The sequence below is a fragment of the Lepisosteus platostomus genome, chromosome 4, assembly GCF_059453375.1.
Source record: "Lepisosteus platostomus isolate fLepPlt1 chromosome 4, fLepPlt1.hap1, whole genome shotgun sequence".
In the NCBI taxonomy this organism is placed as follows: Eukaryota; Metazoa; Chordata; class Actinopteri; order Semionotiformes; family Lepisosteidae; genus Lepisosteus; species Lepisosteus platostomus.
In genome coordinates this window covers 5,613,806-5,717,777 of record NC_142614.1, presented here as the reverse complement: position 1 = coordinate 5,717,777, position 103,972 = coordinate 5,613,806, and the positions used below count along the sequence as shown (strand labels likewise).

Below are 103,972 nucleotides of genomic sequence, written 5' to 3'. Positions count from 1 at the left end.
CAAGTGGGAAGCTTTTCCCTATGTTTAAAAAACAAACAATAAAATCATACATAATCATGACAAAAACGGCACACCGTGTGCTCTTTAAAGCAAGGTTCCTTCCCTCACAATGTGGGACAAACGCGCCCGTACTGAGAAAATTGCTTGATGCTTATACAGTATCTAAATTAATGCAGGTGGGGAGCTGCGCCAGCCTGTGTGGGCTTCAAAGGAACAAGTCATAGGTTAATTCCAGGCTGAAAGGAGAAGAAAGGAAACACAACGTTTCGGCTGTGGAGCCTTCTTCAGGTGTGGAGAAGTCAGCCTGTGTCCACACCTGAAGAAGGCTCCACAGCTGAAATGTTGTGTTTTCTTTCTTCTCTGTTCAGCCTGGAATTAACCCATTACTTGCTCCAGTATATAAATGGCCTTGTTATATAAGTGAACGAATAGACCATGGTTAGAGATAGAAATAAAAATAATCCAGAACTTAGGGGAAAGAGAATTCTCCCATCTCTATTGATTGTAGAAAAAAAATCACCTGAAGCTTTTCCTGTCATAAGAAAATAAACACCGCCTATAAAAGAGTTTGGTGGCACAGGTTGCCTACAGCACATCCCTGCTCTGAGCAGAGAAATTCCCACATCAGCAATTAAATGACTAAACTGAGCAAATGACCAGAAAGCGAAGGTTTGGCAGTTTATCTGTGGAAGCTGGCATGGCCACAGGCACCGGCTTCAGAGATCAGGGGTTAGAAGCAGGTATTCTGCCATACCATGATGAAAAGACTGTGCAAGTGATCCTGACCATTCTTCCATCACCCATGTGTTTAAATATTGCAGTATGTAATTAAGCGTTAACATTTAAGCTTGTTGTAGGGTTAGACGGTGTGCGTGCAGTGGTCAGAGCAGGGCCCGAGGGGTGGTCTGGGTTCAGTGTTCCTCACCTCGCTGCGTCCCCCGGGAGCTGCACAGAGCAGAGGCCGCCTGGGCCGAGCCCCGTCCCTCCCGGGCTCCGCTGGGTCACCAGCACCTCTGGCCGGACAGGCTCGGTGAGCAGAGGAGGTGGGCGGGACAGAGAGGATCTGCTGGGAAACACGAGAACCGGAGACTCATCCGTCTCCAGCCCTCCCTTCATGGCACCTGAGGGCACACCAAACAGATGCGGAGGGGTGGGAACAACATTACTGTCACCTACCATATTAAAATGAGCACCCCTCCGGCCCTGGCCCGGTGGATTCATCCGCACTTACTTCCCCACATCACTACCGCATCTGCAGTTCGAACAGTCCGCTGCACAAGCACCCCTGTGGTCCCCGCCTGGCCCAGAAGGTCAAGGTACTGTAGGCCAGATACTGTATGGTTGCTTGTGCTTGCTCCATTCTGTGCTTGGCGTTGTGTCGCATCATCGCTATCTGCAGTGCCCCATTTAATACGAGAGGGCAATTCGGCTTTGCAACACGGTAGGCAGAGCATAAACTACAGTACCCAACATCTCTTTAAATATATTTTTATATACATACATTTGTACATGTTTATTGAATAAAAAAACAGGAGGTTAACGTACACATTTGACAGTGCTGTAGCGTAATAGTTAAGTCACTCATGTGCATTTTGTTATTATACAAGTAACAAAGAAATAATCGTAATTGTGAACATTGCAAGGTAAAGGATTTTCAAAACAAAAAAATACACAACAAAGGCGAAAACACACACACAGGGGACAGGAAATAAAGTGTGTTAGCCCTGTCTTGCATCGCCACATCATACAGGGCCGACGGAACGCTGCTGTTTGATCCGACAGAAGCAATACCGATTTTGCTGTTCAAAAGCCAATGTTAGAAAAAACACCTTTCCAGTGACCTGTATTTATGATGTGTTCAAAACTACTTTTTTAAATAATGCTTTGGTATTTTTCCATGTCTGGAGCGGCCAGCTGTGTCTTCAAGCCTCGGCTCTGACCCACAGGGGGACAGAGAGGAGGTGCGGACAAGCCTGTCCCGACCCACTTACCCATCGGCATCTCCTCCCGCTGGAGACGTGAGCTCCAGGGCCCTCCACTGGAGAGCCAGTGCTGACCGCAGCGGCGGCGCATCTGCTGCCCACTCCACTGCACGGCCGGTGGGCCGCAGTTTCTCTGAGAGCCGAGGCCCATGGGCTGGGGGCCCTGGGCGACCTGCTCCGGCCCTGCCCGTGGGCGGTGCCGAGCCAGTTGTGTGCCACCACCTGGAGATGCCCAGCAATCGCTGACTGATGACGCCCAACCGGTTTCAAAGATCCATTTTCAATCATTTTTGCATGAAAGGGTTTTTTCAAGGAAAAAACATTTGACACATCGACAATACACAAAATACAAGAATCCCGCACAATAATAGTACAGATAAAGAGGGCACCAGCCCTGGACAAGCTACAAGACAAGACAGGAAATCTTGAAAACGACCTCCTTGGAGCATAGATTTTACTCCGGGACTTGTTCTGTTGCTCCTGCTTGGGCTGATATATGTCATACACACCTTGGCAGCTGCTATACCAGGCAATGTGGTGTTTGGGACTCCTCCCGTTTGTGCTAGGTATTCTATTGTACACCTATTAAGGATTCCTCCTCCAAAACAAATCTAAGGCCTTCAGTGTGGCTCAGCCATTAAAAGGCGCTTGCTCAAGCCCAAAGTGAGCAATATCAGCCAGGTGCTGCAGGTTTGAGCTGTTGTCAGAATTCAGCAGCTGTGAAGTTGGATTGTTGACCCAGTAACAGGAAAGTGAGCTGGGTTTAGACGGGTTAGTTTTGGCCTGCAGGTGATGTGTTGCCACAGCAGGGATCCTGCTCAGTATGAGAAGCACTGCAGGTTCAGAGTTCAGACCCTGGGTGTCTGTGCTTGGCTGAGGAGCCCAGGGTGCAAAGCTGCAATCGGTGGGATTATCCCTGCATGCCTCTCAGGCAGAATCCCCTCTAAAAGGGGGGGTGGGAGGTGTGGCCTGACAGGTGGGGGAGAGTGCCGGAGAAGATTGTCCACTTGTCTGTCTCTGCAGGACGGGGCCGAGAGTCTTAATAAAAAAGACCATGACAGACATAACCCACTCCAAGGCCCTTTGTCTCTAGTGCCCATAGAGCCCAGGATAGCCCAGCCCAGGAGGAGGAGAGAAACAAAAAACGAAAGTCATGCCAAGGGAGAGACCATGAATACGCAACAGAGCCTCCTGGGAACAGGCCGTTCAACCCCTTGGCACTGCTTGAACAGGGAGAGATGCCAGCACAGTGCCAAGTCGACTTGGGAGCAATCCCCAGATCTGTGTAGGGAGGTCATCTCTCACGCAAGTTAATAAGCCTCTGACTAAAAAACTGCCTTTCGACACACCTTTCTGTTTTGCTCAAGTTAGAAGCCACAGCTGAACTCTATTTGAGCAAACGTCTGCGGTTCGCTCTATTTTATCCCCTTAAGAAATTTGAAAACCTCCACCCAATCTCTCAGACTCCCCTTAGATCACAAGAGGTGGCACCTGTACAAATCTGGTCAGACACCTTTGCTTTGTTAAACCCATGGCCAGCTATCCCAGTTTTCAAATTATTAACATGGGAGAGATCCCGGGATCTGGATTTGTTTCTGCATGTGGAAAAACATGGGAAAGACGGAGTGTTGTCCTCGCGAGTGGTGTGCTCAGCGCAGTGGATAGTCCTGGAAGGTGTTTAAAGAGACAGACAGGCAGCCTGCGTCATGAAGCGTGATCTGATCCGTAGGGCAGTGCGATCCGAAGGGAATCCTGTGTGGACCTGGTGAGCTGCAGAGTGCTGGGGCACAGTGATCCCGGGCTGAGCTGAGTGGCTCTGGAGGTAGCCTGCCACCCCTTTAATCTCCTTTTACCTCGGATTTGGTCGGCGTTCCCCTTGGATTCCCCCTTGCGCAGACACAGCTTGGGACACAGCAGGCAAGCGGGGTGGAGGCGGGAAGGGGGCAGGTCTTCATTGCTGTTTGGGGCTTCCTGAGACACAGAGGGACAACGCAGGTCAGTTCACATGGAGGCCAGGCTGGCTGTTACTGCTGAAGCGACTGGAGCCACTCAGCCTGCAGTCACACCCTGAGGGCAGGACTAGTACAACCAGCACAAGTATCATCAGCAGTACGTAACAGCAGCAGCAGCAGTAACAGCTGTAGGAGTAGCAGTAGCAGCTGTAGCAGTAAGAGCAGCAGGAGTAGCAGTAGGAGTAACAGGAGTAACAGGAGTAACAGCAGTAACAGCAGCAGTAGCAGTAAGAGCAGCGGGAGTAGCAGTAGGAGTAACAGGAGTAACAGCAGTAACAGCAGCAGTAGCAGTAAGAGCAGCAGGAGTAGCAGTAGGAGTAACAGGAGTAACAGCAGTAACAGCAGCAGTAGCAGTAAGAGCAGCAGGAGTAGCAGTAGGAGTAACAGGAGTAACAGCAGTAACAGCAGCAGTAGCAGTAAGAGCAGCAGGAGTAGCAGTAGGAGTAACAGGAGTAACAGCAGTAACAGCAGCAGTAGCAGTAAGAGCAGCAGGAGTAGCAGTAGGAGTAACAGGAGTAACAGCAGCAGTAGCAGTAAGAGCAGCAGGAGTAGCAGTAGGAGTAACAGGAGTAACAGCAGTAACAGCAGCAGTAGCAGTAAGAGCAGCAGGAGTAGTAGTAGGAGTAACAGGAGTAACAGCAGTAACAGCAGCAGTAGCAGTAAGAGCAGCAGGAGTAGCAGTAGGAGTAACAGGAGTAACAGCAGTAACAGCAGCAGTAGCAGTAAGAGCAGCGGGAGTAGCAGTAGGAGTAACAGGAGTAACAGCAGCAGTAGCAGTAAGAGCAGCAGGAGTAGCAGTAGGAGTAACAGGAGTAACAGCAGTAACAGCAGCAGTAGCAGTAAGAGCAGCGGGAGTAGCAGTAGGAGTAACAGGAGTAACAGCAGTAACAGCAGCGGGAGTAGCAGTAGGAGTAACAGGAGTAATAGCAGTAACAGCAGAGGGGGTAGCAGTAACAGCAGCAGTAGCAGTAAGAGCAGCAGTAACAGTAACAGGAATGGGGGTAGCAATAGCAGAAGCAGACATAACAGGAGTAACAGCAGCAGTAGCAGTCACTGTAACAGTCAGCAGTAGGGCATGCTCTGGTTCCCAGCGGGAGCAGAGAGATGGACACGTGTGAGTGCTCTGTGTAAACACAGGGACTGCGCGGAGCCTGAGGAGACACAGCTCGTCTGACTCCTCCAGCTCTCAGGCTAAGCTTTCTTCTCGTCCTGCCCCGAGACTCTGAAAGATCATTAAAAAAAGCCCGCAAAGAGGTGGCCAGTCGGGGTGGTTTATTTTGGGTTTTATTCTATATATACACAAGGCGCATATTTTTAATTTATCTGACAGGCAGCCAATGACAACAGTTCCCCCCAGACTCAGGCTTGCCAGGGAGGGCTGTGAAAATGAAAACAGGGCCCCTCTCTCTCTAAACACCCCCTCTCTTTCTGGCCGTCTCTTGGGAAAGAGTGAGGGAGAGAAGAAGTGACAGGGGAGAGAGAGTGCACACACGTCTCTGATTCATTACTGTGGCCTGCATGCAGCAGTCAGACAGGCAACAGCTGGCTCTAATGCTGCTGACTACAAAACAAACTCCAAACTGACTACAAAATGAAGTGGTTGCAAATGCCAAGTTCTGTTTCATTATTAGGATTTAAATCTGGAATTTTAATTTGCTGGGCATTTAGATTTTGTAAAATCACATAATCTGGAGCAAATAATTTTTAATCAAATGTCCACCTCTTCCACCAAAACAGTGAGCTCTACAGCTTGTACAGCACAGCACAGTGACTGAAGGAGTGATACATCTCTCACCGACAGCACTGGGGTGTGTGAGTTCTACAGCCTGTACAGCACAGCACAGTAACTGAAGAAGTGCTGTTTAGGAGAAGACATTCAGTCGTGCACCATCACCTGGGATAAACTAGTCACAACTGACAGGTGTTCAAACTGGTGATGTCTAGACAATAAGTGCTCCATCTGCACATTGGCTCAGCATCTTTTACCAGCTCTGTTACTCAATAATAATAATAACATCAATCATAATAATACATGTACAGTATATAGCGCTTTTCTCCACTCCACTCAAAGCACTTTACAGGTATTGGGGACTCCCCTCCAGCCCCACCTGGATGATGCGACGGCAGCTATAGTGAACCAGTACACTCACCACACATCAGCTCTCAGTGGGGAGGAGAACAGAGTGATGAAGCCAGTTCAGAGATGGGGATTATTAGGAGGCCGTGATTGGTAAAGGCCAATGGGAAATTTTTAACACCCCTACTCTTTTTGAGAAACTTCCTGGAATTTTTAATGACCACAGAGAGTCAAAACCTTGGTTTTACATCTCATACAAAGGACAGCACCTTTTTACAGTATAGTATCCCAGGACAGACCCAGACAGACCACAGGGTGAGCGCCCCCTGCTGGCCCCACTAACACCTCTTCTAGCAGCAGCCTCAGCTTTCACAGGAGTCTCCCATCCAGGTACTGGCCAGGTTCACACCTGCTGAGCTGCAGTGGGTTGTCAGTAGTGAGTTGTAGAGTGATATAGCTGCTGGCCATAGATCAATTAAGATCCCAATGTTGTGTTTCTTATGGCTGTATGTGTGCACATGGACACACAGACACAAAGACACGCACAGTCGAACACAGACACACAGATACACACACACAGACGCAGACACAGTTACACAGACACACACAGAGACAAAGAGACACACAGACACACAGGCGCACAGACACACAGATACAGATGCACAGACACGAGCAGACACACACAGACACACGACGAACAGAGGCACAGACGCACAGACACACAGACACACAAGACACACAAGACACACAGACACAGGCGCACAGGTGCACAGACACACAGATACAGACGCACAGACACGAGCAGACACACACAGACACACGACGAACAGAGTCAGAGACGCACAGACACACAGACACACAGACACTCACGGGCCAGGGCGAGGCAGGCCGTGAGCTCAGCCAGCGTCAGGGCGCGGTCGTCGTCGATGTCGCAGTACTGGGCGAGCTTCCTGCCGCAGCGGCGAGGGCGCACCTTCCTTCGCACGTACTGCTGCAGGGGGCGCGCCTCCCTCTCGCTCAGGGCGCCGCTGCCGTCCTCGTCCAGCTGGGCAAAGTACCGGCGCAGCGCCAGCTCCGCGTCGGACACCTCCAGAGCTCCCGGGGCCGGAGCCGGGGCGGCGGCGGGGGGAGAGGAGGGGGCTGGCGACACAGACACGGGGCTGTCCCACAAGCGCACAGAGAGAGGAGGAGCGGGAGGGGCAAAGAGGGACGAGACACGTGGTCACTGCACAATCCCCACACGATCCCACATGATCCCCACACAATCCCCACACGATCCCCACATGGTCAATCCCCACACGATCCCCACACGATCCCACATGGTCAATCCCCACACGATCCCACATGGTCAATCCCTACACGATCCCCACACGATCCCCACATGATCCCCACACAATCCCCACACGATCCCCACATGGTCAATCCCCACACGATCCCCACACGATCCCCACACGATCCCACATGGTCAATCCCCACACGATCCCCACACAATCCCCACACGGTCAATCCCCACACGATCCCCACATGATCCCCACACGATCCCCACACGATCCCCACACGATCCCCACACAATCCCCACACGATCCCCACATGGTCAATCCCCACACGATCCCCACACGATCCCCACACGATCCCACATGGTCAATCCCCACACGATCCCCACACAATCCCCACACGATCCCCACATGGTCAATCCCCACACGATCCCCACATGATCCCCACACGATCCCCACACGATCCCCACACGATCCCCACATGGTCAATCCCCACATGATCCCCACACGATCCCCACACGATCCCCACATGCACAATCCCCACACGATCCCCACACGATCCCCACATGGTCAATCCCCACATGATCCCCACATGGTCAATCCCCACACGATCCCCACACGATCCCCACATGTTCAATCCCCACACGATTCCCACACGATCCCCACACAACCCCCACACAATTCCCACACGAATCCCACATGCTCAATCCCCACACGAATCCCACACGAATCCCACATGCTCAATCCCCACACGAATCCCACACGAATCCCACATGCTCAATCCCCACACGAATCCCACATGCTCAATCCCCACACGAATCCCACATGCTCAATCCCCACAGAATCCCACATGGTCAAGCACATGAGTGCAACATGCTGTCCACAGATGAGCAGATGAAGAGCTAACCGGCCTAGCCTAGGGCAACTGAAACATGTCTCTTGAGACGTTACAAAAGTACAGAGCCCAGTCCCCACACAAACAAATGAGACAGAGGGAGACTAAATAATCTTGTCGCAGTACAATATTTTAGCGTTCAAGAGTAATGGCAGTATCATGTTATCTTCATAAATGTTTGTGAATGTTTACTTAAGTTGATTGCTTTGGCAGTGCTGTAATTTGTTGGTCAGTCCAATAAAGCTCTTGGAACTGGAAAATCGTGAGAGCTATTTTGCAGGAAGGGAGAGAAAGAGAGAGGCAGCGCAGGAGGGAGACGTGAGAGAAAGGGGGTGAGAGAGACAGGGAAAGAGATGAAGAAAGGAAAGGATCATCAATAAAGCTCGTTTGTGTGACTGTGTACCCACAGAGCCATCACAGAAGACCAAATGAAGGGACTGTGACAGGACAGCTACAGAAGGCACTTACTGTGAATCCTGACAGAACTATTTATACCCGAGTGCATTAACGAGGACTGTCTGGTGATTCAGCTCCTGAAGTCATGACAGAGCTCATCGTAATGCCTGACACTAATGAAGTAATCCTGGCTGCATTTCGTTAGGTAACTAGAAACAGTGACACTGAAAATCTTGTGAGTGCCATTCACCCATCCTGTCTTATTTGCACTTATTCTAATGCAAAACATTGAATGTACCTGGACAGTGATGCTTTAGGGTGATTATTTGAATATTCTAAACAAAGAGAGTGAGCGAGACAGAGGAGTCCAGGGTCTAACCTTGGAAGCAGCAGTGATCCACTGGTCTGTCTGGCCTCCTGCAGCAGAGCCTGGAGCAGCTGGTGGAGAAAGGCCCTCTTCTTGGGGCCAGGGCAGCCTGCAGAACAACAGTACTGGTCAGCTCAGGCCTCCAGCAGAGGCCCAAAGGACACGGAGCGCAGTACTGGTCAGCTCAGGGCACCAGCAGAGGCACAGAGGACACAGACTGCAGTACTGGTCAGCTCAGGGCACTAGCAGAGGCCCAGAGGACACAGACTGCAGTACTGGTCAGCTCAGGGCACCAGCAGAGGCACAGAGGACACAGACTGCAGTACTGGTCAGCTCAGGGCACCAGCAGAGGCACAGAGGACACAGACTGCAGTACTGGTCAGCTCAGGGCAACAGCAGAGGCACAGAGAACACGGACCGCGGTACAGGTCAGCCCAGGGCACCAGCAGAGGCACAGAGGACACAGACTGCAGTACTGGTCAGCTCAGGGCACCAGCAGAGGCACAGAGGACACAGACTGCAGTACCGGTCAGCTCAGGGCACCAGCAGAGGCCCAGAGGACACAGACTGCAGTACTGGTCAGCTCAGGGCAACAGCAGAGGCACAGAGAACACGGACCGCAGTACAGGTCAGCCCAGGGCACCAGCAGAGGCCCAGAGGACACAGACTGCAGTACTGGTCAGCTCAGGGCACCAGCAGAGGCACAGAGGACACGGACCGCAGTACAGGTCAGCTCAGGGCACCAGCAGAGGCCCAGAGGACACAGACTGCAGTACTGGTCAGCTCAGGGCACCAGCAGAGGCACAGAGGACACGGACCGCAGTACAGGTCAGCTCAGGGCACCAGCAGGGGCCCAAAGGACACAGACCGCAGTACTGGTCAGCTCAGGGCACCAGCAGAGGCCCAGAGGACACAGATCACAGTACTCGTCAGCTCAGGGCACCAGCAGAGGCCCAGAGGACACAGACCAAACTACTGGTAAGCTCAGGGTCCAGCAGAGACAGAGAGGACAGAGACCATAGTACTGGTCAGCTCAGGGCACCAGCAGAGGCACAGAGGACACAGACTGCAGTACTGGTCAGCTCAGGGCACCAGCAGAGGCACAGAGGACACAGACTGCAGTACTGGTCAGCTCAGGGCACCAGCAGAGGCCCAGAGGACACAGACTGCAGTACTGGTCAGCTCAGGGCAACAGCAGAGGCACAGAGAACACGGACCGCAGTACAGGTCAGCCCAGGGCACCAGCAGAGGCCCAGAGGACACAGACTGCAGTACTGGTCAGCTCAGGGCACCAGCAGAGGCACAGAGGACACGGACCGCAGTACAGGTCAGCTCAGGGCACCAGCAGAGGCCCAGAGGACACAGACTGCAGTACTGGTCAGCTCAGGGCACCAGCAGAGGCACAGAGGACACGGACCGCAGTACAGGTCAGCTCAGGGCACCAGCAGGGGCCCAAAGGACACAGACCGCAGTACTGGTCAGCTCAGGGCACCAGCAGAGGCCCAGAGGACACAGATCACAGTACTCGTCAGCTCAGGGCACCAGCAGAGGCCCAGAGGACACAGACCAAACTACTGGTAAGCTCAGGGTCCAGCAGAGACAGAGAGGACAGAGACCATAGTACTGGTCAGCTCAGGGCACCAGCAGAGATAAAAAAGACACAGACCACAGTACTGGTCAGCTCAGGGTCCAGCAGAGACAGAGAGGACACAGACCGCAGTACTGGTCAGCTCAGGGCTCCAGCAGAGACAGAGAGGACACAGACCGCAGTACTGGTCAGCTCAGGGCTCCAGCAGAGACAGAGAGGACACGGACCACACTACTGGTTGAGAAGCGCTGTGTGGGGTTGTATGTGTGCGAGTGTTGTACTCACCAGGCAGGGCCCTGTCTCTGTAGTCCCTGTCCGACAGTCCTGACCTCGCGGACTCTGCAGCACTGCAGTCTGGCAGCCGGTTTCTGTGGGCCACCAGAAACAGGAGAGTGAGGAACACATTCATTCTGATTGTCTCCTTTTCTCATTTTCAACATCTCTCTCACAATGTCTCACTCCCTTCACCCTCTCACTCTCCTGCCATCTCGCCCCTTCACAGACTCTCTCCTACTCTGTCTCACTGTTACCTATACTGTACATATTCAAAAAGTCTTTATTACAATTACAATTTATTACCAATGAACATTACTGCAAGAACTTTGAATGTCAAGACAAGCAAAGAGCACAAAAATAGGTCTAAGTCTCTGTCACTGCCTCATTCTTTAATGCTCTATCTCTCTCCTTGTCTCCTTTATTCTCTCTCACTTCACCCTTCGTCAGTTATTTAACTTTCACGGTTTCAAACTCAAAGAGCTGTATTAAGGTGACAAATGAATTAGTGTTGCCAAACTAATAACAATTAGCAGAGCATTTACAAATATTTCAAACTATAATGTCTTTTTTGAGAGGCTCACTGTCTCTATCTGTGACAGGAGACCACACACTGGGCTGCAGCTCTAGGATTGAAGCTGTTTTGATTCCGGCAGGTGTGTGAATTCTGGGATAAGAATTTTTATTTTAGAGGAGAATGTTTGTCTAATCCCAGAGTATTTCTACCAGTGCAGCAGAAAGTGCATCTTCTGTCTCTGCTTCTCCCTGCTGGCAGAGGGAGCACAGCCTGTCCTCCCTGGACAGTCAAGTCTGCCCATGTCCAGTTTCTATGGTCAGGCTTTGATCACTGAGCCTGTCCTCCCTGGACAGTCAGGTCTGTCTCTATCTTCACTCACCTTCTGTGGTCACTAAGCCTGTACTTCGTCAGAGTCTGTTTCTTCTTGCTGTCTCTCCCTCTGCTCAGATACTTATCCACTATGTATTGCGCTATAAGTCCGGTAGCCTTCCAGTTTGTGTTGCGTTTGTGTTCCACTGGGTGAGGCAGTGTTGTCTGTTTGTGCTGTAATTTGTGGGGCGGAGTGGGGGCTCTGTGGCTGAGGATCTGCGTCTGTGGCTGGAAGGTTGGCGGTCCAAATCCCGCGGCCGGCCAAGGAACCCACCTCTGTTGGGCCCCTGAGCGAGGCCCTTAACCCCAACTGCACCAGGGGCGCCGTATAAATAGCTGACCCTGCACTCTGACCCCCAGCTTCTCTCCCTGTCTGTGTGTCTCATGGAGAGCAAGCTGGGGTCTGCGAAAAGACATTTTCCTAGTGCAAGAAATTGTCTATGGCTAATTAAGTGATCCTATTAGCCATCTCCATCTCCAATACCATCTCTCGTGGTATCTCTCCCTCACAGACAACTTTACTCCAACTCACTGCTTCTCTCACACTTACCTTCTCAGTCTCTGGCTGCCTCTCCTAACCACTACTTTGCACCTTTGCCGTCTCTCTCCCCCTTCCTCACTCTTTCCCATCCTTGTACCGACCCGGTCAGGCTGAGCAGTATCAGCGTTACCTGGTGGAGGTACCGGGCAGGGGCCGCCCAGTCTCCGCTCGGACACACCAGCAGTACCCCGTGGCCCGGTGGCACTGGACTGGGCTGAACCGGCCGTCGGACCTGCACTCCGGCACAAACAAGTCATCCCTGCCCAGAACCCGGGCCTGGTCCAGGACCTGGATTCTCTCCCTCTCGCAGGACAGATGGGTGTCTGCAAACACACACGGATACGGACTTCATACATGGACACTGTCCTGTACACTGAACACAGGTGGAGCAGGGATGGCAGCCAAGCCCTTATCAGAGAGTTCATTTGATCCACTTAAATCGTCAGCCGCAAAAAAATATACCAGAGTAGCACGAACAGACACATTTCCAAGCACATATCCAACAATACGCTGTTCAAGGTGTTGAGCCCTTTGCGCTGGCTGACTGCCCGCGGGCGTGTGAAAACCTGACTCGGATCAAGCTGCTGTGCACTGGGAGTCTTGCTGCCAGCACGGAGCCCAGACTACCTGCAGGGCGCTTGGCCGAGCGGTTTCCTCTGGGGTCAGAGTTCAACAGGATGGTCACCCAGAAAGGTGGGGCTGTGATTTCTGTAAAAAAAAAAAAGGCATCAGAGACGATTTTTAAAAAAGTATGTGATAAGTAAAAAAAAGGTTCATCCTAAACGTGCACAGCAGGACTGAAATCACCTCTGAGAAAAGATTGAATGGTCACGTCACTCACCTTCGGCTGGGAGACTGGGGGCGCTGTTGGACTCGGGGGTAGGCCTCAGTCGGCTCCCCTCTTCTGAATTCAGAGACAAGAACAATTGGAGAGCCACTGTTACTGAGGTTAGCGCAATCTACTCCAGAAACACGTGACGCAGCTCACAAACAGCACACAGGCCACAGGGTAGTAGGATCAGTTCTGTAGTGCGTGCCCGTGTGCACTGGGATGCTTAGACTTTTACTTAGACTTTTGGTGTAAGGGCACAGCTTGTTAGAGCACAGGATGAGTTCTGTGGCTCAAATATCACTGGGTCAAGCCCAGCTCATGTCACGGGCGAACCTTGACTGGGATTCCCCAAGAATAAGCCAAGGTAGTGCACAATTCACAGCGCATTGCTGTGGAGATACGTGTGGGATTAGCCAGCTAGGACCCTCTCAGAGATTTTGTTAAACTTTCTTGTGCACAGCAATACCACACATTTCAAAATGGAGTAAGCCTTCACATAATTTATGGGACAGAATAAAATGGAAGAAAGCACAAAGCACAACAGGGAGTTGACACAAACACATCAGCATCCTGAATATCACCTCTGTTTCACATATAGAGCTTGTGATATGCAGCATATGTGTACACGTCAGAAAATAACAGCCATAAAGTCCATCTTATATGGTCAGTTTAGCAGTTAATATTGAATGTGCCCTGTCCAAGGAGGTCCCACTGGACTGACTCTTCCTTTCAGACACACAGCATGTGGTATGTGGTAAACCCAGACCTTTTCCTCACTGCGCTGCTCCATGGGGGAAAAGCTAACGTAAGTGACACTTGTTTAAGTAACGGCAGACCTGGCTAATGTGTCAGTTTCAGACAGGCTAATGGGTTTACAGACAGTGGTTGGCACAAAATAGCAAGAGGAAGACTCACTCCACATAAAGCTGCAGAGCTACCAGAGAGGCCTGTTAACAATTAGTTCTGGGGCCTTCAATCCTGCCCTGGAGGGCAGGCATGTCTGCAGGCTGTCTTTACTACGACACCAATGTACTCGTTATTGGTTTAATGGGCTCAGTTTAACAACTTTGCCATGAACTTCTCCTGCTGGTGCTTCTCGGATGCCTAGGAAACCCACAGACAGTATAGACGTCCAGGAACAGGTCTGGACGCCACATGTGGAAGGGAGGCAATGCTGTAACCTGCTCTAACTTAAACCTAGAATCGAAGGTGAAGTGTCCTGCTATCGGGGCCGTTCTCTATTCGTTTTGCAGGGCCGTACAGCTACCGCTCATTTGTCATTACAGCAGGCTAAAGGCTGCATTAGCTTTGCTATTGCACGTCTATAGCAGAGGTCCACTCATGGTTCTACCTGAGGGTCATGGTTAAACTGGGCTGAAACAGCCTTGGGGTACAGTACGCCCACCTGAAGCCCACCTATATACATAAAGCAAGATGTTAAAAGAAGAGTTACAGGTCGGCTATACCAGCTGAATAGATCTGTCCACGTGAACGGAAAAAATCTGTGTGTCTTTTCCTTGGGTGACGTTTCTCCAGGCTCTCCTGGGGGAGCCCTCCTGGCAGTCCCAAAGGACTGTGGTCACGGCACCTTGCTGTCTTCCTGCCTGGACAGACACCACCAATCTTACCTCTCTGAGCAGAGTCTCTCTCCGGACTGGATGGCCTTTCGGGGTATGAGCCTGCCGAGAGGAAGACACAGTCAGGCAGTCGGACACCGGCTTCTAATCAGAAGAAAGTAAGTCAGCGTGCTGCACTGTGACTGGAGGAGTGTAAATCCACTTGCTGAGCTCAGAGTAATGCAGGGGCAAGTACAGGGGGTAAAATCAGCACAGTCCGCAGCCCTGGTCAAGAACGTGAAGGTCAATGCTCGTGCTTCACAAACAGCACTACTGTGGCTTTTCCAAAGAGTGCTGGAGAGTCCCGAGCTTGTAAGGCAATAGTCAGGATAAAGCACTCGGAAGGGAAAAAAACAAAAGTGCAAGTCAAACAAAATATTCAGAGAGGGGAGATCAAACGCTAAGAGAAAGTCAACACCGAGACTCGCGGGGAAAGAACTTGATGACTGAGCACGCAACAGCCGGAGAAGAAGGATTAAACACCCGAGGGAATGAGGTATGTGTTGATCTAATCGGCAACAGGTTTAGACAGTCTGCCGCTCTTTGTGCGTACGGCTCCCATGGAGTTCAGACCATGCAGCGATGCGGTCAGTGGGTGTGGGAATGCGGGCTGAGGGGCCTGCATTTCCACGGGCACTACGCTCAGGGTTTGTCAATACCACCCATCTGTAGTTCTTCATCTGCATCAAGACACAACAAGCGGGAGTTCTCGAAGGCAGTGACGCCCCCAGATATAATTCCACCTTGCTAGCCCTGTTAAGCTCTGTCAGCAGGCAGGTATCGGAGCACAGCAGCCCGACTCGGCCATTTTGCTCTTTCAGAGTCGCAGTTGGCCTTGCAGTGACGTCCCTCGCCAGCTTCCCCCTCGCATGGCTGCTCAGTCTGGAGGGGCCGCCCGATCTAGGCAATGCCCGGGTAGTAATTAATGGTTGCTTTCCCCGTGCTCAGAGCGATACTCTTTTTATACTTTTTCTACTCTTGATCTTTGCCTTCTGTATGTTTGTAGAAAGCGCCTTGGTCTTCATGGTTGAATCTTTGCTTGAAGTGCACAACCTGACTGAGGCACCTAATAGACATTCAGTCTGTGTGTTTATTCTGAAATCGTGTGAAGCACTATGTCAGCACAAAGGGGTCCTTTAACTACTTGTGTGATTTTGTAATTCTGTGTACTTGAACGAACATAGGTGAATACTTCTACAATCAGCATATTTTAGTTATTGATTTTTCTTAGCAGTTTCTGCTGACATTTAATTTAATTTAATTTGTTCCAGCTTGAGCACTGAAGTTCTGCTTAAAAATATTCACTTAAACGATGTGCATACATCACTTGTAACTCAACAAATTGGCCAGTCGTTGGAAGAAGGAAAGTACTTCTACAAGGCACTGCAATGTGCCATATTAAGGTTTCAAAAAACTGCCAAGAGAAAATTACCAGGACACAGAAGCAAATTCACATTCTAGCTGGGAGACATAAACTTACCTACTGATTCACCCACAATTCTCCACGTTTGGAAAAAAAAGTCAGGAGATGAGGGTGGTACTGTACAAATTTGAGCTCTGGCTGCCAGTATTTTCCATGAACTAACTCTCAGTTTGAAAACAGTACTGAGCCATGGGCTGTGCTCAATTCACCCTTTCAGGCCAGGTTGCCATTTGTGCCTGAACCGTGCATCTGTCACTTTTCCACTGAAAAAATGCCATGGATTTAAAAAGAAAGGGTGTTTGGCAAGGTGAGTGTTATCACTATTGCTTTTGTTATGGATCCGGTGACGTGACAGAGGTGACGTGTGTCTGAACAGTCAGATGATATTCCCACACCAACATTACATCACCCATCACATGCAAAGGTACAGACCTGCCTCTGTTCTCCAAGCACAAGTGCATTTTGTTTCTACTCCCCAGCTTACCTGTGCAGTTGGGTCGCTGATGCAGGACTGAAGTGCCGCTCACTGGCTTGCCATCTGGGGTGGAGCACCAGCAGTACCCAGTCTGGCTGTGGCACTGAACCTGTGGGCACAACAACAACACACACACACACACACACACACACACACACACACACACACACACACACACACACACACACACACGGGAGCTCAGTCTGGGCATCAGGGCTTCTGCACATGACCTCCCTCTCCGCTCTTGTGACATGAGCTCCCCATCAGCCCTGCTGGCTTTGAAAGCGCTGGGGCACAAGGCGGAACTCCAGCCTCCCAGGAGGAGATCCAACTGTGCAACTGAGACGCTTTTGTGCACACAAGTCTGGCGCATCCATTGGTATTTTCTTGTTATTTCCAAAAAGTCAAGATAAAGAACCAGAACTAGCTGCATTTGTGATTTGTGTGATACAGCAACTACACAGTGTACATAGTGGTACAGCCCATTTTCTCAGGAATGTCCCTTGAGATGTGTGTGTCAGCTCATCCTAGGGAGGGAGCACTGCGCTTATGTATTTTGGGGTGTGTCTGCAAGACTGTTTAGAGAAAACGTTTCCTTTTCTGGGACGGTCCACCTAACGCCTGTCCTTTTCAACAACGAGGCCATCAACAAGAACCAGCGCGGGCGGTACCTGCAGGAAGGTTCCCTCCTCGGTGCATTCTGGGACAAACACACCGCCTGCATCACTGCGGCTGCTGGAGTCCAGGGCCTGGGCGCGTGCCTGCTGGCACTTCGACTGGGCAGGGTCTGCAGTAAACGATTGACAACTCGCGGTCAGTCTCGCATCTGTAGCATGGTGCACCCCTCTTTATCTCTCCCCTGTCTCTCCCTGCCTCCCCCTGGTCCAGCACACTGTGGCCTGGTAGAACGGGGCCTGTTCAGAGTGAGCAGCGACACAGCGACAGAGACTCCTGGGGCTCTGAAGGCACTGCAAACCCACCAGGTGATGCAATTGGTCTCATGACCAATTTGTTATTAATCAGTCTGTGGGCTTGCTGTGCAGCTTTGGGGAGGCAGGGAATCTTTAAACTGGGTATGAGTGTCTTGGGCAGGTTTTGCAGCAAACAGCCACAAGACTCTACGATGATCTTTACTCTGTCACCCCTCTCTCCCTCTGTCCAGCATACTCTGCTATGGACATAAATATCTCTTTTTCAGCGGTCTAACCCCCCCCCCCCAGCCACCCTCTCACCGGCGCAGTGCGCTCGGGGAGCGATCCTTAGCTCCGTGTTGATGCAGTGCGCCCTCTGGAAGGTGCAGAGGGATTTGTAGAGCCGACCATCGCTCCCACACACGGATCGGTGTCGCCCCTTGGTGCAGTCCAACACACAGCCACGTGGCCAGACGCTCTCCGAGATCAGGACCTGCCCCGGAGTGGAAGAGAAGAGAACGATGGGCAGAGAGAGGGGTAATGGGTAAGAGACAGTGATAAATAATAATAATAATTTCTTACATTGCTTATATAGCGCTTTTCTGAACACTCCACTCAAAGCACTTGACAGGTAATGGGGATCCCCTCCACCACCACCAGTGTGCAGAACCACCTGGGTGATGTGATGGCAGCTATAAGGCACCAGTACTCTCCCCACACACCAGCTCTCAGTGGGGAGGAGAGCAGAGTGATGAAGCCAGTTCAGAGAGGGGGATTATTAGGAGGCCATGATTGGTGAAGGCCAGGGGGAAATTTGGCCAGGACACCTCTACTCTTTTTGAGAAACGCCCTGGGATTTTTAATGACCAACAGAGAGTCAGGACCTCGGTTTACATCTCATTCGAAGGACGGCACCTTTTTACAGTATAGTGTCCCCGTCACTATACTGGGGCATTAGGACCCACACAGACCGCAGGGTGAGCGCCCCCTGCTGGCCCCACTAACACCTCTTCCAGCAGCAACCTCAGCTTTCCCAGGAGTCTCCCATCCAGGTACTCACCAGGCTCACACCTGCTTACACAGAGCTGAGGGAGAGAGGACTAATCGCAAATGCTGTTTCTTTTGAAGATTCCTGACATTTAAAATAATGAAATGGAGGGACTTGGGTAAAAAATGCATAGGAAAGCTTGGTTAGGAAAATATCAACGATATCATTTCATGTGTATTTTACACTGCCACAGTCTACACTTCTCCAGCACCCTAATGAATCAAAATGAGTAGCCCAGACACACAGGGAATGTGTCTGTGACACAACACCAAGCACAGACAAGAGGAGGCACAAGCCCAGCAGTGTCGGGGCAGACCTGGGATAGACGCATCACGCAGAGCCTGCAGCAGGAGCTTAAGCGCCAGAAAACTGGGGGGGAGGCAGATGTCTGGAGGCAACACTGGATATTTCCAGGCGTTCAGAGATACACATTTTAAAATGACAGGACTGTGCAAAGGCACAGCGATATATACAGTTTAGAAATATGTTTGTGCAAGTGCGTGAAGGCAGGTCTCTGGCAGAGGAACAGTGTGTTACTGTCGCAGGGGCAGAGAGGGGAGTGGGGACAGCAGGGGTCGACACGCCGCCAGGGTCTGGTGTGTCTGCAAGGACTGGGGCAACGAAGCGAGATTTGGGGGGGGGCTGGGAGGATCGGTGTGTGTATCTTGGCACCCTTCACCCCTGGAACTTGTAAGAGCTGGTTTTGTTAACTGCTCTACAAACAAACCGGCCTAATTGACGGGCCCATTACACACTCCTCAATCCCCAAGCACTCACTCACTTTCAATCAAGTTTTTTTTCGTGCGGTCGTCAGGGGCTCCGGAGCTGCACCCTGCTCGCCCCGCCGGGGCGCAGCCTGCTCCTCGGGAACGGGTCACACACACGCGGCTCGGTCCGGCCTGCCGCAGAACGTGCCCCCCACCCCCACCGCTCATTACAAACACAGCGCGAAAGGGTGCAGATCTGGGCACTGGTGACAACCCAGGAAAAAAGAACTGAACTCTATACTTTTGGCTGGAGGATGGGGGTGGGGTGGGGGAGAGGAATTGGTTGCAGCAAATTTGGGAGTCGGAGGAAGCAGAGCAGCTTTTGGCTTCGGATCCAGATTCACCCTAACGAGCCTCCCAAAAGAGCAGATGTACAGTTAGAGAGCGAGAAGGATTGGAGGGATGATGAGCAGAAAGATACATAAAGGGCCCATTGCCTCTGTGTTACTTACAACCATGCTCACCCTTACGAAAACAGCAGAGCCCTAATGAAGCACTTGGCAGCCCCTCTCAGACAGTCCGTGTGCGCCCCGTGCCCGCCAGCTGCAATTCCAGCTCGGGATGCCAGTTTCCTCGCTGCTGCCCACTGGAAACATGCCGGACTTGAAGCCACAAATGGCAAGCGCTGGGAATTTTGATTGAACCCAGACCCTGGTGCGGATTATTAAAATGCTGTCAGATGTGCGACTCAGTGTGCTTCAGCAAAAGAATGTGTGTTCACGAGCTCTGTTATTCTCCCGCACTCCTGCAGTCCTCAGGCCAGGTCATCTCGGCTGTGCTTCACCCATCCTGAAAGTGATCAATCCTCCACTCAAACTGTGGGCCCCTTCCCAACGTAAGCACGTGGACTTCATTCCTGAAGGGCCCCTCACGGCGCCTGTCCTGTTGGCCTCTGCACCTCTTGCCCTGCGGCGCTGGTTCTTCTGCTGGGGGCTGCAGCTCTCCCCTCACGCAGCACCGGGGTTCCTGGGCCTGCCACTCTTCGACTCTTTGTTTGTTTCCAGGGGGCGCCCCCTCAGTTAAGGGCACCCCACTTTCCGGGTACAATGCCGTGATAATTAGCGATGCAACCACTGCCGAGACGGGGAAAAGCGGGAAGGGACGCCCGGCGTCTGGTCCTGGCAGCTCCACCGTGAGACAGAGCCGATGTCACATAGAGCTGGGTTCGGGGGTGAAAATGTTTTTGCTTTAGTTTTCAGGATCCCCCCACCTGGAAAGGCTCTGATGACCCCCGGACCCCTGTTGTGAAAAGCGCTAGCTGCACAGACAGGCTACAGCACGCTTCTGTAACAGGAACCGCACTTCTGAATAACAACCAATACAGCCAGCAGGAAAGGAGAGTCCCAGACTTGTGGTAAATCGCTAGCAAATACCCCCCTCGGCTGCTGTGCAAAGCCAGACACACACACACACACACACACACACACACACACAGCGCTGGCGATGTGTTTCCCAAACCCACTGGACTTCACGGGTGTATTATCAATACCTCTTTGTCTCCACCTCTCTTTCTCCTGCCCAGCGCAGCCTGTCTGCGAGTCCAGCCGCAGTGTGTGTGTGTGAGAGTGAGTGTGTGTGTGTGAGTGCGTGTGTGACAGTGAGTGTGTGTGTGTGTGAGTGCGTGTGTGACAGTGAGTGTGTGTGTGTGTGTGTGACAGTGAGTGTGTGTGTGTGAGTGCGTGTGTGTGTGTGACAGTGACTGTGTGTGTGTTTGTGTGAGTGCGTGTGTGAGTGAGTGTGTGTGTGCGAGTGTGTGTGTGTGTGAGTGCGTGTGTGTGTGTGACAGTGAGTGTGTGTGTGTGAGTGTGTGTGTGACAGTGAGTGTGTCTGTGTGTGTGTGAGTGCGTGTGTGAGAGTGAGTGTGTGTGTGTGTGAGTGCGTGTGTGAGAGTGAGTGTGTGTGAGTGCGTGTGTGTGTGTGTGTGTGTGTGACAGTGAGTGTGTGTGTTTGTGTGAGTGCGTGTGTGAGTGTGTGTGTGACAGTGAGTGTGTGTGTGAGAGTGTGTCTGTGTGTGTGAGTGCGTGTGTGAGAGTGAGTGTGTGTGTGTGAGTGTGTGAGTGTCCCAGTCAGTGTTTATTCAAGCTACTATTTTTTTAATTGGGAGAAAAGCGCTGAAAGAACTCCCTGTGCCGGCAGAGGCTGCTAATTAATCAATCGGTAATTAAAAAATAAATAAAATCCCCCTCCCCCCCAGAAAAATAAATCCCAGAAATCTCTCTCTATATATAAAAACATGACCGGAGCATTACGAATATTTTCCGAAGAGCGCGGGGAGCATGGCGTGGAATGACATCATGGGCCTGAATGGGATGCAGGGGGAAAGAGGAGCCCGAGGAAAGACAGGAGGGCCGCCGTGGTGGGCCGGACGCCGCGCGGGGACGGCGCTCGTGCCGTGCAGGAGGAGCGGAGGAGAGGGAGGGAATGAGGCTCTGGACAAAGACTCATTAACGGCGCAGGGCTCGTGGGCCGGTCCTGGCCCTGCTCACGCCGGCCTCCCGAGGCTCAGGCACTGCAGAAGAAAACAGCTGTAAATTAAGAAAAGGGCTGCAGCTGCAGGTGATGAAATACGATGTTTTTGGAGACCGGCTGCGTGATGCTGCTGAAAGACCTGAGTTTGTCCAGGCTGTGGGGTTCTTTTTTTCCCCCCAGGTTTTCTATTAACACCTTTCAGTACAGTCCCCAGCCCTCCTCACCGAGAGAGAGAGATTTTCCTAGGGAGAGTGCTCAGCTGTTAATCCCCCCTGGTGCCTGGTCCCACACACCTGTCTGTGCCCCCTGGGGAACTCAGAACAGGGCTTTGATTTTGGCTTCCCAGTACCCCCCTGGAGTGGGAGAGCAGCCCGCCAGTCCCCGCCAGAGGGATGGCAGAACCCCCGTGCTCAGGGGGGCACGCGGCTGAAAGCCCGTCAGTGCAGAGGGCCCCCGAAAGATGGAGAAAGGAAGAGCAAAGAGGAGGAGGGGTGTCCAGAGCTCAGCCCCCTCGGGCACAGGGCCCACAGGCTCGCTTGGCAACCTCGCCCCCTCGCCCTGGCACTCCGCTGCACGTGCGAGGGCGGCGTCAGGGCGCTTGCACTCATGTGAGCGCGTGCTTGTGTACGGGTATATTTGTGTGAACGCAGTGTGTGTGAGTCTGTGTGTTTGTTTGTGTGTGCGTGTGAGGCTGTGTGGATGTGAGTGTGTGAGGCTGCGTGTTTGCTTGTGTGTATGAACATATACAGTAAGTGCAAGGCTGTGCATGTGTATGAGTGTGCAAGGCTGTGTGTGTGCAAGGCTGTGCGTGAATGTGTGAGATTGTGTGTATGTGTGTGTGAGGCTGCGTGTGAGTGTGCGAGGTTGTGCATATGTGAGGCTGTGTGTGTGCAGTGCTGTGTGTGCGAGGTCGTGTTTGTGTGTGAATATGTGTATGTGAATGTGCAAGGCAGTGTGTGAATATGTGAGATTGTGTGTGTGAGGCTATATACGTTAGTGTGCAAGGCTGTGTGTATATTTGAGATTGTGTGTATGTGTGTGTGAAGCTGTATGTATGTGAGTGTGTGAGGCTGTGTGTGAGTGTGCGAGGCTAGGTGTACGTGTGAGGCTGTGTGTGTATGTGAGTGCGCAAAGTTGTGTGTGTTTGCGAGTGTGCAAGGCCTTGTGTGTGGGGGGCTGTGTGAGTGTGCGAGGCTAGGTGTATGTGTGAGGCTTTGTGTGTATGTGAGTGCGCGAGGATGTGTGTGAGTGTGCAAGGCTGTGTGTGTATGTGAGTGTGTGAGTGTGCAAGGCTGTGTGTGTGCGTTGGCACCTCTGCTCCTGTGTCAGACTCAGCAGCGTGTTGTGCTGCTCAGCCGAGAGCTGCTCTGGCAGCTGCTGTCCCGGCCCTCCTGGTTCTAATTAAGGTGGGCCTGCTGTGAGGGCGCGACTCCCGACTCCAGTGCCAGAGCCCGCCGGGCCGCTCCGCACGGCAGCAGCAGAGAGAGACCGAGAGGGCCTTCCATGCTCCCGGCGCGGGCAGAACCCGTGCTCCCAGTCACCGCCAGTGGGGGGTGGGTACTGGTCAGGCAATGGCTCTCTCCAGCGCCCCAGAGACGCGCCAGGGAACCCGCAGGCTGGCGCCCACGTCAGCGAGAGACACGCCGCTCCTCCAGGCGGCGCTCACTCTCCGGGTGGCGCCGTGAAGCCCGCAGCGGGCGGAATGGCGAGCGGGTGGGTGTCACGGCCTCCACCAATCAGACGCCAACGCACATCCTAATTATCCAACCACGTCCCTTGTCCTGCACCACACCTTCCCACCACCCACTACTTAAGGGCTCCTCACCTGCACCTCCTCGCTCGGTATTGTAACGCTGACGGCCCACAGGCACTGTGTAAGAGCCGGCGTACCAGAGCAGGTGACGTCGCCGCCCTTCCCTGTGATAGCAGGACTACAGCTACTGGGCTGTAGGGAGATCTCTTTGGCTCACCGGGCTGGGTCCCTGCTGAGTGACACGGGAGTCCCGGGTTCGAGCCCCCGACGGTGGGGGGCCAACCTAATGCGGCAAGGGCGCCCGCCTGAACCCCCCGTTGCGTTACAGTATTAAGTTCTTTCTTATAGAGCTCCCCTTCATTTTATACCACTCGTCTGAGAAAACCTTCGTCTTGTGAAAACCCGGCTTCTTGACCTTCGCATCCTCCGGACCACGACCTTTGGCAATGCGACTCGGCTAAGTACACCCGGCATCCGCTCTCCAGATAATTCCATTAGCATCTTCAGCTCAGCACCGCACAGGGTCCAATCCCCTTACCGGACCTCCCGGCTCGTCACAGTGGGCCTGTGGGAGGAGCCTCTCCTTCTCTCGCCAAGCCCAGCCGGGGGTCGGGCCTCAGGCCCACTGGACAGAGAGTGACGGGCTCTCCGGGGAAAACATAACCACCGGCCAGAGAGAAAGATCCTTCAGGAGAGGAGGGCAGGAGAAAGAGAAAGACAGAGGCACTGAAAAGGTGGCCTGGAAACACATACTGGAGTTTGGGGCCCCGCTAAGTGGGGTTAACAGGACAAAACTTGCCTTTTTAGGCTGGCAAAATTTAAGGAGGCCACAACCTCCGTTACACACAACTCCCACATCCTCCTAGATCCACAACTCCAACATCCTCCTAGGTCCATAATTCCTACATCCCCCTAGGTCCACAGTTCCCACATCCATCCTAGATCCACAATTCCTACATCCTCCTAGATCCACAACTCATACATCCTTCTAGGTCCATAATTCCTACATCCTCCTAGATCCACAATTCCCACATCCTCCAAGGTCCATAATTCCCACATCCTCCTAGATCCACAGTTCCCACATCCATCCTAGATCCACAATTCCTACATCCTCCAAGGTTCACAACTCCCACATCCTCCTAGATCCACAATTCCCAAATCCTCCAAGGTTCACAACTCCCACATCCTCCTAGATCCACAATTCCCAAATCCTCCAAGGTTCACAACTCCCACATCCTCCTAGATCCACAACTCCCACATCCTCCTTCATCCACATTTCCCTACATCCTCATAGATCCACAATTCCAAAATCCTCCTAGATCCCCAATTCCCACATCCTCCTAGATCCTGCTGCCCTTTCTCAGGGAGTCCTGGAGGAAGGCTTTTCATGCCAGACCAACGCCTAGTGTCGCCTAGTGAGATAAAAACCTCCCTTTTGAGGAAGGACGTATAATTAAGTTAGCTGAGGACTCTGTCGTTGTCAGTCTCCTCCAAGACACACACCCTGATCGTGGGCCTGAGTGATTTTGCTGAATGGCGTTACAGCTCTTTTCTTCAAGTTTATGCCTCAGAAAACCAAGATATGATCATTGATCACAGAGAGCAACAACCAGCCGCAAAACCAGCAGTCACGGAGGAGAAAGAAATGGAAATAGTCAAAAGTTACAAATATCTCAGCACTACTGTTGATTACAAAGTAACCATTGAGGAAAACACAGATGCTGTGTAAGAGGAGGCAACAGCGATTGTTCTTCCTGAGAAAACTCCACTCTTTTAACGTGTGCACTATGGCGTTGACTCTATTCTCTAGAACTGTTATTGAATCCGTTCAGAGACTCCCCCTGGTAGCCTGGTTTGGGAACCTGCATAAAAAAAGGACTGACCAGGATTGCGAAGGCAGCCAGCAGGATTATTGGTGCACAACAGTTACTGTTTTCAGCCATCGACGTCAAGCAGTGCAGGAGGCCAGTGTGATCCCTGGCTGCCATGAGCACCCCTGGCACGGTGATCCCGAGCTCCTTCCACCTGGGCGGAGATTAAGACTGTCCAGATCCAAACGCAACCGAGTTATCTATTTCTCCCAGAGCCATTAACCTGCTTCATCTGCACAATTGTTTGTATATTTTACTTTATATATATATATTTCATTTATTTTGTATTGCGTTGCGTTTTTTACCTGCAAGCGAAGCAAAAATTCCCATCTGGGACAACAAAGGAAGTCAGAGACGGACTGAGCAGAGGTCTGTTTAAAGCATGCTGCCCACAGACACGAAACTAGGCGCCCCTGCCCTCCCACGTAAGCCCGTGTCCCTGAGCGAAGCCCCGTCACGACTAGAACCGCCGGCCGCCAAGAACAGTGGAAGACCGTCGGAAGCCGCCACGAGCAGGTGACCGTCGGTGACACCGGCGGAAAGACGGAGAAAGGGACAGCAGAGAGAGGGAGGGGGAGGGCAGGTGTGTCCGGCAGCTCTTACCGGCGACCTGTCCGCTGTCTGCGCCCACACGGCGGCCCGCGCGAGCAGCGCGAGCAGCGCCAGCCGGCAGCCGCAGGTGAGCGCCCGCATGCTGGCGGCCGGCCGGCACGCGGGCTGCACCGGCGCTCGAGACGGCCCCGCTCCCCCGCCGCGGGCACGGCCGGCGTCCGGGCGGGCAACCGCCTGCTCTGGTCAGCGGCTCCGCCCCGCGGGCTGACGGGCGTCTGGCGGGTACGGTCTCCCTCCCGGCCGCCGGTTTCTCTCCCCGAGCCTTGATCCCCGCTCGCCGTCCGCCGTCCCGCTGTCTCCGTCTCTCTCCGTCTCTCTCCTCGTCTCTCTCTTCGCCCGTTAGTCTTGCCCTCTCCCTCCACCCGCCCACTCCTCGCTTCGTGACAAACCTCCCCACTCTCCGAAAGTCAGAGCTACCATTCTCTGACGTTTCTTCTCCGCACTGACTTTACAGTTTGGAGTCCGGTGTACTCCCCCCCGCCGCCGCCTCCCTCCTTAAGAGCTGTTTCATTTCGTCTTTAGAAAGAGAGTGTAGTTCATTTCGAGTCCCCCCCCCCGAACCGTTCGATATTTAAGACGACATTTATCAGTGCAGCCCAAGATACAGAGGGGAGTCGTGAAAACGTACGAAGATAAAAAACCGCCTCTCACACGTACACGATCAGTCTTGTTCGCCGCCGCCGGTACGCGGGAGGTGCGCGAGCCCCCCCCCGCCACACTGCCAGCGCGAGCCGGCGCCCCTCTGCCTGTCCGTCCAGCAGAGAGATCATCGTAAACGATCAAGACCAAATCAGAACCAACTCCACCCTCAAGTCCATGTCAAAGTTTCCCGAATGTGAGGATAGCGCAATCAATAACATTGAGACGTAACGAGACGTTACTGTACAACATAAATACATCTCCGTATTTTATGATGAATGCCATTGCGTTTGCTGGTCAGGAGATACAGCACGAGAGCGGTGTGTCGTGGTGAGAGTCGCTGCCTCACAAGACCCCGGTTCCGGGTTCGAACCTGGCCCGCAGGGCGTTCTGTGAGGAGTTTGCATGTTCTTCCCGCGCTCGCGTGGCTTTCCTCTCGGGATTGCGCTTTCCTCCCTCATGCTAAAGACAGGGCTGTTCCTTAACTCTACACTTGTACGCCCTGCGGTGGACTGGCGCCCTGCCTTGAGCCTGACGCTCCAGCCCGTACGGTACGAGGGGGTTTTGACAGCGCAGGGAAGAGCAGCGGTCCCCGAGCCTGCGAGTCAACAAGCGACAAGACAGTTCACTCCCAAGGCTGTTACCTACCGGACGAACCGCCTAAGCAGGTTTTAAAAACCGGTGGGGAAAACGCTGTATTCACGGTTTCTAAAGCGTGGGCAACCATGCCTGCAACAGAGACAACCTTCCCTGTCCAGGCAGGGTGCCGGTTTACTGACGCTCGGCGCCACGGAGAGCAGAGAGCGAGCAGGGGACTCCAGCCGGAGAGTTTGTACAGCTGTACAGAGAGCAGGGCTTTTCCAGGGCTACTGGAGCACGCTGGCTGTGCACGACTGCCGTGTCTGTGGTCTCGTCCGTGATCTGTACTCTTTCTCTGCTGTGTCGCCTACTTGAACGAAACCCGTCTCCTAAGATCTGAGGGACCGAATGACTTTGAACCGCTGGAGATCCTGGCTTTTACGGCGTAATAAAATGGCGCCTTCTTTGCAAAACCCGCTTTCATAAAATGAGCATTATTAATCATACCCACATCTCGCTCTACACGTCCACAGTTATAATACGTGAAGCAACAATAATGCACTTTTCTCGTGGGTTTATTCTATTTTAAGAACTCACAGGAATTGCGTGTTTCTCATAAATTGAAAAAAAGTGCAAGGTCTTTCTGGTGGAGACCGCGCCTGCACACAGGAGCCCTCTGGTGGACGCACAAGCTCAGTCCCACCAGCTCGATTAACACTTAACCTGCGCCGTAGTTGTGTCAGGCATGGTAAAGCACGAATAATACGCATTTACCCGAACACAAAATGTCGGACTAACTTTGTGTGATAACTGTTGTATATAATTGAGTATCACGCTACATCGAGAGGGTGCGATTTAAACTCAATAAGACACTTAAAGCATTCGATTAAAAACAACAATTCAACAAAGCACTACAAACAGGTCTTAACAGGACACGAGTTGCATACCAACTCCATTCAGATATGTTTCAGATTTTTAGAAGTTCAACAATTGCGGTTAATTCCATGCTGAATGGAAAGAGACACAACGTTGTCAGATGTCAGATGTCAGATCACTTTATTGGCCATATACAATCTCTTGTATTGGGAATGTGTCTTTTCGCAGACCCCAGCTTGCTCTCCATGAGACACAGACAGGGAGAGAAGCTGGGGGTCAGAGCGCAGGGTCAGCCATTGCTCAGGGGCCCAACGGAGTAGGATTCCTCTGCCGGCCGCGGGATACGAACCAGCAAACCTTCCAGCCACAGAGCTACCGCACCGCCCCGGCACGTTTCGGCTTCTTCAGGTGTCAAGGGTTCAGGAGAAGGCTCCACAGCCGAAACGTTTCGTCTCTTTTCTTTTCAGCACGGAATAAACTTACCTGTTCCCTTGCAGCCTACGCACTCTGACACAGCTACCTGCTTGAACTTATTGAACAAATATTTTAACTTCTCGCATCGCTGTTTAAAATAAGCTTACGGGGCGCGGAAGACCCAGCCCCCAAGCTACTCGTCTACAAGAGCCTGCAACTGCTCGAGATTGTACCGGAACAGACCGCTCTACAAAAGGGAGTCTTTTTTCCAACAGGGCTTTGCTGGATGGGAGAGCCCACCCGAAGCTTGTTTACCTGTTGTCCTAACAGGCGCAACCTGAAATGAAGCGGTTGCTCCTGAATGACTCTGCGGCTCAGTGATCCCCCTGGCGGCCACACCCTGTCACTGCTCCACGGACCTGTCGTCACTGAAGCTCTTACCGAATCGGCGGTCTCACCGGGGCTGCCGTCCAAGCGTGACACAATACACAACCCCAGCCGGGCCCCGAGACTCCAGAAGAAGAAGGCACCTCTTTTCATAGGAGGGTGACCGGAGCAAGCTGCCCGGCCGCCCAGCAGTCGCAGACTCTCTGGGTTCCTTCAAGATGAGGGCTGGGCCACGATCCTCACGTGCGGGTGAGTGGTGGCACCTTCCTCGTGTCCTCAAGGTGCAGCAGGCACTGCACAGCCCATGCAGTAACTCATGCAGTATAATATTTGCTATAGAGCCCAGCCATGCTGAGTTCAACAGTAAATAAGCCATCGCCTGCAACATCGCCGTGGCCACAATGACCTGCAGCCAACACCTTTCCGTCTCTGTGAGCATCTGCTTCAGGCCCTACACGGAGTGTGCCAGGGCCCACATCAACTCTGCTGTGCTGCAGCCAGCTCCCCGGTGTGCCTGGCACTGTCACAGGTCCTGCACCCCCAGCTTTGAGCCCACAGTGAGCACTGTGGATGATGAAGAGATACCAGCCCCCAGCGCCCTATGCCCAGGCTGTGCACCAGGCTACGCTGCTGCTATAGAAACGCCAAGTCTCAGCAACAACTACAAGCTGGACTTTCCCAGCATTAAGGAAGCAGACTAAAGTGGACCAAGAACCCCCTACCTCGGGCAGCAGCAGCCTTTTTGCACTGAAGCAAAATGCTGGCAGGCCTCTTGGAAGGGGCTGCTAGTCTGAAGTCTTACTGCTGATCTCATCCATCCATCACAGAATGGCACTGGGTCTGGAGTTCACGAGTAACAAGTGAACTCCAGACCCAGTAACACGTCAGTAACACGTAACAAGTAACACGTCAGTAACCGGATGCAAACTGCTCTCATGTCCAACCACCAGGGTCAGGGGTACCAGGTGTAGCTCAGACAGAGCCCAGTAACAACACAGCAATGCTACCTTTGGGAATCCAGTGTATTTGTGGCAATCAACATGAGGACAGACTCCGAGACAATTTCTTCACAGACCCTGACAGTTGACATGGTCATATCCCTACAAGGCAAAAGCCTTTTTTAGAAGCCACATGGCCTGTTCTTTAAAATGTAGCAGTCTACAAAGTCCACTTCTGTGTGGAGGTCCACTGAGGGCTGTTTGAAATGTCAATAAAATGTCAATTTGAGTCCAGTGACAATTTTTCCACTAAGACAGCAACAGTCCAGGCATAAATCTGTATGTATGTATGCGTTTGTGTGTGTGTGTGTAAGTACGTGCCTGTATATATACACAACTACGCATTTGTGTGCATGCATGCAAATATTCACGCCCGAGTGTGCATGCAAGCCCGTGTGAGAGTGTTTGTCTGCATCATGCACTTCTTCAGGAACAGACCAGACAGCTGCTCAGGTGTTTGTAGTACAGCAGAAGCAGCTTTATAGTGAAGAGTACAGAACAGATCCAAGTTCCAGCTTCAACGTTTGCATGTTTGTATGGGGGCAAAAAACAGCAGAAAACAACAAAAAAATGTAAACGTTTGGTCCAAGTTTCTCCCTCCCCCCTACCCCCAAAGACATGGCAGGAATGAACATTTTGACTTTAATTTATTTTATTTAAACCTCGAGGATGAAAACTCCCCCCCACCCCCCTCCATAGTCCTTGTGTGCAGACCTCAGTGATAATAGAATATATATAGAATATAATGAACTGAAAATCATTTGCATAGATTAGAAACAGTAATTTCTTTCCTTATATTAAGACAATACGGAATGTTTCTTTTAATAAGAGTCTCCAGCTCCGCTCGCACTCCCAGTGCAGAGCGAGAGAGCGAGAGAGACAGAGAGAGAGAGAGGGGGAGGAGGGAGAGACAAGACTCTCCTGTCCTGGAAGAGCTGCAGAGGGGAGCCCGGCCACGCCTTCTCCCTTTGCCTGGGTCTGGCACAGCCCCGCCATTTCTTTTAACTCGTTTTGAGCAAAAGATGCTGTCAACTGGGGGGGGAAATAAAGCCCAGGAGCAGCCCGGCTACAGCCAGCGCACTGGTCGCCTGGGCGAGGACGCCAGCGCACTGGTCGCCTGGGCGAGGACGCCAGCGCACTGGTCGCCTGGGCGAGGACTCTGAGGTCACCTTGCAGCCAGTACCCTTTGCATCAGCGGTGGCCAGTCTAAAGGCCGATGTGTCCCCCCCTGCCAGTGTCCCGGGGCTGGAGTTAGCGAGGCACCGGCCTAGAGACTGAGCTCCCCCGGGGACTCGCAGGAGACGGGCAACAGTCAGGCAGAGGGGGACCCTGGCCAGAGCCTTCGAAAACCAGAGCGTTCTCGCCCCGATCGCGGGGCCTGCTCTTCTGTTTTCCCTCCCCCCCCGGGTCTCTCTCTCTTCCGTGCGCCTCCTCTCCGTCACCCTGCTGATAAAGGAGTCGGAACCACCCCAGGCAGAGAGCAATCTCTCTCTCCTACTCTCTCGTTGTACTGTGCTTTTCTCTAATAACCCCACCCGAAAACAACACCCCGTCCCTGCCCTGTCCCGACCTTTCAAAAATATAGCATCATGCTAGCTGGATAGTAAGAGACCCCCCCCAACCCCCCTCCCTCCCTCCCGCTCCCCCCATTCTTCTTCCCAAGCGACATAATCCTCTTCTCGCTCCTCCCCTCCCTGGAGGGGTCAGAAGTGAGGGTTCAGAGGTCACTCTCGCCGTACAAGGCAGTGGAGAAGGACATGTAGTCGAGGGCACCGGGGATGGCATTGGGGCCCATGTAGGGCGCCATGCGGGCGATGCAGTACTCCGCCTGGTCTGGGGGCAGCTCCCGGCGCAGCTCCTCTGCCGTGATGTAGTTCTGCGAGAGAGATGCAGATGGTTGCGTTAGCGTTATCAGTGAGTCCGTTTCAGCATATGAGCAAGTGATGAGTGAATCAATGTGTTGGCGCACAAGCGCTGGGCTCAGCACGCTCGTGAGTCAGTGAATCAGCAATAAGGACTCACGACGTCCGTGCCACCATTGCATCAGGACACCAGTATGTCCAATATTGCCTCAGCTTGTCAGTATGTTAATGCTTCAGTGTATCAGCAGATGAGTAGAGCATCAGGGCACTGGTGCGGCAGTGTGTGACTGTCAGTACAGTGTCACAGTGCTGGTGCAGCGGTAAGTGTCAGTACCCCAGGTCAGTAGAGTGTCAGAGCACTGGTGCAGCAGTGAGTGTCAGTACCCCAGGTCAGTAGAGTGTCAGAGCACTGGTGCAGCAGTGAGTGTCAGTACCCCAGGTCAGTAGAGTGTCAGAGCACTGGTGCAGCAGTGAGTGTTAGTACCACAGGTCAGTAGAGTGTCAGAGCACTGGTGCAGCAGTGTGCGACTGTCAGTATGGCAGGTCAGTAGAGTGTCAGAGCACTGGTGCAGCAGTGTGTGAGTGTTAGTACCACAGGTCAGTAGAGTGTCAGAGCACTGGTGCAGCAGTGTGTGACTGACAGTATGGCAGGTCAGTAGAGCATCAAAGCACTGGTGCAGCTGTGTGCGAGTGTCAGTACATCAGCGGACGTGTGCATCCAGGTACCAGCGTGACTCTCACCTTGTCCCCAGCCAGGATCTTGAAGGAAGCGATGACCTGGTCAGCTGTATCAGTGTCAGTTGTCTCTCGGGACATGAAGTCGATGAAGGCCTGGAAGGTCACCACCCCGCTGTTGTTGGGGTCCACGATGCCCATGATGCGTACAAACTCAGCGTCACCCTGGGACAGGAGTGTGGGGTTAGAAGTCGAGTTCAGAAACACGGTTTATCTGTTGTACTGACCCCTTGATCTCAGGGATGCCTCGTACATTTAAGAACTGTTGCTGCATTAGTTTAATTTAATGTTGCTGCATTAGATGCATGTTCAGGCACAGATCTCAGCTGATTAGTCAAACAGTATTCTTACTAGCACAACTGCTCATAATCACAGGGCGGGGAAAGCAGTCAAGAGACTCCAAGTGCGTGTCAGGTTAACCCGTTTTGGGTTTTACCCGATGCAAATGGCCTCTGTCTTTCTGTTTAGAAGACGACAAGAAAAGCCACTTGGATTTCACAGCAAGCTCAGCGAGGAAGGCAGGCATACCAGGCTGTATCCCGTGGAAATTAGGAGCGCGCGGAAATCATCTGAATCCATCATTCCTGTGCGCTTCTGTCCCAAAGAGAGAGGAGCAGCAGAGGACGACGAGGGGGCAGGAAGAGAGACTCCGGAAGGAGGGAGATGTCGAAGAATTGCAGGAGGAAAAGCAGAGAGGAGGAGGGCAGGGAGGCAGGAGGAGAGAGCAGTGAGGATGAAGAGAGAGGAGATCAATGGACAGGGAGGAGGAGAGAGGGGGCAGCAGGAAGGGAAGAGCAGCAGGTGGGTCACAACACAGGACAAAAAAAGAACAAGAAAAGCAGAGAGAAGTTAAAAGACGTAAAAAAAAAATGCAGCAGAGCTCAGGGGCAGCAGGGCCAGACCGAGGCAGCGCAGCAGAAGACAGGGAAGGGTATCCAGAGCCAGAACCCAGAGCAGGAGGGGGAGGCAGAGAGCGAGAGAGAGTCGGTGTGCCGTTTGTCACTGTACATGCCTTGGAGCTCCAGCCCCTGAGAGAACAAAAACACGCAGGGCCGAACTACGGTCTATGAGGTGTTTGTGCCTGCTCCGTTGTGTGCCTGGTGTATTCGCTATTTTGCCACGGGCACCTGGCAAAAGTACCCCCCCACTTCTCTCTCACTCCCATGCCCTCCCTCAGCAGCTCCGCTGCACCCTGTTGTACCTGTTTGTTGTTCTCCACGTCGTATCCCAGGCTGATGAGACAGGCCTTGAACTCCTCCGCCATCAACGCGCCACTGTGATCCTTGGGGGCAGGGAAGGCAGGCCAATCGCAGGGTGGGTGGAGGGTGGAGGGTGGAGGCGTGGGCGGATGGTCAGGTGATGAGCCCGATGAGAGGGGAGGGGTGACATGCGGACATGAGGGTGAGACACAAAACATGTCAGCTGTTCCTCCCCGACACACACACACCAGATTAAAATGAGCACAGATGAAGACAGAACCCCTGTGGCCTGTCAGGGGACAGACAGGATGTGTCTGCAGACTGTAGGATGGATGACAGAGGGGCGGGGGGGCGCAGGGGAAAGGAGGCCTCTCGTTCGGCTGATCCGCTGGATCTCATCCAGTTGCAGATAATAATCTGGCTCCATCCTTAACCTCCGAACTCTCCCCTTGGCTCCGGTCCTGCGCTCACTGTAACCAGGACTGAACCTCGGACTCCTGGTGACCGAGCCTTTCCTGTCGCTGCTCCAGTGTTTCGGAACGACCTTTTTCCAACTCTCCAAGAGAGAGATTCTCACCTTTTCACTAGGGCCTAGAGTCTGACTGCCCTACAGTTTACCCCATATGTTCTTCATCATCATCATCGTCATCATCAACAACAATAATGGAAACCTCTGAAGCGCTAAAGGGCACAGGAAGCCCCAGCCGCAGACCAGAAGAGACTCAGCTACACAACGGGCTGTTTAATCTCGATGCCAGCCAGGGCAGTGCCAGTGTCCAGCACCACACGAGTCAGGGCTGGAGAGCAGGACTCACAGGAACAGCTCTGCTCTTCATGAACACTGATACACTGATGAACAGATGCAGATCGTGTGAAAAGCCACAGCCGCTCGAGAGACATGCTGTAGCTGTCCTGTAAAAACACCTTGATTCAGCTGGCTCCCCCCACGCTAAAACCCCCTTTCCTCCAAACACGGGGGCGTTTCTCATGTTTCATCACAAGAAGGCCCGCGTGTGGCGGCCTTGCAATATACCCAAGACCGCCAACTCAAGGATCTGCACCAAGCTGTGCTGCAGGCCGAAGGTCAGGGTACTCCAGCTACGGCTGTGTTCGTGCCTGCTCCGGGTTGAGCCCGGCATTGTGTCGCCTCCGTGCCCGGGCCTGAACCCTCACCTTGTCGAAGTGGTTGAAAGAGGCCCGGTACTCGTGCAGCTGCTCCTGGCTGATGCCCTTGGCGTCGCGGGTCAGGATCTGGTTCTCGATCTCGTTGATGGTGCGGGCGATGGTGGTCAGCAGCTGCTCCCAGCCCACGCGCAGATGCTGCACAGACAGAGGGAGACGGTGAGGAGCCCTGCACCTGATGTGCAGGGACTGCAACAGCGCAGACAAGAGGTGGACAGAGAGAGAGCTGGGGGTACAGAGAGAGACTGGGGGTACAGCGTAAGAGCTGGGGGTACAGAGAGGGACACAGGGGTACAGTGAAAGAGCTGGGGGTACAGAGAAAGAGACTGAAAGGTACAGTGTAAGAGCTGGGGGTACAGAGAAAGAGACTGAAAGGTACAGTGTAAGATCTGGGGGTACAGAGAGGGACACAGGGGTACAGTGTAAGAGCTGGGGGTACAGAGAAAGAGACTGAAAGGTACAGTGAAAGAGCTGGGGGTACAGAGAAAGAGACTGAGAGGTACAGTGTAAGATCTGGGGGTACAGAGAGGGACACAGGGGTACAGTGTAAGAGCTGGGGGTACAGAGAAAGAGACTGAAAGGTACAGTGAAAGAGCTGGGGGTACAGAGAAAGAGACTGAGAGGTACAGTGTAAGAGCTGGGGGTTCAGATAGAGACACAGGGGTACAGTGAAAGAGCTGGGGGTACAGAGAGGGACAAAGAGGTACAGTGAAAGAGCTGGGGGTACAGAGAAAGAGACTGAGAGGTACAGTGTAAGAGCTGGGGGTACAGAGAGAGACACAGGGGTACAGTGAAAGAGCTGAGGGTACAGAGACAGCAGGGTACAGAGAAAGAGCTGGGGGTACAGTGAAAGAGCTGGGGGTACAGTGAAAGAGCTGGGGGTACAGAGACAGGCAGGACCCTACCTCCATGGTGTAGGTGGTGTACTTGTTGTCGAAGATGAGTGCCTCCTGGATCTGCTGGTGGTCGCCCTCCAGCTGGTCGATGTTGGGCTTGTAGTCGATGATGCTCTGCTCGTACTGGCGCAGGTGCGTCAGCTGGTCCTCCAGCGTGCCGTTCATCTCGATCGATATCCGCCCGATCTCCTGCGCAGCGGGGAGCCAGGGGCACGAGTCACACACGTGGCACGGGGGACAGGTCCCGACCTGCCCCCCCGGGAAGAGCAGGTGCACCACGCTGCCCGTGCGGAACGCCACAGGGACGCTCGAGGGAAGCCCAAGACCCCAACACACCCCCCCACCCCGTGAAGGCACAGGTCCAAGAGGAACAAACCCACTGTTGGACAGAACTGAGCCTCAACCCCTTACTATCCAGCACAACACCAGCAGAAGGGAAACCGATGACCCCCCTGGCGACCCCCCCCCCCCACCATATCCCACAATCACCCCAGCCTGCAAGGAGGAGAGCGAAGGGGGGAGGCCGACAGTCGGGGGCACGGCCGGGCTGGGGAGCAAACGGGCTCTCACCTCCATCTTCGTCTGGATCCAGGGTCCCACCATGTTGGCCTGGTTGGCGAACTGCCGGCGGAGGTGGTCGTTGGACTGTTGCCGTGACAACTCTTCCTGGAGCGCCTGGTCGCGCTGGGGCACCAGCTGCTGTACCTGCACCAGCCAGCGGGGGGGGGGGAGACAGCATCAGTACGTTTGCCCAGACAGAGACACAGACCAACACCCCGTGACTGACACTGCACCTCAAGGAAGAGGACAGGCGGACTCTACAGACAGGAGGACAGGCGGGCTCTACAGACAGGAGGACAGGCGGGCTCTACAGCCGGCCGACGGGCGGACAGGAGGACAGGCGGGCTCTACAGACAGGAGGACAGGCGGGCTCTACAGACAGGAGGACAGGCGGGCTCTACAGACAGGAGGACAGGCGGGCTCTACAGACAGGAGGACAGGCGGACTCTACAGACAGGAGGACAGGCGGGCTCTACAGACAGGAGGACAGGCGGGCTCTACAGACAGGAGGACAGGCGGGCTCTACAGACAGGAGGACAGGCGGACTCTACAGCCGTCCGGCTGACAGACAGGACAGGCGGACTCTACAGACAGGAGGACAGGCGGACTCTACAGACAGGAGGACAGGCGGACTCTACAGCCAGGAGGACAGGCGGACTCTACAGCCGTCCGGCTGACAGACAGGACAGGCGGACTCTACAGACAGGAGGACAGGCGGACTCTACAGACAGGAGGACAGGCGGACTCTACAGACAGGAGGACAGGCGGACTCTACAGCCGTCCGGCTGACAGACAGGAGGACAGGCGGACTCTACAGCCGTCCGGCTGACAGACAGGAGGACAGGCGGACTCTACAGACAGGAGGACAGGCGGACTCTACAGACAGGAGGACAGGCGGACTCTACAGCCAGCCGACAGGCGGTCCCCACCTTCTCCCACTGGCTGTTGATGGCCTGGGGGGTGATGGAGGTGTAGGGGTTGTTGCCGCTGAGCCGGATGTTGTTGTACTGGGCGATCTTCTGCACCTCGCTCTGGATGCCCTGGATGGACTCACGCTCCTTATTGGCCTCGGGCAGCGTGGCCTTGAACTGCTCGTGGGCCGAGATCAGGCCCTGGGGACAGGAGAGAGAACCGCAGAGTTCAGCGACGACGGCCAGGATGTACCTGCACAACCTCCTTCCTCGTGGAGTTTTCAGCTGGAAAACTGGAGCTGCTTTTCACCGGGAATTCTCTTTTTCAAGAAGCACCCCCAGACGCCCACAAACCCCTGCAACCTCCAACGCCCTGTTACCCCTCTCCAGACCCCTCTCCAGCCCTCGAACCCCCTCCCCACCTGGATCTCCTCGATGTTGTGGACGATGAACATGTCCTGCAGGTCCTCCATTGCCCCCTCCATCCAGTTGTTGAAGGGCGCCGCCCTCTTGGCGTACTCCAGGTACAGCTCGTCGATGGACTCCAGCTGCTTCTCCGTCCTCTGCCAGAGAGGAGGGAAAGGCTCCGTTAGCGACGCCCAGCGTTAGCCCCAGGGGCAACAGAGCGCAGGGATCCTGCAGGAGGCCTGGCCCTACCTCCAGAGACTCGCGGCGGCTCTGGGTGAGGGTGCCCAGCCGGTCCCACTGGTCGCAGATCTTCTGGCAGCGGGCGTTCACGCTGGGAGAGTCGTAGTAATCCAGCTCACTGAAGGAGGGGAGGGGCGCAGACGCACACCGGGAAGACGGAAGAAAAGAGGACTTGCTCAATTATACAAAAGACGTCAAAGTTAATCAAATGTGTGCCTACAACAGAACCCCAGACCCACTCTGACCAACGTGGCCCCCCGGATTTCTCGTGCCCCCCCCCCCCCACTCACTTGAGCTCCTGGGCGATGGCGGCGATCTGCTCCACTCTGTCCTGGTGGGCAGCCAGGTCGCTCTCGAAGGCCTCGTGCTTCTTCAGCAGGGCCTTCACCTCCGAGAGAGAGGCCGTCTCATAGTCCTTCTGAGTCAACATGGCCTCCTTCCCTGAGGGGCAGAGACAGGGGTCTGTCCACACGCTGACACTGCACTGAGCCGATATGTTGTATCATACTCTGACAACCATGTATAGAATGTATTTTTGCAGTACAGAACTACGGTTATTATGCATTATGGAGTATGTCAGTATTGGTGTTATCTCAGGTGGGTAGCTGCGTCAGCATGCGTAGGCTGCAAAGGAACAAGTAATAGGTTTATTCCATGCTGAAAAAAAGAAGAAAGAGCCCGTGGAGCTTTCTTCAGGTGTTATCTCGGTGTGTATTCCACGACTCTCTGGTTCGATCTGCACGGGATCTGTAATCCACACCAGGAGGAGAGCAGTGCAGGGGTGGCGGACGGGGTTCGAGAGCAGCGAGCGAGCGAGCCGTACCGTCAGTCCAGCCCTCGTGGATGGCGGCCTTCTGCCTGAACTTCTCGGCCAGGTGGTCCAGCCTCTCCAGCCGGCGGATCTCGTTCAGCAGCCACTCCTCGTAGCCCTTCTCGGCCTGCTCCAGGCTGTGCCAGGCGTTGTTGATGTCCTGGACACACGCACACGACAGAGGAGGGGGCATCAGTGGCTGCGCCCTCCAGCTCCAGAGCTTCACACAACCGATCTGACTCGCGGGCGGCACTGTCGGCCCGCACAGCCTTGCCCAGCACATCGGAGAGGCCCGTGACACCCCCACCCCCCCGTGCTCAGACCGGCTCAGAGCCCGTTCCACGCACACACCTCGGGGCTGTGGAGTCTGTAAACTTCGTGATTCCGCCCACCCCATCTCTCCCTTTTTATAGCGCAGAATGAGATGGTCCGAACTGGGGCCTTTAGAAATACACACCTGATGGACACAAGGAGTGCCCAAAGCTCATGTGGTGCCCACCCCTTCGCACCCATAGAAAAGAGATCAAAACCGGAGCGACCTTGAGACACAATACAAAGCATAAAAGGGAGCAGGTACCACATGGCATGTGGCCTAGCTCAGCCTGGTCTCCTTCGCAGGGCCTGATGCAGCTGCTCACACAGCACACCAATGAGATGAAAGTCTCCGCAGGACGAAGGGGCAGTTAGGTGCTGCTCAGAGTGAGAAGGCCAGAGCTAGAGACCACACTGACCGCCAGCTCAAGGATGTGCCTGACGACGCTTCTAACAGACCCTTCGCTCAGCTGCACGCCTCGTTTTCCTGAGAGCCGAGAGTGAAACACAGCAACGGAGAGGAATCGGGCCCGCATCTTTCCTATCTGACAGAGAGACAGTGCTCCGTCCCAAAACGCAGCAAAGAAGAACAGCGCGTGGCCGAAGTGTGTGCGTGGGGGGGGGGGGGGGGGTCTTTCTGCACGGCCGCTCGACGGGGCCGGAGCCCCAGGGGCAGCGGCGGGCTCGCTCACCGAGACCATCTTGCCCTCCGAGGGCATGAAGGCGGGCCGGTTGCTGAGGCGCAGCTTGGTCTGCAGGGTGTTGAAGTTGATCTCCAGCTGGCACTTCTCCTGCACCTTGGGCGGCTTGTGGACGCGCCGGTAGTCCCGGAAGTCCTCCAGCTTCTGCTGCATCTCGTGCATGGTGCGCTCCGGGGCCCGGTTCTCCAGCCAGGGGATGGTGCGGCGAATCCACTCCAGCAGCTGGGCGGGAGAGAGATGGGGGGGGGGGGGGGGTGGTTAAGTCCCTGCAGGGGCCGACACACGGGCACACGGACAGACACAGACTCAAAGGCACGGGGCCACACGCGGAAATGCAAAGGGGAGTTCGACAGACAGAACAGGGAAAACGTTTACACAAAGAGTTGCAGAAGGCTGGAGCGGGCGCCCGAGCCTGGGGGCTCTTTACGAAGTAGCTGGATGACACCAGCCGGAGAACGAGCCACCGAGCGGGCAAGGCGGGGCGGGCGAGCTCTCTGCTGCCGCCCTGCTGACGGTGCTGGGAGAGACGAACGAGAGACAGGCAGCTCTAGGGGCTGCTGGGAGACGGACACGGAGAGACGCGGGTACTTACGTCACTGGCCAGCTTCTCGTACTCCTCCATCAGGTGCTCGTTCTCCTGGTTGACCGCCAGCACCTTGCAGATGCGATTGGCTGCCGTCTCGGCCTGTCAGGGAGCACAGGTGTCAGCGCAGGGCGGGCCTGGGTTCCAGGCCGCGGGCTGTGAGGAATCCCTCGGCAGCAGGCGGCTTCGGGATTCCTCCGCGACTTCCTGATGTCACAGATTACTTTCCCTAGCAGAATACAGCCCGAGACTCCCCATGGAAGCGTCGGGGGGGAAACTCCGGCACGCAGTGGAAGAGCCGGCTGTCTGGCGGCTCAAGGAGGCACAGGGCCGAGCCTCCCCCAGGCTGCCACGGGCTTCATGCGTCAGCTCCTGCCTGCGTACAGCGTGCAAATATAAAGGGGCCCCCCACCCAGTGACACGGGGGAGCCCCAGCAGCCCCAGCAGCCCAGGGACTGGGGTGGGGGACGATCTATCCTGCACGCGGCTCTGCGTTCTTACTCCTCCCACCTCAAAACACGAAATGCCCGAGGTGCCCACGGCAGACACGACTCCTGGGAGTGCTGGCGTCCCGGGCTGGGGACTGGGGGCTGGGGGGAGGTGTGCCCGGAGAGCAGGACGAGCCTCTGGACTCGTGCAGCTCAGACATCTTCCTATCTGCTGCTCCCAGAGGTGTGAAGTACGCAGAGGGGCGTTTTCCCAGTGTGTTTTTAAACTGGTTGTGCTGTACTGGGCTGCAGCTTTAACGCCGTGACATTTTGACTGAAAGACACTGGGATAGTGCGACAGGGTTAAGGCAGCCCCAGTTTGCTGGAGGGATCTGTGCCCTAGACTGGAAAACCCATGAACTAGGCACATCTTCAAGCACATCTCAATCCTGCAAGAGTGAGTAAGCAATTCAGAACTCGTCAGAATCCAACGGAAACAGAGCTTACTCACTTGTGTAAGCTGCTCAGGAAGAGGAGGAGAGCGAGCGCGGGAGCGAGAGAGTGAGGAAGAGGAGGAGAGTGCGAGAGCAGGAGCAGGAGAGCGAGAGTGTGAGGAAGAGGAGGAGAGCAAGAGAGAGCAAGAGGAGGAGAGCAAGAGAGAGCAAGAGGAGGAGAGCAAGAGAGAGCAAGAGGAGGAGAGCAGCAGGAGAGCGAGAGAGTGAGGAAGAGGAGGAGAGCAAGAGGAGGAGAGAGAGAGCAGGAGCAGGAGAGCGAGAGTGTGAGGAAGAGGAGGAGAGCAAGAGCGAGAGAGTGAGTAAGAGGAGGAGAGCGAGGCAGAGGCGGAGAGAGTGAGAGACTGAGGAAGGGGAGGAGAGCGAGCGCAGGAGAGAGAGAGCGAGAGCGCGGGAGAGTACCTTTCAGAGAGAGGAAGGAGGGGAGGAGGGAGAGATGGAGCGCCCCGACAGCAAGGAAGGAGGCGGCCGCCGAGGATGACAGAAGGGGAGAATCTGAGAGAGAGAGAGCAGGGAGTGAACGGCGACGGGCCCGGACCAGGACAGGCGGGGGGCAGGAAGGTCCCACAGCGGCCGGGGAGCCAGCCGAGGAGAGATCGGGGCGCAGGACGCGGACAGAGCGGGGGGACTGGGACGCTGCGTGCTCTCCTGTCGGACTGCAGGGGGCGCAACCCCGAGCGGCGCAAGCTCTGCTCCAGTCAGCCGCAGGGCTCCTCAATTCAGCACCGAGGCCTCAGTTACAGCACACGGCCACTAGGGGGCGTCTCACAGGCCAGCGAGCAGGACCTTGGCACCATGTCTCCTCCGAAAACAGGGATCAGGAACTCAATTCGGGGTCACAGCAGGAGCAACGAGATCGAGAGGAGGCCACTCTGCCCAGCTAGGAACTCTAGGAGTAGATGACTGATTTGCGTCGACAGGTGGCAGTTCTTTACACAAAGGGTTGTGGGAGGATGGAACAAGCTATTCTGCCCTGTTGCCGTAGCTCATTCCCTGGCTGCCTCCAGCTACAAGCTACCAAACAGGCCGAGCGGCCTCCTCTCGGCTACAGCCGCTCGTCTGTAACGCACAAGAACGCTTCGCCCTCTCGACCGGGCCAGCTGGCCTGCCGTCCCGAGCAGAGACGGGCAGCAGAAGGGAGCAGAGCCAGCCTGCTGCCGCCGGCGGGGCGCGCGTTCGCGAGAGTGCGCGTGCGCGAGAACGCTGCCGGCCGGGGAGGGGGGGGGTCCCCCTCCCCCACCACCATCCTCGGGGCTCCCCGCGGCTCATAGCTCACCTTCTGAGCCCCCGAGAAGGCGTGATAGAAGCAGGAGACGTAGGTCATGATGGCCTTCTCGTCAGGCCGCAGCGTGCCCACGATGTCTGCCAGCGAGGAAGCGCGTGAGCAGGGAGGGGGAGGGGGGAGACAGGAGGGGGAGGAGAGAGAGAGAAGGCAGTGAAGCCCAGACCACCCCAGACCCCAGAGAGCGCCTGCGTGGGAGGAGATCCGGCCGCGCCAGCTGAAATCCAGTGGGAAAACACCCAGGAACGACAGGGAAACACCCCGGTCACTGCTGCGCTCCCTGCAGACTGCCAAGGTCCGAGCGGCGTGCGCACGAGCACTCCCAAACAAGATCTCACTGGCAACAAATACTGCAGACCCGCGTCTTACTCCGCGCCCAAAATCACGTAAAAAACCCGCTGTCTCCACCACACAACAAGGCCCCGACAATAAACCTGACCCAGTGCGCAAATACTGCCCTTCTGCATAAACGTCTACATCAGGCCCTGCGCACATTGCTAGGCCAACCTACGCTGGATACTTCTGTGCTTGTGCCAGCTCCATTTTGAGCCGGGTGTTGTGTCACTGTGCCATTCTGGGTTTTACCAGCAGTAGGGCTCCTGGTCCCAGCTCCTGGGGCTGGCTGCGGTCATGCAACTTTACCAGGAACACACTTGCACCAAAAGACGTGCAAGGCCTAAATCACAACAATTGTAACAATTTGTAAAACCGAGGACAGTTATAGTTAGAGTTTACAGCCTGCTGCTACTCCTTAAAACTTGGGCTTCCCCCTCACTCCCGGTAATTCCAAACCTTTCGTAGCAATCAAACATGGTAAAATAAATCCTAATTCTCCACACGGGCTATCACACTGGCTGAAAGAGAAAAATACAAATTGAAGTCTCCTCGGTAGCATAAAGGCCTCTGTGCCACACTGAAGGCCACTGGTGAGCAAAGAGCCTGCCCTCTTAAAGGGATCGCCAGAGAGCCTGCCCTCTTAAAGGGATGCAAAGGAACAAGTAATAGGTTTATTCCATGCTGACGCAGCTCCCCACCTGAACTCTTAAAGGGATCGCCAGAGAGCGAGCCCTCTTAAAGGGATTGCCAGACTGCACCTTAAAGGCCTGATCTCATGATCTCACTCAGGAGCCGTGACTGTTGAAGACAGCTGTAATGGCATCAAACCTGTTTTGCTCGACTGTTGAAGGCTGCCCGGCCAGCTTCCTGAGAAGGTGTTAAGCATACCGACAGCGTGCTCACTGTGCGGTGAACTGTGCCCCCCCGGAGACCCATTTAAACAAGAAAGCAGCGGGTGAGATTTTCCAGTCGGAGAGGGCGGGGGCGCAGAGGTAAACAAGTCTCCTTTGGGAGCACCGGAGCCAGCGTGGGAGCAAAGCACCGTCGCCACACTAATAATACGTACAAGCAGGAAAAGCAGGCTGAGAGGCCTCCCCGCTATAACCAGAGCCGATCGGGGCAGACCACCACACCCGGAGGAGCAGGGGAGTATTTGTTGCCAGATAAGTTTCCTGGTCCCTGTGCTGCACACGTTTCCTGACCTCTGACCCCCTGACCCCTGACCTGCGGGCTGGCTGGACCGACTGAAGTGACTCCTGAGAAAAATCCATTCCCCCTCCCCCCGAGCATTTTCTGGGTTTGTAATGCTCCCCCAAACTGTTCTTCCAGCGAGCATCAGGGAGTGGGTCACGCCTGGAGTCGCGCCCAACAGGTCCCTCAGTCCCAGGAGCCTCGGCTCACAGGGGAGCGGGGCCAGCACAGCCCGCTGGGAAGAGCGCAGAGTGACGCCAGGATGTTTCCCGTGCCGGAGGAGAAAGCCATGCACAGAGATTCTGCCAAGTGTTTTTGGGGTGCCGGGGTGAGGGAGGGTGTGGGGGGTGGGGGTGGTGTCACCCGCTCCCTCCACTTCCTTCCACCCCTAAAGTCCCGTAAATAGCGGGGTACCTTCTGAGCTCCAGAGAAGGCATGGTAGAAACTGGACACATAGGTCATAATGGCTTTCTCATCGGGGCGAGCCGTGTTCACAATGTCTGTAGGGAAACCACAGTTACACACAGGAATGCACACCGGTCAGTGCGCACGCACACACACACACACAGCTCTGCTGCAGGATGGCCTAGCCTGGTCCCCGCCCACGATATGACACCCACACACCACACAGGACTGGAGATTGTTCATATCAAGTCAAACACTGATGGGCGATTTGCTGAACAGAACTCATGTCAAAACAAGTTCTGTGTTTGAACTGAACAGGCCCTGCTTCACGACAGCAGCGGCTTATCCTGCCCCAGTGCAGTCGGAGGGGCGCGATGAGGGCGGGGCGGAGTACGATACACACTCGCAGTCAGACACACCAGAGCCCTGGGCGAGACGGGCACACACACAGGCACGGCCACACGCACAGACGGGCACACACGCAGGCACGGCCACACGCACAGACAGGCACACACGCAGGCACGGCCACACGCACAGACGGGCACAGGCACAGGCACAGCCACAGCCACACACAGACGGGCACACACACAGGCACAGCCACACACAGACAGACGGGCACACACACAGGCACAGCCACACACAGACAGACGGGCACACACACAGACGGGCACACACACAGACAGACGGGCACACACACAGGCACAGCCACACGCACAGACAGACGGGCACACACACAGGCACAGCCACACACAGACGGACGGGCACGGGCACACGCAGGTGGGTACAGCCATGCGCACACAGACAGGCACACACACAGGCACAGCCACACACAGACAGACGAGCATGGGCACACACAGACGGGCACAGCCACACACAGACACACGGGCACAGCCACGTTCAGACATATGGGCAAACACACAGGCACACACACAGGCACAGACAGGGGTTCCCCTGACCTTCTGCGTCCAGCATCTTCGGGATGTCCAGGTATTTCTCCGCCACCTCGAAGGCGTTGTTCAGGTTGGTCACCGGGTCGTCCTGGGGGCAAAGGGAGAAGTCAGAATTGGCACCAGCGGTCTGTAGCACAAAGCTTCCAACATCTCCTCCCTGTAGGGGGCGCTGCAGTCCATCACAGGCCAACCAGAGCTCCACTCACTGACCTACAGGCCCTCACAGCCCCACAGGGTGCAATACAGGTGACAGGGCTGCCCACAGGACAGGAGGAAACACAGTGGGCGGTCAGCTAGTGTCCAGCCACAGTCTAGAACAAGCAAAGTCCTTCTCCACGCCAGACAGCGTTGATCGCCCCCGCCAGGACTGCTCCCCCTGCTCCCAGACTGGACACACCCCTGTTCACTCCACCAGAACCATCTAACACACACCCACCAGCTCGGCAAAGGCGTGGGAGTCCCACTGCGATCTCAACGACTTCATCAAACCTTCCCTGCTCCCAAGCCTCATGTCTCTACGGGTCTCTACGAAAAACCCAAAGCGCGCGGCTCGAGGGGCGCCCAGCCCCGCTGCCAAGCGGACCCGGCCGGACCAGGGCCAGAACACCAGCTGACCCACGGGCGCAGTCTCGGGGGACACGGTTTCGGGCGACGGGGAGGGCTGACGTTACCTTCCTCAGCTTGTCGTAGTCGATGAGCTCGGGCCGGTGTCTGTGGATGAGGGCGTTGAAGGCCAGTCCGTCCTTCCAGCTGCGGGAGCAGAGGGAGACGGGGAGGGGGAGGAATACGTCTGCGTGTGAAAAAACTGTTCCACATTTTCTCTCCGAATTCTGGCCAGAGGGGAGAACGCGCAGTGCTTTCTCTCTCTCTCCCCGTTTCTGGCTGTGCAGAATCAAGCCACAGTGGAGTTAATCACGGTTTTCAATAACGAGCCGAACCGCTTCAATTAGAGAAAGAAGAGGAGGAGAGTTTTTTTCCCCAACTGTTTGTTCTTCCGAAAGTATTTTAGCGCCCCGCGGCTGGGTCTATCTCATTACCCAACCAGCTGGGCGCTCAGTGTGCGAGACAGATCCACGGGTCGAGCAATCGGGGCTGGAAGAGACGCGCGCTCGTATCCCACAGGCCCCGGGCCCCCGCCGGCCTCACCTGATGTGGAAGTTCTGCACGTTGACGTTCTTGTAGGGGGCCGTCTTGCGCTGGCACCACAGCAGCAGACCCTCCTTGGCCGAACTCTCTGCGAGAGGAGAGAGGGAATCAGACCAAAGCCTTCGCCCCGGGACGCTCCGCTGGAAAAGAGCGCTCCCCGGCCCGCTCACCTTCCACGGAGATGTCCTGGATGGCGAACCGCAGGATGATGGTCCAGATCATTCCCAGGGTCATCTTGGAGTTCCCGTCCACGATTTCTGCAAGACGGCGAACAAGGCGGGGCGTCAGAGGAAGAGGAAGTGACCCGGGGTCGCCCCAGCTCTGCGGGGTCAGTCACCCCGCAGTTGAAACTATTTTAAACGGCCCTTCAGGCTGACAGCCGGAACATTTCATCGTCCGCCCCCCCCACCGCAGTCCTGGACACCGGCCAGCGGCCCCTCCCGTCCGCTCCCGCTCGGCGCCTGTGTATCTGTGTCAGTGTTGTGTGCGTGTGTGTGTGTCAGTGTTGTGTGTCTATCTGTGTGTGTGTGTGTGTCAGTGTTGTGTGTCTATCTGTGTGTGTGTGTGTGTCAGTGTTGTGTGTCTATCTGTGTGTGTGTGTGTGTCAGTGTTGTGTGTCTATCTGTGTGTGTGTGTGTGTGTGTCAGTGTTGTGTGTCTATCTGTGTGTGTGTGTGTCAGTGTTGTGTGTCTATCTGTGTGTGTGTGTGTGTGTGTCAGTGTTGTGTGTCTATCTGTGTGTGTGTGTGTCAGTGTTGTGTGTGTCTATCTGTGTGTGTGTGGCAGTGTTGTGTGTGTGTATCTGTGTGTGTGTGGCAGTGTTGTGTGTGTGTATCTGTGTGTGTGTGGCAGTGTTGTGTGTGTGTATCTGTGTGTGACGACAGCAGGCAGACACACTCACCCTCAGCCCCGATGGACACCAGCTTGACCCCCTTGCTGGCGATGAAGTCCAGGGCCTTGTTGACGTTGTTGATCTTGTGCACCCTCATCTTGCCCCTCTCCGGCTTGGGCAGCCGCTCGCCTGCAGGGGCACAGAGAGCGAGACTCCGGGCTCAGACGGCCGCAATCCGGGAGAGCCAGCTCCAGGGGGAGCGCTCCCGTTGGGAAGGCTGGGTTTTCAGTTTCCTGAGAAATGACAGTCACCCCTGCCCCAGCGCGCAGGTGCTTCCAGGCTAATTCACTAACCACCTGCAGCAGCCCCATTCTTCACCGCCTGGACAACCGTGAGCCGTTCAATCCATTAACACCACAGACAGAGATCTGGACTGCAGGACGAAAGCTGGGCTTGAGATGACCACAGTGGTCATCAGTCAAACGCTGAGAAGGGGCAGGGGGCAATCAAAAGACAAGGGGCACACTGATCACGCCCTTGTTTCCCCAAAGGGGCAAAAGCCCCTTCCCAGCAAGCCACCCCAGCCGGGGTGGGGAGGGGCGTCTCACCTGAAATGACCTCCAGCAGCAGCATGAGCTTCAGCCCGTCCCTGAAGTCCTCCTCGATGTTCTCGATCTGAGTCCCGGCCTTGCGCAGGTGGGAGTTACACCAGGCTGTGAAGGTCTGGGCACAGAGACAGGGGGGGGGACAGATTAAAATCCTGGGACACGCTAACGGGCTCGTCACTCCACGTCCTTCCCAGCGGGTTAGAGAGGAGCTGCAGTTTCTCAGAGCGCTTATGGAATCTCGGAATCAAAATCAATTCGCTGACGTTGGGGAAAAAAATGTACAAATTTGGAATTAAGAACCTTGTGCAGGTACTGTAAGTCAGCATGTTGTCACAAACCTGCAGGCGAGGTCCCACAGACTGAGACGCGACACGGCCCTTCCTGCTCACCCTAATAACTGCTGGAACGTGATGGACGAGCGAATGAGTGTGGGGTGTGTAGCCGTATTTGTCAGCAATACCGTTTTAAAACCGAGAGCGATATTTCTTTCGGATTAAGAGAGATGCGTTCAGAAATCTCGTCAGTAATAAGGCTGCAACACGACAGCGCGAGTTCTGCCTGTGAATCCGAACAAGGCGACAATGCAATATAGCGATGTGCAGACCTGGAAATGTCCTCTATTTCGTGATGGAAATTGGAGGTTTTACAAGCTACTGTGCACAGTTTACTTTTACTGGGGCTTGAAATGCACTCATGATGCTCACCCCAAAATGTAAAAATGGCACTGCAGTTCCCCTTAATCAACCAACAGTTCCGGAAACCTCCAGTCTTCTCCACCCGAGCCTCGTGACTGTGCACCCAGAGGGAGGGGGCCACGAGCAACACCCCCGACAGAGCGGCACGCATTCGACAGCGGCGGGCTGGAAACTCGAGGCAAGCGCCGCCTTTGGCTGAGCTCTTGGGGGCGCAGTGGACAGACAGGCAGGCGGGCTGCGCCCCCTCCCACCACTCGCTCAGTGTCGTGCCCCGATCGCACCGCCGGCACATAAACGGAAACTTCAAGAACACGAGGACATCAACTTAAACCCACGCAGCGCCGCGCTATCGCCCCGAGCGTCGGGACTCCCCAGGAAATCTAAAACCACATTTCCAAAACCCGTGTGGCTCAGGAGCCGCTGTGACCCCCTCTCACCGGCCAGGCCTTCCTGACACCCCCGCCCGCGCCGCGCCGCGCCCCCACCCGGTATGAAAACGTTATGCCTCCCTGTGTCCGGGCTGCCGGCACAAAGCCGCCATTCAGCCCCGCGCATAATGAGCCCCTTCACGGAGGCCCAGGCCAGCCGGGACCAGGGACAGGGCAGCGGGACAGGACCCGCGGAGACGGTGCTGCCAGTCTCCCGTCCTGCTTCGGCACAGGGGACGTGCTCCGGATCGCTCCCTGCTCCGCACCTCCAGGTCTCTGCTCCCAGTTTTTACACCGGAACTGGGGATCGCTTTCGACAATTCACCAGGAATTGGGGGGGGGGGGGGGGGGGGGGGGCGGAATTTGAAGGGTGACGTGCAGAACAATGTGCAAGACTGGAAGCCACTCGGAAGGGCGCTCACACGCCTGAAACTGGTGACAACGGGGAGTTTAACAGACACAAACAGCTCTGAATAAACACTGGGCCTCATCAAGATATTAAATGTTCTCGCGAGTGTTTGCAACCTCTGCAAAATGAACTGTGACTGGGACACTTGAGCACCCCCTGAACCCAGAAAGAAGCCGCGCGATCGCAGCATGCACCCCCACAAAGGAAACGCAGATTTCAAAGAGCACCGCCAGCATAGGTTCTTCCCAAGGGGAAACAACAGCGCAGTCCCTCTGCTTCAGGAACACTATCCCAAGACTTTTCACACTCACAGGCCAGACGGCGAGGAGGAAGAGACACGCTCCAGCTGGCAGACTGTCTGACCAGGGTGAGAGATGGCAAGGAGAAACCCTGACCAAGTACAGGCTCAGTGACCACACCACGCCCTGCACACTGCACCTGCTCAAACATGTATCTCCTAGTTTATCTACCAAGAGGGTAAAACATAACCAAGGCTGCTGGTGCCACAACAGAACAAAGACAGAGAAACTGGACGCAGACACTCCTGGTTGTCCGGAGAGGACCGGCTCAGTGACCACCACAGCCTGGCCAAAGACACTGGACACAGACAGACCTGGCTGTCCAGAGAGGACAGGCTCAGTGACCACAGCCTGGCCATAGAAAACTGGACACAGACCTGGCTGTCCAGAGAGGACAGGCTGGGCTCCCACTGCCAGCAGGGAGAAGCAGAGAAAGAGATACACTTTCTATTTCACTGGTAGAACTACTCTGGAATTAGACATTCTTCCCCAAAAATAACCAATCTAATCCCAGAATTCCCACACCTGCCACAATCACAACAACTTCCAGCCCTACTGGGGAGGAAACTCAGCAGAGTGGGTGATCTCCTGTCATGAGGAGCATTAGGAGCAGACAGTGAGCCGCCCAAGTAATAATGTTGTAAATGACTAGCTAACTGTTACTGCAACACTATGATTCACTAGTCACGCCAATAAAGCTCACTGAATTTGAGGTGTGAGGTGTAGAGGTTTAACACCACTCCTTGGACAGGAATGTGCCTCAAGAACAAACCAGCACTGTCACACACACACTCAACCGAAACGCACTATGACACAGAAGACACACCCCACCTCTGAATGTTAAGCACGCAACACCAGGGAGCCCTCAAACAAAACCAGTCTCTACACACTGGGGAGTTTCTGATCAACCCAGTAATTTGATCGATCAAGGGGTTTAACGATCGGCAAATGACTAACTGCCTAACTGACCACTATGACACTGATCCTCAGACTGGTAACTGCTGACCCAGCAGGACTGACCAAGCCTGCCGGACAGGGGTCAAGGCCTCGGTCCGGGGGCGAGACTCCCAACAGGACACCAGGAGCGAGAGAGCCGCGCTCTTGCACAGCTCCCTGAGCTCCAGCCTGCGGCACAGGTCCAGACCGCCATGCCACCCCGCCCGCTGTCCTGACACCAGCCTCACACACACACTCCCGGCAGGTGTGCGCAGGATCGACGCCCACAGTCTGCAGCGCTTCGCAACCTTCACCTCCACTCGGGGACGGTGGTCCGGACCCCCCCAGGAGCTCAGGAGCTCTGTGGGGGACGAAGCTCTCTGCCCCTCAATCTGTTCTCCGTCTCTGACAATCAGCGCTGCCATTAGCGGGGTCTCCGAGCACAGTCCTGCCCTTCCTGCCACTCTCCCAGCTCTACCGTACCCCACTTTTGGTACAAAAAGGGGATATGAAACTCCAGGGCATTTTTTTTGGTGAGTCTTTGCCGTCACTCGAACCTGAAGTTAAAATAAATCCAAGTCGCTGGAATCATACATCACTGCAGGTCTGCACTTCTTCATCAAGGCCCCTGGTTCGAATATTCACACCAGTTACATCCTGCAAGCCACTGGAAGCCACTCAAGACGGCTGCGTCCACGTGTGGAACGGGTATCCAGGGTTGGCTCAGAGTGCCCTTCATGATGATCACCTAATGAGGAGTTCGATCTGTCTCAAAGGAGCTGAATCTCTTTAGTCTCGGGAGGTGAGCTCGTAGCCGGAACCAGGAGGCACCTCTTTACACAGAGAGCAGCGGCTGCTGGGAACGGCCGGTCAGCTGGGGGCGCTCGGTCACCTCCAAGCCCCCTCACACACGTGGGGGGTCGCTCGCGCTCAGAGTCCGTTTGTGCTGTCCGGACTCATCCCGAAGCGCCAAACGCCGGGAGCCCCTGAAAACCCCGGGAGTCTGCGGAATGAGCTCCGAACCAGCCGGATCAGGGCTGTTCTCCACACCGGCTCCTCATTCCAGCTGGCGGCTTCCCCCTGTGCACACCACCTCAGCAGCTGGCAGTTGCTTCAGGTCCAGCACCTCGAAGGGCCGATACAGACCAGAGCTCGCTATGAAACGTCGCTGCGCCCCTGTGGCAGCACAGGGCCCCTGACCGAAGCAGGGAGGCTGTCCAAACAGGTCTGCAATTCACAGCTGCTTAAAAGCCTCCCGTGTCCTGTTGTTCCAGCTCGTGTTATTAGCACGAGGTGTACGTCTCAAGACTGATGTTTTTGGGGGGAACATCAGAACTGGCTGTGCGCACAGACACGCTCCCCTCCCTGCTCTCAAACTTGGGGCCCCATCTAAACTGCTTCTGCCGACAGAGCGTCTATATCTGGCCCTGTACGCAGATCAAGCCCAGGACCAATCAGAGGAGTCTGTGTGTGCACCTGCTCTCCGTGCTTGGACTTTGTCCTCCAGTCTGTAACTCACAGAAGTCACTTCCTCATGCTGAGGCAGAGTCGACTTTCATGTCTGGGTTGTTTTCTCTTTTGCGCTCACACCTTTTTAAAGACAGTGGTTTCGGCGTGCCTGCTATTGAAAGGTAACAGTTTTCTCCACGCCCAGCGAGGGACCCACCCCTAACGACAGGTTCCCAGCATGCCGTTTCCTGCTTGTTTTGGTTTTCACAGCCTCAGCGGCTGGACGAGATCGGGCTCGGGCTCAGACTGGATACACCCGAGCTCGCGGGACGTCCCAGCCCGGAGAGCCACAAAGGAACGAGTCCGGCAGCAGCTGCCCCGTTTTCAGATACCCCTGACCTCATCGACGGGCCTCCTGCGCCAGCGTCTGAGTCAGGCCCTGCTCCGAGACCCAGTGCCAGCGCTGGCGGCCAGGAGCTGGGAGACCAAGCTCTCACGCAGCTCGGCACCTTTCAGAAACCCGAAATAAGGGAGCCCCCGCACTGCCCCTGCACCCCGAGAGCTGTCCACCGCAGAGCTCGGCCGGCTCTCTCCAGGGACTGTCCCCTCCTCAGCCGACACCCCCGGAGACCCCCCCCCAGAGACGCCCCCTCTTTGTGTAGTGCTCGGCGCAGGCGTGTTTTCCTTTTTCGACTCGGAAGATTGAGGCCAACAGCCCCCCCCCCCCCATCTCCCCCTCCCTCCTCCCCCAGTCGCTGCCCGGGTCCGTTGCCATGGAGACCCTGCCCAGACCAACACAAAGGTCAGCGCCACCCGCAGAGAGAGGGGGGTGGGGGGGGGGGGGGCTGGGAGGCGAGAGAGACGCGCGCAGGGGGAAGGAGGTGGAGGGGTGAGCGGCCGGACAGGTGCCCTCCTCCGGACCCCCAGAGGGGAGGAAAACCCGTCCAGGGAGTCCGTCAGAGGCCTTCGGAAGCGCAGGAATACAGGCGTGTGCGTGCATGTGGCTGCGTGTTCACACGTGCACTGCAGGTTCACTACGCCGTCACATTAAGGCAACTTGTCCAGGGCACAAACAGCAGCCTTCTGCGCGACCGTCTGCATCAGGCCCTGCAGCACCGCCAAGGCCACGCCTGCAAGCTCTGTTGAGCATTACCTCTGGCCCTGGGCAGCCCATTACACCACATCTCAACCAGCGGCTCTTACTCTGGGCTAGCAGATTCGAGAAGGTCAATCATTGAAAACCCAATTCCAGCCCAGGCACACAGATACAGCTACATAGTTTCATCAAACCTAGGTATAGTGTCTACTTTTTCAGATATTTTTCATTTTACCGTGAAATGAACATAAGACTCTTTCATTCTATATATAAAGAATATATATCTTGGGTTATAATATTTTGAGAGACAAAGGGGTGCAGACTGCAGCAGAGGTTAATCAGCACTGATCTAAACACAAAAAGCTATATATACACACAGACACAGACATCTACATCCGTGTACTGGGTCTCTGCACAGACGCAGGCGTGCATGTGTATTAACACACACGCAGAGCAAAGCCGCAGAGCGGTTTAGAGTGCACAGCTTCATCGGCCCAGCGGAACGAGCTCATCGTCTTGCTAACGAGCAGGCTCTGCGCGTGGAGCCGCAGTGGTGTGGTCGGTTCTGACCCGCTGGGTCTGGTTTCCCGGGCCCGCTCCGGCAGTGTCAGCACCGTACCGCCGGAGGAACCCCGCGCACTGACGCGCACAGCCACGCGGAGGGGGGGGGCGGGGGAGGCAGGGCTGTTACAGGAATCGGCGTTATCCTGTCGGGGTCTGGAATTCCAGCAATGCACTTCCTGCTGCCGAGAGCCCATCGCGGCTGAAGGCTGCACCCAGGGGAGAGCCGGGCGGGAAGATGAGAGGGTACAGAGAGGGGGCAGCGTGAGGGTCCGAAGCCAGGCTCCCATCCGCACGGCGGGCTGATCCGGTCCAGGCTGACCGAGCCGCCAGACCAGGGGCTGCACACTGGACGCCCTGCTGCCTCTGGACAGGGGGGGTATCTTTCGCACCAGAGCTTGCACCCCGACTTCTGCCTTCTCCCTTCTCCCGGTTCACCCCCGGAGAAACACCTGACCTTCACTTGACCCCCCCCCCAGCCCACAGGGGCCCCGTAGCGCCCCAGACCCATCACCCTCTCCACCCCCCTGTAGCTGGCTCCGCTAATCAGCGTGCGGCTAATTGACATCCTCCCAAACAGGATGGGCAGGAAGCTCCCGAGCAGACGGCTCCGGAAACGGTGGCTGCAGTCCGCATCCGAGATCCAGGCCGGGTCTGACGCCAGCCACTGGGCTGTTTCGGGATCCGAAAGCGTGCGGCACCCGGCGGCTGGGAAGACCCGGGAGGGCTCAGACCGCTGGGCGATGGGAGCCGGAGCCGCAGCCCCAAGGAACAGCGCCATCCGCCGCCCCACGTGCTGCTGGGAGTGAGGAGCCCCAGCAGCGCTCGGGCCGCGGCGCGCGGGAAAGTGGGGGTTTGTTCTCAGGTCTGTTTTCACCGGATCCCGGAGCTCCTTGAGGAAATGCTCCCCCACCCCAGGCCCGGCTTCCAGGCGGAAATCCCGAATGTAAACCAGCAGGACCGGCCAGGAAGCCAGATAATGACTCAGAGGAGCCCACTCCCACACGGAGCGAGAGGACAGCCGAGGAGGAGGAGGAGGAGGCCTTACTCACACAACCACACTCCTCCCCTCGCCTTCCTGCTTCTCCTCCCCCCGGCTCCTGCCTGACGTCACACCTCCGCCCGGAGAGCACCTGACCGCCGGAATGCGGAAAACTGAGCCGGGCGCGACCTTTCACCTCCGTCGCCGCCCCTTTACGGGGGAAAGCGAAACAGAAAAGAGAGGCGGGCGAGGCGAGCCGAGCCCCCGCCCCCCCCCCCAGTTTCTCTCGGGAGATCAGAGCCCGGCAGGGAGCTCTTCACTGGTGCGATGTCCTTATCTGCATTCCTCCGCCTTTCGTGGAAACGAGAGGCAGGGAGGGACAGGTGAGGTGTGGGCACTGCCACCCACACGAGGGAACACAAGACCGGCGCCTTTCCGCTCGCAATGACCTTCGGTGGCACACGGGCGACCCGTGCCACGCAGGGCCTGACGCAGACACGCGCACGGGAGATTTACACTGGAGGGGGCGGTTTAGAACAGAAGGCTTGTGAGCACACGGATTGGAAACTCAAACTCAGAGAATTGGGGTTCCCCCATTGACCACAGTGAGACCCTGCCACCAACGATCTAACCCCCAGTCAGACTCAGTTACAGGTGCCTCAACCTTCAAGAGGACAGATAAGCTTGGCTGGGCTGAAAGATCAGTAATCTACAGAATCCTGAGCCTATTTGAACAGCTTCAGCAAACAGTATGTGAACCTACAAGGAGAAACTGGACCATTACACTGCCTATGATAGTGGGGACTGGGGTGGGGGCATTTCTACAAAATACACAAGTCAAAACACACAGCCTCCTGACCCAGGAAAGACCCTGACAAGTAAGGAGTTCAGAAATACTTCAAAAAGCCTGTTTACACAAATGCACTATAGCCAAGTAGCTAGTCAGTAAACAAGAATACCAGCCACTGCGTCTAAAAAAAACCCTTAGATTAGCATGAAACCACGTGTGTGAGCAGAGCAGCTCTTGACATATTTTTTTTCCCCACAGGCTCAAATTCTGCCTTCGCTTCTTGCAGAACTGTTGGCGCAAACCAGGTGCTTGAAAAAAAAGCAGAGGCAGGAAATGGTGGCTTCAGAGACTGTCGATAATCAGCCCCTGCCCCCCTCTCTAACCCGTGCACGCACACACACACACGGCGGGGGCTGCAAAGGCTGCTCGACACTGCAGGGTTAGAGCGCACTCCCTGTCGTGCCTGGTGTTGTGTCACAGAATGCAAGTCTTCCATGTCAAGGCTGCACAGCCCTGCACAAGCTGACAGGATCTGGAATGCACCGCACTTCCTGTTGACCGTGCCCCTGTGCGTCGTGTGTGTTTTGTGTGTTGTTAAACAGACAAAGACAGGGGAACTTCAGCTATTCCCCAGTATCAGATGACAACAATGCAAGAGAGAAAAGCAGGGAACACCCAGGACGACCCAGAAGCACAGCTCCAGGAAACTGAGATGTTCTCTAAAAAGACCTGAAGAAAATGACAGGATGTGCCTGTTTAGCAGCTTCTCCAGGACCACAGAGGGGTCTGCCTTAAATACCCTCCTGAGGCAGGAGGAGGCTTAGAAGAGTAAGGCAGCTCTACTCAGAGCGATACCTGACCTGCCTCGTCTCATGAACTCTTCTTATGCAGGACAAACCGAAGTCAAGTGTGCAATACCTGTTTTCAACGATCCCATAAAAGTCTGTGAATGAGTCATGACAAACTGTACAACGTGCCCGAAAAAGAACAGAGCCTAGAATTAAAAATAAGATTGGTACAAAAATGAAATCATCAAATCACTGTCTTGTAAATGTGTTTTACATCCTCCCCCTCCAGCCTCCCGGACAGGAATCAGTTTCTTTGCTAATCCCCAGCTGTCTGGGAACGCGGGATCTCAGAAGATGCTGGCGGAGAGGGTCGCGGTGTCGGACACAGGCCGGGCGCTCTTGACTGGCCGACTGCCGAACCCGGGGGAATGAAGGCGATCTCGGTCTGCCCCGGAGATGGGCGTGGCGCGGCACGGCTCCGGAGCGCACAGCATTCCGCACGGCCCGGTTTCACTTCCTGAACGCTTCTTCTGGGCTTCAAACCACACAGCCCCCGACCTGCCTTTCCTCATTCCTGGCATTCCGAGCCGTGACCTCCTTCACCCTCTTCCTCCTCACCCCCCCCCCCACCACACCCACACCTGCGTCACCCCATCAGGCAGGGGATCAGCCAGTGGCCACAGATCAGGTGCGCCCGATCACCAGATCTCAGGAGCGAGGCAGCCAGGCGGCGAGATGGAGGCACAGATAGAGGCAGGCGACAGATGGGGAACGGGAGATAGAGAGGAACTGCGTGCAACGCTCCCAGAGAGATGGGAGCCTGGCCGGGCCACCCAGACAAGAATGACAGGCTGGCTCAGTTCTCCGGCAACCGGCCCGCCCCTCTCCCTCGCTCTCACACACACGCCTCTCCTTATAAGGGCACGCATGGCAGCCTGCCGTCGCCGCGGCGATGACGCAACCAATAGGGTGTGGCGGGGAGGCCGCCCAGCACCTCTGACGCGCGGCAGGGAAGACGCCAGCTCCGCAGGCCGCGGCCAGGGGGAGGCGAGGAGAGGCCGGTGGGCCTCGAGCCAGGCCAGCAACCCCAGCAGGAAACGTCCTCCTCCCACCCCGAGCCAGCAGGCTGTCTCCGGGACCATCCCGAGAGAGCGGATTTCATGCCGCCCCCCCCTGCCCGTGCCCCCTGACCTCCAGCCAGCCCTGCCCGCCGTGATCCCCCGCCCACACGAGGACACCCACGCACGCGCCCCTATACCCATCACAGCCTCCTCCCTCCAGGACGGACTGCTCCTGTGGGGGCACTGAACAATGGCACCCAAGATGCCGTCTGGGTTCCAAAACCTCCGCACCGCTGCCCCGCAGCGCCTGCTACTGTCCAGGCGGGGACGCTCTCGCCCGCGTCCAGCCCCTGCTACCGTCCAGCCCCGGCGCTCCCAGTCACACCCCCCTGGAACTGAAAGGGTCTGCAAACGAGATGACGTCCCTCCCCGACAACCACGTCTGAAACCCAAACGGCTCACCCGCGTGCCCGCCCAGCCTATCCGAAACGAGCAGCCGAAATCCGCCCCCCCCGCACGTCCAGGAGAGCTGCTTCCTGCTGCCCTCAGCCCTCGGCACCCAGCCAGGACCCAGCCAGGACCCAGCCAGGGTGAAGGGAGCCCTGGGTGTCTGCAATACTGGATTGGCGTCGCACAGAGGAACTTCCCACAACTCCTGCCAGGCAGCGCAGCCGAGCTCGGGCTTCGATTCCTCATTTCCCAGCACCTGCGACGTTCTCCGCGAAGCCCCCCCCCCCCCCAGAGCTCGGGGACAGCCTGCTTCACAGAGAAACGACCAGCTCCGGCGGAAGACCGCCTGTCGGCGATGACACCGAAACTTCGCGGGACGCCCCCAGATCTCGCCGCCATCTTCCTGCGCCCGCCCACCCTCGTCTCTCGCTCCTGCCGCGTTGTCTGCCGGTCACCCCGCTTGCGCCACGCGGCGCCCCGACACGAGCATCTGCACCAGGTCTCGGCCTTCGCAAACTGTGCAGGCCATTACTGCTGGTGTTGCTGCCTGCTCCCTTTACTGCCTGTTGTTGTGCTGCCTACAAACCACAAGGCTTCCAGTCTTCCAGGGCAATTCGACAGCACCGCCATGGCCACAACCCAGCTCCTCGGCCAGCAGCAGAGCCACGAGCACGAGCTTCTCAACCGGAATAATTAGTCATTAACAGATCAGTCACAGGAAATTGCACAGCAAACGAGCGAGACAACATCATGGCCTAGCTTGGAATTTGCGACCAGATCGCTGTGACTCAGGTACCTGACATGCCGGCCTCCCACTGCTCTGCAGCCCCTGTCTCCTCAATCACAGCGCATGAGGGGACGGACGCTCAGACACGGCCGCCCTCCTCCCTCTCAAACCCAGCCTGAAGCCTCCGGGGCGACTGAGCACCGGGTTCCCCCATCAGAGGCACACGTAGCTTCACGACCACACAAATCCACCTTTCAGCTTCAACTCCCTAATGAGCGTCAGGGCCTCCACGAAGCTCCTTCCTCTCCACACACAAGCTGAACACCTGGCGGGGGGAAAGGAACGGACGCCGAGATAAAAAGGAGCTTGTCTGAAACGGCGCTTCCACGCTCAGGTTATGGACAAGAGTCTTCTGTGTGCACGGAACGGAGGGCCGCGGTGTTCAGGGGTTGGTGCCCATTCCTTTTTGTGCTGGGTGTTGTGCCGCACCTTCTCAGGGCTCTGTGCTGCTGAGGAGCACCGACTGCGCCAATGTTTCCCTCACTCCGATGTGTTGGACATATCAGAAGAGAGGTTGGAGACTGGTCCCGTTTGTGCTTGGTGTTGTACTGCAGTCATGTATCCGCCTGTGCCTGTGCACTCACAGCCTCTGCCGGCCCCTTTCTTTGAAAACTCAACGAGAGTCAAGCCAGGGGCTTCTCCGCAGACAAACCCACACCTGCCATCTCCTGGGCCCGGTCCGGCACCGACACGAGCCAGAGGCCACTCTCCTGCCCGACACCGAGCGGTCCGCTGGCTGGGCGTGTCCCAGGGGCACTTCCTCTCCCGCCTGCCGGGGGAAAGGCGTCGCTGGTGCGAAACCAGGAGGCAGAGAGCTTCTGCAATTCCACAACGCGGGATATAAAAGCGGAACGCTGGCCAGGAAAATCAGGACAGTGCTCTCTGTCCACGAGGGACTGGCCAGGGGACCCACCCGTCTGCGCAAGCTGGAGACCCGTCAGCTCGCTGCCAGTGCCGGCGCACGGAGAGACAGAACCATTTCATCCGCACCGAGGCGTTCCCAAGTCTCGCCCTTCCAGCACAGCAAAGCACACCCCAAGAAACATGGCCGTGCCGATGGAGCCACACCAGAGCCCCGAGCCCCACGCACAGACAAACTGATCCCTGCACCCCGTCCTCCGAATAGCGACAGCCAGCCCCACGCACAGACAAACTGATCCCTGCACCCCGTCCTCCGAATAGCGACAGCCAGCCCCACGCACAGACAAACTGATCCCTGCACCCCGTCCCCCGAATAGCGACAGCCAGCCCCACGCACAGACAAACTGATCCCTGCACCCCGTCCCCCGAATAGCGACAGCCAGCCCCACGCACAGACAAACTGATCCCTGCACCCCGTCCCCCGAATAGCGACAGCCAGCCCCACGCACAGACAAACTGATCCCTGCACCCCGTCCTCCGAATAGCGACAGCCAGCCCCACGCACAGACAAACTGATCCCTGCACCCCGTCCCCCGAATAGCGACAGCCAGCCCCACGCACAGACAAACTGATCCCTGCACCCCGTCCTCCGAATAGCGACAGTCAGCCCGGGGGGGGTGAGAGAGGCAGGACTCGGTCTCCGCCCGCAATCCAGTCTGGGCAGAGCCTTCGCCGAACAAGCCAGGACTCCGCTCCTCGCTGCCCTGCAGCTACCCTGGCCTGGCCACTGCGCAGACGGGGTGCGGGGGCCAGTTTCTCTACGCCTGGGGTTCGCTGTGCGTGGCTGGAGCTGGACTGTCGCAGCAGGGGCAGCAGCAGCAGCAGGCGGTGTAGCCCTGACAGTGCTCTGCCCCCCCAGAGAGACCCCCGCAGCTCGACATGCCCAGGCAGTGGGTAAATACTTCAGCCTGGGGGGGGGGGGTCAGGCCACCCCTCACGCCCCTGCTGTGCTGACAACGGTCCCAACGCCAGCCAGCCAGCCGCGATCCGGACTGCACACACCTGGCAGGCTTGTCCTCCCCCAACACCCCCAACGAGCCCCCACCTGGAGCCCCAAAGCTCCAGTACGAACGGCACATCGCCCTCACAGCGCGGACCCCCACGCCACAGCTGTCCGGACGGGTTCTCCCGTCAAGAGTGGGCGACGGGAAACGAGCCCCCGGAACCTCTCGCCCTCCGCCCCGCCGAGCCGGAACGAGCTGATCGGAAAGCCCGCGTGGCGACGAGGCAGGCCGACGAGCCGGCTGGCGGGCGCGGGGTTAACGGGTCAGACTCTGCGCTCCGGAGCCCGGGAAGAGAGGCTTCCTGTCCGCCCAGTCCCTCCTCCCCCCGCAGGAAAAAAGCTCTTGAAGACTTCCTGGGTTCAAACGGGAACTCCACGCCAGCAAACCGCGCACCAGTCGCCGAATTCCTTTCCGTCACGGACGTTCAGAGATCCGATTTCACCTGCGAGAACTCGAGGGCGCTGGAAACGAGCGAGGGGTCCAACGATCAGAGCCACGGCGGCTCAGTTAAGCAACAGTTCAGCCCGAAGGATGTTTGTCCTGTCATGATGTGCGTCTGAGAGAGAGCTGCTAAACCTCCCCACCACACACAACAACAACAACAAGCCCCCCCACATCAACCGGCGAGCCTCGTTAGTCACTTCAGTGACGAGGGAGGGAAAAGCGGGAACGCTGTTTTCCAAACTGCAGGAATGCCTGCCCCCCCCCCCAGCCACCTCCCACAGCAGCCACAGCAATTTCACTGCTCAGCAATCAACTCCCTTCCTTCCCAGAGAAGAATGCTCCGCGCGATTATCCCGCCCTTTCCACAGCACCGGGGCTGGGGGCGCAGCAGACACCCCAGAGCGGCCATTCGGGTCCCAAGACCCCGGGAATCGCTACACCCCCTTCCAACACAAGACCCCCTGTACTCCGGCTGCCTGCCCTCTCAGGAGGGCACCCCGATATTATTCCACACCCACGTGCCCACTGCCCTTCCAGGCACCCCGATATTATTCCACACCCACGTGCCCACTGCGCCTTCCAGGCACCCCGATATTATTCCACACCCACGTGTCCACTGCGCCTTCCAGGCACCCCAATATTATTCCACACCCACGTGCCCACTGCCCTTCCAGGCACCCCGATATTATTCCACACCCACGTGCCCACTGCGCCTTCCAGGCACCCCGATATTATTCCACACCCACGTGCCCACTGCCCTTCCAGGCACCCCGATATTATTCCACACCCACGTGCCCACTGCGCCTTCCAGGCACCCCGATATTATTCCACACCCACGTGCCCACTGCGCCTTCCAGGCACCCCGATATTATTCCACACCCACGTGTCCACTGCGCCTTCCAGGCACCCCGATATTATTCCACACCCACGTGCCCACTGTGCCTTCCAGGCACCCCGATTTTCTCTCGTGCCCACATCTGCATAGACAAAGCCCACAGCAGCTGGGGAAGAGCTGATGCTCCCAAAGTTTGTGGCCTGATGCCACACCCCTGCACCTCGGCCCGCGGGGCACCTAGCGCAGTCGATGCCACTGCTGCGTTTCATCTTAAATCATTCAGCCTCACAGCTCGACAACAAAACCCACTTATTCCAGTCCGGCCACAGAAGACAATTCCACACAATCGTCTCTTTCAATCGTCCGATCGCCGGAGCCGCTGTCGCCGTGTGACCCCCCAGCCCACAGAGATACTAAATGTTACTCGGGGCAAACAAAACAGCCGGCCAGCAGTGCGCGTGCACACACAAACACCCCCCCCTGCTCTGACACAGCGTTTCCACCGGCTGCAGCAGCCTCGAACCGGGAGCCTGATGAACCCCACTCATCCCGAATCCACAAGGCCCCGGTCAGCGCCAGGCCATCGCCTGGAGAGGAGAGGCGGCCCTGACACTGCTCGGCCATGCGTCAGCGACAGGGCCAACTGGTGAACGCCCGGCATTTCATCCCAGAGTTTCCCCAAAGATCTTTACTTCTGTTCCCCCCTGGGTGCCACAGGGCAGCTCTCCTGCACCTGCGGCCGCAGGGCACAGCGGATCAGGGGGGAGGAGAGAGGGATCACCTCACCCGCCGAATGAACAAACTGTGCCGGGGGATCTTTCATGACCGAGCAGGATTCGGGACTGCAGCTGGCCTCCCTCCCAGTCGATGGGTGGAAAACCCGAATCAGGCGGAAGAGCGCCCCCTACTGGTCTACACCAGCATCAAGTTTTCCGAGAAGGTCTCCCATCTCTGTTCTAACCAGAGCAGTCCTGTCTTGCTTGGCTTCTCTGCCCTGGTGAGACAGATCAGGCCAGGAGGAAGCCAAGGGGACACATTCCTCCTCCTCCTCACAACATCTCTTTTACGACAGCCTCCTTCCTGCCTTGACTTCTGTTCTACCCCTGAAAGTCCCTGCTACATTCTTCACAAGTTCACAAAAAAGAAAAAAAAGACCAAAGTATTTGACCTCGCATTCCTGGGGTTGACTCGCAGTAAACCAGATTCTCAGAGTTACTTATTGCCTTTCCTTGGCTTGTACTCGCTGTCTGAAACCATCTCTCAGCTGAATCTGCTGGGCCGCCAGAGAACATCGCATTTCTGCAATTCCATTCTAGATCTGTAACCCCTTTTCACAGAACATCCCTCCCAAAACCAGCACTTAAAATTCTGTGCTTAAACAGAGATCCAGCGCAGCTGCCTGTCCCCATCTATCTCCTGCGTTCTGAGCTTGTGCTCTCAGCCCAAGCCCAACAGCAACAACGGGGTACAACCCTGATCCTGACATTTTCAGAGCTTTGCGGGCGGGGTGTGCCTTTAAGAGCAGGTGACCTGCCTCGCTCGGTGGAAGGTGGAGTACCTGTTTTTAAACTGAAGGAGCTTTATAGGCACTACCACTGAATTACAGCACTGCCAAAGCAGAGGAACAATTAACCTGAACAATGAGACAGCCCCCCCCCCCCCGATGGGGCAGGTGGAGAGACAGAAAGCACTCCGAATCACAATGCCCCCACCCAAGCACCCAGCCCTGCATTTCAAACCACAGAGGGAGGGAGGGGCCGACGTTGGCACCACCCTCATGTCCCCCCAGGGCCAATCCCAGGCCTGTGAACCCCCGAATCCCTTCCTGCTGGGCCTCCTGCCAGACCAGGTTTTGCGAGCAGCCCTGCACGCACATTTCTGTGGCGTGCAAACTATTCCGAGGAACTGCGAACTCGGATCCCAGCGAACCACGCCCCTGTCGAGGCCGATACGGCGTAAGCGCAGGCGGATGTTTTCAGGGATTTGTTCCAGCTTGATTAGTCAATTAAACAATTAAGCTAATTATTGTATTAGTACCATGCAGGATATATGAACTCTTATGAACTCTTTACAGCTGATTCCTCATAAACGGTGGACCAGGGAGCTCAGGAGGAAGAGAGGCCAGCGGGCACCGGCCCCCCAGGAGCTGGAACTGGCCGAGCTGCCCTCCACCTCCTGGGCCTGGAGGGGGCGCTGCGTCTGCAGGCGTTCGAGGCCTCTCCGAGGCAGCAGCTCCTGCAGAGCAGGGAGAAGCCGTTTAACTGGTCCAGTGAAGCCAGTGACCAGCCCGGCACTGGACCAGCCCTGCTTTAGGAATGTAGTAACATCCTGGCTCAACAAGAACAGCCAGGGGAGGAATAAAGGGGGCGGAGTGGGCTGCAACAGGAGCTGCCCCGAGAAAGTGGGGCAGGTGACTCTTGAGAGCGGATCAGGGGTTCAGGGGGTCAGAGGTCAGGGGTCCAGCTGGTGTACCAGAGGGACGGACACCTCAAAAAAAACACCAAGGCGCCCTCCCGGAGCACCCCAGAAAAGAAGTTCTACTGCTACTGTTGTGTGTTCGTGTCTCGGCGATTCCTTAACGTCTTGGTATCAGACCCCACGCGCGACTAAGCATTTCACTCCACCTGTGCATAGGACACACAACCCGACCTGAGCCCTGAAATGGGGCTGTTCCTCGAGTCACTGACACACCTGTGGTAGCGCAACACCTGCAAAATCGCCCTCCACAAGCCCGCGGAACAGTGTTGTTGAGCAACACCGGCGTCCCTTCCAGCAACGGGTAAAAAAAAAGTAGTTTATTAACTCGGTGCCCTTGTGCAATCGCTCTGCCGTGGCCACTCCAGGCTGTTCGCCCTTGAGTACACATCCACAGGAACACGCATGCACACACACGCCTCTGATACGGACGTCTTGTTTAACCCCGCGTCCCTCCCACTCCGGGACCGGCCCGGGAAAACACGCCGCAGCCAAGCCCAACCACCGCCGGGGTGAGAGTCCACGCGTGTTTACCGTGGCGGGGGGGGGGGGAGCTCCGACCCGCCATCCCGCAGGCTGGGACTCTCTGATCCCCCGGTCAGGTGCGGGACTCACGGGGGACCCCAGGGAGACGGAGCCGCGCACCTGACGGGCCTGGGACACAGTGGGATATCGCTTCCTCGGGAGACGACATCTCCTCCGAGCCCCGCCTGACCGGGATATACGGGTCACCTAAGGGTCTTAGGGTCTCCTAAGGACGACTGACAGCCGAAACGCTCGCATTTTGCACAAAATAACCAGGGGGCTGGGGGGAGCACCACATATAGCCGCTACGCGCGTCGTTTCAGCCGAAAGCGCGACAGTCCCACGGTCTGGTAACAACCCCCGGTTACAATAGTTACTCAGGACCGCGATAGTTACTCAAGATCAAGCCTTCCTCGCCAAAATCCACCTCTTTCACACCTGGACTCGCGGTTTTCGGCTTCGCGTTTCTGTACTTTTACAAATTGACCCACATCGCGCGTCTGCCGGATACCGAGCTATATAACAACAGGGCTTGTCTACGTCTCTGTGTGTGCGTGAAATACACACTGCAGCTACGGGCACTCGTGTATCTGTCTCTTTAAGTGCCCCACTATTGAAAGAGTCACGGCCGCTATTACAGTAACCAAGGTGTGTGGGGGGGAAAGGACGATATAAACACGGAATGTCATTTCTGGTGGAGCCGACGCGGCGGGGAGGGGCGAGATTATCCCACGGCCAGCACCCCACGGTGAGGCGGGCGCTTCGGAAAACTGAAATTAGCCACTGAAAACGAGTGACCTTCCCTGGGCTGCGCGAGTGATCCGGGACCCTAAATTCATTTGATCGCAGACGGATAACCAGTGCTCGGTCTGTCCCGTTTCCACGGGCTTTTATTTTGTCCTCCCCAACTTCGCGAAGTTTACTGTGGATTGCTCCCTCGGCTCTACAATGGGGGGGCGCAGGCGGGCGGGGGGGTGCTGGAGCACCATGTTTTTGTACGTTGTTTTTTATTTTCCCTGTGTGGAGGTTTGTTTTTTTTTTAATTTCCCCGCGGATCGTAGAGGTTTACTACTGACTCGCGGCTCCGTGCTCACCGGCAGGTCCAGTGCGCCCCAGCTGTAAACTCAAGACGTCCTCCCCAGGCCACGGCCGGTCCCCGGCCTCTCCCAGCCCCTCCTCCCGCCTTCCAACTTACCTTCCTCTGCTGCTTCTCCCAGGCCGGGTCGAGAAGCAGGTCCCGGTCCCACTCATCGTCCTGTTGCATGTAAGGTTGTGTGCCGCCACCGGAATACTGCTGGTTATTGACGGCGTGGTAATCCACCATTTCTTCTGCGGTGTTTGGTATTTTTTTTTTTGAAACTAGGGGGGAAGGGAGGTGGAGGGGGGGGGGATTTTTTTTAAGAAAAAAAGGGAAAAGGAACAAAAAAATAACGAATCGCGGCGGTGAGCGGGGGAGGTTTCTCGCTGTCGAGCTCTCTCTCTGACAAGCCCTTTCTCTCCGGCGCCTCGGTCGCGAAGTCTCCGGAGTGCGAGCTGAGCCAGTCTCTCCGCCCGGGCGGAGCTGCGCGACAGGCAGAGCCGTGGGCTAGGCCCGGCAGCGGGGCGTGCCCACGCCGGCAGAGGCATTCATATTCATGAGCCCTTCTCCCCCCACCGCCGCTCCTGGACCAGAAAAACAAGGCTTGTCTTCGTCGTCGAGGAAACCGCGAAAGCTATTTCGGGGTTGCGCGGAGGGCACGGTGAAGAGCAAAATAAAACCGGGGCTGAGGCCGCCGATCCTCCGCAAGCGACAGCGGAGCAGAACCACCGTTGAAAGGGAGGCGATTTCACGCACTGAGCTACTACTAAGTGCCCCCTTTTGTTTTGGGGGGTACCACCGCTGATAGGGACCCCGCCCCCTCCCCCGGATACCCCCGTGAGATGGTTCCTCTAAACCCCAAAATCGGCCAGTCCGGTATCAGGGTAGACATTTTTTTTAACACAATAAACTTTATTCCACAATGAATACAAATCTTACGACGCGCCCGCACTCACAACACCGCATTAAATCTCCACAAAGAGGTAAACATTGCTAAAAGGACCAGGTCACGGTTTACTCCAGGCTCAGAAGAAAAGAGACGCGACGTTTCTGCTGAAGACGCCCACACCGGGAGAAGGCTCCACAGCCGGAACGTCGCGTCTCTCCTCTTATCCTCCTGGAAGAAAGCTCGATCTGCTCCTCTGCAGGCGAGGCGTGCCCACGCAGAATCCCGCCTGAACTTCTTCTTCAACGGCCTGAAAAGGATGATGGTCAGTTCTCCGGCCCCACGGAGCCACATTCCCACCAGCTCCTGTGGGTCTGTCAGAGCGCCACCCCCCCGGCGAGCCGGGATGTCCCGTCAGCCTCTGGCACTGTCAGGAGCTCGGGATCACACTGGAGCTCAGCAGGTGTGAGCCTGGCCAGTACCTGGAGGGGAGACTCCTGGGAAAGCTGAGGCTGCTGCTGGAAGAGGTGTTAGTGGGGCCAGTAGGGGGCGCTCACCCTGCGGTCTGTCTGTCCTAATGCCCCAATATAGTGACGGGGACACTATACTGTAAAAAAGGCGCTGTCCTTCACATGGGATGTAAAACTGAGGTCTTGACTCTCTGTGGTCATTAAAAGTTCCCGGGTGTTTCTCAAAAAGAGTAGGGGTGTTACCCCGGTGTCCTGGTCAAATTCCCCCCCCTGGACTTTACCAATCATGGCCTCCTAATAATCCCCCTCTCTGAACTGGCTCCATCACTCTGCTCTCCTCCCACTGAGAGCTGGTGTGTGGGGAGAGGACTGGTGCACTATGGCTGCCGTCACATCATCCAGGTGGGGCTGCACACTGGTGGAGGGGGTGGAGGGGATCCCCATTACCTGTAAAGCGCTTTGAGTGGAGTGTCCAGAAAAGAGCTATATAAGTGTAAGCAATTATTATTAATTATTATTCTCCCTCAAAATCTTCTCTGTCCAAGACTGAAAAGCTTAAGACCCTAGAACAGTTACAAATGACAGGAGGCCCATCTAGCCAGTTTTGTATTTAATTTCTTTATCTGTATTTAAATTCAAATCGCTGTTTTTTTTTGTGAATTTCAGACGCCGGCTCGGACAGCACGTGGCGCAGGCCGCCCGAGGAGCGCGAGGGGGGCGGGCCCGAGCGCCGCCCGGCCCTGGCGGGCGGGGCTGCTGAATCATTCACGAGGGCAGCGGCTCGTGAATAATGCATCGCCCCCTGCGCGCCGCGTCCACCCCCCCTCTCCAGGGGGCCTCGGGACCGAGGTTTGAGGTTTAAAATAAACTCACTGGAAATGTCGCTTTCGCGCGTCAGGGCCGGCGACGCACCTTTAGAAGACCTGCGGTTAGCGATGTTCTCTCCGGCTAAAAACGCCCCCACTCTGACAACGGTAATGAAGCCCATAAAACTTTCATGGACGCAGACCGCCCGGCCGCTTTGCGGGGAGCACAAAGTAGGTCACGCTCTCCCGTGCGTGTCGACGCAGATTACCGTCAGCGCGCGTCTGCACGGCCTGCCCGGGGCTCCCCGCGGTATCTGGAGACCCCCCCGGACTGGGAGAGTGGCCCCTTAAGCTCCAGAGAAGCTCCAGTCTTGTGCCCACGGATTCCGTGTTCTTTTTGAAGCGCCCCGGATATATACAGTGTATATTGTGCCAGATGTGGCGCTGGGCTAAACATCTTCACGCCTAAGACCCCACCAAGCCAATCTGTGGACACACGGACACGGACCGTGGGAGAGAAGGTACTGCGGCCTGTTACGCCCGATTCTGTCCCGCGCCCGGACACGCAGGACCCCCCGGGGGGATGGGGGTACAGGCCCCTTCACCGAATTCTCGTCTCCTCCTGCTACACTTGCTGGGAAAAGGATTGGGACAGAGACTGGGAAAAGGATTGGGACAGGGACTGGGAAAGGGATTGGGACAGAGACTGGGAAAAGGATTGGGACAGGGACTGGGAAAGGGATTGGGACAGGGACTGGGAAAAGGATTGGGACAGGGACTGGAAAAAGGGCGCCCTTTGTCCTCACGGCGGCCGAGACCCCAGATTGCACCGACTAATTTAGTTCATGTGCCGTTTTCACGGGGTCCGATCGCCGACGGGGAGACAGGCCTGCGGCCCCGCGCGTGAACTGGCAGGTCACTCGAGCGCGTCAAGACGGCCCCTCAGGGTCGGGCATGGTCTACGGGATCTCTAAAACCACCAGAGCAGAAGTGAGTGTACTTCCCTCCTGCCCGTATTTCGGTTCTGCAATTTCCCCGCAGTAAGAGACACGAGGAGCTTTGTGGCCCGACCGCGATTCACGCGACCGCGCGCGCGCTGGGCCGCGACCCGAGAGCGAGGACAGGGTCTGTGGATCTCGCGGTCCTCCTCGTCCCCGAACTCACCGCGTTTTCCTCGTGGGGGCGCATCATAACGGGGAGGACTTCACGTTTCACCCTGTGGGATGATGTAGCTGTAGGAGCTTCATCGAGCCCTTTGGTTTCCCTCCGACTTTGCTTTGCCTGCAGTGAGATCGGAACAGAGGCCATTCTGCCCGTCTGGTTGCAGTTAACGGCTTGGCAGCCTGTTCCACACTCCCACAACCCTTTGTGTAAAGTGCCCCCCCCCCGTTCTCAGTTTTCGAAGCAGCTATCCACAGTTCTCTGGCTTCTTAGTTCACGTCTCACCGTTGATGCCGCAGGCCTTTCTAGTGCAATGCACATCTTTAACCCGCTGCCTGTTATCATGTGGTCCGCGGTGTATCGACCGCGTAACGCGTCATCTAACGCCGTTTCCCTCTTGAATTGCTTCCCCACCTCAGAGGGTGTAACCGCGGCGCTCCACCTTGCTCACGAGCGGCCTCTCCCAGCTCGGTCTTTCTCGGCCGCCGCCAGAGCTCCCGTCTTTGCGAGCTGCATGAAGCACTGCGCGGCTGCCCGAGCTGAATGCCATCTGATATGACTGACCCCCAGATAAGAGCAGCGCCCGGGGTCAAACCAGTGCAGATCCCCGGCCAGGCAAGGCAGCGAATGAGAAAAACGCCCCAGATGAACTGCGCTCAAGACCCTGCACTGCGGTGAACTCCCAGCAGGGAACAACGGGCTCGACCTCTGGGAGGGATGTGGTTGAAAACCGGTTACTCTCAACATTAATGATGGCAAAACCAGAAGTTGTGGGAAGGATTGAGAGCGGAAGAGGGGAGAAAACGGGAACTTGTTTTTTGGCGAGAGGAACTGGCGGAGTCATTCAGCTCGGCTGTGCCTGGGGGGTCAGCAGGACTGAGCCAGCTGCTGCCCCGGGGTCAGGCAGACTAATGGGGAGCAGACTGGCGCATCACCCAGCTGGGGCTGCACACTGGTGGGGGTGGGGGGGGATCCCCATTACCTGTGAAGCGCTCTGAGTGGAGTGTCCAGAAGAGCGCTATATAGGTGTAAGGCATTATTATTATTATTATTATTATTATTATTATTATTATTATTATTATTATTAATGGTAAGTAAACTGAAGTACAGCTCGAAGAGTTTGTCCACACCGCTGTTCACAGCTGGGAAGAGCAGGGAGTCTTGGCTAAATTCCACTCTGGGCTACAGCGTGACCTTGTAAAAGTTCCCCTGAATCCAGCTGGTGAGGTGATCCCTCTCTCCTCCCCCTGGTCTGCTGTGCAGTGGGGCTGCTGGTGCAGAGCAGCTGCCCGATGTTACCCAGGTGGTGCTGCCCCCCAGTGGTGGGTGAAGTAGGTCCATTACTAAGAGTCCCAGGATCCTTCAGGATGATAAGGGCTGTACAAATGCATGTAATTACCATTGCAATGGTGAGCTAAGGTGTCAAGCTCCGGCTGTTTCCCAGAGGGGTAGAGAGTGAAATCTTGCAGGAGGTGAAGGGACAGTGGTCAGATATCTCCAGGGCTACCCTGTCGTGTGCCCCGTAAAACCTATTCCAGTCACACACGGTCCCCAGCATGTGACCTGGGCAGAAAACGCAAGAGGGTTTGCAGTTGCAGGAGATGGAGGTGCACCTGCGGGGTCATGAACTCTGGGGTGGGGCCAGTCAGTGGGCGGGGACAGGCCTCCCAGACCCTTGTCATGTGACTAGAGTGGGATCTGAGATTTGCTGGCATAAGTAACAAGGAAATAATCTGTGGTAAAAAAGGATATTTTATTAATTAAGGGTCGGGGAAAAGAGAAACCAAAACCTAAAGCATCTCCATGTTCAAAACCAAAAACTAGGAAACCATAATAACCAATACTTCCTGTTTACCTTTCTTCTGCGTCCCCAGTTCAGAAGGGTTGATTTGTGCTTAGTCTCCCCCTTGTGGTCACATCGTGCCGCTACAGTTTTGGGAAGGCTTGCTCTTCGCAGGATTTGATCCTGATTTGATTGTTATTTCTAAATCTTTAAGTTTCTAAAACGTGTCCAGCTCAAAGAGACTCTTCATGGCTGGGGACACTAAGTTAACTGAAGAATTGATTGGCTTAATTATTCATTAAGGAGCCACAGCTTTTTCTCCCCCCAAAAGATCTTTACATTCCAGAACTGACCTGACCACAGTGAAATTGTTGAAAGGCTTTTGAAACAGAGAGTTTACTGGCTGCCTATAAAACCTGCTGGACTGGAGCTCCAATGAACCCCAGAGTTACAGGACAGCTAGTATCACAACATCGTCCAGCATTTCTGGCCAAGGAGGCGAGGGGGGAACTGGCCACCAGGCAGTGATCAGAATGATCAGAGATTCAGACCACAAACAACTAGGTCACGGACTTCAAACTTTATTTTTTTCCCCAAATATAATCCTTTAAAATTGAGCATGTTTAGTGTTTTGCACAGCCAGTGAAGGACGCGCCTGTCTGATACGAGCCGATGCCTTTCGACTCAGGACAGTGCAAACTGCTGAAGGAAATAGGAGTGTTGTTGCATGCCTGAGCTGAGGGGGTCTTCAGTCTTTGGGGGGCCAGTGTTTGTGCAGGTCTTCACTCATCACTTCTTTTCGGGCTCATCACAGTCTTCACTGGATCAATCCAACAGCTGCCCCCAGCTCTGAAGGTGCTGCTAATACCCCTAAAGAAACAGCAGCCCCTCCAAGACCAGGGCAGAACTTCTGCCCGACTTTATCATGTTGTATCCAGGTCTTTCTCACCTGACGTTCAATCAGAATTAACAAAGGGTTTCACTGCCTGCTGCTGGCCATCCCTGACTGAGGTGCTCTGTCATCCTGTGGGCAGGAGTGTGTGTGGGGGGGGCGGGGGGGGCAGGTGATCGCTGTGATGTCTGAAGGCAGGGTGGTGGACGGGATGTAGAAAATCAGCATCTGTCCACTCCACAGCGGGGCTGGGGGGGGCTCAGTTGTACATGGTACTGTGGAGCCACTGCAAGAGGCAGAAACAGTGTTAGCACCAGAGAGCGCTACTCCAGGATGACAGACTCTGAGGCCCCCAGTTGGGTCTGCTTCAGATAGAGAACACTGGCACCTTGTTAGTCTAGTTAATCAAGGCTTGAAAGCGGCACTGGTGTCAAACACCCACCGCCAGCAAGATTCTCTGCTGTGGGTAACACTATAGCACAGCGAGGTTCCTGTTTAAGGGACTGCTGTGTTTTTGCCTGCTCTGTTCTGTGCTTAGTGCTGTGTTGCACAAGTATTTCCCCCACGACCAGTCTAATATACCCAGGCTCCTGCAACAGGACCCTCACACTCACCTGCCTGTAGTGGAGGGTGATGGTCCCATTTCCCAGGGTATGGAAGGAATGAAACCTCCCTGTGGGAAAACGGACACAAATCACGCATCTCCTCATACTCTTCACAGCACACAGCACCTCACTCCGAGCCCGAGTCTTCCAGGTTTCATCAGCACTGCCTACTCTGAGTGTCCGGCACTCTCAGCAATGCATTGAAACAAGCAGCCATTACAGATTAACCTCTCGGAGGACTCCGCGACCTCCCTGGCGCTTACGAGACCGCAGTGCTGTCAGTGAGCGACGCGCCTCCCCTCCTGTTTGGCGCTGTGGCCCGTAAGGCCGGTGAATTAAGCTGAATGACCTGAAGGTGGGCGTGTCACAGGAGTGTGCCTACACTTCCTTATTCTCCCCGTGTGCGGCTGCAGGCTTTACAACAATGACAATAATAATAATTGTTAATAAGTGAGATGGGGATTATTAGGAGGCCATGATTGGTAAAGGCCAGGGGGGAATATGGTTTTACCTTCCCATTCTCCTGAGTTCTCACTCTCTCATTCTCTTTGTCAGTGTCTCACCTATCATGATGTCCAGTTTAAGCAGGAGGTGCAGGAATCCTGGGTAGCTGATGGTCAGGTCGGGGTCAGTGTATCGCAGGCCGATCAGCTGCAACACGAAATCATCAACCTGCAGCCCTAGACAGAAGCAAACAAACGGTGATCACTGCTCCCAGACAAGCTTTGAAAGCGCCAGATAGCGAGCAGGGGCCTGCAACCCTGGTCCCTGGGAGCCGAAATCCAGCTGTTCTTACAGGTCGTTCGAAACAGGACATTCTGCATCACCTGTTTTTTTTTAAGGATTGGAAACATCCATTTGCTCAATTAAGAGCAAATTGGTCTTTAGGGGCCAGAAGGTATGACGTCTTTTTGGTATGAAATAATCACTAAATTCCTTGTTTAAGTAATCACACTTAGACTGGGGCTTTAGAAATTGCTGATTTAAGCATGGCCCATTAAACCTCTGTTTTCAACGGTAAGAGAAAAATTCTCGGAATGAATTCCTCTTTATTCCTGCAGGCGAGGACGTTCCTGACCCCCCTCATGGCTGAAGCCTGCTCATTCACATGGTAGCTCCAGCAGGCCGAGGATTCAAGCTGGCAGCTCTGGCCTGGGCTCCGCGCCTCGTACCTGCAGCCTGCAGGGCAGGGATGATCTCAGGGTAATCCAGCGACTGGGACCTGTTCTTGTCAAAGTGCACAAAGATATCCTGACGATGAGAAAAAAACAAAACAGGAACAGCTTCTGCGAGAGCCCTTGTGTGAAAATAAACACAGGTTACAGATCCACTCAAACAAAGGCTAAAATCTAGTAGGTACAAACATTTAATGGACTACTACTGGAAACAGAGCTTGACAACTGGACTGGACAACTGCAGCTGTGCTGCAAACGATCGGGCTGTCTTACCGTCCACTTCCTGAACTTCTCCCACAGGGCCTCAAACTCCTCCAGCTCCAGCCTGCCGAGTCCTCGGGTCTGTGCCATCACCACGGTCAAGGATGACCACTGCTCTCCCCAGCCCTGCCCCACCTACAGCGACTGCAGCAACTGCAGCTCCCAGAGAGACTGCAGCGACTGTAGCTACCGGACAGACTGCAGCTACCAGACAGACTGCAGCAACTGTAGCTACCAGACAGACTGCAGCTCCTGGAGAGACTGCAGCTCCCAGAGAGACTGCAGCTACCAGAGAGACTGCAGCAACTGCAGCTCCCAGAGAGACTGCAGCTCCCGGAGAGACTGCAGCTCCTGGAGAGACTGCAGCTCCTGGAGAGACTGCAGCTACCAGACAGACTGTAGCTACCAGACAGACTGTAGCTACCAGACAGACTGTAGCTACCAGACAGACTGTAGCTACCAGACAGACTGTAGCTACCAGACAGACTGCAGCAACTGCAGCTCCCATAGAGACTGCAGCTCCTGGAGAGACTGCAGCAACTGTAGCTACCGGACAGACTGTAGCTCCCAGAGAGACTGCAGCAACTGTAGCTACCGGACAGACAGCAGCTACCAGAGCGACTGCAGCTCCTACACCTGCCAACTGTAACCTTCTACAGTGACCCAAGAAGTGTTTTGTGGGAGATCTCAGGGATACACGTCAATTCGTGGGAACTAACAAGATCCGGACATCATGGAGAAGTGTGAAGGAATAAACAATTTGGGAATGGATGGCCAGCGTTCAGTAGTAGTCCTGGCCTGTCCAAATCAACACAAAGTGAACTGTAGGCAGGGGTTCCTAATAAATTAACCAGTGAGTGTACCTAATCCTACAGTTTGTAAAACCTGAGATGGATCAAACCACTACTCAGTGGCAGTGATCTGGCCATCCCTGCCACACAGCCTCCTTGTAATCACTGTGTCGGCTGACCACCCTGGAGAGAGGGTGGGGGACAGAGGGAATCCTATTTGGGGTCTATTGTTTATTGTCTTTTGGCGGAAGGATACATCCATCAGTGCCACAAAACTCTTGCAACGCTCCAGGCAAAATCCCTCCCTGCTCCCAGCCAGTGCTGCCACAGGAACCAACAGAAAACAGGAAATAGTCAGAGCAACAGAAAACAACCCCCAGAAAAACTCAAGACCACTTCCTTGGCTGTCACACCGTGACTTCCTGCTTCCCTCACAGTGGGTGACTGCCTGCGACTGGGCTGTAGCGGACATCTGCATCATGATCAGAGTGCAGAGGCCTCCCAGATCAAGGTGAGAAGCACCTCAGGGTGGCTCAGACTGCAGTGCGATTAAGGGGGGTTTCAAAATCACCCCAGGAAATTAATATGGAAGAACACCAGAGCCCAGCTGCACTTGCCCAAGCCCAGGTCAGGCAGTGAGTGGGTAAATGGCTGAGGGTGCAGGGCAGCAGCCCCAGTAAGTTTCAGCCCACAGAGGCAGAATCAAGTACACTGGCTTAGTGTCTGACCTCACAGACACTGCCTACTACAAACAAGAGGAGGCCACTCAGATTATCTAGCTCATTTGGTAGTTAGTAGCCAATTGATCCTAAGATCTCGTCCAGCCATTTCTTTCCTATGTAACCAGTAACCTCCCACGCCCCTGTGTAACCAGTCCCAGTCCTCGGCCCCTGTGTAACCACTCCTGCCCCTCACCCCTGTGTAACCAGTCCCTCTCCTCGGACCCTGTGTAACCAGTAACCTCCCAAGCCCCTGTGTAACCAGTCCGTCTCCTCGGCCCCTGTGTAATCAGTCCTGCCCTCCGGCCACCTGTGCAACCAGTCCTGTCCCTCACCCCCGTGTAACCAGTCCCTGTCCTCAGCCCCTGTGTAACCAGTTCTGCCCCTCACCCCTGTGTAACCAGTCCCTGTCCTCAGCCCCTGTGTAACCAGTTCTGCCCCTTGGCTCCTGTTTGATTCCTGATTTACGGATAACAAGGAAGGCTGGAGGCAAAGACCAGAACATCTTTCATATGGTCATCACTCGTGTTGTGACAACTACTAATGGCGATGGTCTGCTGGTGTGACCTAATAGTTGACCTCTGACCCCCACACTCACCCCCTGTCACGATGACTTCCTTCAGCAGGCCTTGCAGTTCCACTGCTCCACAGCGCCCCCCCTGACGGGAATCGAGAACAGCGCATTTTGATACAGCAGGGCACAGATTCGCGGTGGCTGTGTGACCAGGGGGCAGTCCCAGGAAGAAACACTCACCGCAGCAGCATGCTTCATAAAGAGCTCCCGGGCGGCATCCTGGGAAGGCAGCACTGACACAGCAGGAGTGGGAAACTGGGAGGGAGAAGACACAGCACAGCGCCTGAGCTAAGGAAACAGCCTGAGATTCACAAACAAGCCAGACGCTAATCTGATACTGTCATACCATTGCATCTGTAAAAGATCTGCAGTGTCAAAAGACAGCTGGGAACCTTTTAAGGCGTGAGATTTCCACAAACTCATTTAAAATGGAACTGCAACACTATTGTTATATTTCGGAGTTAGAAAGAATCAGTATTGGTGAGTGCATTTCAAACCACAATCACAATAAAATGTACACAGTCACTTGTAAAACCTCCAATTTACATCACAAAATAGACACAATTACCAGGTACGCGCAGCGCCATGTTCTGTGATTCAGAAAGAAGCAACAAAACTTACGTGAAGCGGCCCTATGGCATTGTAAACAAGCAGGCTTGTGATACATCTCTTTTAATCCAGTAGAAATATTGCTCTGGACTTCTGTGGTGAAATATCTGCTGCACAACCTGTGCTTATTAGCTGGTACATCACATACTAGTCGATATAGTGACCATGAGCAGGAAGCACTACGTCTCGTCACAGTTCAAGGGATCTCTTGTTCTCGCCCGTGGTGAGACCAGGGGTTTGCAACAACATGGACAGTTACAGTCATGACCACCACAGCACAAGGCCGTCACCCTGCAGTTACAGCGCTGACCGCCACAGAGTGGGCCCGTCACCCAGCGGTCAGCGATAACACTGACCACCACAGCACAGACAAGTACAGTACTGGGAGAGAGAGGCAGTGGTTACCTTGTCCCTCAGGTCGCTGCTGACTTTGTCAGCCGGTCTGGGAACAAAGGAGAGACAGCAGTTACAGGGATAATCAGACCAACAAACTGGATAAGAAAACAGCTGGTGTTGTCATGCAGAGCACGAGGCAGGAGAGCTGGGGCTGGCTGCAAGGATGGGTTCTGCCCCGTCCCGGGCTGCTGTCTGACGTGACGACACAGATCTACAGATCTATAGATCCGATTATCACAGATCTGTCCGCAGCAGATGTTTCTCCCTTGTTCAGAAGGCCACTACTGAAGCTCGCTGGGATAAAACATGTTCCCAGTTTAGGCACCTAGAACGATTCAGGAAAGGGGCCCAGGAACGATATTTCACACAGGCCTGTGGGCTGTTGAACATACTGCGACACAAGAGTTCTTCTGACAGACCTACTAGTGCTGGGGAAAAAAAACAAGAACCAACTTCTATTCTCCCTGGTCCCATCAATGACTCTGCCCCATCTTTTATTACAATACTTCTAAATTGTATTTGTGCCCTTGAATTTGGAATATTTTTACATCTTACAGTTGTACAAAAAATTGAGACAATTATGTTGCCTCAGGTTGCTGATATACTCACAGATGCCCAGGCCCTTTACTGCCCCGCTTATCTGCCTCATTTCGGCTTTCAGCTGCCCCACGACCTGCTCTTCTGCCCCTTCCCTGTGTGGTCCTAGTCACATGTGCTGGGACTCTCACTGACTGCTCGCCCACCCCCTGCTAGCCCTCTCCCCTCCCTCAGACTCACACTGCCTTGTTGCCCTTCTCAGTGTAGACGCGCAGGACGAACTCTCCCTCCTGATTGGCCATCGAGGTGGAAGGGATGATGATGTAATGTCCAGGTGCCAGGGCACTGCGAATCACCACCTCTCTCTGCTGGTTGTACTGGGGCGTGCCGATCAGGGGCTGGGCTCTGGCCAGGTCCCAGGAGGGCAGGTACATCTTGTTAGTACTCACCTGCAAGGCACCTGCCTGTAGTTACCTGTCTCGGGCGCGTGTGATTGTCTTTCATGGGCGCACCTAGTTACCTGTGTCAGGTGTGTGTGTATGGTTCTGTTTCATGGGAGAGTGTAGTTAGTTACCCGTGTCAGGTGTGTGTGTGTGGTTCTGTTTCATGGGAGAGTGTAGTTAGTTACCTGTGTCAGGTGTGTGTGTGGTTCTGTTTCATGGGAGAGTGTAGTCACCTGTGTCAGGTGTGTGTGTGTGGTTCTGTTTCATGGAAGAGTGTAGTTACCTGTGTCGGGTGTGTGTGTGTGGTTCTGTTTCATGGGAGAGTTTAGTTAGTTACCCGTGTCAGGTGTGTGTGTGTGGTTCTGTTTCATGGGAGAGTGTAGTTAGTTACCTGTGTCAGGTGTGTGTGTGTGGTTCTGTTTCATGGGAGAGTGTAGTTAGTTACCTGTGTCAGGTGTGTGTGTGTGGTTCTGTTTCATGGGAGAGTGTAGTTAGTTACCTGTGTCAGGTGTGTGTGTGGTTCTGTTTCATGGGAGAGTGTAGTTAGTTACCTGTGTCAGGTGTGTGTGTGTGGTTCTGTTTCATGGGAGAGTTTAGTTAGTTACCCGTGTCAGGTGTGTGTGTGTGGTTCTGTTTCATGGGAGAGTGTAGTTAGTTACCTGTGTCAGGTGTGTGTGTGTGGTTCTGTTTCATGGGAGAGTGTAGTTAGTTACCTGTGTCAGGTGTGTGTGTGTGGTTCTGTTTCATGGGAGAGTGTAGTTAGTTACCTGTGTCAGGTGTGTGTGTGTGTGGTTCTGTTTCATGGGAGAGTGTAGTTACCTGTGTCAGGTGTGTGTGTGTGGTTCTGTTTCATGGGAGAGTGTAGTTAGTTACCTGTGTCAGGTGTGTGTGTGTGGTTCTGTTTCATGGGAGAGTGTAGTTAGTTACCTGTGTCAGGTGTGTGTGTGTGGTTCTGTTTCATGGGAGAGTGTAGTTACCTGTGTCGGGTGTGTGTGTGGTTCTGTTTCATGGGAGAGTGTAGTTAGTTACCTGTGTCAGGTGTGTGTGTCGTTCTGTTTCATGGAAGAGTGTAGTTACCTGTGTCGGGTGTGTGTGTGGTTCTGTTTCATGGGAGAGTGTAGTTAGTTACCTGTGTCAGGTGTGTGTGTCGTTCTGTTTCATGGAAGAGTGTAGTTACCTGTGTCGGGTGTGTGTGTGTGTGGTTCTGTTTCATGGGAGAGTGTATTCACCTGTGTCAGGTGTGTTACCTGGTAGATGTGGAGACCGATGTCGAGGGTAACTCCTTTCTGTCTCTGGTGCTTTTGCATCAATGCCACCAGAAAACTGCAAGTCAGGGCGGGGTCACTCGGGTCATCGTCCTCCTCCAGAAGTGTCATCCGGAACTGGGGGTTCAGCCAGTATCGTCCTGCAATGACACACGGTCCTCATGCCACACCTGAGGGGTCACACTCATCACACACTGGGACAGCAGAATGGGCTCCTGGGCACTACATCTCTCCTTATGTTACTATTTTATAATCCATCCAGGAGCTCTTTAGATACAAACCAAAATAATTTTCTTTACTTTGTAGATATTGTTCTAAATAAGCACCATATTGTAGCTGATGGTCTTTAAGAGCATCAGCACCATGCTTTGTTTTCATGCTTATGTTTGATATAAAACTGAAAGCCAAGGGAATCTGGAGGTGAACTTTAGACTAAGGATTACAGGTTTGAATCCAGGTAATACCACTAGTCAAGACTGCTAATGAGGTTCTGCGAGACACAACAGCATGACCCATCAGGAACGGCCTTGACTAAATGCAGAGCTGGGGGCTGAACCTGAATTCCTGGACTGCCGGGCTCCAAATTCTTCTGCCTCCAGCCCGGGACAGACGACCCCAGAGTGCTTTTGGTGAGCACGGCCCCAGTCCAGAATGAGAGCCCCCACCATTTTCTCTCCTAGTATTTCGGTCTTGCCTCGCCTGGCGCAGAGGGAGGTCTGCAGTCCAGTAGACCCCAGGGCAGGCTGATCAGCATTAGGCAATTCCAAAGCACGTCCGAGCCCTATTCTCCGTGTGCATACGGCAGATGCAATTATGGATATAATTAGAACACAAGAGCTGCTCTGACACACAAAGGGAGGCTGCTCGGTCCATCCTGCTCATTCAGGCTCCAATTATGCCCTTGGAATCTACTTTTGGTACTGCTCCTCAAGGTGCCCCGAGTACTGACCATTGCTTTTCATTAGGTGTTTCTTTCTCAGGATCCCAGGGGATACTGCAGGTCCCTGCTCGTGTCTGAAGTGACTTACAAACAAGCTGACAGGATCTCCCGGGATGGGACCTGGGTGCAGGCGTGAATCCACTCTTTGGGTTCAGGTGGTGCTACAATAAAAGGGACCAAGGGCTTGGATCTCTGCGTTTTGATTATGTGCGAACATGGTATCTCTGTGCCTCCCTAGTGGCTCAACTAGTAACGACGCACGTCCGTGCTCAGGCTGAGCTCTCTGAGCACGGGGGTGTCCCAGGGCGGGTAGGGCAGGCTCGGTTTAAACAGCCAGGGCTCTCACCCCTGTAGCATCCTGGGCTCTCGCAAGCGCGTGACACTCGTCGGTGAGGGAGGCACCTCTCCTCGGATCGGTGAGGATCCTTCGGCACATTCTGGCGACGTATCAAAATCCGAGTGGCTGGAAGTCTGCCCCCCCCCTTCCTCCTTGTGTGTAAGAATACAGACGAACCAAAACAAGCCAAGCCGAGATGCGAGAACCAATCGTGGCTGGCTACTTCAAATCAGGAGAATTCGAATAAAGACAGCTGGCTGTGTTGTTCATGTGTTGTGATGACAGGGTCTGTAGCTCATTAAACTGGGAATGGAGGCAACTTTGTAGGTTTCCTCTAAGCTACATTCCACCCTGCACAGCCGACCTCTCCTTCAGAATTCCAGACCCGAGCGGTATGAAGGTGAGAAATCACTTCTGACCCATCTCCCCAAAACCAGGGTCCCTCAGATAAAACATCTCAAGCTTACACTGTACATCCGGAGACTACCTCTCCTTAAAACCCTCAGCTCCTCCTAAAGTTCTGCTTCAGACCTCATCGCCGGCACGGAGGACCGGCCTCCGAGCCCCCCAGAGTTCGGAGAGCAGGTCCTGGGCCGTGCTCCTGTCCCCCCTCACCCGCGACGCTGGGGGGGCCCCCTGCGGAGATGCCAGGCACCCAGCTGCCGTGGTGGGTGGCACACTCCCAGGGCCGGGACACGGCGCCCGGCCCGCTCAGGGTGCTGTCGCTCAGGTGGCAAACCTCCATCATGTTGAAATTGCGCTGGAAGTCAGACACCTCCATCCTGCACGGAAATGGAGAGGGAGGGGGGAGAGAGAAACAGCGGGAAGAATTCCTGAACAAAACCCCAGACCGGCACCGGAAGTTACAGACACCCCACCCTCTGTGTCCAGCCATGCACACCATCGACACAGAAAGCCTGCGCATACTGGGAAAGGGGACTCTACGGGTTTTGATCTTGGAACTTCTTTGGACAATTTCTAAACCTTTTGGGCTTCCATCTCCAAGGGTTAAAGTAAATACCCTTGTTTTTCAGCTTTACTGTACACCCGCCCCACCTGGAATCTGTAAATTGATTCTCTGAAGAAGACTTGAAGACTGTGAGAACTCCAGGGGTGGGATGAGCACCTATAGACAGGCTTTATCCTGAGAGGCCCGCCTGTCGGAGCCCATCGTCTCCCTGACGCACGGCGAGCTGCTCAGCGCCCGACAGGAGGGGCAGTGTGTCTCTCGCGGACATCACTGAGAGGTGTGTAGGCATTTTGGCAAGTTGCAGGAGTTGCTGCTGCACTGAAGCCGAATCGGGTCAGCTCTGCAGTCTGCCCGACCGCTGTGGAACTGAGCCGGGTGCCGTCTCTTGGGGAATCCCAGGCTGCTTCGCCCAGGTTTCAACTGCCCCAGGGCTCACACCGCACTGCGCGTGAGTCCCTTTCCTCCTCGAGCTACAGTAGTCCTTCATAATCACGCCTCAGCAAGGGGTATTCCAATGCATTTCATGCAAGGCTGCTGGTCTGAACATGACAGGGCCGGGTTTGCAAGAGGAACACCAACGTGTAGGTCACAGGGCAGAGCTCACCAGAACTCCCCATCTATCTGCTGCACCCTCTGCACCCTGGCCTGCTCCTCGGCGCTGACCTTGGCCCATTCCAACCTGCAGAGACAACACACAACACATCCTTATTTCCTCTGCACTGAAGCTCCAGATGAGGTCCAGGCCCTCCTGTCTACCAGCCCAGACACTCCACTGGCTGCACCGGCTGTGTGGAGCTCATGCTCTGCTGCCCTCCAGTCCTGAGTCCTAACACACTTCCACTTACGCCCCACCTGTGTCCCCTGGGTCTTTATGTCATCACTGACCCTAAAGCCACTGCTCCAGGCGGACTCTTAATAACCTTACGGAAGGCAAGCCCCCCCATGATCTCGTTTATTCAAGCCCTGACATTCAGTTCCTTTGATACAGAGGGGTAGGACCTTCATATCCTTCGTGCCTGGGTAATTGTTACAGCAATGTCCTTTCAATAACATGGAAACCTGCACAGTGCATAGCATCCTGAATGATATATCTAATCCCTGCTCTGTGCCTGTGTTTCTGGTCACTGCTCTGTGTCACTGGTCACTGCTGTGCTCCTGTGTCTATCTACTCTGTGTCTGTGTATCTGTTCTGTGCTCCTGTGTCTATCTACTCTGTGTCTGTGTATCTGTTCTGTGCTCCTGTGTCTATCTACTCTGTGTCTGTGTATCTGTTCTGTGCTCCTGTGTCTATCTACTCTGTGTCTGTGTATCTGTTCTGTACTCCTGTGTCACCGGTCACTGCTGTGCTCCTGTGTCTATCTACTCTGTGTCTGTGTATTTGTTCTGTACTCCCATGTATCTGTTCTAGCTCTGTGTTTCTAGCCACTGCTGTGCTCCTGTGTCTATCTACTCTGTGTCTGTCTATCTGTTCTGGCTCTGTGTGTTTGTGCTGTGCGCAAACACTGCTGTATCTGACTGCTGTGCGCCTGTGTCTATCTACTCTGTGTCTGTCTATCTGTTCTGGCTCTGTGTGTCTGTGGTCACTGCTGTGCGCCTGTGTCTATCTACTCTGCATCTGTCTATCTGTTCTGGCTCTGTGTTTGTGGTCACTGCTGTGCGCCTGTGTCTATCTACTCTGTGTCTGTCTATCTGTTCTAGCTCTGTGTGTTTGTGGTCACTGCTGTGCACCTGTGTCTATCTACTCTGTGTCTGTGTATCTGTTCTGTGCTCCTGTGTCTATCTACTCTGTGTCTGTGTATCTGTTCTGGCTCTGTGTGTTTGTGGTCACTACTGTGCGCCTGTTTCTATCTACTCTGTGTCTGTCTATCTGTTCTGGCTCTGTGTGTTTGTGGTCACTACTGTGCGCCTGTGTCTATCTACTCTGTGTCTGTCTATCTGTTCTGGCTCTGTGTGTTTGTGGTCACTGCTGTGCGCCTGTGTCTATCTACTCTGCGTCTGTCTATCTGTTCTGGCTCTGTGTTTGTGGTCACTGCTGTGCGCCTGTGTCTATCTACTCTGCGTCTGTCTATCTGTTCTGGCTCTGTGTTTGTGGTCACTGCTGTGCGCCTGTGTCTATCTACTCTGCGTCTGTCTATCTGTTCTAGCTCTGTGTGTTTGTGGTCACTGCTGTGCGCCTGTGTCTATCTACTCTGCGTCTGTCTATCTGTTCTAGCTCTGTGTGTTTGTGGTCACTGCTGTGCGCCTGTGTCTATCTACTCTGCGTCTGTCTATCTGTTCTAGCTCTGTGTGTTTGTGGTCACTGCTGTGCGCCTGTGTCTATCTACTCTGCGTCTGTCTATCTGTTCTAGCTCTGTGTGTTTGTGGTCACTGCTGTGCGCCTGTGTCTATCTACTCTGCGTCTGTCTATCTGTTCTAGCTCTGTGTGTTTGTGGTCACTGCTGTGCGCCTGTGTCTATCTACTCTGCGTCTGTCTATCTGTTCTGGCTCTGTGTTTGTGGTCACTGCTGTGCGCCTGTGTCTATCTACTCTGCGTCTGTCTATCTGTTCTGGCTCTGTGTTTGTGGTCACTGCTGTGCGCCTGTGTCGATCTACTCTGTGTCTGTGCCTGTCTGATCACTGCTCTGACTGGCCTCTTCTCCCCTTGCATGCTGTGTCTCCCAGCCCTTTGCCATTGGTCATACCAGCTGTTGTCGCTCCAGGGGCCCGTCCACTCTGTGTGACCCCAGGGGTTCCTCACGCGCACCAGGTCAGCCTCCCCCAAGTAACACCTCACCTGAGCAAGAGCGAGCACACAGAATGGGAAGGTGGAGGGGGAGACGGCAAGCATGGTTCAAGTTAGACAAAACGGAAGGAGGGACACAGAGAAAGTGGTAGAGAGAGGGAGACCAAGAGGTAAAAGAGAGGGCAGAGACAGAAGGCAGAGGGGAGAGGGTGCTCATGCACAGACATAGTGACAGGTTCCCACCCAATTCCAGTTACAGAGGAGACATTTTTAAAGGGCTCATAGTGAACTGGACTGTCCCCTTTCCTTATGTGTGTCTGCAGGTGGGCTCACTACATGACCCTGCAGGGCCAGTAGACAGTGCCTTTAGAATTTAGATCACAGCATTATAGTAATGTGATAAAAGGAACAGAAAATACCTATGAAAAACGAGCAGTTACACAGCTATTCTTGTCAGCTTTCTGTGTGCAAACTAAGTTGTGAGACACGGCTATCGAAAGCATTTAAAACTTCTTCTGGCCTGCACAGTCAGGTTGCACATCAGGGACTCTCTCCGACAGCTCCCAAAAGCAGAACAGTCAAAAGGGCACTCCCACAACAATAAACTTCTTAAAATAAACCACGAGTTACACAAAGAGAGGAAATTCTGATTTTTCGTGGTGATTGGGGAGTGTTTGCAGAGCTGCAGTGCCAGTAATGGCCAGTAGGGGTCACCTTCTCCAGGCCGGTGACAGAGTAGGCATGCTTGAAGAGGATGCCCTGCTCATTCTTCTTCTCCATTTCCCCCTGTAAAACACACAAAGCAGAGAGAGGAAGTTCAGCCGTTCCTGCAACTTTATTTGCTTGTTCCTATTTGCTTTATTTGGGAATTTCCAGACAGAATCCACACATTTCTTTTGTGAAATAGGTGCCAGAGCTATAAAATATACTGTACACACATGCTATACGCTGTTTCTGAATGATTTAGAAATATGGCCAATATGGAGCTCCTGCAAATTGCTGGCAGCAGCAGTTCATTAACATCACTAATCCTGCTTGTCCTGATATTATCTGCAGGCTTTCAGGTGGAAACCCCCGCCCCCCTCTTTCCTCCTCCAATCGCCTGCAAGACTCCCCTGGCTGGGGGGGCGGAGTCAGAGATGCCCGCTGTCACAGGAACCAGCCAAAACCGAGACAGCAGAAACGACAGGCGCGCATACCCACAGCGCAACAAGACAAACAGGTGGTTGTCTGAACTGGCGCCCGCTGGGCAGCGAGTACCCACCTGAGTGTTGACGCAGTTGATGAGCGCACCCTTCTCCAGCAGCGGGCGGAGGAAGCCCGCGAGGTCAGGTGGCAGCAGTGGGATGGTGAAGATTTCGGTCACGCCCCCCGTCATGTCCACTAAGGCCTCGTGAGGGAAGCCCAACTGCAGAGCCTGGTACCCGCCCTTCAGCCTGGAGACACACACACAGGACGAACAGGAAAACCGGGCGAAGAGCCTGTTAAAACCGTCATCGCCATCACACCCAAATCCAGCAAGTGCACACAGACAGCGTTCGAAGAGTCAAAGGTTGTAGTTTGCATTATTATTTCGATGCACACAACCCTGCCGTACACAGAAACAAAGCATCACCAGGAATGTAAAGGACAGTGAGCTTCAACAGCATGGAGTGCTCAGTCAACAAGGGGTGAGCAGCTCGTTCCAGACTCCCACCACCCTTTGTGCAAGGAAGTGGCACCTATTCTCCGTCTTAAATGAGCTGCCTCATAATTTCCACGGGAACCATTGAGGCAAGGTAGCTGCGGTTTTCCTGTAACAAGGGGAAAGCCTGAAACAGAGCTTTGGGCTGGAGCAAAAACCTTTTTTTTAAGGTCCCTGCAACAGGGCAGGTATGTGAAAACAGGGTGGAGCCACCAGGGGGCAGCGATGGAGCACTCCACAAGCAGCTCAAGAGGAAATGAAGGAACTGGCATCCCCTATGGACACCAGTTCCCTGTGAACAGTAACTCAGAGAAGACAGGCTGGCTGTCTGCTCAGACCCAAGTCTTCAAGTCTTCCTGATAGTGAAGATCTCAGGGTGAGATCACCTGCCACACTGGGACGAGGGATTTAAATTTTACAGATCAGATTTGAATAATTATCTCTTTGCACTGGGAGTACTAGCCTCTGTCACGTTAGATACAGGTAAGAAGGAAGATGTAGCAGGCTGGCCAGACGGGTTTGACCGAAAAAGACTTCCACTGTCACTGTCGGGTTCAAGGGGAAACTGGGCGTGCCTTCATTCAGACTAACGTTGGGAATCGTCTGTTTGTCTTCTAGCCTCCAATTAAAAGGCGACAGTTTTACGAGCAGATTTCCCTACCCAAGAGAGGGGATCTGTTAGTGTCTTGTTAAGCTCTGGGAACAAATCTGTAACTGTTACAGAGAAGTGATATTTTCACCCAATTGATTATCTGAGCAAGTCTTAGTAGACTGCTAAATCCCCAAGAAGTGCAACCTTTTAACTTAAACATATACTGCAGAGGAAGATTAAACACAGATTAAATCTCCAGGAGGATTAAAAGGATCAATTGTCTAACTTTGTCTTTCAATTTACGAGCAGCATGCATGATGCGTCCCACACATGGAATAGGCTCATGAACAAGAGCCCTGCAGCTGGGAAACCCTGCCCTGGTTCAGACTGCTGTGGAGTGGGAGTCTGAGTGGGTCAGCTGCCAGACCATCAACAGATGCCAGGAGCATGAGAGTGCGAAAGAAAGTCGACAGAAGGCTACTATATACTGTACCCAACACAACACCAGGCTTAAAACGCAGGAAGCACAAACACAAATGCAGACGGGCATCTGGAATAGCGTGCTCCAGAAGGGCCTGAAGTGGGGGCTGACTGAGAAAGACTCCACTGGCACCACAGGCCACGGACGTGCTGTTGGGAATTTGGGGGGGTCCCAGTGCACCCGGGGGGGGTGTTCACCCCGAAACACACAGGCTGCCGCGGCGCAGGGAAGTGCCGGGAGCGAGGACGGAGACTGACTTGGCGTAGGCCTTCTCCAGCAGCGCACTCCAGAACTCGTCCCGTTCCGCCGAGTGGAGGTACACCAGCTGGCCGCCCTCCGTGGGCAGGAAGTCGTCCACCTCCACTTCCTTCCACTCTCCATACTGCCAGAACTACAAAGGAACACAGGATGTCAAACGCAGAGCAATGTCCCCCCCTGATGTGTTTCTCGATCATAATCCCTCCTCTTAAGGGTGCTCCGGCTCTTTCTCATTTTGCTGATTACGAGCACCTGCCCCCAGTCCGGCCCGTCCTTAATTAAGCCAGACGCTCTCCCTTCCCTGGGTTCAGCATTGGAAGACGGATGCCCGGAGGCCAGCCTACCATCACGTCGCCCTATGTCCGTGGCTTGAGGGCACAGGCCTCTTATCAGCATCCCGAGCCAGCTGAGTCTGGGGCTCAGAGCGCCTAGCCTCGTCATCCCGTTTTTATTCCCTGTTCCCTGTCCCTATACCGGATCCCGGTTTTTAACCTTGTCTCGTGTTCATCTCGGATGGATCACCCGGTTTTGGACCTTGGACTTCTCCCCGGATTTCTCCCCTGGACTCCTTGGGCTTGTTCGCCTTGGCCACGCCCCCCGAGCACCAGTTCACTGTCGTCACGCCCCCCTGTTCATCAACCTCTCCTGATCCTCATCGTCTCCTCCCCGTTGTCCTACTGCACTTACTTCTGGATTATACCGTCTGCATAGGCACTGAACTACACTAGAAACAGCAAGAAACAGGAGCCTCTTCAACATGGTCACAAAACAAGAGCCAAAGTCCCGTGCCTTTCAAAGCTTGGGAGCGCAGTGCCCCTGGTTTGTGGTTCAGTTACAGCCCCTGTTCTGCGTCGGAATGGCAGGGCTTAGAAAAACTGATCTGCAGCCCGCGGGTGGCACCAGTCAAGGTTCCCAACGGACTAACAGAGGAGCAGGGCGTCTCAGGACTGACCCGGAAGCGGAAGCAGCCGGTATACTCGAGGTCAAATCCCTGCCCTTCGGGGACAACGCGCTCCAGCAGGGCTCTGTGCTGGGAGAGAGAGGCCACAGCTGACAGGAACCAGCAATCACCTGCAAACCAACAACAGCATGTCACCACTGCCCAGAGAGAGACACGCTGGCGTCGGCCCCACGTCCCCACAGCCCGGAGAGAGACGGGCCGAGACACTCTGGCGTCGGCACCACGTCCCCACAGCCCGGAGAGAGAGACGGCATGACACATCCTTGTGCAAAGTTAAAAGGCATTCAAATGTTTTGCAAAACAACACAGTATTCTGCAGAATTGACACAGTGTATGAAACCTTAGTGGATTTTTGCAAGCTGTAAACTAGCCAGCTGGACGTTTAAGACAATATCGACTCACTCAGTATTCCCTGACAAACGTCTGTCCTTGTTGCGCCGTCCACAATGAACTTCGGAGACATACAGATGTCCTGAGAGAAGAAATCAAGGAAAAGTGAAAAAAGGAATCGGTAAGCGGGAGAAAACTGAATTTAGTCAAACCCATTAAACCTGACGAGTTTCCTATAGAATGCAATCAAGGGCATCCCTACTGAACTGAACCAATTCCTGTTGACAGGAGGACACTTTATACACAGCACAACACCAGGCATAAAATGAAGGAAGCACAAACACACATGCACCTGGAATAGCTTGCTCTTGTGGATTTTACAGAAGCAGGCGCAGGCTGCAAAGGAACAAGAAAAGGTTTGTTCCCATGCTGAAAAGGGAAGAAAAGAAACACAACGCTTTCAACGCAGAAAGACATCCGAAACCGAAATGTTCCTGAAACGAGGATCACACCTTCCCCCTTCTCTCAGCGACAGACTCGTTTCCTTCTAATCCTCTCTAATCATCTGCAGGCTTTGATTTCACCCCTCTCTCGGCTTCACGCCCCCCCAGTGTCCACTCTGCCTCCTCTCCACTCCCGGCTTTTATTCTCCCCTGCTGACTTCCCTCTCTTCCCTCTGTTTCCCACACCGGAGGAAGGCTCCACAGCCGAAACGCTGGCCTTTCAGCACAGGAATAAACCCTTGAATCGTTGATTGTAGCCTGCGCCTGCTGACACAGCCCCCCACTCTGTAGCAGGGCCTGAGGCAGGTGCTGACCGAAGCGGCTCCGGTCCACCTGGGTGGGTGTTCACCCTAAAACACACGGGGGGGAGGGGTCCGCTGTGCTAGGCCCGAGCTGCGTGCCTGGAGGGGAGCAGCAGAGCCTGTACTGGCCTGTGCCAGAGCGCTGTGCTGCATTCCTGCAGAGAGATCAAATTAGATGACTCCAGGCTTCCCCGGTCGCAACAGGGGAGCGATTCAAGGTTAAATGCAGAGTTGCACTGAATTGCATTGGCCAGTTCTGCTCCACCATCGCTTTTTATCGACGGTGATGAATAATTTCCCCGTGTTTGTGCACACACACCTTCGGGCATCTGTTTCCAGATCTGTGACACCTGCAGCAGTCAGCACTCAGCGAAGCCACAGCCACACCTCCAGCTCAAACATGACAACACACACAGATCTTTTATGTAGCCCGCAAAGAAATTACCAAGGCAGCCAAAAGGTTTAACTCCCTTCACCCTCTCTTCAAAGTGGCTCTTCAGCAGTTTATCAGTCCCAGAATCCCATCCCGGCCTTTTCTGAATGGATCAGGTGACAGCTGTGGGGTCATCCAGCATGGACAGACCCGCTGTTCCACACACCCACTGCTCTCTGTGTAAAGAGCGGCTGCCTGTTCTAAGTCCTGAGCGCAGACGCTCAGGCGGAATGCCGGGACAGTATTTTGCTTCTATCTCCGGCGCTGGAAGCACGGCGGCTGAGACACGAAACTGCGAGTTACTCTCTGCCCTGACAAGTCCACGTCAGCTAGAGGCAAATATGAACGTATCTGCAAGGTACTGTATATAGCATGCCAATCCACGTAATAAAATATTACAAAACGCTAACTTGATTAAACTTAAAATTTACAGTCACGCGAGTTACCTTGGGTCTTTTCCACACTAGCTTGGGGTTGAAGTGCACGGGGAAACTCTTATCCACGAACAGCGCCACTTCCGAGCCGGTCCGGGAAAACGTCCGAACTGCGGTCGGGTTTTCTTCGGCCCGGTGAGCGGTGGGGGGCTGCGTGATGCTGCTTCGCTTAGCCCGGGCGACGTCTCTTTCCATGTCTGTCGCCCCACAGCCTGAACACACCCACAAAAACTATACTGGAACCCGTTGCCGGTGAACCCTGACGGACCACAGCTCAGCTCCCGCACCTACGAGTGGAAACAGTGAAAATGAAAACACTCCTTCGCGTCATGCAGCTGGTGTCTCTCCCCGCTACTCCACCTTGAACCTGTTTTCTGCAATACAGGAAGAGACGAAGAGCGAGTCCCCCTCAGTATTTACCCGCCGACGGTCCTTAACACCGCGTACCTGCGGCCAGACGCTGCACACGCGCAGTCACGCGTGGGTTTCAAACACGCAGGCGGCGCTCCCACCGCCTTGAGAAATTAGAGCTTTACGCTCTTAACCTGCACGGTTCATACTTCCTTCAGGACTCTGGAGGCGAAACACAAGCTAAGCGAACAGACGCCCGGCGGGGAAGATCGGGTAAATCGGGTTGTGTTTTGTGTGTATATAGCGTCACTCACACGAGCACGTCCAAGTGGACTACGACAGGCGTAAAGCACACTCAAAACACCGTTGAACAAGAATGGGACAATAACTTTTCTACCTCAAACACAGCAAAGTTTAAGCATTATATCGAACAAGGGACTAGCGTGTTTAAACTCGGGTTTAAAGAGAAAGCAAAACTCCATCTGATAAAGGAATCATGGGCTGTTTTAAACTCGGGTTTAAAGAGAAAGCAAAAGTCCACCTGATAAAGGAATCATGAGCTGTTTTAAACTCGGGTTTAAAGAGAAAGCAAAACTCCATCTGATAAAGAAATCATGAGCTGTTTTAAACTCGGGTTTAAAGAGAAAGCAAAAGTCCACCTGATAAAGGAATCATGAGCTGTTTTAAACTCGGGTTTAAAGAGAAAGCAAAAGTCCACCTGATAAAGGAATCATGAGCTGTAAATACGTACGCACACCTGAATAGGCACTAGACTCTTACAGTAGCTCGCAGGTGTGAAAAATACGCTTAAGGAAGGGAGCATTCAAGGGTGAGAGTCCCCAGTCTCATCTCTGCAACTGAAGGCTTCCTTCTTCCCCGAAGAGATGACACAGTGAACTAGCTCTGAGAGGTCACGTCGCAGCGCCAGAACCTCGGAATCGCGCAACCAGGAAGCAGCCGAGTCCGCGCTGAGGTCTGGTGGCGCACCGCAGCCCGACGCGGTCCTGTCAGCCGAGTCGCTGTCTCCCTCGCCGAGCTCACAGCCACCCGGAGCCCCTGCTTGAAACCCAGGAGCGACAGGACACGACAGGAGCTGTGCGAGAGCTGACCCGGCTCTGGTGACAATGCCAAAAAAAAAAAAGACGCTCTGCAGTTGTCTTCGGTCTGCACGGTGGCCAGCTCCATTCATTCCCCCTCGTCTCTCTCTGCCATTCACGCTGGAGAGATCCATTCGATGCGCTCATTTTGATGATGGAAAACAGGAACAAAAGTAGTGTTTCTTAAGCAATCCTCCCGATTTTCTGTCAGTGTACTGGACGTCACCAGTTGACAGTTATACCCCCAGTGACCTCAATAAACTAAAGGCAGGTCTGTGAACTAAAACCTTTCTGAACAGACTGAATCAGTGGGCCACCCTTGCAAACTGGTGCTTCGTCCACTGGAGGGGGTGGGTTTAACTCCAGCTGTTGTACAGTGAAGCAAAGTACTTTATCCAGAGTGCCTCAGCCAGCTCACCTTCATAAATCAGGACCGAATTTGCATGTAGAAAAACCGGACTGTGTTATATATGTCAGTTACTTCAGATAAATGAGCAGCGCCAATGATAATGAACCGTTAAAGGGCTAAAGAAATGAACGTCCATCACGGGTTGTGGCCAGCCAAGCAGTGAAGGTATGAGACTGGCGTAGGGGAATAGACGAATCTGCGTAAGGGCAATGTCAACGACTTTTAATGTAAATGAGACAAACCGAATTATTCCAAACAACGTAGGCAGCAACGTTACCTCCTTGTAGCCTGATTTCTTCAAGGAAAGTCATATGGCTGCTGTAAATGGTGCAGATCGACCACTAGGTGGGGCACTTCCCTCTGGACCTGGAAGTCTGAGCCTTTGCCCTATTAAGATCAGATCACTTTATTGGCCAAATACAATTTCTTGCATTAGTAATGTGTCTTTTCACAGACCCCAGCTTGCTCTCCATGAGACACACAGACAGGGAGAGAAGCTGGGGGTCAGAGCGCAGGGTCGGCCATTTATACGGCGCCCCTGGAGCACCTGGGGTTAAGGGCCTCGCTCAGGGGCCCAACGGAGTAGGATTCCTCTGCCGGCCGCGGGATTTGAATCGGCAACTGGCACAGGCGTGGATCCTTAGCCACAGAGCCACCACTCTGCCCCTGTATTACAGCGATCATGCTGTAGTAGATGACCGTCCTTCAGAGGAGAAGTCCTGACTACCTGGTCGTTCATGATCCGCTGGCACCGTTTGTAAGACCAGGGGTGTCAACCTCTGGGCCTCAACAGCCTGACCTCCCTGAAATTAATTCGGCTGGTGAAGTGATCCCTCTCTCCTCCCGCTGCCCAGTGTCACCCAGCTGGAGCTGCCCTGCAGGGCTGGGAGAAGTGGGTCCCCTCCTACTGTGAAGGAGTCGGGGGACCTGTGGGCCGAAAAATGCTCTGTAAGTGGAATTCACTATTATAGCAGAAAGCCACTCCTAAAAATACAAATGCCATCATTAGGAAAACCCATGAAGGAAAATTCAAAAGCAATTGTGCAAAAGCACATTTCAACAGTTTCCTCTTGTGTCCTTTGGTTTTGTTCCAGTAGGGCTGGCTCCTGTCAATGACTTTGAGGATTCTGGCATACATTTAAGATGATTCTTTTCTGGACTGAAGCAATATCTTTCTTGTAATATATAGACAAAAAACCTATATTTTAATCATATAAAATAGCATCTTCAATGAGCCCAGAGTAGTTTACACCAGTATTTAGACCTGTAATTAATGGTATTCCACTAATTACCGAACCCAAACTGAGCATTCACCTGATCTGTACTCTTCCAAATACACATTTTCTTGTATGTCCTTTTCCAGCAATTAAAGAATCACTTCTAAGGTTGATCAAAAACCTTCGGAAAATCCAAATACCCTACTTTGCTTAATCTATGTGTATCCACTGCTGCTATGTGTTCCAAGAGTTCACTTTGTGGGGAAATGTCTTTCATTACTCTATGCCGACTATCCCCAAGAATCCTTCTGCCAGACAGATGAGCCTCTTCTAGTTTTGCACCTTTCCTTGTTGCAAAGCCTAAAAACAAAATTACAATCTACATGTTTTTTTTCCCCACAAATTCTGGTATGGTCTTTGACCCACGATACAAGTAAAAACCCACGCATTTGTTTTTTGTAGATAAGTTATATTTATTGAGAAGGGTACCAGCACAGAAAGCCGCTGGGTGAAATCCAGAAGTCTGCAGGGTGTCCTGTGTGTGTGTGTGAGAGAAAGGGATGATGAATTTGGGACCCATCATTGAGATGTAGCCATGATACTGGACACACCTAGAGAAAAAGACGCAAAAAGAGGAAGAATCAGTGAGATCTTTCCATTTGACATTTCAGACCTACATTTTAGTTTCTGCTCCAGATTCAGAAAATCAATAATTGCTGCAAGGCAGCCATAGTCAGCTCTCGGGACAGGCTGCCAATAGCAGAGAGATGAGCTGAATGCTTCCTGAATGGTCACACACCTGAAGAAGGCTCCACAGCCGAAACGTTGCGTTTCTTTCCGTTTCAGCCTGGAATAAACCTCTACTTCTTCCTTTGCACAGGGTCTCATCTCTCTGCTACTGGCCGCCGGTCCTGAGAGCTGACTTGACTTGACTTGTCCCTTTGCAGCCTATGCAGCTCCCTGCTTGAACTGCTAGAACAAGCATGGCCCACGGCCAAAGAAAGAGGAGCTGACCAGGGTAAAGCAGGAAACACAGGGAGAGGGAGGAGGAGGAAGAGACTGAAGGGGCAAAGGAAGCAGAAACAAGACGGAGGCGAGAAAGACTGGAAGACAGGGGTAAAGACAAGGGGAAGCAGGGAGCCGACAGCCTTTCGAGCCCCAAAGGAAAACAGGAGGGCTGGGAAGGTTTTAGCAAAACGCGTTGTGCCACACTGGCGGAGAGAGACCAGGCACGCAGGAGAGGAGAGGCCGTCACTCACTCTCGAAGTCGATCTTCTCCACGATGTTCTTGGGCTTGATGCTCTCTTCCTGATTGTAGATGAAGACCTGACCGCTCTCGTTCTCTGTCCAGCCATACTTGCTCATCCAGGCCTTGACCTGCGTGTCTGCGAGAGCCGGAGACAGACAGAGAGAGAGCAGGCGCGTCAGGGCGAGGCCCGCGGCTCGGACCCCCAGCTCCCGGACCGCAGGAGGCAGAAGCTCAGACCACAGCGTGCCGCAAGGCCTCGGCAGCTTCACAGGGGGGGGTCAGGCTTCCAAAAGTGTCCCCAAGCCACAGAGTTAACTCAGTGGGACTTTCACTAAAACGGCGATCAGATGCCAACTTTGAAATCCTAACAGGAAGCGGTACGCAAGTAAGGTTTCTATTTTCCTGCACTGGCTTTTCTCCGAAAAAACAAGGAAATAAAAAAAACGACACAGTGCAGAATCACGAAGCCCCTTACTCCTGAGATTTTTAAAAAGGAACACAATTCGACAGTGCTGGGGAGTTGCATTAGTAATCCATTACAGTTAAAAGTTCCCTGGGTAAGGGACAGCTCTTTGAAACGAACAATGATAATAATGATAATGATAATGTTTCTTTATTAGCCCTATACAATTTCTTGCATTAGGAATTTGTCTTTTTGCCTACCCCAGCTTTTTCTCCAAGGAGACACAGACACACAGACAGGGAGAGAAGCTTGGGGTCAGAACACAGGGTCAGCCATTGTACGGCGCCCCTGGAGCAGTTGGGGTTAAGGGCCTTGCTCAGGGGCCCAACGGAGTAGGATTCCTCTGCCGGCTGCGGGATTTGAACCGGCAACCTTCCAGCCACAGGCGCAGATCCTGAGCCACAGAGCCACCGCTCCGCCCAATGCGCTGGGGGAAAGTGATCTGCAGTAGTCGTAGTCATCTCTACTGATTCTGAGAGCAAAGCCCAGTTCAAAGCATACTTCCCAGAAGCCTCTGAGGGCTGCTGCTCTCAGCCACCTGTCCAGTGGCGATCACCACGAGTCCATTCTAAAACTGCACAAGACTGCCCAGGCCCACCGCAGGGCCATGGAGAAACGGAAAGCTTAGGCAGTGGGAGCCAACGAAGGGCACGATGAAAGAGTGCACTTGTATTTCGAAACAAACCGCGTCATCAGTGTGGCGCGCGCGGGCGGAGATCTCACCCAGAGGGTCACCCAGCATCTCTGCCAGCAGCCGCTTGTCAATGTTCTGGTAGGTGATGCCCACCACATGGCAGATGACTGGGAGGGTGGGCAGGGGAGAGAGAGAGAGAAAGGGTCCGGAAGATGGGGCAGCAGGAAGGTGGGAGGGGACAAGAAAGAAAGAGGAGCAACAGAAGAGTGAAGAAGGAAAAAAAAAATATTTCAGTTAGCAGACCTCAGCAGGCCATTTCCATAGACGTTTCACGATGGAAGACAACGCTGAGTCCTGCCAGATCGGAGGGGGGCTGACGATACTGCTGCTCCAGCCCTCTGCGCGCGTGTCTGTGCGAGCCCCTGTGTGGAGCAGGCTACCAGACGCCACTGTGCTGGTAACCTGCTCCACTTGCAACACCTCTCTGCCAAGACTTCTCTAAATGAAGCAGGACTCAGTGTGAGTCTCCGTAAAGTCAGTGTTACACTGTGGAAACTTACACTTGCGGACTGAGTCCTCGAAGCCAGTGATCCCATCAATAAGCTCCCTGTTCTCCTCTAGGCTGGCCTGTTGACGGACAAAGACTGGTGAGACATCATACTGTGTAAGCAGAAACAAACACTACACACACACGCAGACACACAACCTGTGCTTACTGAGTACATAGTCTGTACCGAGTGAGGCACTGCAGGCACACACACAGTTTGTACCGAGTGAGGCACTGCACACACACACACAGTCTGTACCGAGTGAGGCACTGCACACACACACACAGTCTGTACCGAGTGAGGCACTGCACACACACACAGTCTGTACCGAGTGAGGCACTGCACACACACACACACACACACACACACACACACACACACACACACAGTCTGTACCGAGTGAGGCACTGCACACACACACACACAGTCTGTACCGAGTGAGGCACTGCACACACACACACACACACACACACACACACACACACACACAGTCTGTACCGAGTGAGGCACTGCACACACACACACACAGTCTGTACCGAGTGAGGCACTGCACACACACACACACAGTCTGTACCGAGTGAGGCACTGCACACACACACAGTCTGTACCGAGTGAGGCACTGCACACACACACACACAGTCTGTACCGAGTGAGGCACTGCACACACACACACACAGTCTGTACCGAGTGAGGCACTGCACACACACACACACAGTCTGTACCGAGTGAGGCACTGCACACACACACACACAGTCTGTACCGAGTGAGGCACTGCACACACACACACACAGTCTGTACCGAGTGAGGCACTGCACACACACACACAGTCTGTACCGAGTGAGGCACTGCACACACACACACACAGTCTGTACCGAGTGAGGCACTGCACACACACACACAGTCTGTACCGAGTGAGGCACTGCACACACACACACAGTCTGTACCGAGTGAGGCACTGCACACACACACACACACACACACACAGTCTGTACCGAGTGAGGCACTGCACACACACACACACACACACACACACAGTCTGTACCGAGTGAGGCACTGCACACACACACACACACACACACACACAGTCTGTACCGAGTGAGGCACTGCACACACACACACACACACACAGTCTGTACCGAGTGAGGCACTGCACACACACACACACACACACACACACACAGTCTGTACCGAGTGAGGCACTGCACACACACACACACACACACACACACAGTCTGTACCGAGTGAGGCACTGCACACACACACACACACACAGTCTGTACCGAGTGAGGCACTGCACACACACACACACACACACACACACACAGTCTGTACCGAGTGAGGCACTGCACACACACACAGTCTGTACCGAGTGAGGCACTGCACACACACACACAGTCTGTACCGAGTGAGGCACTGCACACACACACAGTCTGTACCGAGTGAGGCACTGCACACACACACACAGTCTGTACCGAGTGAGGCACTGCACACACACACACACAGTCTGTACCGAGTGAGGCACTGCACACACACACAGTCTGTACCGAGTGAGGCACTGCACACACACACACACAGTCTGTACCGAGTGAGGCACTGCACACACACACACAGTCTGTACCGAGTGAGGCACTGCACACACACACACAGTCTGTACCGAGTGAGGCACTGCACACACACACACACACACACAGTCTGTACCGAGTGAGGCACTGCACACACACAGTCTGTACCGAGTGAGGCACTGCACACACACACACACACACACACACACACAGTCTGTACCGAGTGAGGCACTGCACACACACACACACACACACACACACACACACACACACAGTCTGTACCGAGTGAGGCACTGCACACACACACACACACAGTCTGTACCGAGTGAGGCACTGCACACACACACAGTCTGTACCGAGTGAGGCACTGCACACACACACAGTCTGTACCGAGTGAGGCACTGCACACACACACACACACACACACACACACACACACACACACACACAGTCTGTACCGAGTGAGGCACTGCACACACACACACACAGTCTGTACCGAGTGAGGCACTGCGCACACACACACACACAGTCTGTACCGAGTGAGGCACTGCACACACACACAGTCTGTACCGAGTGAGGCACTGCACACACACACACAGTTTGTACCGAGTGAGGCACTGCACACACACACAGTCTGTACCGAGTGAGGCACTGCACACACACACAGTCTGTACCGAGTGAGGCACTGCACACACATGCACACACACAAACACAGTCTGTACCGAGTGAGGCACGCACACACACACACCATGTACTGAAAGAGGGATAGAAAGAGGCGCAGATGGCCACTAACCCAGAAGGACTGAAAGTGGCAGGTCTCCAGAAGGTTCCCCAGGTACAGGATCTGTCTGATCGGACGTTCCTCCTGCTGCGACACTGTAGTCAAGGAAACACACAACGCCCCCTACTGGCAAACAAAAAGCCCCTCCCTGGGCTTCCTAGCAATCCTGGCAGAGAGACAATGGCAGTGACCTGCGCAGACCTCAGGCCATTAACAGCTAAACTAAGCTGTTCAAACTCATATTATAACAGATTAACTACTGAACAGAAAGTTAGGGGTCCCCAAAAGGATACATGTGTCTGATCGATCATGCATTTACACAGCGTGAAATCAGTGTGGGGCAGGTTTGTCAGGGCTTTAAGCAGAATCTGAGCCGTCACTGTGGTCTGGAAGTAGGCTGGGTTAAACTGGTACCTGCAGATACATTACAGGAAAGACAGAGCTTCAGTTGATGAGAAGTGGTACAGACAAGAGTGAACCATGACTCAGAGAGACAGCGCAGAGCCACAATGGTCACTCTGAGACACTGCAGCGTGTCGGAGGTGAACGGGGTCACTCTGAGACACTGCAGCGCGTCGGAGGTGAACTGTGTCACTCTGAGACACTGCAGCGCGTCGGAGGTGAACGGGCTCACTCTGAGACACTGCAGCGCGTCGGAGGTGAACGGGCTCACTCTGAGACACTGCAGCGCGTCGGAGGTGAACGGGGTCACTCTGAGACACTGCAGCGCGTCGGAGGTGAACGGGGTCACTCTGAGACACTGCAGCGCGTCGGGGGTGAACGGGGTCACTCTGAGACACTGCAGCGCGTCGGGGGTGAACGGGGTCACTCTGAGACACTGCAGCGCGTCGGAGGTGAACGGGGTCACTCTGAGACACTGCAGCGCGTCGGGGGTGAACGGGGTCACTCTGAGACACTGCAGCGCGTCGGAGGTGAACGGGGTCACTCTGAGACACTGCAGCGCGTCGGAGGTGAACGGGGTCACTCTGAGACACTGCAGCGCGTCGGAGGTGAACGGGGTCACTCTGAGACACTGCAGCGCGTCGGGGGTGAACGGGGTCACTCTGAGACACTGCAGCGCGTCGGGGGTGAACGGGGTCACTCTGAGACACTGCAGCGCGTCGGAGGTGAACGGGGTCACTCTGAGACACTGCAGCGCGTCGGGGGTGAACGGGGTCACTCTGAGACACTGCAGCGCGTCGGAGGTGAACGGGGTCACTCTGAGACACTGCAGCGCGTCGGAGGTGAACGGGGTCACTCTGAGACACTGCAGCGCGTCGGAGGTGAACGGGGTCACTCTGAGACACTGCAGCGCGTCGGGGGTGAACGGGGTCACTCTGAGACACTGCAGCGCGTCGGAGGTGAACGGGGTCACTCTGAGACACTGCAGCGCGTCGGAGGTGAACGGGGTCACTCTGAGACACTGCAGCGCGTCGGGGGTGAACGGGGTCACTCTGAGACACTGCAGCGCGTCGGGGGTGAACGGGGTCACTCTGAGACACTGCAGCGCGTCGGAGGTGAACGGGGTCACTCTGAGACACTGCAGCGCGTCGGAGGTGAACGGGGTCACTCTGAGACACTGCAGCGTGTCGGGGTGAACGGGGTCACTCTGAGACACTGCAGCGTGTCGGAGGTGAACGGGGTCACTCTGAGACACTGCAGCGTGTCAGGGGGTGAACGGGGTCACTCTGAGACACTGCAGCGCGTCGGAGGTGAACGGGGTCACTCTGAGACACTGCAGCGCGTCGGAGGTGAACGGGGTCACTCTGAGACACTGCAGCGCGTCGGGGGTGAACGGGGTCACTCTGAGACACTGCAGCGCGTCGCGGGTGAACGGGGTCACTCTGAGACACTGCAGCGCGTCGGGGGTGAACGGGGTCACTCTGAGACACTGCAGCGCGTCGGAGGTGAACGGGGTCACTCTGAGACACTGCAGCGCGTCGGGGGTGAACGGGGTCACTCTGAGACACTGCAGCGCGTCGGAGGTGAACGGGGTCACTCTGAGACACTGCAGCGCGTCGGAGGTGAACGGGGTCACTCTGAGACACTGCAGCGCGTCGGAGGTGAACGGGGTCACTCTGAGACACTGCAGCGCGTCGGAGGTGAACGGGGTCACTCTGAGACACTGCAGCGCGTCGGAGGTGAACGGGCTCACTCTGAGACACTGCAGCGCCTCGGAGGTGAACGGGCTCACTCTGAGACACTGCAGCGTGTCAGGGGGTGAACGGGGTCACTCTGAGACACTGCAGCGTGTCAGGGGGTGAACGGGGTCACTCTGAGACACTGCAGCGCGTCGGGGGTGAACGGGCTCACTCTGAGACACTGCAGCGCGTCGGAGGTGAACGGGGTCACTCTGAGACACTGCAGCGCGTCGGAGGTGAACGGGCTCACTCTGAGACACTGCAGCGCGTCGGGGGTGAACGGGGTCACTCTGAGACACTGCAGCGTGTCAGGGGGTGAACGCTAAAAATGAGGTAATGCAGTGTGTGAGTGTCAAACAACAAGAAAGTGCAGTTTAATTGTAATAGAGTAGCAGCACAACTCACAATTTTAGTACAGCCAGGTTGGCTTCCAGGTCGTAGGCATTCTCCCGGGCCTGTGTCTCCACATAGCGCTCCAGTGTGGACAGATTCTCTGGGTTATACCTGTGCAGAACAGACTCAGTTAGAGGAAGCACTAGCTGGCCGTCACCAGCACTGTGCCCAGGAAGAACTGGCCAGATTTTGTTTTTTGTCCCCCCAAGATGTAATGAAATTGCAGATGCAACTTAAGTTTCATTGTACAATGTTATGGCTGCAGGAATAAAAGAGCTCCCTTGTCTGTTGGTGTTTATTTTGTGCTGCAAAAGACGGCTGCTGCCCCTTCTGATATATCGTTTCAAACTGCTATAAAGGGGGTGCTTGTCTGTGGCCCTTTCACCCCCTGCAATCAGCTGAGTTTGCGAAAATGCAGCTCCAAAGACCACAGCCGGACGTACTGACCCAGCACAGCGTCTCTCCCCCCTCCTGCCGCTCCACCCATCACCCCGGCGACGATACAAGTCGCTGAGCACACAGGCCACTGATCGAAATGATTTCGCTAACAGAATAAGTTCTTCCCGTGACTAAGGAATAAGAGAAGCCGACCTGTGAAAAAGTACGTCTCTCGCCTTTCGTTAAAATAAAAACCAGAGTTCTGTGTGGCGCAAAACAAGCCCCGAGTTTAAAAGATAATTTAAAAGAGTTTAAAAGATAATCATAGGTTACTAGTTTATTAAAAGTTGGCAGTTTTCCTCATCGGCCCATTAAATAACAAAGCACGGTGTAATCCAACAGTGTGTTAGGAAGTGATGAGACCAGTCCAAACCCAATTTACCAACACATCTAATACAGAATAATGGAAGACTCTGCTACACCAACCTGTCGATGCCGCGTAGGAGTTTTCCTACGTTGGCTCGCATTTGTTCGAACGACGAGGCCATATCTCGCTTCCTGATGATGGGCTGTACTGGTACCAAAGCTCCCAGATAGGTTCGGTCCGAACCTAGATACACACCACACGTGGGACCGCCGAGCAGAAAAAAGGAAGAGATCGGACCGAGAAACCCGTGACACCGGAACTGTCCCTGGTCACGTGAGAAGGGCGACCTCTCCCCTCGCTCCTGCGAGGGCTCGCGATCTTGATTGATCACAGACCGTCAGCCAAGCGAGTCTGTTCTCTTATTCAATGTGTTCTGCGAGACAGAAGTTGGTCTCTGACCTCCCCGTCAAAAATATTTTGATCCGAGTTTACAGCCCAGCAAAAGCGAATAAATACTGAACATTTATTGCGTGGCATTAACACGTCATATACCCAGTGAGAAGTGGAAGCTTGCTCACGTTCGCTGATCGTGTAAGCTATCAAAACTTAGGTTCCACTGGCTTGATACTTCGCGGTTTGGGATGTGTTAGAATTAGCCAATCATCTCCTGGGTGACAGTATGGACTAACGACCGCCAGGTCTGCTCGTCGGCTTCCAGTGAGCTCGTCGCCCCTACCACGTGGTACGAGCTGGTGCAACGGTAAATAGTTCCTGCTCACTTCCAAAGGCCAAATCTATTTTGTTCCCACTCTATGAAAACAATACGTTTTTTTTCTGACATGGTTTTGTATTAAAACAATTCATTGGCTTGTAGGCGAGCTCATAATACAAATAACTGTACTGCGTTTTATTGAGCAGATCTATAGGAGGCTGAACGATACTGGCCGCATCGTCCCGGGGAGTTTCGGCTGCGAGCCCTAGCTATTCGAGAGTAAACCGGAACCCGTGGGTTTGCGAAAAACACGGGGGTGCAGGCGGGGAGCTGACTGAACACGACTTCAGCAGAGATACGTGCAGTTTAATTTCAATCGCGTCCAGTTCTGCTTTATGTTCACGATAGGATAACATATCACATTGGACAGAAGGTGCTTTCAGAATAAACGCGCTACCTGTTGTTAGCCGCATTTCATATTTATTAGAGGCATCGTTGTTTACTGTGTGATGTGTCATAAAACCATGTCTGTGAAGATAAAACAATTTAATTTAAACACTCCTCAGATTATCTAACGCATTATCTAGTGAGATGGGTTTTTTTTTTCTGAGACCTTAAGACTATTTGGTTTTTAAAGATCCCCTAACACTATAAGGGGAGGGTTCTAAAACCTGGTGTCCTGAAATTTACCCCTCTGAGCCTCAACAATCTGGCCTCCCTTATTTCATCGTTTGAACCGGCTTCTCACTTGGTCTGTCTCCATCTGATGTGCTGTGCGGACTCACAGGAGCAGAATTGATGCCCTGTATTAGGGAGGCGAGTGACTCTCTTCTTGAGTGTAAGAGATGAAAACGTACTATAGAAATGCAAGGAATTACTGTACAACTATACACATTTGTATAGTTTCAAACATTTTCCACTGCAGTGTAACATCTAATGCAGTTTTTTTTTTACTTAAACCAAACTCCTTGGTCTCCATAACTGTCATAAAGAGGAAATGGAATACCCATATCTCCGTTCCTTCTTAAGCTAGTTTTTCGTACTGAAATATTTGTAAATTATCTTTTGGGAACGAGGCAGAAAAGGCCTGGGAGTCACATGAGTGATATCAGAATTCTGTGCCGTTCTGTTTCGCCGTAACATTTACAAGCACGTTGCAGATAGTAATCATTAAGCTAGTATATTTTTACCAATTATACAACTAGATACACAATTACTGTGATTCTCATGCTGCTTAACACTGTGCCTCATCTGCATTTGTTACTGCAGCAATTGCATTTCTTAAT

The 103,972-nt window shown here is 54.5% G+C and overlaps 4 protein-coding genes and 2 long non-coding RNA genes across 13 annotated transcripts; 2 read left to right on the top strand and 4 right to left on the bottom strand.

The window, feature by feature from the left end:
• Positions 1 to 1,472: 1,472 nt before the first annotated feature.
• On the bottom strand, positions 1,473 to 26,753 carry LOC148672229 (SPARC-related modular calcium-binding protein 1-like). Its single transcript, XM_088627764.1, has 12 exons — positions 26,060 to 26,753; positions 17,870 to 18,041; positions 17,309 to 17,424; positions 16,647 to 16,746; positions 14,752 to 14,802; positions 13,133 to 13,195; positions 12,919 to 12,999; positions 12,422 to 12,614; positions 10,877 to 10,959; positions 9,016 to 9,112; positions 6,942 to 7,231; positions 1,473 to 3,953 (listed from the first exon to the last, which is right to left on the bottom strand). The coding sequence occupies exons 1-12, from the start codon at positions 26,147 to 26,149 to the stop codon at positions 3,934 to 3,936; spliced, it is 1,356 nt and encodes a 451-aa protein (XP_088483890.1). The 5' UTR covers positions 26,150 to 26,753; the 3' UTR covers positions 1,473 to 3,933.
• A 3,842-nt stretch (positions 26,754 to 30,595) lies between these two features.
• Positions 30,596 to 66,573, bottom strand: actn4 (actinin, alpha 4). Of its 5 annotated transcripts, none has more exons than XR_015935705.1 (22): positions 66,182 to 66,571; positions 48,052 to 48,166; positions 47,513 to 47,632; positions 46,783 to 46,869; positions 46,613 to 46,700; positions 46,138 to 46,216; positions 45,473 to 45,554; positions 44,526 to 44,611; positions 40,372 to 40,464; positions 39,771 to 40,001; positions 38,779 to 38,926; positions 38,246 to 38,396; positions 37,965 to 38,073; positions 37,730 to 37,870; positions 37,326 to 37,508; positions 36,406 to 36,540; positions 35,845 to 36,024; positions 34,931 to 35,077; positions 33,760 to 33,840; positions 32,565 to 32,723; positions 31,108 to 31,837; positions 30,596 to 31,049 (listed from the first exon to the last, which is right to left on the bottom strand). XR_015935705.1 is itself a non-coding variant. In XM_088627757.1 (22 exons), the coding sequence occupies exons 1-22, from the start codon at positions 66,308 to 66,310 to the stop codon at positions 31,679 to 31,681; spliced, it is 2,769 nt and encodes a 922-aa protein (XP_088483883.1). In that variant the 5' UTR covers positions 66,311 to 66,573; the 3' UTR covers positions 30,596 to 31,678. The 5 variants fall into 5 exon arrangements, 4 of the variants coding, with proteins under 4 accessions (XP_088483883.1, XP_088483882.1, XP_088483879.1 ...); XM_088627757.1 differs by lacking the exon at positions 44,526 to 44,611 and adding exons at positions 33,087 to 33,152; positions 42,579 to 42,664 and having other exon boundaries at positions 30,596 to 31,837; positions 66,182 to 66,573; XM_088627756.1 differs by adding an exon at positions 33,087 to 33,152 and having other exon boundaries at positions 30,596 to 31,837; positions 66,182 to 66,572.
• LOC148672228 (uncharacterized) lies at positions 65,306 to 66,384 on the top strand. Its single transcript, XR_015935707.1, has 2 exons — positions 65,306 to 65,734; positions 66,087 to 66,384. It is a non-coding gene; the product is annotated as an uncharacterized LOC148672228 (long non-coding RNA).
• Positions 66,574 to 68,354: 1,781 nt separating the features above from the next.
• LOC148672226 (uncharacterized) lies at positions 68,355 to 77,710 on the top strand. The gene is made up of 2 exons (XR_015935706.1): positions 68,355 to 70,415; positions 73,729 to 77,710. It is a non-coding gene; the product is annotated as an uncharacterized LOC148672226 (long non-coding RNA).
• Positions 71,736 to 91,633, bottom strand: LOC148672225 (calpain-3). Of its 3 annotated transcripts, none has more exons than XM_088627758.1 (21): positions 91,516 to 91,633; positions 90,397 to 90,671; positions 88,785 to 88,854; positions 88,374 to 88,492; positions 87,421 to 87,554; positions 85,671 to 85,842; positions 85,121 to 85,192; positions 84,366 to 84,457; positions 82,289 to 82,363; positions 81,330 to 81,496; positions 79,420 to 79,577; positions 77,970 to 78,178; positions 77,202 to 77,238; positions 76,368 to 76,442; positions 76,212 to 76,272; positions 75,151 to 75,215; positions 74,116 to 74,184; positions 73,840 to 73,918; positions 73,231 to 73,347; positions 72,677 to 72,735; positions 71,736 to 72,348 (listed from the first exon to the last, which is right to left on the bottom strand). In XM_088627758.1, the coding sequence occupies exons 2-21, from the start codon at positions 90,577 to 90,579 to the stop codon at positions 72,322 to 72,324; spliced, it is 2,040 nt and encodes a 679-aa protein (XP_088483884.1). In that variant the 5' UTR covers positions 90,580 to 90,671; positions 91,516 to 91,633; the 3' UTR covers positions 71,736 to 72,321. The 3 variants fall into 3 exon arrangements, with proteins under 3 accessions (XP_088483884.1, XP_088483886.1, XP_088483887.1); XM_088627760.1 differs by having other exon boundaries at positions 91,541 to 91,557; XM_088627761.1 differs by lacking the exon at positions 91,516 to 91,633 and adding an exon at positions 90,832 to 91,033.
• A 2,273-nt stretch (positions 91,634 to 93,906) lies between these two features.
• eif3k (eukaryotic translation initiation factor 3, subunit K) lies at positions 93,907 to 102,295 on the bottom strand. Of its 2 annotated transcripts, none has more exons than XM_088627762.1 (8): positions 102,094 to 102,295; positions 101,242 to 101,340; positions 98,989 to 99,109; positions 98,708 to 98,785; positions 96,365 to 96,431; positions 95,894 to 95,971; positions 94,718 to 94,843; positions 93,907 to 94,069 (listed from the first exon to the last, which is right to left on the bottom strand). In XM_088627762.1, the coding sequence occupies exons 1-8, from the start codon at positions 102,153 to 102,155 to the stop codon at positions 94,038 to 94,040; spliced, it is 663 nt and encodes a 220-aa protein (XP_088483888.1). In that variant the 5' UTR covers positions 102,156 to 102,295; the 3' UTR covers positions 93,907 to 94,037. The 2 variants fall into 2 exon arrangements, with proteins under 2 accessions (XP_088483888.1, XP_088483889.1); XM_088627763.1 differs by having other exon boundaries at positions 98,708 to 98,782; positions 102,094 to 102,293.
• Between the last annotated feature and the right edge of the window lie 1,677 nt (positions 102,296 to 103,972).

Bases quoted from the DNA above. Each gene is read 5' to 3' on its own strand.
- LOC148672225 (XM_088627758.1), bottom strand. From the start codon at position 90,579: ATGGAAAGAGACGTCGCCCGGGCTAAGCGAAGCAGCATCACGCAGCCC. The intron at 88,493-88,784 runs GTGAGTCGATAT...GTTGGTTTGCAG, and splicing joins CGTTTGTCAGGGAATACTGA to GTGATTGCTGGTTCCTGTCA. The intron at 76,273-76,367 runs GTGAGTGTTTCT...GATTCCCGTCAG, and splicing joins TTATGAAGCATGCTGCTGCG to GGGGGGCGCTGTGGAGCAGT.
- eif3k (XM_088627762.1), bottom strand. From the start codon at position 102,155: ATGGCCTCGTCGTTCGAACAAATGCGAGCCAACGTAGGAAAACTCCTA. The intron at 98,786-98,988 runs GTATCCTTTTGG...ACTACAGTGTCG, and splicing joins GCATGATCGATCAGACACAT to CAGCAGGAGGAACGTCCGAT. The intron at 96,432-98,707 runs GTTAGTGGCCAT...GTCCGTCAACAG, and splicing joins GCCACTTTCAGTCCTTCTGG to GCCAGCCTAGAGGAGAACAG.
- LOC148672229 (XM_088627764.1), bottom strand. From the start codon at position 26,149: ATGCGGGCGCTCACCTGCGGCTGCCGGCTGGCGCTGCTCGCGCTGCTC. The intron at 16,747-17,308 runs GTACCGCCCGCG...TTGTGCCCACAG, and splicing joins AGGAGGGAACCTTCCTGCAG to GTTCAGTGCCACAGCCAGAC. The intron at 10,960-12,421 runs GTAACGCTGATA...GGTGGCCCACAG, and splicing joins CTGCCCGGTACCTCCACCAG to AAACCGGCTGCCAGACTGCA.
- actn4 (XM_088627757.1), bottom strand. From the start codon at position 66,310: ATGGTGGATTACCACGCCGTCAATAACCAGCAGTATTCCGGTGGCGGC. The intron at 47,633-48,051 runs GTGAGACGCCCC...GTGCCCCTGCAG, and splicing joins GCTGCTGGAGGTCATTTCAG to GCGAGCGGCTGCCCAAGCCG. The intron at 36,541-37,325 runs GTGGGGACCGCC...TGGCTGGTGCAG, and splicing joins TCAACAGCCAGTGGGAGAAG to GTACAGCAGCTGGTGCCCCA.